The sequence below is a fragment of the Rattus rattus genome, chromosome 6 (genome assembly GCF_011064425.1).
Source record: "Rattus rattus isolate New Zealand chromosome 6, Rrattus_CSIRO_v1, whole genome shotgun sequence".
In the NCBI taxonomy this organism is placed as follows: domain Eukaryota; kingdom Metazoa; phylum Chordata; class Mammalia; order Rodentia; family Muridae; genus Rattus; species Rattus rattus.
Genome location: NC_046159.1, coordinates 153,275,331 through 153,419,509, shown reverse-complemented (window position 1 = coordinate 153,419,509; position 144,179 = coordinate 153,275,331). Strand labels below are relative to the sequence as shown.

Here is a 144,179-nt window from a genome sequence, read left to right as displayed (position 1 = left end):
CCCCAGAATCCCAAATGTCACACAATCACAGAAACTACATGTACCTGGCAAAATCACACCCCTGCCAGAGCATGGAACAAGTCATAGTCAGCTGTTGTGGACAATCTGAAGCGACCTTATAACCCACACTTGTGACTCAATGCTCTTATATTTCTGTGTTTTTTTTTAAAGAAACCAAAATTCCAAAATTGACACTACGACATCACTCTTTCAAAAAATATATAAACTGGATTTCACTTCTCTGTCTCTCTGTCTGTCTGTCTCTGTCTGTCTCTGTGTGTGTGTCTGTCTATCTGCCTCTGTGTGTCTGTCTTTCTCTGTGTGTGTCTGTGTGTCTGTCTATGTGTCTCTCTGTCTCTCTGTCTCTCTATCTCCGTGTGTGTGTATTTGTGTCTCTGTGTCTGTCTATCTGTCTCTGTGTGTGTCTGTCTTTCCGTGTGTGTCTGTCTCTGTCTCTCTCTTTGTCTCTCTGTCTGTCTCTCTCTGTCTCTCTGTCTCTCTATCTCCGTGTGTGTGTGTGTCTGTGTCTGTCTATCTGTCTCTCTGTGTGTGTCTGTCTTTCTGTGTATGTCTGTCTCTGTGTGTCTGTCTGTCTGTCTGTCTCTCTGTCTGTCTCTGTCTGTCTCTCTGTCTATCTGTGTGTGTGTGTCTGTGTCTGTGTCTATTTGTCTCTGTGTGTGTGTCTGTCTCTCTCTGCCTCTCTGTCTGTCTCTCTCTGTCTCTCTATCTCCGTGTGTGTGTGTGTGTGTGTCTATCTGTCTCCGTGTGTGTGTCTGTCTTTCTGTGTGTGTGTCCATATGTCTGTGCACTGTTGTGTGAGTGTATATGTGTGTAGGTGTGTTAGTGTGTGCTGGTGTATGTGTGTATACTGGTGTACATTTACTTTTATACATGTGTGTTGGGGTCAGGAGACAAAGGAGTTGATTTTCTGGCACCATCTACCTTCCCCCTTATTTGTGCTCCCTTTCCTTACTTTCCTTTTCTGTAGACAGCATCATGGGGCTCAGGCTGGACTCTAACTTAGCTATGCTTCTGATCCTCTTGCCTCTCCTTCCCCGGTGCTGGGATTGCAGTCCAGTTCCAACACTGCATTTTACTTCCATTTTGGAACAGGATCTCTCCTTGGTCAGGAGCTTGACAAGTTCACTGGGGGCTGCCAGTGTGTTCCAGTACATGTGTGTATGTCTCTGGCTCCCTAGGGCTGGGGTTACAAATATACACCACCACATCCTCCTGGTTCTGGGTACCAGGGGATTTCCTTATTCTGTAAGGCCATCACTTAATTCTGTCTGTCTAATCTCTAGACTTCAATTAGAATTTTTGTTTTGTTTTGTTTTGAGACAGATTCTCTGTGTATCCCTGGCTGTCCTGGAATTCGCACTGTAGACCAGGCTGGCCTCAAACTCAGAGATCTCTCTGCCTCTGCTTCTGCCTCTGCTTCTGCCTCTGCTTCTGCCTCTGCTTCTGCCTTTGCCTCCCAAGTGCTATGATGAACATCGGGGTATAGAACGCTCTCCCATGCCCTAAGTGTGAAAGCACAATGCCAAGGGAGTCACAGGGCAAGGGAGAACTTAGCTGCTGGTGACCCTCCCTGCTGCAGATCAAGGCATGTCCACTCCCCATAACCTGTGGTACTGTTTGTGTCCCCTCAGAATGCCCTAGAGTGACCTTTTTGTTTCTCTGTTCTCCTGGCTTTCTTGCAGCCTCCTCGGTGTCCTAAACCATGGATCTCTGAGCTGTGCTCTGGCTGCCTCTGCTCCCACTCAGCTAGAATCACTGAGTTCTCACTACATGCACAGCACCATCAGCCAGCTAGGAAAAGACAGTATAGAGAGAGCACTGGCTTTCAGTCACACCACCCATTATGTGGTTGGAGTGGCAACAGATGCACAAATGCACGCACACACACATGCACACATACACACATGCACACATACACACATGTACACATACACACATGCACATGTGTATGCACACACATGCACACATACACATGCATGCACACATGTACATACACACATGCACACATACACACATGCACACATACACATGCATGCACAAATGCATGCACACACATGCACACATACACACATACACACATGTACACACACATGCACACGTGTATACACACATGCACACATACACATGCATGCACACATGTACATATGCACACTTGCACACATACACACATGCACACATACACACATGCACACGTGTATGCACACACATACACATGCATGCACACATTCACATATGCACACTTGCACACACACATGCTCCTACAGTTGCACAGCTTCCTTAGGCATACAATTATTGAGATGGGAAAATTCCCCTACAACTTTCATGAGAGAGACCCAAACACAGACATGAAAAACTCATCTGACACAAAATTCCCTACCCCATTTGGCTTCCTTTGCCCTGGACACTAGAAAATGATGAATCCATCCCACAGTTGCCCATCTGAGTATGTGGCCAGCGCCCTCTACAGGCCTTAGGCATACTTGCTGGAAACTGAAGGGTTTACTGTCTGCCCTTGGGTGGGTGTCTCTGTGGCCATTAGAGAAGGGTGGGTCTGACACAGGGTTGTATGTTCCTCTGAGGTTGAGAGGAGATATGAAGTAGACCTTGTGCCCAGGGATCCAGTGTCTCATAGGACTGTACCTGGGTGTCTTTGAGTGACATAGAAGAATTTGAAAGGTTGGAGCAAGGAACTTATGCAGTTTCCAGGTGAGATCATGTTGGGGATAACCTTAGAAGGAAGCTTGTTCAAGGAGCCCACACTCACTCGGACCTATGGAGAGAAAAAGGCTTTAGTGGGCAAGGAAGTGCTGACTATGGTCCTACTGAGGATACGTTGGCCGGGACATAATTAGATGTGTCTATAAATTTCTCCAGATAGCCTCAGCCTCATTGGAAAGAGGTTGGCTCATCTTTCATAACCTCTGAACTCACACTCCACCAACTAGCCACACTCCTAGGACCAGGGATAGGTCAAGTTAGAGGGCAAAGACAAGGCTAGAGAAGGGAAGGGAGGGACTGGTCTAGTACCTGGTCTTCAATACTTCATCATCCTCAAAGACCATGGGAGATCACAGGGGTGGCTCTGGTTGTAGATGCTGGCATATGGGGTGGGGCTAGATGAAGTCCCAGATGTAATAAAACTTATAGACTATTGAAGTTGTTTGTAGTACAAACATGTGTTCATTCAGTCCCTCATATGAGTTGGATTTTCCTTTAAATCTGGTATTAAGGATGGACTTCACAGGTATTTATGGCCTTCTCAAAGATGAAGAGGGGCCACAGATGGGGGAGAAGGTTATCTGTGTCATAGAGGATGAACTCTAGGAAGGTAGGTATCTTTGGATAGCTGATAGCACGGGGTGGGGGAGGAATCCATGGGTGACACTGCCCAGGTCCCAGCCCATATCCGTGGTCTTGGTCAGCTATCCTGGAGGTGTGTCTTCACTGTGCACAGCCACGGCCTCTTGAACACTGACCTTAGAAGCAATATGCTCACTCCCAAGGGAGCCGCTCCAGCCTTGGTAGATCACAGTGCTGTCTCTTAGACTGTATCAGGGACCACTGGCTCGTTCTGCATGGAGGCTCGAGTTGCTGAGGTGCCTTGAGAATTCTCCACCAAGTATCATGACTTATCTTGGACAGTGGGTCCTTGAGGGCCACCATGTCTACTTCTGCATGTTTTCGAGCCAGTTCCTTTGAGCTGTTGCAGAGTTAGCCATTACACCAGCTTTCCTTCTGTAGGATTGTCATACAGGTGAAGGCAGGTAAAGATAGAACGAGGCCTGTCATTGGATGAGAAGGAAGGATGGGCAGAGGGAAGAGGAGGAGACTGGAACAGAAGGAGATGGGAGAGTGGAAGAGACTAGAGGAGAAGCCGCAGAGAGAACATGGAGGCTGACGCTAAGATTCCACTCTGTGTTTTTACAGGTTGTTATGAATGTTCTTAAGGGATGGATGTGTGCAGGGCTTTGTATGTTTAGGTGGGCAATTATATCTTATCAGTTGGATCAGAGGTTATTGTGTCTTGTGTTCTTTCATGTGGCGATTTAAGTTCAAGAGAGTATGCAGTGGCTGGAGACACTGGGCTGCCACAGAGCTGGGATGTGTGTTTCTGGCAGTGATATGGGATGGAGCAGAGAGGGTGAGACGCTTGCTGACGGAGATGAAGATATCTATCAGATATCTTGGGGCACTGCGGTGCTGGATCTAGTGGAGGTAAAAGACACCATTTTTTGTAATATTACAACAACATCCTTTACTCTAATCTTGGACGTCTGTGTTCCCATGATCCGTAAGGGTCTGCAGACCCGTGGACAGTAGATAGTCTTTCACAATATGCTGAAAGAGAAACCGGGTGGTCAGATGACTAGATTCTACCCTACAGGGAAGTACATGAGTGAAGGGCAAAGAGTACATGTCCTCTAGGGAGAAGAAGCTTGTGGTGTCAAGGATGAACAAATGCAAGGTCACGGTGCTCCATGCTTCAGTGGGGGGCGGGGAGGAACCATACTCTACTCTTGACATAGGTCTGGATCACTGGATTGATGTTTCTTTGGCCTAGGGACAGTTCTCTTAGGTAGATGGGCTGCGGTAGGGGCCCTCTGGCACACTTGATGACATCAGGGTCCTCCTGAATCTGACAACATGGACTTCTTGTACAGGACATCTTGTTACTTATCCAGAAACTCTAGAGTACCCTTCTTTTGGGGCAGCAGTGTGTCAGCGAGGAGTACAGAGCTCTTATCTAAGGTCTGTGTGTTAGATGTTGCAGCGCCAGCCCCTCCTGCTCACCAGAAAGCTGTCCACAGCCTCTATCTCCTGGATGCTTAGGGCTGTGAACATCTGGTCCTTGCTGTTCAACATCCAGTTAGCGTTCTCTGCCATGGCCATCTATTGAACAAGATGGTGCCCATGACACCCGGTGCCACCCTTCTTTATGCCAGCCCCATAACTCTAGAACTCAGCAGAGGAGATGAGAAAATGGAGGTACGTCCCTCTCCAAGCCAGAGCTCCAGAGCACCTTGTCTCTGAGGCCTGTCTTTTCCCCCTGGCTGTGCTTCCTCTCTTATCCAGCTGAAGCCAGGGTTTGAATCTCTGGGCCTTAGAGTTCACACTTCCTCACAGATCACACAGTTCACGGTGCTGCTGAGGCCCCTGTGTGTATCCATTCACCCATTTTCTCCCTCATCTGAAAATCTCTTACAGTTTTTCTTATCTTCTACTGCTTTTTTTTTTTTTACTTTTCTCTTTTTAATAATCAGAGAACATTTGTGAGCAAAATGCACCATGAGTCACAGCAACCCAAGGCTAACCCAATAAGGGTTACAGACTGTAGACGATGTCTATATACAAGTGAGGGCAGGCACAAGATAAGGCCAGGCCTGTGACTGAGTGGTGAAAAAGTAAGGCTGGCACCGGGTTTTGGAGAAGGGAGAGAGAGAGGAGAAGGCAAGAAGAAATGAATATGGAGGAGGAGAAGGATGACCCACCCCCATGTGGCTTTAAATAGCCATAGGTAGTTATGAAAACATATAAGGGATGGATAATTACAGGACAAGTTGTCTTATCTAGGTGGGGAGTTTATATCAGTATTGGCTCTGAGTTTATTGTGTGGACGTTTGATGGAGTGAGAATTTACTGATATAAATCTGATTGATAAATTACAAGCTTCTAGAATTTTGATTTTGCCTGGATACTGGGAATTATGACAATAACCACGGGGGCGGATGCTGGGGCTGTGAGCAGAGTTCACAGCACAGAGTCGAAAGAGGGCGGCTGCTGCTGGGGCCAGAGAGTAGCCTGCGACAGCACTGAATGGAAATTGGAAACTTGTCCAGTCGAGTTGAGATGCTGATTAAGATGAAAATATTATGGCCCATCGGTGCCAGCAATAGCGTGGGGTGGTGTCTCAGTTTTTATTTATAATATTTACTACAACAGCAGACTGCTTCTGTCCCAGTGGGGCTGAGGACTTTGGGGACAACAAAATTCCTTTTACAGCATCATATTACCTTTTATGTGCCTTGAAATTTAGGTTAATGTTTGACATATAAGAAGGGAGGTGATACAGAGGGAGGAAGGAGACATTAGGGTGTTTGAAAGGGGAAATATTATTTTATATGTTTACTGAAAAGTAAATTATATCATATAGTATATACATAGACAATGTGGCTATGCCACACAGGATGATATTGCTACTCAAAAGGTCATGAACAAAACTTCTAGGGGCAGGCACAATGTGCCAGCTAAGTTTTGTTTGTTTGTTTGGTTGGTTGGTTGGTTGGTTTTGGTTTTTGTCAACTTGACCCAAGCTGGAGTTATACAGGGAGAGGAATCTCAATTGAGAAAAATGCCCCTATCAGATTGCCTGTAGGCAAGTCTGTACAATGCATTTTCTTGATTAGTGATTAATGTCAGAGGGCGCAGCCTATGGGGGTGGTGCAGCCTGTAGGCAGGTGGTCATGGGTGGTGTACGAAATCAGTGAGCATCACTGTTCCGTGGACTCTTTCAGTTCCTGCCTCCAGGTTCCTATCCTGCGTGAGGAGCGGTCAGAAATAAAGTGAAATAAACCCTTCTTTCCCCAAGTTGGGTTTGGCTATGATGTTTATCACAACTATACAAGCCAAACTAAAAAATATGGGAAACCATCCTTCCAGTTGTTGGTCAGGGTGGTCCTAGAGACTCCCAGAACAGTATAGGGACCATTGCTCTTGGTGGCCATCTACAGCATGTTGTGGATGAAACTACTTTGGACACAGGGCTTAGAGGAATAGAGCTGGATAGACCCAGAGGCCTCGTTCCTGAGGACTAGCTCTACAGAGTCAGAGGCAACCAAGCAGCCAAGGGAGAAGAGCAAACTGACGTCCTACCCAGCTGTAGAGCCTATGGATCACAATGGTGACCAGCCTGGCAAGGCGTCCCTATCTCGGGTAACCGATAACAATCTGATTGGACTTATGGTTCTCTAGATAGAAGTGGATTAATGTTCGGTGTTGTACTCCCAACCAATTACTCTTGGCTTGGAGGTCGTAGACCCTAGACAAGAACTTATTACTGCCATTAAAAAATCGACATAATTTCTAACCGTATTCTAGATACTCTTTGACTCACCAAAGAAACTTCTTTTCGAAGCAGATGGTAACCAGTACAGACAACCACAACTGATCAAAATGCAGAGAAAGATGTGATCTGGGCTCGCCCATGCCCAGCTGGTACATCTACAGTACAACTCCTAACTTTTGGGAGAGAAAACTGGCAACAGAGGCACAGTGAGGGGCTCAGGGGTCTGTGTCGCTGGGCCCGTTCAGGGAACCGGGGTGCAGTCAGCAGTCCCACGGGGGTGAGGACTTGGGTATGTTTCAATTAAAATTCAGTTGTAGAATGGGAATTAGGCAGAGAGGCGTAGGCACTCAGCAGGGACATGTGTGTTCTAATGTCACATGTCCCACTCCCAAGTATGGGGAACACAGCCCGTGTGCTCAAAAACGTCTGCTTTCCTGTTGACTTCTGTGCAGGGAGTTTCCTCACTTGGCTATTTATGCTGGGTTAAGATCCTGTTGCTTTGGTCAAAGTTGGGTAGGATCCTCCTCTACTAAGGGACTTTCTGCCTTGGTTCTGGACCCGAAGCAGAGTCCCACTCACTGCCCCTCAGTACTTGCTATTGTGGTGGTTTGTATAGAATGGACCCCATGTCCATTTCCATGTGTTTGAATTTTTGGCCAGGGGAAGTGGCATAATTAGGAGGTGTGGCCTCGTTGGGTGGGCGTGGCCTCGTTGGGTGGGCATGGCCTCGTTGGGTGGGCGTGGACTTGTTGGACAAAGTATGTCACTGTGGGGTGGGCTTTGAGGTCTCATATATGCTTAAGCTCCACTCAGTGTGGAGAGCAGGCCTCTGCTGCCGCCTGCAGATCTGGATGTAGAACTCTCAGCTCCTTCTCCACCACCATGTCTGCCTGGACGCTGCCATGCTTCCCACCATGATGACAATGGACTGAACCTCTGAAACTGTAAGCCAGCCCCAATGAAATGTTTTTCTTTATAAGAATTGCTTTGGTCACGTCATGGTGTCTCTTTACAGCAATAAAACCCTAACTGAGACAGTTGGCTAGAACCATCCTCTTTCAAAGGGACTTTCTGCCTTAGTCCTGGACCTTACTCTGTCCCCATCCCTCTCTCTGCCCCTTAGCACCATGGTATTTAGTCTGCAGAGAATGAGATCTCCTAACTGTGGCAGTGGAAGATGCATGTGGTACTGGCCCCAGCCCCTGTGAGCTGCTGGGCTGCTGGGAGCCCCAGCTCTTCTGTTCTGTACTGGTCAAGGCTGCTCTGAGAAGCCTTGTGGAGTTTCATGCTTGTTTGACTCTGAGGAAATGCGCCAGCCTGAGACTTCCTTCCACTGGGCACTCATGCCTTTTAGAGTTGGCAGGCAGGGCCTGTGACTCACAATCATTATGATATAAGCATCCAGTCTGACAGGAGTGGGCAGGACAAGGACCTTTGTTGATATTCAGCCTCACTTCCTTGCGATGTGGAAGGAAAGAGTTAAATATAATTGCTGTGTATTGTAGTGAAGTTATAGGTGACTTTTTTCCCCCAAGTATGCCACTGGTCTGTAGTACCAGCACCTGGAGGCAAAGGTGGGAGGAGGATTGCTGTGAGATTGGGGACATCCTGATCTACATGACCCCAGACCAGGCAGGGCTTTGTATTAAGACCCTGCCTAAAATAAATGAAGTAAGTCTCTTCTTCTTTTTCCTAAGTATGATCCTGAAGAAATATGTTTTCTCTCTCTCCCTCTGTGTCCAGGGCAAAGGGAGCCAAAGGAGATACTAAATTTTTGTGTTAGATGAGTTTTTTACTGTCTGAAGTGTTCAGGTCCCTGTTATGGAGGCTGTAGGTGAATTATCCCATCTCAGTGATTGTGTGTTGTATATGTATATGTATGTGTATGTGTGTGTGTATGTACATGTGCATGTATATGCAGTTTGAAGCTGTATATGTGCAACTGCTTGTACATGTGTGTGTTTAGTGCATGTCTGTTTCAGAGACCCAGAAAATATGTGTATGAGAAAGAGACACAGAGTATGAATGTGTGTGTGTGAGATACACACACACACACACACACACACACACACACACACACACACACGGGGGTGGTGGTGGTGGATGTTGTTACCCCTGCTAGGCTGAGAGTGGTAGCTTGGGGACAGAAAGCCACCACTCACTTGGGTTCCCGTGCCTTTCCCTGGCTTCTGATCGTGCACCTCACTTACTTGCTACTGTATATTTGAGTCAAGGCTTTTCATTGAACTTGGAGCTCAAAAGCCCCATGGATCTGCCTTTGTCTACCAACCCCAGGTCAGCTTAAAAATCACGCTTCACTGTGCTCAGTTTTACGTGTGTCGGGATCTGAACTCTGCTCCTCATGCCAGGTGGCAAGCACTTTAGCAACTGAACCCTTGTCCATGTCCATCCTTAGAGTTCCCCAAGGCTGTGTTCCTTTCCTTTGTTGTTTCGTTGGTTTTGTTTGTTTTTGTTTTCAAGACGGGGTTTCTTTGTGTAGCCTTGGCTGTCCTGGACTTTGCTCTGAAGACCAGGGTAGCCTAACTCAAGAGATCCTCCCAAGTGCTGGGATTTGAGAGGACTTTGACTGCTGGCTTCTCATATTCTTCCTATTCCTCCCGACTATTATAGTCTGTCAGCGGGAGGTGCCTGGGGGAGGAGCAGTGCCGTGCAGATCCTGTCTAAGACGTGCTATTAAATGTGTGTTCTGGCCAAGTGCCTCTGCTATCTGATCTCCCAAGACTCTAGAACCCACTTTTGCAAATGAGGAAACGGAAACTCAGCGAAGCCAACTCTCTAGAAGCCCAGCCTAACAGTTGGCACGAACTCAATTATGTCCTACTACAAGCCTCGGCGGGAAGGATGAGATGCCAAGCTCCCCCCTCTGCCTGCTCTCTGTGCAACCCGTGCGAATTCCTGGCCCTCTATATGGTTATGCGCTTCATCTGGAGAAACTGTGCAATCACAAGGTCAGGTTTCCCCTCCCTCCGGGAGGGCGCCATACCTAGACACAAGGGGAGTCATTCTGTCTGCTGTTTCTGTTTGAAGTCTAAACCCACAACCATAGCCTCAGAGACCGAGGTGGAGTCTCAGATGGGGCGCCCAAAGTCTAGGCTTTGAGTAACCGGGGCGGGGTTGTATCGCAGCTGGGGCACTTACCCGCTTGCCTGGCTTATCCCGGACTCAGGGTCCACAGTGGTTCTCTGCGTGGCCTGGGATCCACCTCAGCCAGGACAACCTAAGAGCACCTGGCAGGGAGAGTAGGTGCACTTCTTCGGAACGGCCTCAGGCTAAGGCGGCATTGGGGTTAGATGGAGTTACCCGCCAGGCGGCCACACTCGGGCTCAGGGTAGGTGCTGGCTGTTGGGTTTCAGACCCGGGACAAGAAGCTAAGGTACGGGGTTGGGGATTTAGCTCAGTGGTAGAGCGCTTGCCTAGCAAGCGCAAGGCCCTGGGTTCTGTCCCCAGCTCCGAAGGAAAAAAAAAAAAGAAGAAGCTAAGGTGCATATTTAACATACGAAAGTGGACCTGGCCTCCAGATTTCCCCATCATCCCTCATCCCTCTCTATTTATTACAGGGCACGGCTGGCATACCATGGTGGAACTTCCCAGCCTAGGGTCTGGACTGCCTTTCCTCCAGAAGCTCTTCGCTGTATAAGCCAGACTTTCTGGCTCTTGTTCTCTCTCCCTCTCTCTTTCTGCATTTTCTGTTTCCCAGTGTGCACATGCTGCTGTTTCTCTCTCTTGCCCCTCTCCTCTGTCTCCCAATCCATGGCGACTAACCCTGGCCTTGTTCCTTGGAACCAGCGATTTCTCCCGAGAGCCCCTCCCCCCAATAAACCTGCCTTTACACTTTAATTGAATTGGCTCATATCGCAGGCAGAGGATAGTTTATCACTGGTCCTGGCTGGTCCTGGGTCCTGGAAGTGAGATGGAGTGGCCCTTCTCTTCCCCTGGCTCGCTAGCTCTGTTGGTAACCGGACAGCTATATCCCAAGGGAGCATGCCGGAGCACTGCTATGCACTGCCTCACAGAGCGCAAGAACTGCTAGACCAATTCACCCAACTCTGAAAGGCTCCGCTGCCACTCACTGGGCAGTGTTGTTAGTAGGGCTCTTGCTATAGAGCCCTCCCACCATGGAGTATCTGACAGTATCCACACCGGAAAGGCTGCTGCAGCCGCTTGCCTGAGGTGAGCAGAGGGTGGGGCGAGGAGTTACGCAAAGTTAGCTATAGAGCCTCGTTTAAAATCTTCCTGTGGGGCTGGAGAAATGGCTCAGTGGTTAAGAGCACTGTCTGCTCTTCCAGAGGTCCTGAGTTCAATTCCCAGCAACCATATGGTGGCTCACAACCATCCGTAATGGGGTTCGATGCCCTCTTCTGGTATATCTGAAAACAGCTATAGTGTACTCACATACATAATATAAATTAAAAAAAGAAAAAGAAAAAGAAAATCTTCCTGTGAACGGAAAGCAGCATAACAGAGTGGTTTGGGAGATTTGCTTTTTTCTTGGGGTATGGACTGTCCTCCCCTTCTGGTCTCAACCTGGCCAGAGTATAAAGTTTCCAGTTGCCTCGTAGCTTTTGTTCTCTCTGAGTCTAAAGCAAAGAATGCAGTCCCAGTATTCGGAAAAGACCCTGCTGCCTGCGGACTCCCTGCCTACAACTTCGCTCCAGGGACCCAGTTCATCGCTTGAACCAGCTAGTGCAAGCACTCAGAGGGGACAGGACTCATGCTTAGCTGCCGGGAGCAGTAGTCGGGTAGCCGGCAACAGAAATCCCACGCCCCCTAGAGACTTCCCACACTGTGTCTGAGTGCCAATCAGGGTTGATTCTCACTCCCCAGTCCCATCCACCCAGAGTCATGGCTTCAGACTCCTGTGACTGGCTCTGTCTTTGAAACGCTGGGAAATGCTGGGCCTGGGGAAGATCTTGTGATGTTCTAAGCAGTGTGGCTCGATCTCTCTTACAACGAGCGCTCGCCACTCATTCGCCTCAGGTGAGTACTTATTAACTTTGCGCGAGGTGTTTTCATTCTGTGATCTCACATTTGCTCCTCTCTTTCCTTTTTTCTTCCTCCCGCGCCATCTTTCCTAGCTTAAAGGGGGCTTCCTAACATCCTATTCACCCACTCTTCACCAAACAAAATTTGGTTCTCCTCCTGGTTATCGGTGATCTTTGTGGTTCCTGCCTTGTGTCATTTCACTGCTCACGTTGATGCGTCTTTCCGGAATCTGGACAGCCTGCCCCCCACCCAGCAGTCCCCCTCCTCTCCCCGACCAGATACCAAGTGCCATGCCAATAAGATGTCGTTATGCTGTACATATATGGATGCAAACATTGTGTGCTATGTCAAAAACTGTGAGCTCGGGGCAGCCCACAGGCTTCAAGCAGCGGCGAAGTATAACCCAAGCTGTTTATGACATAACCATACTCAACTCTATAGAACGCTCAGAACAAACTGCACTGCTTTTGGTAACTGCTCTCAACATCTATGTGTGTTATATCATTTCAGGTGAGTTGTGGGAAGAACACTTCATAGTACCATTGTAGCAGGCATTAAGGGTAAACTTTACAACCGTCTCTGGAACATAAATGCTATACACTCTCGTCATTTCTGTTGTAGACTGTGTGGAGAGGTGGCATTGCAAACCTCTCAATGGTGTAAAGGCTCATCACTGTGTTCTGGGCATCACTAAGCATGAACTCCTTCAATGCCAGCACCAGGGATGCAGACGCACCCAGATTCCTGGAGTTCAAGGCCATCCTGATCTATATAGCAAGTTCTAGGCCAGATAAGGCTACACAGTGAGACCCTGACTCAAATGAAACCAAAAACAAACACAGAAAAAAAGCTAGCCTTTGTGCTGGTCAGATGCTTTGGTAAGTAAAGGTATTTGCCCTCAAGCCTGGAGACCTAAATTCAATCCCTGGAACCTACATTATAGAAGGAGTTGTCTTCTGTTCTTCATACAAGAGCTGTGGCACGAGCCTCTACTCCACCCCCCAAAACAAATGAAAAAACCCAAACAACAAACGAAATTTGGGCAAACCTCCTGGTAACACTTGAGGTGTTAGTGCCCTCTGCTGCTGACATAGTCTGGCTTGCATTTTGGTGAGAGGAATGATCTTTGTTTTTAAATAAATGGGACATTAAACTCTTCTGCAACAAATCTCAGTTTTGTTTAGGAAGCTGTAACAAATTATCTTCTTTTTGCCACTAGGGAGGTGGTGGACTGTAACAAAAAATGGGAAGTTCTTTTCCTCCTCCTCCTCCTCCTCCTCCTCCTCCTCCTCCTCCTTCCCCTATCCCCCTACTCCTCTTTCAACCTTTTGTGGGGTTTGCTTAAACTCAACACCAGGTCAATGCAGATAACAAAAATTATTGTAATCAAACCGCTATTGATTGATTGATCAGGACCACAGAATAGACTCAGGAGCAGAACTATGACCCTGAAGATATGCTGTCAGCATATTTAAAGGATGAAATCATGAAGCAAGGGGGGACGAGGTGGGTTGAGTATTGTCCAGTCATATTTCGACATAAGTGGTTGAGCAAGGGAGTTTCTATCCATCAGGATAGGAGTAGGTCCCTGGGCCTAGGAACATGAACTTAGTTTGACCCCACCAGCAAGATGGAGAAGTTGGACTTGAGATGTCTGGACTCAGACAGCTGTTCCCTTACAAGCTGTCCCTGAGATGTTTGGATTCAAATAACTCTTTCCTTATAATAGAAACTGTTCAACTATTGGGAATTCCCTAATTCCCCTAGGGCCTGGAACCTTAAATTTAATTTCTCCTTCTCCTGAGAGCTTGGGTTCAATTCCCAGCATGCTTGTGGTGTACCACCATTCATGAAGGGAAATGACTCATACATGTAACAATTTTGAAGAAAGTTTATGATTACAAAGAGCAGTAAATTTAACAATCTGCTTTTGACAAGCCAAAACTGGCAACATGTGATACCTAAGGTTGGGGCTATTGGGGAGACCGAATATGCACACTTTTTTTTAAAAAAGAATTAATCATTTCATTTGTTTACATTTCAAATGATATTCCCATTCCAGGTTGTTGTTGTAAAAGTATAAAAAATAAAACACTGTGTTTTATCCCACTAGATCAGGCACCACAGTGCCCTAAGATATCTGCTAGGTATCTTAATCTCAGTCAGCAAAGCATCTCACCCGCTCTACTCCATCCCATATCACACTGCCAAAGGCCTCTCTCTGAGCCTGGCAGCAATCTCTCTACCTATCTAGTTTCCAAGGCAGGTTTCCATGTCAGAAACACACATCCCAACCCCATGGTGGCCCAGACCAGCCGCCTTACACTCTCTTAAATCTGCACAATAACCTTTGGCCCAATTGATAAGATATAATTGCCCACCTAAACATACAAAAGCCCTGTACACATCCATCCCTTAAAAACATTTGTAACAACCTGTAAAGGTACAGCGTGGAATCTTAACATCACCTGCCATGTTGTCCTGCCAAGGTTTCTCTCCCTCTCCCTCCTGTCTCTTCTTCCTTTCCATTCCAGTCTCCTCCTCTTCCTTCAAACTTTTCTCCCACCCATCCTTCCTTCTCCTCCAATGACAGGCTTCCTTCTATCCTGTACCTGCCCTCACCTGTATTTTACAAATTAAATAAGGAGAAAGTTCTGGTGAAGTCACCAGAGTCCTGAGTATGTGACTAGACAGCTGTCCTTGAGGCAGCGGAATTAGCATCAAAATACAGATAACTCCAGGGCAAACCACAACATTTCCCCCTTTTTTGTCCAGTTAAAAGGCCTTTTCACTTATATATAAATTGAGTACAATTATTACCATTCTACAATTTATAAAACATACAATACACTCAACACCCAGTCCATCAATTTTGTCCATTACCTAAAGCACCTTGTCATCTAACCTAAAAGACTATAAGTCTATACCTGACATATCCTGGTTTGAGATCATATGCCATCTGAAAAAACACCCTTTCAAATTTATTATCCTTCTCAATGTTAAACAGCTTGTGTTGTCTACAAGACTACCAGTCTTCAACCATGTCAGAAATCTTTGAATGACCAAATACACATAGGAAGTCTAACACGGCTTCCAGAACTGAGAGGTTGTAGAGACAAATCTCCATTAGCACAATCCCTTGTTAGCAACACCTGAGCGCAAATCTTCAGCCTTCTGGCCCAAAATCAACAGACAGACTCTAGAAATGCAGATTTCTGAAGGGCTGACCATCCTGTCTTGCCAGAGCTTACCAGTCAACTATTCTGCATAATTTGTCCTTTTCTGGACAGTATTAGTCTACAGATGAAACATGCAGTTTTGTCCAGTGGCTGCCTAGCCACAAAGTATTGCCTCACCTGGAGGCAGAGATGTTCAAATTCTTCATTAAATCCGACAAAGAGGAGCAGATATGTCTCAACAAAAGATAAATAACTTTAAATCCCAAATCTTGTGGATTTCTGCCGTTTTTGAAAAACATCTATCTATATAAGGTAATCCGGACTGTTGTCTTTATATCTTAATATTATCTTGAAAGTACTCTCACAAAGTCAGAGCCATGAATTTGCTATTTGGCCCTTAACTCATATGTGTAATCCACTCAGAAGACTACCACCAGCCCCACTCCTGGCTTAGCAAAGCCATCAATGACCTGGCTACTATCTCTGCCCACCTTTACTCCAAGCAATGAAAAACATTCAGACAGTTTTATTGTGTAGAACTTGCCAGATAGCACAACTGCTGGCCGCAGAATCTCCTGCCCTACACTTACCAGCTAACCTGTATCAGCTATAGCCTCTATCAAGCAACCTCCACGGGTGGCTGAGGCCGCTGGCTGTAGCTACCCCAAGATCTCCCATGGTTGAGGTGTGCTTCTCATTCTAAAGTCTGGTCAAAAGGGCCCTTCTCTTCCTCCTGGGACCCGGAAGTCCCTCCTTTATCCTTTGCTCAGCAATTAGTTCCTGCCTTCTTTATTAACCAAATCAAGAATCAATTAGGGAACCAGACTTTAGAGTCAGCTCCTCCTGCTACACTTGCCTTTATAAGAGTTGCCTTGGTCATGGTGACTGTTTACAGCAGTAGAAACACTAAGACGTGTTTTCTGTAGGTCTGGGGCTTTTCCCTCTGACTTCTGAGGAGTAAGAATTTAATTAGAGGTAGCCAGGGCCAAGTTCCTGTCACAAGTAATTGGTTTACTGGCCACTCCCACCCTCGGCTGTCTTGTCTGACTCCAGCACTCTTTGGAGTGGAAATGAATCCTGCAGAACTCGAAGCTTTTGATCAGTGTCTTGCTCTAGATAATGGTTCGATGTCAACTGGAAAGTAATCATCTCTCCAGCAAGGAGCTTTGGAGGTATAAAGTCCTGTCTACAACTTCAACAATTTTAAACTGTTCTGAAATAACGTCAAAGGCACAGACGAGTTACAAAGTAGCACGAGAACTGATGTACTCTTACTCAGACCGACCGATTTTACGATTTCACCGTACTTCAACACCTAGTGTACATGCGCGCACACCATTTTTAACGAACTGTAAGTTGCAGACAGCACGCTCCTTCCCCTCATCTTCAGGTTCCTGAGATGCAGGATGTCCTCTATGTTAGCAGAGCACAAATGGCAACGTTGGGGGACGTAACGACAATACAGTGATCAGTACAGCGATCTGATATCGTCACTCATTTCAATAACATATCACCCCACCCCTATCCCAGCCATGATCCTATCCTGGGTCATGGATTGTATTTGGTTATGTGATGTCTATCCCTTAATCTGGAACATTATTACTGTAGCCCATTGTGTTTCCTGACATCACCAGCGGTAAGGGCAAGAGTTTGTAGAATGCTCCTCACTTTGGAGTGGTACATTTATTTAGGTACATCTGGGTCAGGAAAGCCACACACACGATTTTTAGTTCCTTTGTAGCACATTGTATATCTCAAGTGCCTTTGTATTTTGTTCAATAATTAAATATTTATCCATTTATTCATTTATGTATTTATTTAACGTGTGGTCTCATGTACCCTAGGCTGGTCTTGACGTCACTTCTGTAGCTAGAAGTGAAGTGTTTTCTGCCTTTGCTGGGTTTTATTCAGTGCTGAAGATCATACCCAGTGCTTCCTGTAAGCTAGGCACTCATTCTGCAAACTGGAAAAATATCTATGGTACAGGACAAGACATAGAACCTGGGGCATCACCGCTGCATGGTTACATCTCGGAGACTCTGTCAATAAGGATGGACACTTAAATTCTTTTTATACAATATGTTCACTTTTTGTGATCGTCAAACTCAGCAAACTCATTCAGTACATGTAGGGACTCTGAAAAAGTGTTTAAAGTGTGATTTCACGGGGAGATCCTTACAAAGTGTAACAAAATATACTGTAGTTCACATACAGAATAACACCGTTGTTAGCAGAATTCTGGAAAAGGCATTGTACGTGGCCTTTTCTCTGGGGTGATGGCCACTTAGCCTCGAAATTTATGGGGTTGTTCTTTCTTCAGAATTTCAGAGCCTAAGCATAACCCGGGTTGTAAGTTATTCCTGGTAAACTTGGAAAACTTATAATGACTGTGTTTGCTTTGGTAATGTTCCCTGAGACATGTAGATCTGATAAGAGATTTTAGTATGTGGAAACTGATCCACATTTTGAAACAATCAATAAAGAGCAGTCTGTGAAGCCTTCGGTCCTTGAGAGACTGATCCCGCTGCTGCTGAGAAGCCTAATTCATCCTGCGGTATCTCTCTCTCTCTCTCCGATCAATTGTCTGGCACACCCGGAACACCAACACTCCCTTTCTTGTTCTAGCAGGCCATTCCCATAAAGGGCACATTGTGCAAGTGTTCTGCCCTGCTCTCTACTTCCCACATGCTTTAGTTCTCTGGGCTGGAATAACTGTCTTGTATAAGTGTTTACCTTCTTTTTAAAATAATCTTTTGCACATAAATCTGACAGATCTTTAGAGCTAATTGGTATATTTCCAGTGGTTCTTTACAGGGTGGAGATAGGATGGGAGTATTTTCAAGGCTTTTAAGTTTTGGCTAGATATGGGTATGGAGGGCAAAGGAGCCCATTGGCTGGGGTGCACATGCTGTGTGGACTGAATCCAGGTGTGCTGCAAAGCAAAGATTTCTGAGCAGAGTGGGAACTGGGGCCAGGCATCACCTGCACACCTCAGATCCTGCCAGATTTGCCATGGAACCCTTCCGTGCTGCCTCATTTCTTTTCTTTTCCATCCCTTCTCTACAGATGAAAATTCTAGTCAGATCCCTCTGTGTGTGTGGTGTGGTGTGGTATGGAGTGGGGTGGTATGGTGTGTGTGTGTGTGTGTGTGTGTGTGTGAGAGAGAGAGAGAGAGAGAGAGACAGAGAGACAGAGAGACAGAGAGAGAGACAGAGAGAGAGACAGAGACAGAGAGAGAGACAGAGAGAGAGAGAGAGTCTGTAGCATCTTTCCCTCCCTGACAGTTCACCATTACTTCACAATTTGGCCTTTTGGAGTAAATTCTGAGAACAATGACAACTTCTTGACTGGAAGAGAGAGGTTTGATCGTCTGTTGCAGGATCTCTGGCCTCCAAAGGGCTTTGGGTTGTTCTCTCAGGTTGTTAGTTGCATTGAGAACTATTAACTGAGTCGTGATCACAACTCACTCAGGGCTAAGTTCTTAAAGGCAAGCCCACTGTTTCATGGAGAGAGAACAAACAGAAAGCTTTTCAGCATCCCGCAGTTTTAGAAGGGCTTTCTGTGACAACCCTTAGAGTTAACGTTTAGTATAGTCTTTAAAACCATAATGCATTTTTAAAAACTTTTTAAAGATTTGATCAGGTTTAATACGATGCAAATATGGTTTATTAAAAAATGATGGACTTATAAATTCCAAACTAAATTATTCAGGAGTAAAAGGGAAGATTTTGAAAGTCATAGCAAAGGGCTTTTAGACTGACCGAGGCCAGAATTAGCGCAGAAGCTTGTACAGTGCATGCAGTATTGGCTCAATGCACTTAACATTTAGACTGAGGCTCTTAGGAAAGACATTGGTCAGCTGGTTGATACAGTGGTGGACTATGGCCAGCACTGAAAATCTATCTCACATGTTTGCCTGGCTGGCTATCAACCCTTGGTTTTAAACCAAGCCTTGCTAAGATACTCTGGTGCTTTTCAAACCTGTTTTATCCTTAGGGTCAGACTATATCTTATGTCTGCTCCTCAGACACTTGTGCAAGTCTGAAGTAGAAACTTAAGGGTTCTTTGGAGAGTCGGTTAGATGGTGTTTTGCTGGAGCAAATGCATGAAGGAACGTTTAGCTGAAGTGAACACAGGTGAAAGACTAAAGCAGACTCATGAAGGAATGTTTCACTGAACCAGAAACAGGAGAGAGGATGTTCTCCTAAAGCAAGGATGTGAAAGGACACGTGATGAAGGATTGTTTGCTAACAACACGAATGTATTGGTCCACCTTACATTGTGTAGTTGAGATACGTTTGTCAGGACTCCATAAAGAGAAACTCACCAAAAAACTTCTGGTGGTGTGCTGCAATTTCTTGCCACTTCTGTGCACTTGGACTGATTGACAGAGTGATGTCAGCTGAGACAGACACACATGCTGAGGCAAGACATGTACTGAGGCAAGACCCATGGAAGACACGTGATGTCTGGAGGGACTTGGTGGACAGTGACGGAGGCTGGATGAGGCTTGCTGGTAGAGCTAGCTGTGCAATGCCTGTTGGTCTCATGTCTTTGCTGATCTTTGCTTCACCGAGAGAGGCACAGCCGAGAACTTCTGTCATCCCTCCTGCTGATTCAAGTGAAGGCTGAGGCCTGGCTGTCTCTGCTAGGTAGTGATGTAAGGCTCAAAGTGAATATTAACTACCAGAGCCCCCCCCCCAAGTGAGACATGAGAACGGCGTTTGATGCAAATGCAAGAGGTTTATTTTCCGGCACGTCGGGGTCGACCTTCAATCAGCCCCTCTTGGCAAGTGACTGGAAGGTGACCCCAATGGCTATAACAAGCAGTTTTTATACTTTTTGGGGTACATGTTACATCATCAAGGTTACAGTTTAAACTTATTGGCTAAGCATATTGACCTTTGAATCTATTGTCTAGCAAGCATATGACATGCATTTGAACTCTATCTGGGACCAGAGGGTCAGGTGACTATCAGTCAGTACATGCTGCAGTTTTTCAAGAATGTTTTGTCCCTGCTCCTCCTGAGAATTGTGGGTGGAGAGTGGAACTTGGCCTAGCCTTGACCTGAGGTGGAAAGCTGGCACTTGGCCTAATCTTGACCTGAGGCGGTGGCTGTAAAACTGGTGAAAGCCCTTAGGGTCCTTCACAGGAACTCCATAACCTACCTTCTTTCTACCTGGCCAAGCCTCTTAATAGCTCTTACACTTCAGTAGAACTAGGGCCCTTCAGTGATACCTCTGCTGATTCCTGTCTGCTATCCTGACTTTACCAAACTGGACTGCAGTGTGTCCGTGAAGTGTTTGCGAGTGGATCAAGCTGCTGCTGCTGACCTGTGAAATGAACTGCTGATTTCCAAACAACACAAATGGGAGTTGCTCCATAGAACCTTTCTAAACAGGTCCACTCCCCTGTATCCTTTCTTTCCAACTACCTCTGGAGGGTGGTGGGCTAGAAGGGAGGTTAAAGTGCTTAAGAACCATCATCAAAAATAGGTTTTGAAAAATGAAAGTTATACAAGCCAACATGAAAATTGCTCCCTTGGCAGACATCAGCGCCTTCCTCATCAGCCAGCTGTGATTCAAAACAAGGACTCACAGCTTTCTGAAGCTTATCTTCCTACTTGCTGTTCATTTTAAAACATAGCCTGGCCATTTAACAAGTGTTTCCATTCCGTCCTCACACTGGTGGTGAGTGCTCCTGAGATTCAAGATTTTAGACACTTGCCCAGTGCTTAGTCCAGAAGGCCCTTCCGTGGAGGGTCACCCTCCTGCCCAGCCTGGCTGAGCTTCGTGAAGGCTTGAGAGACTGAGTCCATGACAGGACAGCTTTGGCCTGTGTCCTGCTTCTCTCTCTCACTGACACTATGGTCTTAGGTAAGGGAGAAACTTGTGTGCCTCACTTTTCTCATCTGCGAGATGGGTAGCACAGGCATCCATGTATACAATATGTTCCAGTTTTATCCTGATAACTAAATGAGTTCATCTGTAAAGAAAAGAATCCAGTCAGTCTTAACCAGAAAGAGCTCATTCTCAAAGCAGCAGCTCTCTGTGTCCTAAGGTTTTATGCAGTGGATTTTGGAAGTGATTACGCAATGGCTCTTGAGGAAGCGAAAGCAGCTCAGTACAGGTGAACTGTGTAGTTGTAGGATCACTGGGGGTACTCCCCTGCCTCATAATTTATCAAACATGAGATTTAGCAAGTTTGTCTTCAGTATGCAGTTTTATTCGTTTGAAAAGAAACCTTTGTGAATGGCAAGAACTGTGGAAGCAATTATTATCTAGGACACAGGGCTGGGCTAGCTCTGTGCTACCCACATCGTGTGACTAGCTAGGACACGTGGGATGGTGCCATCATACAGGTGAGAAAGGTGCAAGATAGAACAAGGCCTGTCATTGGATGAAAAGGAAGGATGGGCGGGAGGAAGGTTTGAGGGAAAAGGAGGAGACCGGAATGGAAAGGAGGAAGAGAGAGAAGGCAGCAGAGTAGCCACGGAGAGAACATGGAGGCTGACTAACGTGATCCACTCTGTGTATTTACAGGTTGATATGAATGCTCTTAAGGGATGGATGTGTACAGGACTTTGTATGTTTAGGTGGGCAATTATATCTTACCAATTGGATCAAAGATTATTGGGTTGTGTGTTCTTTCTTGTGGAGAATTGAGTTGGGAGAGTGTGTGGTAGCTAGAGACACTGGGCCGGCATGGAGTTGGGATGTGTGCTTCTGGCAAGATGTCTACCAGATATCTTGGGGTACTGTGGCGACGGACCAAGAGCGGGGTAAAAGAAAGCCTTTTAATATAATTTCACAACAACAAGGACCCAGGGCTGGGCTGACCCTGGCTACCCACATCATGTGACTGTCTTTGTACAGCTTACTCATACCTCTATCACTGGCGAAAAGTTCACCATCTAACTGAAACAGGGTGTCCATTCCAACATTTTAATTTCTGGTAGATATTTGTATAGACTAAGAGTTAATGACAGGAACCAAAGCTTAAAATTCAATAATTTGGACATATTTTGTTCACCATTTTCTGATCAGAGAGCATGTAAAAAGTTAGAACTATATATTTGACTGGTCAAGACCATTACCTTTTCAAAAAGTCAAGTTTTATTTGCTCTCTGAATATTTGTCACTACTCGAGATGGTTATGATTGTATCCAGGTTCCTGTGCAGGGAGATTGTATGGGTTGAACATTTACATCTGGGTCTTAAAGACAACAGTGGTATATGTGGTGTGTGTGTGTGTGAGTGCGTGTTGGGTGGTGTGGTGTGTGTGTGTGTGTGTGTGTGTGTGTGTGTGTGTGTGTGTGATAGGGGACATAAGCCACCAAACACAGGTGGAAATATACAGCCCCAGCAAAACAATTTTTGAGGAATGTATAAAACACATCAAATCAAAACTCTATCCTTATGAAGCTGAATTCCAAGTTTGTAATTTTAGCCATCACTGCTTCTCTTGTTAGTCTGTGTTTGAGCATGACTTCCTGGGGCCATCTGCTCAGACTGGCCTATACTGGCTCATAGAGGGGCCATGGAGCAAGTGAGTGAGGAGCATCGAAGGAGCTGTGTGTTGGTGCATGTCATGGGCTCTGACTCGTGAGGGACAGGGTCATCTGCCCAGCTCTGGCTCTGGGACTTGCGGGAACCTCTGCATACACACCCCAGCCTTTCTTTGATGCCCTCTGTGAATTTTGGCCATAAATCATTGCTGTACTTCGCTGTGATTACTTAGGTAACTGGTGATCTTCACAAGCAGAGGATAGGAAGAGCTTTGGTTGTGCAAGATTCACGTGATGCTGTCTGTCTATGACCTGTGTCACCTGAGTCTGTCTGTCCATCTGGAGTCCTGACTATGGAACACCAGGTGTCATCAGCAAAGGCCAACCAGGGAGGACAGAGACCCCTCTGTGTGCTTCAGGGTTTTAAAATTGTCTGAAATTATTTAGAAAAGTTATTTTATTATATTTAAAAATGATTATTTATCTTAGAAAAACCTGGAAACAATCTGTTGGTTGCTTCCATCCTCGAAAGCAGTTTAAACTGCTGGATCTCCTTTGTTTTTGGATGTTTTGTGTTTGTTTTAAATGTTTTGTGGTTTTTGTTTTTTTTTTCTGGAGCTCAGGACCGAACCCAGGGCCTTGCGCTCGCTAGGCAAGCGCTCTACCGCTGAGCTAAATCCCCAACCCCATGGTTTTGTTTTTTTTTTTAAAGATTTATTTATTTTATTTATGTGAGTACACTGTCCCTGTCTTCAGATGCACCAGGAGAGGACATTGGATCCCATTACAGATGGTTGTGAGCCACCATGTGGTTGCTGGGAATTGAACTCAGGACTCTTAACCACTGAGCCATCTCTCCAGCCCATGGTTTGTGCTTTTAAAAGTCAGGATCTTGCTCTGTGCCTGTAACTCATTATAAGGTCCAGGCTGGACTTGAACCTGTGGCAATTCACCTGCCTTAGCCTCTTAATTCGAATTATATAGCACCAGGCCCAGCTTGATGTTGCTTACTATTTCTCTTCCTTTTTTTTTAGACAGGTCTCACCCATAGCCCAGACTGTAACCCACAAACCTTAGCCTCCTGAGTTTCAGGATTAGAGATGTGAGGCCTGAACTTTCTAAAATCAAACTTAGTTTCCATGCTGAGTTCCAGGCTAGCCAGAGCTAATAGTAAGACTTTGTCTGAATCATCATCATCATCATCACCACCACCACCACCACTACCAACACCACCAACACCAACACCACCACCACCAACAAACGTGAGGACCCATGAAGTCCTAAGTGATGCATGCTGTTGGCATGAGCACAGCCATGTCAAGAATTCTAATGCCTCAGCCCTGGGGCGTGGGTGGGGGACAAAGCCTTCTGGGTGAGGCTCAGGCAGACAGGAAAGTCTTCTGGTCTGTATAAATGTTGAGGACAGATGGCTCTTTAGTCAAAGTGCGCATAAACTATCAGTCACAGTTCACTTCTCTCTCCCCTACAGAAACTTCCTAATGGAACTAGGCCAACCTTCTTGTTCTATACATAGCATGTGAATTTACCTGTTCTATACATAACATGAATTTCCTGATGCCCTCTACCAGAGCCAGCCCACCCTCCCTACCCTGTCTTCCCTCTCTGTGTCTGTTGTCCATCAAGTGTCTGTCACTTCTCTTCCTTCCTGCACTGCCCCAGTCAGGTTTCTAGAGCCAAACCCTCCAGGAATTGGCAAGCAATGAACTGTATGTATGTACAGTATGTGGGTGAGCTGGTAAGCGACCATCTATTACTGACTATGGTGTTCTGTATGCAACTGGCCATTCACTGCACGGCCGTGCAAGGACCAAAACGGTGTGTTTTAAAAAAAAAAGATTCATTCGTTTGTTTGTTTGTTTGTTTGTTTGTTTGTTATATATAAGTACACTATAACTATCTTCAGACACACCAGAAGAGGGCATTAGATCTCATTACAGATGGTTGTGAGCTACCATGTGGTTGCTGGGATTTGAATTCAGGATCTCTGGAAGAACAATCAGTGCTCTTAACCACTGAGCCATTTCTCCAGCCTGTTGTTTCCCTAAGGCAGCCTTTGTCCTTAAATTTGAATCTTACATGGTCAGTGGTAGATCCCCTGAACTGAAAAAAGAAAAGAAGAAAAGAAAGAAAAGAAGGCAATGACTAAGCGGGACTTTATCTGACATCACGAGCTAAGACCAGTGTGCAGCCTTTCCTGTGGGAGTTCACAGTTCTCTGCACAGGTTTTCTACTTCAGATCCAGAGTCGGCATGAGCAGTATGGACAAACAGGCCCGATCGATGCAAGATAGAACTGTGCCACACAGACATCACCACTGAGGTAGACTGACACTGACAGTGCACTGTAAACAATGTCTCTGTGCCACACAGGAGTTTTAATTATTTGGGTGTTTCTCAGTAGAGAAACAAAAGCCTTTCTTTGCTGGCTGTGTTATAATACGCAGCTGGCTGGACTTGGCTTATGGCTGCTGACTTCTCTGGGCAAAGGAGGAGCCTAGAAAACAGAACGAAACTTAACCTGCCTCCTGCCTACAGGAAAGGGAAAGGAAGTAGAGAGAAGGCAGGTTGTAAACCTTTTTCTTCACTTCCGTTGTATGAGAAGCGGTGGTGGTTGAAAATGGCTGAGCAAGAGAGGACGGAGGCCTGGGAACCGATTCAAGTGGAGAAACCGTGAGTGGTGGAAATCTCATGCTCTCAAGTTCCACTTACCAACTTCCCCAGGCCACTTAGTAGCTGAGGCTGGCCTTGAACCCTTGACCTTCTGCTCCCTACTTCCCAAGGGCTGAGATGACAGAAGGGCAGTATTAGCAGGGCCCACAGCTTGGCCTCTACTGACCTAGACTAAATTTTGTAGGTAGCAGTAGCTGGGTGTTCTGTTTTATGTGAGGCTGTGTCCATCACCGGGATAAAGGGACAATGAAACCGAGGACTACACACCACAGAGATCCCGACGGAACTGGTTTAGGCTCAACTGATCTGGAAGCATCTTTCATACTGGCTATCCAAGAAGGTACTATGCAGGCTCCTGGAGGGGAAAAGTCATCAATGGTTTCTGAACTGAGTGAAGCAGGCAAGATGGACCTGTGGGAGGTAAAACCATGGCAGGAAGTTTGGTGGAAATCTAAGGTAGAGCAGGTTGAGACCGGAGACTCGGTGGGCACACACCTGAGGCTTAGGTGACTCTCAGCTCCCTGCCAGACTCCTGACTTGGAACATGTGCCATGCTTCTCCATAAAAGAAACGTGTCCTATGGTCATTTGTGTTCTCTGAACATACGGTCACAGGACACTCTGAAAACAGAGTTCTCCATGCTACTGAGGTACCTAGAGGCCCAGAGGGCTCAGCCAATAAGCTTTCCTTCCCAAACACTCCTCCCTGTAAAAGGAGTTTAGTCTCAGGCCCACTCTGAGGAAGGGGATGTGGTTTTATGCATCTATTTTCTGCCGTGACAATAAACTGTTTAGAACATGGACTGACTCTTTTCATCAAGATCCTCCATGGGGAGCCCTGAGGAAGGCCTTCACCTGCAGAGCCACAGCCTAATCTCCCACAGAAGGTGCACTCTGCCACAATGGCCATCAAGCATATTAAGGACAATGGTCCTCCTGAGACAAGCCAGATTCCCCTTTCCCTGGCCTGTGGGCCCCTGACTCCATTCTCTGCTCTTCCTCAACTCCCTGAAGTGCCCAGATGCCCAAGAGTCTGAGAAGCCCATGGCCCCAGCCTTGTTGCAGGCCCGAGGACCCCCCACAACCAGCTCTGGGTTTCCCAAGTCTCAGATAGTGTTTCCCCACCCTTAGAGCAGTGTCTCAGAGCTTCCCTATGGTCCAGCACCCTCCCTGGGAATCCCTCTTACCACAGTCTGCCTTCCACCTCCGCAACTGGCTGTGCCCTGTGGTGGAGTGGACTCCATGGACCCACTGGAGCAATTCTAATAACCAATTGTATTCCAATTGAATTTGAGGTCCACCCCTGTTGGCATAACAGTATTGTACCTGGTGTAAAGATTACCCTTTATTATTCCAATGCTGATTTCTTTGCCCCCTTATCTGGTTGCAATCCAGACATGGCATTGTAATGCTTATTCTAAGAATCTCCTGTCTCAGTGTTGTGTAAACTATCTCTGATTAGTCAGTAAAAAGTAGATCAGCCAATGACTGGGCAGAGGAGAGAATAAGGCTAGACTTCCAATCCCAGCCAGGGAAGTAAAATTGAGAGATAATTTGCCACAAGAGGAAGGATCAGGAGCCACCATGAGGACACACATGGAGCAGAGAAAGACAGATCAATACTAACATGTAAATATATGGGGAATTTTGGCTGGGAGGTAGCCAGATTAGTTTAGAGGATTAGGATAGGTTAATATCTGCTCACTTGTTGTGCCTAGAAGCTTATTAAATAAATTTAATAGTCTCTAGCTCAATTATTTGGGAGTTAGCCAGGTTAGAGAAAAAAATTGCCACTTGTAAATTTGCACCAACACACCCCACAGGAGGGAATATACCCTGGTGCTGTAAATCTGGCCAAAACACCTATGACTGGGGAGGTTGTGAAAGATCCCCGAAGAGAGACCCTTTCTAAAGTCACGGGAAATCTCGGACCCCAGACACAGAGAGACCATTTTGGATGTAATAAGCAAAGGCGAGGTTTATTACGGAGATCTATTACGGGGATCTCCGGGTCGACACGTATCCTGCGCAGGAGACAGAGGTGTCGACCCCGAAGCTCAAAAGTCAGGGGTTTATATAGGGAAGGCTAGGGGGTTTGGCGCGGTTACACACAATTGGCTAATTTCTGGCGCGGCTATAAGTGATTGGCTCATTTAAACATGGCAGTGAGATTACAGCACAGCAGGAGAGTACGTATTGACTGGAGCGTACAGGATTTTAGAAGCTAGGGGCGTATCAGGGTTTGAAGGACATCTGGTTAAGGTGTGACTCTGAGTAAGCTGGGGGAGGTGCCCTTCTGCCAGATGGTTTGGGTCAGTCCTGATAACTCGGGCTGGTTCCTGCATTCCTTTTCTTTATCTTTATGGTCTGTTAGTCCTAGCGGCAGGGCGGGGCTGCCTGGACTTGCTTTTCACAGTGTTTAGCCCCGAGTCTGAATTTTGAAACTTATTCTTTTAACTTCATATTTTTAAACCTTAAATCTGTATAATTTTCCTTTCATTTGCAGGACCTGGGGGAGGAAGTACTGTTGATATTTTGTTAAATGAACGTGTGGGCAAACCTCTTTCTAAACACTCATGTTTCTATCTGTGGACTAGTGCGCTCTCAGCACGGTCAGAGAAGCGTCCTGCAGAGGGCAACAGTTAGTGTAGAGTGTCACAACTGTCAAAGTGCTGAGAATAAGTGACTGTTTAGTCCTTAGCCCTCAGCAAGGCATCTATGTCACTGCATCCAAGGCTCAGGGAGCATTACAGAAAAAGGGGTGGTAAGAAGCAGAGCTGGAGAGGGTGGAGAGGGGTGCTGTGAAACACTGGATCGGTCAGCAGCTGTGACTGCCAGAACACCGTCACAAAGCATGTGGTTGGAGCAGGGACAGATGGGACAAAGGGAACAGAGAGGGGAGAGGACAGAGAGGGGACTATGGTGAATGTGAGCACAGTCTACACACATACTGAATTATCACAAGTAAGTCATTAAGAAGAGAGACACACCTGAAGACCTCAGGGCTGTGTGGAGTCTGTTCCTCTTATGTCCCTTATGTACGGATTCTGCACTCGACATCAGCTCTTTCACACAGACACTTGGAACCGGAATGGTGGGCAGCAGGGTGTAGAAGGCAGGCAAGAGAATAAAGGAGCAGAGAAAATGTGGTGCAAGGAAGAGGGCTGATGGAGGGATGGCTGAGGGTAACTTGTACCTGACATCGAGGAGTCAGATGAGCAGAGGCAAAAACTTCAGGACAGAACACCTCAAAAGCCAGCCCTGCTCTCAGTGTGGCCTGGGTTCCCAACCCTCGCTGCCTTCCTGGTGGCTTCAAATGTCACACCAAGGTAGTAGCAGCTTGATTTTTGGGGAGTAGCAGACTTCTTGATCCCTTGATCAAGCTAGAGCATCCTCAGATGCTGCAGAGGTGGACAAGAGTGTGGGGAGGGACTTGAGCATTGTGGGGAATTGGGAGTAGTGTGGGGGACTTGAGTAGTGTAGGGTATGGGGTGGGACTTGAGTAGTGTGGGGGATGGGGTGGGACTTGAGTAGTGTGGGGGATGGGGTGGGACTTGAGTAGTATGGGGTATGGGGTGGGACTTGAGCATTGTGGGGAATTGGGAGGGGTGTGGGGGACTTGAGTAGTGTAGGGGTGGGACTTGAGTAGTGTAGGGTATGGGGTGGGACTTGAGTAGTGTGGGGGATGGGGTGGGACTTGAGTAGTGTGGGGGATGGGGTGGGACTTGAGTAGTGTGGGGGATGGGGAGGGACTTGAGTAGTGTTGAGCAGTGTGGGGAATGGGGTGGGACTTGAGCAGTGTGGGGAATGGGGAGGGATTTGAGCAGTGTGGGGAATGGGGAGGGACTTGAGCAGTGTGGGGAATGGGGTGGGACTTGAGCAGTGTGGGGAATGGGGAGGGATTTGAGCAGTGTGGGGAATGGGGAGGGACTTGAGCAGTGTGGGGAATGGGGTGGGACTTGAGCAGTGTGGGGGATGGGGAGGGATTTGAGCAGTGTGGGGGATGGGGAGGGATTTGAGCAGTGTGCCAAGTCATCTTGGCAGGGCTGGCAGGGCTGGCCAGAGGCTAACCATCATCCACCCAGAAGGACAACAGTGTTGCCCACCATGAGGGCTACTTTTCCTGAGCCAGACAGAAACTCAAGTCTTTCATCTGGGTGGGGACACCGACTGATCTTACAGGAGAGGAGACTCAGTCACAGAGATTTGCCCAGTACACACTCAGTGCTGGGACTGGGGTCTGAACCCCGGTTGTCTGCCTCCAGAATTTGCTCTTGATCTCTTACCATACAGAGAGGCCCTGAGGGTTGGGTGTTAGCATACTCGGTGTTTTCCTCTCTTTATTTCATGCCATTTGTATTTCAAAGAGAAACAAAAGTTCAGTCTTCTTTTTGTTGCTGTTAAATATTCAATTCTACTGGGGACTAGATATAGGGTTTTGGTCTCGAATTCTTTATTCCAGTGTGTTCTCGTGCATACCACACAAGGCAAGCTACAACTCCAGATCTTAAATCTTTTTAAGGAGTATTTTCCCTGTGGTTTTAACTACACCAGAGACTAGTTTCAGTCAAAATGAGGAGGCCATATCCCTTGCTGGTGGCACTGAATGAGCTAGCTGTGAGTGATTCCACAAACAAAAGGCAAGAGTAACAAGAACCCCCAAACAGTGACCGGGTCCATTTTGACAAAGGCACGGCACAAGGTAAAGGTCCCGGGACTTTCTGCCTCATTTATGCTATCTGTGGTTCTGTTGGTGGAAACAATCCTGCCACCTCTTGTTGAGTTTTGAACGGATTGGGTTGTGCACCAAGCTGATCCAGTGGTTCCAGAGAGCAAACAGGAAGAGGAAGGAAAATGGTTAGAGCAGTCAATGGACTGTTAAAGACTTTTCCACCCAGCCTCTCCAGTGGTACACTGATCTTTCAGGCCAGCGTTTTGGAGTGTGTTCAAGCTAAGGAAAAGGGCCACATTCTTCATTAACTAGCAGTTATGAGCACATTCTGAGTGGGTCTAATGCTGGCTAGAACCACACATTCAGCTGCTCTGCACTGTTCACTGATGTTCAAAAATAAGGACCCCATTGATCCATGTTCTCAGCCCGAGTGCTTTCATCAGGTTTGTAAGTCATTGGCATGGCACACAAGCCCCAGAAAGGAAGACCCCGCAAAGGGATCATAGAGGAGGCAGACCTGACTGGCAGAACACACTGGAACCTATGAAGGGAACACTGGGTGTCTGTGAGGTTGTGCCATGGGCCCCAGCTGTGAGATGGGACCTAGTGGAACATGTGGCATGTGGCAAAGAAGCAGAGTTTCTGAGAAGGAACTAAGGGCAGGCCCATGTGGCAAAGGAAGGCCGGAGTGGTAGAGAGCAAGCTGGGCCTGGCACCAGGAGGGCACAGCAGATACAAGAAAGACATTCCTGCTTGAATGGGGGCCACTATACTGCAGCATGTCACCCCTCAACCCTAGGGTTCAGCCAGCCTCCTGAGAGGATGCTTACTTCAACTCTTAAGAAATTACCCCCCCCCAAACAAAACAAAACACCAGGGCTGGAGAGATGACTCAGTGGTTAAGAGCACTGACTGCTCCAGAGGTCGTGAGTTCAATTCCCAGCAACCACATGGTGGCTCACAACCATCTATAATGAGATTTGATGCCCTCCTCAGATATGCAAGTGTGTATGTCTGCCCATCACTTAGATGCATCAGGACGGCAGGGTGAAGTTTCAAACAAACATTTATAGAGGCAAGTAAACAAACAAGGGGCTATTCAGCCTGGCACACATCTGATTGGGGGCTATTATGGAATTTGCTGCCCTTTAAAAGGATCGGCTGGTGTTGGGAGCCTGTGGTAGATGTGTTCACCCCAGACTGCTGGGAAGAAGCTCGATCCTGGGTCTCATAGCACTTCCCAGGGAGCTGTTGGCTAGTATAGAATTCATAGAATTGAAGAAACTTTTTTCTTCAAATAGACACAGTCTATTATAGAGCAAGATACAATTGAATATTATGAATGTTAAGTGACATATTAATGCCTGTTAAATGACATACACCATTCCTGATGCAGCAGGATCGGAGGGTGAAGCTCAAAGTCCTCAGCAGGACAAGGGTTTATAGGTAATGGCAAGAGAGGGGGTGTCCAGCCCGGCAAGCATCTACTTGAATGACTCTTGTAAGTCAGCAGGAGGGTGCTCTGAAGCAAAACCATGAACAATCACAAAAGTTCTGAAAGTACAACTGGAACTACCAGACTAATTCTGATTGGCTGTTGCAAGAGAGTAGCTAGGGTCTAACTGGGAGATGGGCCAGAGATAAGCAATGTAATTTTTCTTGGAACTTGGGTGCAGCTTGAGTTCAGCTGCAGGTCAAGTTCTCAGGCCCCTTTTCTTTTAAAATGGAGGTCAGTCCCAAGATGGAGTAGGTTTGGCCTCTCGCAAGCAGAGGCAGAACAAATGAACTGGAATTACAAATGTGTAACTTTGATACCATTCCCATTTTCTATAATACATCTCTTCAGATAAAACTGAACCTTTAAAACAAATGTGTCTGGGAATGCCAGAGATGTAGCACTTGCAAAGAAACAATGTTGCTGGTTAAACTTGTTCCTTATTAGTGGATAACATTTATTCAACTTGCCATGTGAGAATACAAGAAGGTTTCAAAACAAAACACAGCAAGTGCGGCCTGAGGGAAACGGCATTCCGTAAAGCCCTGGAAGCTTCCCTAGACCTCGAGGAGTTAAAGGTGCAGTGGGTGGGTGTGACAAGGGCAGTGGTAGGAATGGGAGTTTGGCAGGAAGGGACAAAATGGAGGGGAACTTCTGTGGTAGGAAATGGAGTTACGGAACGGATTTGATGGCATTTAACAGGGCACAAATGGGGACATGGAGGCAAAAGAAAGATCCATTGGAAACAGTGTTCATTCCCCCACATTCCTGGAACAGACCTTTTAGCAGCTATTAAGCAGAAATGAGAAAGTACAGCCAAGATTTAACACTGGGTTATGTTAAAGTCAGAAACGGGCTGGTTTAGACAGATGTATGATGGTGGTGGTGGTGGTGATGGATAGATTATGGTAGTAATGGTGATGATGGTGATGGTGATGAAATAGCATTCAGGTATCTGAAGCAGAAAGGACACATGGTACACTCCTAAAGCCCATGCTAGTAAATCAGCTCAGGTGGAAGCCATGGCTTCAGTGGTGGCTACAGATCATAATGCAGGAGCAGGGCACCATGGGACAGGCAGGACTATTCATCATAAACGAAAGGTACTAGGACAAAGCTAAAAAGCCGTACCCTGGACTGGGGTTTATTTATGAATAAATGCGTAGGCCATAAGGTTTAGATTGTTCCCCAACTAAGCTCATAATACATATTCTAGTCTATGTCTGCTGTATGGCCACCTCTCCTCAGTTTCACTCATCTGTCTCCCGAGTCTAGGGCAAAATCTCCCACCTGTGTCTAACTCCCAGAGTTCCAATCTCTGTCTACTGGAACTCCCATCTTCTATATCCCGCCTCAGCTAATAGGCCATCAGCTTTTTACTGACAGGTGGTGCTTCCACAGTAGGACCTTGTTGGAGGAAGTGTTGTCACAGAAGGTGGGCTTTGAGGTTTCAAATGCCCAGGCAGGCTCATGTCTCTGCTTGTGGATCAGGATGGGTGCAGCTCTCAACTACCTCTCCAGCAGCACCCCTGCCTGGCCACGCTCCCTGACACTGTGGTAAAGGATGGTCCTCTGAAACAGTAAGTCCTCAACTAAATGCCTTCTTAGAAGAGTGGCCTGGGTCACAGTGTCTCTTCATAGCAATAGAACAGTGACCAAGACAGTGTATTAGACCAGTTAGGCTGGCTGGGCATTGTGGCACATGCCTGAGCCTCAACCACTTGGGAGGTAGAAGTGGCAGGATTGCAGGTTCAAAGCCAGAATGAGACACACACTGAGAGTCTGTCGTCAAATAAAATGAAGACAGTGCCAGACAGGAGGTAGGGGACATCACTTTCCTGCAAGTTTCTACCAGTAAGTTTCTCTATAAGGACCCAGTGTTATTTTCCTCAACAATGGAATTTGGAGCATAAATAGGCACCTTACAATGTTTCAAATGTAAGCTTCTCACAATCATGGCCATGATGTTATTGACTCTATGGATAAGATTTAAAGGCTAGCTCCTTTTATCTTATCCAGCTGGTGAAAGACCAAACAAAACCGACTCACCTCAAAGCCAGTCTTTACAGGTTGTCTCTCTGCTTAGCTTAGAGTTAAGTGGCCTAGCTCTGGTAGCTTACCGAAGTTCCACACAGACTTGGCTGCAGGGCAAGTTCCTCTCTAGTCTGGATCACAGGTAAGCACTGCTGTGCCCAGGTAGATTATTATAACCCAACATAATTGACACTAATGGGGCCATTTGTGTGTATCTTCAGAGCCTTAAAGATGTTAAATGGGACCTAGGGAGCCCGTAATCAATCGTTAAGAGTCAGAATGCACCTCCCTTTTCCTACACTGAAACTTAATCACCAACGGGACAGTAACAAGGTGTTCCCTTAGGTGACTAAGTCATTAGGCTGGACCCCTTGATGGATTGGGAACCCTTAGGGAAGGCCTTGAGGGAACAGGCTTACTCTTACGTAAGGACATACATAGCCTTCATCATTTGCTGACTCTCTCTCTGCCACACTGAAGGTGTAGTGAGTCACCTCTGCAGGACAGACACTGAAATTATGCTCTGGATTGCAATATAAGGAACTCATGAGGAATCAAAATATCTCAGGCAACAGGAATGACGAAGCATTCATCTATAGGCAGGTCTCATTTGAGGCCTTAGGGTTCATGAAGCAGAATTCTAGGACTCTATTCTGTTGGAACCCACAGACCAAAGCAGGAACAACTGATGTTCTACTTACTAAGCATCATACTAAACATCAAACATAAAAACAATCCTGAGAATGGCTTTGCTCTCACATGCCTCTGAAGTTAGATAGGCATCACACTGTTTAAAAGGATCCCGGGGACTGACTGCCTTGCACATATGCATGAACATTTGGAGGGCCCATCTTTCAATGGGTAAGCCATTTGGTTTTCTGGTCTACTATATGCGTGTGTGTTTGTGCACAGGTATGTGTGGTGGGCAAAGGCTGGTGTTGGGTGTCTTCCCCCATCAGTTCTCCATCCTTAGATTCTGACAGGGTTTCTGGAAATCACTGCTCAGCGAGTTCTGGCATCTACTCGTCTCTGCTTCTTCAGTGCTGGGTATCAACTCAGGTCCTCACATACACAGCAACTGCTTCGCCCGCTCAGTTTATTTCCCCCATGTAAAAAGTTAGGCTTAGGATCGGAGAGAGGGCTGAGAAACTCAGGACTGTTAGTTCAATTCCTAGCACCTCTATACAGTGGCTCACAACCATCTGTAACCTCAGCTCCAGAGTATTTGACCTTCATAGGCAGGCACAGCTCAGAGTTGGGGGATGTGGCTCAGTGACAAAGAATTGCCTATCACGACAGGACACTGTGCCTGGGTTTGATCTGCAGCAACCACTGTCCACATGCCTGTCAAAAGGGGCAGATAGTGAACTGGAAGAAGGTGAAAATTACTTTATTCAATACACTGTCTGAGTTCCACTCATAATTACAGCCCAAAATATTTCCCTTGCTTATTGACTTTTTGGCTGTCCTTTATTTACCTAGATGTTTAGAAAAGTTAAATCTCTCAAATTACTGAAAGCCTATGTTCCATATACACACAAACTCATCAGGACAACCTCAGAAGTCATAGTTAGGGTGGAGTATGGGTCAGGTAGTACTCGCCTTGCCTGGGTGAGGCCCCAGTGATTCCCAGCACTATAAAAACATTGCTTTAAAAGCCATCAGCTCTTTCTCTTTGAAGGTCCCACACAGAGCTGCTGGTCTCTTACCACTCTGCTGAACACACTGGCCTGAATGTGAGGCGAACGCTGCTCAGCCTCCCAGACTGTAGGCTGCACAGCGAGCCTGGCTAAAGCACTCTTTCTGTATTGCACCCGATCCTTATACAGTCAGAAGCTCAACAGGTGGCGGCTTCAGTGGGATTTTCCCCAGGGTAAATTTCTGGGACTGAAACTGTTCCAGTTCTTCCTTTGTCAGCTGATCCCTGGGTGTGAACAGCGCGTTATCCGGGGCACTGGAAGCTGGGGCAGAGGTGGATATGCTGCTACCTCCAAACACATCAGTGCAAGGCTTGGCAAACACAGTCTGAGAATGTGGGCTAGGACTGCCGAAAGCAGCCACAGAACTTCCAAAGGCAGGGGCTGTGGCAGGGCCAAAGGGACTTGTTGCCATGGGAGCTGGAAATCCTGAAAACCCAGGCGATCCAAAGCTGGAAGCTTCAGGGCTCTTGAATGAAAATGACGCAGCAGATGTGGCTTCAGGTTTCCCAAGTCCAAAGGCTGGAATGGAGGATGAGACAGCAGAGCCAGCAGAGGGCCCAGCCCCAAAGGCTGGGTGACTTCCAAACACCGAGGTGCTTCCAGAAGGAGCAGTGGCCAGTCCAGGGCTTGTTTTAAAACTGAAGCTCTGAACAGTAGTGCTGCTGCTGTTATTCACTGGAAAACCTACAAACAGATTACAGTCGGGAAGTGTAGCCACACCACTCCTTTCTCATTTCAGACTGGGGGGGGGGCACCTGAAAACAAACTTAAAACCAGCCCTCTCAGCCCCACTGCCCGGTCATGACTGTGGCCGTGACCCACTGCACCCACGAGCAGAGTGGGGTGTGCACTTTTGGCTTGCCATCCTTTTCAGCAGTGTGGCCGTGTGATTGCTAGGCGCTGACAAAGGTCTCAAAGGCACTGCTGCTACACTGGGTGCTCCTATCAAGTCCCTGAGGGCCTTGCTGTGAAGGTGGAGCTTGCCTGGGACTTCCGATTCTCTACTTCAGCCTCTGAAGGCTGGAGTTACAGCATCACGCCTAGTTTCCCATGAGGCTGAGAAACATTCCTAAAACTTCTCCTGGAGCTGGTGGGCTGGTTCCCATCTGAAATCCCACTGCGGGGTTGGGGATTTAGCTCAGTGGTAGAGCGCTTGCCTAGGAAGCGCAAGGCCCTGGGTTGGGTCCCCAGCTCCGAAAAAACAGAACCAAAAAAAAAGAAATCCCACTGCAGGGGCAGAGGCAGAAGGATCAAGAGTCCTGGTTCAATAGTGAGCTCCAGGCCAGGCCACACAGTAATGCCCTGTCTCAGAGGCAGTGGTCTCTAAGCTGAGCTGCAGCCGTCCCTCACCCCCCCACCAGCCTGCCTCTCCAAAGCATTTGTGGAGCTAAGCTCTTCAAGGCCCCGCAATGGAGGAATTTGTGAGAATTATTTAAAATGGTGACTCAGGCTTTCTAAAGTTGAAATCCACGGAATCCCACTTTTCTGAGCCACACTGTCTCTTACCTGGTGACCCAAACGTCCCTGCTTGCTTACTTCCAAATCCAAACGCAGGTGCTGCTTGGCTGACCCCATCCTTTACGTCAGAGAGCTTAAACCCAAACAAACGCAATACCTGATGAATAATCACCGCAGACTGCTGCTACACCATACACATTCAAACTGTTATTCAAGTACGCACTTTAACACGCAAAATGTCCATAGTGTGATCATGAAAAGGAAGGATATGCCTCCACAAACTATAAAGTCCACTGCCATGAACATCTACATAAAACTGCTCTAGACATGAACAATGGTGTCTCTGGCTGGGGAACAACTGACTTTTATACTTGCTAAATTTCAACTTGTTACATTTCACTTGTTTAACTCAATTTATTAAATTAAAATTGTTAGAATTCGGGTTGGAGAGATGGCTCAGTGGTTAAGAACACTGACTGCTCTTTCCAGAGGTCCTGAGTTCAATTCCCAGCAACCACATGGTGGCTCACAACCATCTGTAATGGGATCTAATGCCCTCTTCTGGTGTCTGAAGTCAGCGACTGTGTACTCATATACACAGAATAAATAAATTTAAAAAAAAGTTAGAATTCAACTTGTTAAAAACATATTATAATCAGAAAAGCATTTTTAAATTATGATACACTGTATCCATATATAAAAACTTAAAGAATAAATAAAACTGCACTCGACACTAACACACATGTCAGTGTTTATCGAGTTAAACCTGCGTGTCAGTCGCTCTAGACACAGGTGACAGGACTGTCAGAGTATGCCTGGTCTACACACTAAGACGCTTCAACTCGAGTGTAGTCGCAGTGTTGTAGAAAGCTTACCACTGAAATTCTGTATCAGACTGTCCCTCTCTGCTAACTGACAACACCCTTTCAAGGAACCTTTCACCCACTCCTTCCCACTAAGACAGTTTTCTTCCTTCCTCCTCTTTCTTTCTTTTCCTTCTCCCCCCCACACCCCCACACATCCCCCCTCTTGTGAGACAGGGTTTCACTATGCATCCTTGGCTGTACTGGAACTGCTACATAGATTAGGCCTTGAGCTCATAGATATCTACTTGCCTCTACCTCCTAAGTGCTGGGACTGAAGCTGCACAGCATTGCACCCAGCTTGAAAACCTTCAGGCTGAGCTTCCTTTCCCTGGAAGTACCTTAGACAATTTTATCTAGTTCACATAAAGCTAGTTTTCAACAGTCCTCATGTCCTCATGTTGCAGTGCCCTCCCAAATAACATAAAATTATTTTAGTTGCTGCTTCAAAACTGTAATTTTGCTACTGTCATGAACTGTAAATAAATATCTGATATATAAATGTCTTATATGTGACCTCTGTGAAAGGGTCATCTCCCTCAGGTTGAGCAGAGTTCTGACATATTTTAGTGACTCCTAACACACTTACAGTCACCACAAACACACTTCTATTACTCTTGTTTTTTTCTTTTTTTCTTTCGGAGCTGGGGACCGAACAAGGGCCTTGCGCTTGTGAGCTAAATCCCCAACCCCACTTCTACTACTCTTAAGAGCTGCCTACATCCTGCCCAGGCAGACGGGCAGATAACAACCCTCGCTCCACCTCTGGTCCCACACGGTCGCTCATTAGCTCATTACTACAGACAAGCTGTGGTTCATAGCGACGGAATTATATAGGTTCTCTTTTGTTTTGTTTGTTCCTTGCTTCTTTGGACAGGAGGAGTAGTCACTAATAGGTGAATGCATAAACAAATCCTCATGACAAAGGAGTAACGACGGCGATGTGCTAAGCCACAGGTTGTTCCAGAAGAGCAGCGGAGGGACCTTACATTAACAATGGACTTCAAACATTCATCCCAGAGGGAAGTCTGTAGTTCCTTAGACTCAGATGTCACTGTCCTACCAGCTCTCGGCAATGGTGATGGGGCCACTTCTCAGCTGGGGTCAGAATGTGCTGCAACAGCCCCACTAAATTCAAAGGGCTCACAGCCCTGCAAGATGGAGTAAACACGTTTGTAATATTTTCCAATTTTCAAAACTAGTCCTATCCCAGTTAAAAACTTTATGTTAAAAGTCTTAAAACTTGGGGTTGGGGATTTAGCTCAGTGGTAGAGCGCTTGCCTAGGAAGCGCAAGGCCTGTTCGGTCCCCAGCTCCGAAAAAAAAAAAAAAAAAAAAAAAAGTCTTAAAACTTATTTATTTATTTAGAAACCAGGTCGAAGCATCCCAGGCTGTCTTGGAGTCCAGTATGTAGATCAGGCTGTTCTGAATTCAGAGACATCTATCTCTCCCTGTCTGCCCAGGGCTGGGACTAAAGGAATCTGCCATGTCTAACTGAAAAATGGTTTTAAAAGGTACAACTGTCCCTACTGTTCTGAGAAACAGAAATAAGTTCTAGAACTTCAGCTACAGATGACCACGTGATGAGGGTGCATGAGCACTCAGTGATAGGACATGTGACCACATGGGGGTGTGTGTGAGCACATGGTGAGGGTGTGTGTGGTGAGGGTGTGTGTGTGAGCACATGGTGAGGGTGTGTGTGTGAGCACATGGTGAGGGTGTGTGTGTGAGCACATGGTGAGGGTGTGTGTGAGCACATGGGTGTGTGTGGAGCACAGGGTGTGTGGGCACAGGGTGTGTGTGGGGGATGGTGTGAGGGGTGAGGGGAATGTGTGTGGTGTGAGGGCACATGGGTGTGTGTGGGCACAGGGGTGAGGGGTGTGGGTGTGAGCACAGGTGTGTGTGTGTGAGCACAGGGTGAGGTGTGTGTGTGAGCACATGGGTGTGTGTGTGAGGGTGTGTGTGTGTGTGAGTGTGTGTGTGTGTGTGTGTGTGTGTGTGTGTGGGTGTGTGTGGTGTGTGTGTGTGTGTGTGTGTGAGTGTGTGTGTGTGTGTGGGTGGGGGTGTGTGTGTGTGTGTGGTGTGGGTGGGGGTGTGTGTGTGCACAGAGTGAGGGTGTGTGTGAGCACAGGGGTGAGGGTGTGTGTGTGAGCACAGGGTGAGGGTGTGTGTGTGCGGGCACAGGGTGAGAGTGTGTGTGAGCACAGGGTGAGGGTGTGTGTGAGCACAGGGTGAGGGTGTGTGTGAGCACAGGGTGAGTGTGTGTGTGTGAGCAGAGGGTGTGTGTGTGTGTGAGTGAGCACAGGGAGAGGGTGTGTGTGTGCAGAGGGTGAGTGTGTGTGTGAGCACAGGGTGAGGTGTGTGTGAGGGCCCAGGGTGTGTGTGTGAGCACAGGGTGTGGGGTGTGTGTGTGTGTGGGGACAGGGGTGAGGGTGTGTGGGCTGGGGTGGGGGCACAGGGGGTGTGTGTGGGAGGGTGTGTGGGCACAGGGGTGAGGGGTGTGTGTGGAGCACAGGGTGTGGGGGTGTGTGGAGGCACAGGTGGGGTGTGTGTGGGGTGGGGCACAGGTGAGGGTGTGTGAGCACAGGGGTGAGGGGTGTGTGGCAAGCACAGGGGTGAGGTGTGTGTGTGAGGGCACAGGGTGAGGGTGTGTGAGCACAGGGGTGAGGGGTGTGTGTGTGTGTGTGCACAGGGGAGGGTGAGGGGTGTGTGTGTGAGCACATGGGGGGGGGGGTGGGCAGAGGGTGAGGGTGTGTGTGAGCACAGGGTGAGGGTGTGTGTGTGAGCACAGGGTGAGAGGTGTGTGTGGGTGTGTGTGAGCACAGGGTGGGGTGTGTGTGTGAGCACAGGGTGAGGGTGTGTGTGTGAGCACAGGGTGAGGGGTGTGTGTGAGGGGTGTGCCCAGGGGTGAGGGTGTGTGTGGGGGCTGGGGGGTGAGTGGGTGTGTGAGGGTGAGGGTGTGTGTGGGCACAGGGTGAGGGGTGTGTGTGAGCACAGGGGTGGAGCACAGGGTGAGGGTGTGTGTGAGCTGTGTGTAGGCACATGGGTGTGTGTGCACAGGGGTGTGTGAGGGTGTGGGTGTGGGGCACAGGGGTGAGGGGTGTGTGGTGTGGAGCACAGGGGTGGGGTGTGTGTGAGGCACAGGGTGAGGGGGGTGTGTGTGAGCACAGGGTGAGGGTGTGTGTGAGCACAGGGTGAGAGTGTGTGTGTGAGCACAGGGTGAGGGTGTGTGTGAGCACAGGGTGAGGGTGTGTGTGTGCGCAGGGTGAGGGTGTGTGTGTGGGCACATGGTGAGGGTGTGTGTGCGGGCACAGGGTGAGGGTGTGTGTGAGGGCACAGGGTGAGGGTGTGTGTGAGCACAGGGTGAGGGTGTGTGTGAGCACAGGGTGAGAGTGTGTGTGTGAGGGCCCAGGGTGAGGGTGTGTGTGAGCACAGGGTGAGGGTGTGTGTGAGCACAGGGTGAGGGTGTGTGTGAGCACAGGGTGAGGGTGTGTGTGAGCACAGGGGGTGAGGGTGTGTGTGTGAGCACATGGTGAGAGGTGTGTGAGTGTGAGCACAGGGTGAGGGTGTGTGTGAGCACAGGGTGAGGGTGTGTGTGAGCACAGGGTGAGGGTGTGTGTGAGCACAGGGTGAGGGTGCGAGCTGTGATCTTCTACAGAGACTTTGCTTTGCCCTTCACTAAGGGGGTTGGAAAGATGGCTCACAGGTTAAGAACATTGTTCTTCAACAGGGCAACCAACCAGAGCTTCCAGGACTAAGCCACTATCCAAAGACTATACATGACTGACCCTGGGCTCCAACCTCATAGGTAGCAATGAATAGCCTAGTAAGAGCACCAGTGGAAGGGGAAGCCCTTGGTCCTGCCAAGACTGAATCCCCAGTGAATGTGATTGTTGGGGGGAGGGCGGTAATGGGGGGAGGATGGGGAGGGGAACACCCATATAGAAAGGGGAGGGGAGGGGTTAGGGGGATGTTGGCCCGGAAATGGGGAAGGGGAATAACAATCAAAATGTAAATAAGAAATACTCAAGTTAATAAAGATTAAAAAAAAAAAAAAAAAAAAAGGACCTGACTTTCATTCCTGCACCACATGGCAGTCCTTAACCATAACTCCAGTTCTGGGGGACTGGACACCCTATTCCGACCTCTACTGCATCAGGCACATACTTGGTGCACAGACACATGTGCTGGCAAAACACACATAAAATAATGAAAATAAAAAACAAAAGCAATAGAGCTAGTGCTCGCCTTTAATCCTGGCACTCAAGGTGGGCTCAGGGTTCTCTATGAGTTCCAGGCTAGTCAGGGTCATTTCAGATGAGATTCTTGGAAAGCAATCAAGAGCTAGGCCTGGCAGAGCATGTCTATAATCACAGCATGGAAGAGGCCAAGACGGGGCTGTGGGTTCAAGAGCAGCCCGGGCTACAGAACAAGTTGCAGGACATCATGGTCTATTTACTTTTGTCTTAAACACCAACACAAAACAAAATAGATAAGGTACTTCTTTGAAGAAAATTCTTCAGTACTCACCAGAGCTCCTTTGGTCGACATATTTAGATTTTTCAGTTCATTTATCCTATTCCTCCACTGATTTACGAGCTGTTGAACAGAGTTTAGCTGGGGAGAGAAAACAAAAACTCCTCAGGACTGACTGTGTGCCAGAGATGTTCCAGCTCTAGCTGCCGTCTGCTTTCTCACTCCCTGTATCTTACGGTTGATCCCCTGAAGTGCAGACCTGGCGCTATCTGGACAGGAGGGAATGTGTGTAGTAGCTGAATGCACAGTGCTGACTGCAGACAACAGAAATTACTCCTTCAGGCACCCAGCTTATGCTACTGGCCCTGTCAGTCAGCCTGGTCTCTTTTGGCTGACTGGTCTGAGTGTTAATCTGTTGGGCAGAACTGCTGTTTGCGTGACTCTGCTTTCCTGGTCTTCATCCTGGATCAGCACCAATGCCTTTCAGATGACACAGGGTCTGAGCTGCAGGATTGGTCGATGGGTAACTTCTTAAAATAATAAAAACAATATCCCTTATCACTTAGTACATCATTATCAACTTATAGAACAACACAATTTAAAAAAGGCATTGACCTACATAAAATTAACAGTTCTCACTGTGGTGGTTTGAATATACTTGGCCCAGAGGGAGTAGAACTATTAGGAGTTGTGGCCTTGTTGGACGAAGTGTGTCACCAACCAATAGCCTCTCAAAGGCGCTCTTCACAGTGCCAAGCCTCAACTCCTTTGCATGACCCCCTCAGTCCTGGGTAGTCAACACAAGTGAGGCTGCACCTTCACCAATGGCCTTCCCTGGCCTCTCACAGTGCCCAGCCTTAGCTGTTCTTCATGACCACGTCATGCCTTCAATACCAGTACCACCTGGGTGACTTTACACATTACCAAGTACAGCCACAGAACGAGGAACAACCTTGGCTATCTCTGGAACACAGCTTCTTTGTGCTCTTAGAAAACACTTCCCAGAAGATTTCACCTCAGTGATGCTGGGGTGTCTTCTTCTTCTTCTTTTTTTTAAAGATTCTATTTTTTATTTATTCACTTATTATATATAAGTACACTGTAGCTGTCTTCAGATAGCTGGTGTCTTCTTAACCACGGATTAGCTCCAGCTGACCAGCATCAATGGTCCCAGTAGTCCGTCCTGTCTATTCTTGACTCTAAAGCCAGAGGCACATGGCCGAAGCTGCCGAGTTGTGCTGCCTGCTGGGGCTGGATTATGGCCCCCTTGTTCTATTACATTCTTACCAGCCTTTGTTTTCCAACTCCTTCAGTGCCTAAGGTGGGCTGTCCTGAAACATCTGTAGATTGACCTTGAACTCAGAGATCTGCATAGCTCTGTCTCCTTAATGCTGGGATTAAAGGTGAGTACCACCACGCCTGGACCTAAGCTTTTCATTTTTGATTTTAATCAAGTTGAAAACCAAGAATAGCCATCATGGTCCATCCCTTGTCAATTTGACACATGATGGTATCTCCCTATGTCCAAATGAAAACAATAACCAGTCACAGTATTGCCTAATGTCACTCTCCCTCGTACAACTGCAGATGCATATGCTCAGCTGGCTGGGGTCTTGCTGTGAGGTCACCACTCCCTTCATTCCACTGGTGCACCAGTCTTTGAGCCATACATTTTGTATTTTTCCTTTCTAAGCTTGCTACACTTCATCAAAACACTCCATGAGAGTAAACCATGGTGGGAAGCAGGGCAGTGTCCAGGCAGCATGGTGCTGGAATTGTTGCTGAGAGTTCTACATCTTGATCTAAAGACAGCCAGGAAAGGACTCCTTTTTGCAGGCAGATAGGAAGACGCTCTCTTCCATACTAGGTGGAGCCTGACCACAGGAGACTTTCAAAGCCCAGCTTCTCAATGGCACACTTTTCCTCCACAAAGGCCACACCTCCTAACAGCGCCATGCCCTGTGGGCCAGCATATTCAAACCACCACTCTCACCAAACATGTCAAAACACAAGGAAGCCACTACCAACACAGGAAGCCGTAACTGGCAGCCAATTGCTACTGAGGTAGAAGAACAGAAAACAGACTTACATAGCTCTGCAAGTTGTTGCTGGTTAAGAAGTTATGGTACTCAAGCCTCAACTCTTCCGGTGAAATGTCTGTGAAACCTGAAGTGAGGAATCAGTTGGATTAAACAATAATTACTGTTGATTCTGGTAGTAAAGCTAGAGTTTAAGACAAAATGTGACAAGGCTGGTTATCAGAAAAATTTCAAAGTCACAGGAAAAAAAAATCAAAGCCTATACACGAATGTTTACATTATTAAATTGGAAGAAAATACAGTTATTTCATCTTTGAATGAAGACTTATGTAAAGATAAAGAGTGAAAGAAAAAAAAGAGCAGACTACAGACACATTCAAACCAACACTGTTCCATCTGCAATAAAGAAATGGAAAAGGCAAAGGAGAAGCCCGGAGAACACACCTCACGCACATGAGTAACACAATACAGAAGCATTGCTCCTAAGTCAGTGCAGGGACAGGCAAAGGCAGAGGTCAAGCAGCTCACTACAATTTCAAAAGCAAGTAAAGAAAACAAGAAAATTAAAAATTCATTTCAGTCATAAAACGCTCTCCTCACAGACTGGCAGACAGTAAGAACAGATGGCCACTGTCCCTCAGGTGTGCTGATAGGTGCTGTTCTGAACACACTAGGGGGTTTCCTGGGGCAAACTGTCCATAAAAAGCACAAGTGCTAACTGCTCAGACTCTGACCTACCTTTCCGGGGTTTAACTTCAGACACTTGTGTCATACAAAAGGACGCTTATTCTAATACTCTCATTGATAATTAATGTAGACTAGTGGGGCTTCGGAATGGAGCTCTGCTCCGTGGTAGGATGTTTGTTGGCATGCATGGGGTCTGGGGCCCTGTTGAAAAAGGCAAGTATGCAGAACAAGACTGCACGGCCCCTTGATATAGAGCATGTAAGTGCATAAGTAACGGGTGCGGGATGTTTGGCCTGCATGAATGCATGTGTACCACACGTGTGCCTAGTGTCAGATAGATCCCCTGGAACTGCAGTTAGTCAGTTTGAGCTGCCATGCAGAAGCTAAAATCATTACAGGTCCTCTGGAAGAGCAGTTGGTGTTCTTAACATGCATAGATTTTAAAGGAAATACCAAAAATGTCTCAGTTTTTCTATACCACCAAGTGGTTTTATTGTCTACACTAATGGCTGTACTTTTAGCACTGAGAACACTAAGAAAGGCAATGTTTTTATTTTCAACACAGATGTCCTTGGAACCCGTGTACCATTTAGTTTACTCCAGTGCAGAAAGCACTCAGGAATCATACTGGATTTATTTTTCTGTATCTAAAATATTAGCATCCTGCTGGTTCAAATCAGAACTCGACTTTGACCAATTCTGTGTCCACTGCCAATAGGTCTAACTCGGTCACCAGCCATCACTTCCTAACTTGTCTCCCTGCCTCTTTTCTTGTCCCCACTCCCAAGGGCTCATTCTCTCTCCTTCCTGTGCCACGGAATCAGACTTTCTAGTCAGACCTCAGCCTTCTGCTGAGGCTCTGCAACAGCTGCACACCCAACCTAATTAGAGCCAACAGCATGTGGGCCTCGGCTGCCGCTGCCACGCTGGCACTGTGCTGTGTCACTTGTGATTGTCTTTCTTCTATTATTTGGGCTCACTGCTCTCACCTCAAGGCCCCCACACTATCTGTCATATTGCTAGGAATGCCTTTCCCCAGGCTTCTTATACCAGATACCTTCTCGTCCTCCAAGGGTTTCATAAGAATGTAACAACTCTCCATCAAGAAACTGTTCACTTCAATCCCTGTTCTTTCAAGCTGTGACTAGGTTCTTATCTGAAGCACAGAATACAGAAATTAGAATACAGAATTATTTGAGTACAATAATTATTTGAGTAGCTATTTTTGCAGGTTTTAGAAGGATGGCATGTAATGGCTAATCCTGGTTGTCCACGACACTCTGGGGAAGAACCCCATTTGAGGAACTGCCTGTCAGACTGGCCTGTGAGAATGTCATGGGACGTTCTCCTGATTACTGACTGACGCATGAGGGCTGAGGCCCAGCTCACTGCAGCTAAAACCATCCCAAGGCAGCTGACCTGGACTGTGTATTGAGATATTTAAAGTGCATCTTCCATGGCTAAGAGGGTTTACTAGTCAGTGATTTTTATTTCACTTAGAATAGGGATAACTTTACTTCCTCAAGTTAGATAAATCCATCGGTTTTATCAACAACACTTTTATACCAGCACTGCACATTTCAACACTGAAAGTGGCCATTAGTGTCTTAGTTATTATGAAAACTTGTATGAACGTATCCAGTGCCTAGTGATATCTCAGGGATAGGCTGCCAGATTTAACTAACAAGAAAAACAAACAAATAAAACAAAAAACAGATGTGTACATAAATTGAAATTTCAAATATAAAACAAATTTAAGTATATATACTATACAGGATACATATATTGAGAATATTTTCTTATCTGAACTTTAACTTTAATTTAACTGAATGTCCTATATTTTACATGGTCACCCCTATGCAGAGCTCTATTTCAGAGAGATAAGACATTAGGCTTTAGGTCCACTTGTGAATTAAGATTTACTACTTGGCAGTACTTAAGTATAAACCAACCTAGGGCTTACTAAGTTTACTATATTGCTTATGGAACTTACCACTACCTTAAATGAACTGTTTTCTCAGTTTTTTGTTCTCCTTCACCCAGAACACAAGGTTCCAGGAAGAAGCTCAGAGGCCCAGGGCTTTTGTGTCCCTTGAATGCAGACCAGGGAGCAGGAGAGACCAAAGTGAGTAAGTTTTTACCTGAAGAAGGGAGTGCTGGGGTCAGCCGGAGGCGAGGCGGGAGGCCTGGCCTCCTGAAATCTGACCCTGGCTCTGCTGGGCCTCACCAGGAGAGACTCAGGCTCTCCATAAGAGGCTTGGAAGAACTTGGGAGCCATAGGGATCATGGGAAAAACAAAATGGAAAGAAAAGAATCTTCTACAGAAATGCCATGCCTGTGGCTTCCTGAGAGTCTTAACAGGCTTTCTGAAGAAGTGGGATTCTTGGGAGGGAAGAAGAAGAACTGTAAGCAGTAGCAAGGGCTGTAATGGCAGGCAGCGTGGGACCCTCCTGTCTCTGAGGTAACTAGCGAGGGCGCCCTGAGGTTTTACAGAGGGAAACAATAAAGCAGAGCCTTTCCTTAGGTTGACAACTAAAATGTGATAGGTTCTGATTTTACTATTCTTTCTTGAGAATAATACAACTTAAAAGAATGACATTATTGGTTCTCAGTCTCTGAAGCATGACGTTTAGCTGAATACTTGTACTCTAAAAAATATCAAATTCTAGCTAAGTTTGGAATAAATGTCTTTAGCATGGCCCAGTTCTAGACAGTAGAAATTTCCTATTTAAAACCACAAGGACTGGGCTAGTTCCACGGCCTAGCCACAGGGCTTTGGCTTGGGCATGTCTGCAGGTCTGGGTCCAATCGTCACCGAGAACCAACCAGCCAACAAGTCAGCCACGTTTCCCAGTTACCTGAAATGTTGGGTTTCTTTCTCACTGGTGAGTAAACAGAAAACATCCACTGCCCCGAAGACTCCCAAACCTCTACGTCCTTAACAATTCCTTCCCTGGGAGAAGAAAAGAAATAAAAGTGAGAGTACTGGATATTTCACTTGCTTGTTGAAATTTGTTACTTATGAAGTTGAATGACTGAAAATTTAAATTCTAGTAAATACATAAATTTACATAGTTTTCATTTTCTTTTCTTTCTTTCTTTTTTTATTTTTTAGACAGTGTTTCATTCCTTGGCTGTCTTGGAACTCACTCTGTAGACCAGGTTGTCCTCAAACTTACCTCTGCTTCCAGAGTGCCAGGATTAAAGCCGTGCACCACCACCACCTTATTTTCTGAAGACTTTTTTCTACCTTAGAAGTCTACAGAACTATGAATTACAACCTGAGCATGGTGGAGTACCTGGGTAAAATTCCAGCACCTGGGTAAAGTTTGAGGAGAATTTTGAGGCCAGGCAGGGTAATACAGTGAGTTTAAGGTTAATCTGGGCTACACAACTTGTTTCCAAAACAACAAACACCTTGTATTTTGTAGTTACAAATAATATACAACAATTGATAGTGTTGGCTTCCTAATTCAGAGAAAAACTAATCGATATACTTAAGAATTGTCAGAAATATAATATTTTTTAAGGAACTAAATACAGTGCACCATATTTTTTAACTGGAAACAACAGAAAGCACTACTATTAGTCATAGAGAATCATTAAAACTTAAGAGTGGGTTATAGGACTTTAGACATGTTTTACTTAAATTCTCGACTTTGTAATATGAGAAGCAGGTCCATGCACTTAAAACATACACTTTTAAGTAATTTATTTCTAGTTTTATGTGCCTGGATGTATGCCTGTGTGAGGGTGTTGGATCCCTTGGAACCACAGTTACAGAAAGTTGTGAGCTGCTGTGTGGGTGCTGGGAATTGAACCCAGGTCCCTTGAAGAACAGCCAGTGTTCTTAACTGCTAAGCTACCTCTCCAGCCTTCAGGTCTGTGCATTTAACAGCTAATCTGAGCAAACTTATACATTAATAAATTAATGTTTCTTTCCTATCAAATGTGACCATTAACTAGTCAAGTGATAGGTATCACAAAGAATGTTATTACACTTAGAATCGAAATACACACACACACACAGACACACACACACACTTGATGCTTGCCCAATACAGTTGAAGATTTAGGTTCAGTCCTTAGTATTTCAGAAGCAAACAGCTGGTGAGGGGACACACACCTTTAGTCCCAGCAACTTGGAGGTAGAGGCCGTGAGACCTGAGTTACAAGCCAGCCTGGGCTACATAGGGACACCCTGCCTTAAAATAAAACAAAGCCTACCTGCCCCCTCAAAAAAAAAAAAAAATACCCCAAACAAACCTAAAAATCCACTCTTTATGGCACTTCAAATAGAGTAACTGGAATAAAGGTTTTCCAAAGACACATGTGTGCTATAACCAGTAACCTTGAGGATAGCAATTGTTCTGAATTATCCAATACTCTGTAACGAGCGCAGAGCACACAGACCATTTAAGCAAGACTAACCTTTGAAATGTGCTAGTACAGTAGGAAGTGGACCAGTGCAGGCAGTCCTAAGAACGCACACTGCTAAGTGACGCGGTCTGAGATGCTCACAGTGTGAACAGGCTGGCTGGGCCACAGGACCGTGGCCGACTTCTTTTTCTTGTTTTGTTTATTCTGACTTTCAAAACCATTCTTTTTTAAAAGAAAATACTGTAAGTGCTTCTGGAAAAACCAATCAATTGGGTGGTGATTTTCTATGGCACTTTAACTCACAGAAGTTTCTTTTCATCTTTCTGCTCATCAGAGAGAGGTGAGGCAAAAGGGTTTTGAGGTGACCCAAAGCCTCTGCTGGTAGAAGCTCCAGAATCAAAAGGGCCGAAGGGCGGTTTGTCCTGACCTCTGCTGCCACCCCAGGGCGTGCTCTTGGAGAAACTGGACGGCTGGATGACGTTGGAGTACCTCTGGCTGCCTGCATTCCACCCCCGACGGTTACCCCCTGAAATCATCAACAAAACAACCAGAAAATTGGTAAATTTTTCAAATCTTGAAAATCTCTGTAACATTTTATCTTATGTCTTGAAATTATACAAAGGCTAATAAAGTGCTATTTTCTACTAGTCTTAAATGGCGATCTCTTTCTGATTTACAGCTTATTATATGTTATAACAAATCACATGAAGTTCTATTTACATTAAAAAATAAGATCAAGGCCAGCCCTGTGGAGGGAGAGACAGGCAGACCTCTAAATTCCAGGTCAGCCAGGGATACATAGTGAGGTCCCATCTCAAAAAGCAAATAAGAAACCCAAAACCCAAATCGACAAAAGGCAACAAGATGAGATCAGTGTGATCATAGAAATATAGAAATATATCGCTGAGTTCAGTGTTAAGCCTATTAAATTGGCCATGGGGGGAATAAATTAAAAAATACTCTAAATATCTCTAAAAGCTTTGGGGTAAGCCAGGCATGCTCAGGACCCCTGTTTGACCTAGCACTGGATGTGTGTGTGCTTCTACACTGGGCCATACGGAGACAATGAATGAAAGAGAACAATCAACAAACTGGACAATAAAAAGGGTTAAACTTTGCTTTCTGTCCTTAAATAGGTATTTAAAAGGCATTGCCCCAGTCTTTACTCTGTGAACACAGTGCCCACCCACCTATCCTTCATACGGAGATTACGGAACATACTAATAGGTGGATAAGTACAGTGTAGGTTTTTCACAACTCACTGGACTTGTTGAGGTTTCAATATTGTTTTTAATCTTATCACTTCCTAGATGATGCTAGGATAAAATAATTTATCTTAGAATTTAGAAAATATGACATTTAATATATACTAAAAACAGAGCAATGGGTGTACCCATATTCTAAACTACTCAATAAATCCAAAGAGAAAGAAGGTAGCTGAACTGATTTCTGAAGGAGGAATTAATGGCATTATGGCATTTTGTTTTGAAGTTCCAAATCTGTTGCTGGGGGATTACACAGCATGGAAATAAAACTTCCTTTATGCTGCCGCTCAGTGGCCATAATTTTAGCCTTAAAATTCCAAAGCATTCTTTTTCTTTCTTTTCATCCTAAAGTTTTACTTATATTTTATTTTTCACCTAATTATCTATCTACTGAACATTTACTTGCAAATTACTACATTTAAAGTAGGTTTCCAGAAACCAAACATTACTCTTAGCAGTCCCGGAGTACATCAATATCTATGGGACCCTGAGTCCTAATTTGGAGTCCTTCACTAGACAGACTGTAGATGATACAATCTGCCTTCTCCACGAAAAGAGTGGAAACATCAAACTACCATGCAACCGGGAGCTGGAGGGACCTTAAAGAGAAGGGGAAAGAGAAGTACCCACTGATACCGTCAAGAACTAGGTTCCGGTTCGGTAAGAACTGGGCAGTGGTGGCACATGACTTTAATTAAGCACTCAGGAGGTAGAGGCAGGTTGATCTCTGTGAGTTCAAGGACAGCCTGGTCTACAAAGAAGAGTTTCAGGACAGCCAGGGCTATTACACAGAGAAACACTGTCTCTAAAAACCTAAAAACCAAAACCAAAGCAAACAAACAAACAATCAACAACAAAACCCAACATCACAACAAAGTCAAAAAGAAAAAAAAACAAACAAACAAATAAAACAAATAAAAAAATTAAGAGAATAAAACGTATTTATCTTTGACTTTTGAAACCTTGTGTTATGCTGGTTTAATGTCTGGTTCCTGAATACCCTTTCCACAAAACCTGTAAGATTCTTGGCCCGGTGTCTCAAGCTACCGACTAGAGCCCAAATTTTAAGAGCTTGTGATCAAGAACAAGAGAGTAGGGCAAAGGGTCTGAACGAGAATTCTCCCAATCGCTGCCATTCACCAACATTAAAAACGCAGTTTGGAAGTAGCACCCAGTCCAAACGCCTGTCCACATCTAACCAGTGGAAAGAACGAGCCCAACTACTGGGCGAAACATCAGAAGCCAGGGCAGATGTCAGGGTGAGGGAGAGCGTCTGCACCACGTGACTCCGGCTCAGGGCTCAGCCATCACCTGAGGGCGGCTGCTGCTGTGGTGGCGGCTGCCGGGCCCCGGCCGCACCCCGGGCGCCGGGATGCTCGTTCCAGCAGCGGTCTCCGAAGCGGCACCGGCCTTGAAGGAAAAACTGGCAAATGGTCATCGTAGCGCCGTCGCAGCCCGTCCCTACTCGCGGTCAGCTGCGAGGGCCCAAGCTCCAGCAACCGCGGTCCGGCTAGTGTGACGTCATCTCCCCGCGCCCAGGTTCTGTGACCTATCTGTGCGGCGAGAGGCGTGGGCTTTAGCCAATGGGGTTTGAGAGGAACTGAGACGTCAGCGCTCGGGTAAAGGAGTCCTGAGAAAGCGGGCTGTTGAAAAGGAACGCAGGCATTGGATCCCGGAACCGCACCCGAATCTAGAGGATACCAGCAACCCTCTACTTGGCTGTAGTTTGCGAGACTCATTCGTTCTTTACATTTACTTAGAAAAAAAAAAAAGGGCCTGGCCGTTTATCATAAGGGAAGACTTACAGAAAGTCAGCTGTAACTAGGACATAGTACTCAATGCAGGCGAAAAGCATCTATTAGTTTCTTAGTTGGTACCGTCTTACAATTTCACGTAAATGTTGCCTTTTGAAATTTTATCAGGGAGAATGAAAAAATGTAAAACCGACACAGCAACAACCTGTTTTTCCTTAGGAGCACAGTTTCAATTTACTGGTTTTTGTTTGTTTTGTTTTTGTTTGTTTAGATACAGTCTTAGCCCCTGGTTGGCCACGAACCCACAGAAATCCACCTATCCAAGTATCAACTTGATTACTTTTAGAATCACCATAGACACATCCCTGAGCATGTCTGTGAAGATGCTTCCAGAAAGGTTGAACTGGACAGAAGCTGTACCCTGAATGTGGACTGCACCCTCAAAGGAGTGGGCATGCACTGAATAAAAAGGTAAATTCGAGTTGAGCATCCATTGCTGTTGCTAGCCTGCAATTGCAGTGTGACCAGCTGTTTCATGTTGCCCTTCCAAGCTGTGATAGACAGCACCTTTAATCTGTGAGCCAGAATCAACACATAATTCCTGAGGTTGTTTTTGCCAGGTTTTGTCACAGTAATAGGAAGTGTACAAACACATTGAGACCCAGTCTGGTCTCAAAAGTTAGTTATCCTCCTGCCTCAGCTTAACCAGTGTGAACTGCCACTATTTTTAATCTTCATACCCCCCACAACAAATTGAGTTATGTTAAAAAAGGAATAAAACTAGTAAGATCAGTGTGAAACTTAAGGTATTCAAAAGGATCAATCAGGGTTGAATGCTGCAACCTGCGAAATGCCCAGTTTACTGAAGTTTAGTGAGAATCTGGTTTGGTGCCATATTGAATGGAGTAAATTGGAATTTCCCTAATGCAAACAAATCAAAAAGGAATATACTTAGTTGAATGGCATGCTTTGGTATTGGTATATTAAAATATTTCCTGGCTCAAGAAGTTTCCATGAGACTATAATAATAAGTTTTAAAAACTAGACCACAAAGCCACAATTACTGTTTATAGTATGTAACAATTCTTGGCTACTAAACATTCATACTCAAATTGTGATTCTCAAAAGTAAAAACCATGTATTATCAAAATAGACCACTTCAAAGGACAGAACACTGACAAACCCAGTATCTATTGAAATGAAAGCAAAGTACATTATAGGAAAGGAAATTTTTGAAAAAGTAATGAAATGTACTTTGTATACAATTTTATACAAAGCAGTTTGTATAAAAGTAAGATACTTTGAATAGTTTACTTTAACCCATTTTCCTTTAGAATTGTGTACAATAGTTCTGGGATTGGGGGGAGACACATTCTTATTAGGAACATGATACAGGCTATTAGGGGTAAATGAACTTTATTAAAAGAACAGCTAGTATATTTAAAACATTTTAACAGCATAGTCTACAGGTGTAACTGCTCTGTCAGTATATCTATAGTGTGGTAAGTGAATATTTTGTCGTCAAAAAATTTAGCTACATTAACATTTGTGTTTGCCTGCATGTATGCATGTGCTTCACTGAGTGTGTCTGGTACTTGAGGTAGCCAGAAAGAGGGCATTGAATCCAAAACTAGAGTTGTCGATGATTGTGAGCCTCCGAGTGGATGCAAAGGACGACACCTAGGACTTTCTGCAAGAACAAGTCCATCTCTCCAGCTTCAACTAGCCACATTTAAAAATAGTGCAAACTTCAACATCTTACATAAAAATGTTTGCAATGTCTAATCTAGTGTTGCAGGATGCTTGATTGTGCTGTGAACCTCCAAGATTGGGTTATTTACTGAAAAAACAAAAGTTTCTAGTTGTGGTGTAACTCTTAGCACACCTCTAATTCCTCTGCTAGAATACAGACATGCCTTAGTACACAGCTTTAATCCCAAACAAGGAGAGTAAAGTTAGTTTTTAATAGGGAGCCTCTATGTTCGGAAGTGGTGTCTAATTGAGTGGCAGACAAAGTGACGGGCCAGAGAAAGACTGGACAGAACAGGATATGCCCAACTCTCACAAGAGGAGGACCATGGAGCTACAGAAGAGGGAGCAGAGAGAAGGAAAGGAGGAGGCAGTCACTGTGACTTGTAGAGAACAAGCTAGACACAGGTGAAGACAGAACCACCCAGAGAATGAGGAGAAGCCAGAAGATTAGAACAGACTGCCAGACGTACTACGAGGCCAAGCAGAGCGATTTCAATCAGAGACTGAAAGAGAAGCCGGATTCAATCAATTTGGAGAGGAGTTTGAGGCAGAGCATCTGAGTGGAACCAGCCAGAGTTCAGGAAGAGCGAGAAAGGATGGTTTATTCAGCAGTCGGTCTCAGAGGCTGAGAATGCTCTAGGCCTAGAATAGACTGTGTGGAGGCTAGAAGCCTTCAGGACTAGGCCTAGGGTAGCAGACAGAGGCAGTAAGCTTCTGAAATGACAATCACATCAAGCGAATAAAGGATAACTACAGTTTAGAGGTGGAGGTTGCCTAAGGCTGGAATTTGTAAACGTGTAATGGGTTAAATAGTGTTCCTCAAAAAAATTCATTCATATTCATATATATATGAAACTCTAGAATGCATTTTCATTTGTAGCCAGCATCTTTGCAGATTTAAGTGGTTTAAGACAGAGTACCAGAATCCTTCTGATGTGGTGGTGCATACCTTTAATCTCAGCATTTAGAAAGCAGAGGCAGATGGGTATCTTGAATTCTGTCAGCTGGGGATAGCTCCAAGGTTAAGGGCACTAGTCGTTCTTCTAGAGGACCTGGGTTCAATTTCCAGTACCCACGTGGTGGTTCACAACCAGATTCAGGGGATCTGACTCCATTTTCTGACTTTTGTGGGCACCAGGCACACAGATGGTGTACATTCATTCATACAAGTAAGTAAAAAAAAAAGTAATGGTCCAAATAAATGCTGTGTTTACAAAATAACTACGTGAAGAAAGTTACACAAGAGAAAAATGGCCATGAGAAGACCAAGGTATAAGCTAAGACATAAACGCCAAGGACAATGGCAACCAGCAGGAGTAGGAATGGGGTGTGTAGGGGTTTTGCCCAGTCCTGTGAAAGCCAGATTTGAGACATCTGGCCTCCAAGTAATGAAAATACACTGGTGGTTATCTATTAAGCAAGCAGTAGTTGGTAGCAGTCTAGAAAGCTAATACATGGGAAACAGGGAGTGATTACTAAGTAAGTACAGAGTTTCTTTTGGAGGGGTTATGAAAACATTTGAAAAATACGACGACTGTACACAGTAAAAATAGTTAAAAGCCACTAAACTGGTAGTTTAAATGGCTAAGTTGTATGCCAATGGATTGCATTTCAATAAAGCTGTCTATACATAAGAACTCGACACATAAACCTGTCATTTTCAACTTCACTTTTAGTTTAAACATTTTAGAGTCTGTTATAACCTCCATAGAGAGAAAACTTTTAAATGGAAACTTTCACAGATTTTAAAAATATTATTGAACACACTTAGAATGAATAAATAAAGCAAATTATTTAAGTTAAAAATATTTAATATCGGATAAAAACATTGATTGACAGTTTAACATGGCACATTTCATACATAGTCAAAGGGTAAAACATTGCTGGGAAAATTTATAGTCCGTTTGGTAATTTGTTGTCCAAATAAAAGCAATGAATAGTGATATATTTAATGCCAATTATTACAAAACTTTTAGAGAAAACTCAGTTATCTCTAACATGTTTTGCTAAGAGAGAAAAAAAAAAAACGTATCTTTTAAGATCCATATGATTCTGGGCTAAATTATCAGTGCTTTTCTAGTAATCTAGAAATTTCTTCAAACAGCATTTCTTCTGTTGGTTAACCGTTCTTACTGATTGGCTCTCGCAGTAGGGGATGAGGACATACAGCACTTTTCACACTGTTCAGTAAAACCATATAAATTAACGATGGGTGCTAAGCTTTATATTTTATACAGAAATGTGTAATATTTCATTTACTTGGACTGAATATATTTTATGAGTAATTGGGTACAGTGTTAAGTCCCCCAAATCTGTGATGTTTTGTGAGAAGATATACATGTTTGAGCTGCTCTTGCTTACTTTAAAATGGAGTAATTTGGCACTAAATGAAATAAATGAAGACAAGCAAAACACGTAACACTATTATAGTTTCTCTATCATCAGAGTTTACCATCTCGGATTGTAATTCATACTACTACTTAGTTCTCGACCAACCAGAAACAAAAAGACCTAACTACACAGCACGGACACAATTAGGAAAATAGAATCTAGAGCTAAGCTGAGGCTACTTCTCTGATGAGCATGCCCCACTCTGCCACAATCAGTTACACAGTTGCAATTCCTGTTTGCAAGAAGTGCTTGCAACTTTTCACGTTTTCTGGCTGATAGGTTCTTGGTTATATGGCCAACTAAAATATGGTCTTTGAATTAAGTAAGGAGGTCCAGATGATATAAACTGATATCTTACTGGAATCTTACTTTATCAAAATACCAGATCAGTACTTCATAACCGAACTCTTGGACTAAACCACTGGCGGCCATATGTCTAAGTTTCAGATGACCGGAGTCCGTTCACCGTCCCCTCATGTTTCCAGGGTCTCTTCGTTTGCCCCACAAGTATCAACCACACAAATCAGACAGCTTGTGACTGGGAAAGCGCGGACTTTGGAGTTGGCTACCCACTTGTCTGTCTCAGTGTTGTACTCAAGGATGTGCCCCAATCGGCCTACACCCTGAAACCCTGCCAGAACATAGATGATAGAGCCAACTGCTGCACACTTCACTGTCACGCCCCTCCACGGCATCGGTGACACCATCTTCCATTCATTTAACTTGATGTCATAATACTCCACGTTGTCCAGGCCCCCTTCAAAAGAACAAGATACGAGAACTGTATCACCGATTCCTGGATCTCTTCACCAGTTTTGTTAAAAAAATTTTATATTTTATTTTCAAAAAAAATTGTTAAAATGTAGAAAGGATATAAGAGCTTTATAATCATGACCCACATATCCATTACCTAAATACTTAAAACATAAAAGAAATTGAGAAACACAACAAAATGACAACAAAAAATAAACCCCACACATTTCCTACAAATGTTCTATCCTGAAAAAGAAAATTAAAAAAGCAGTGATTTGCTTTGGTTATAAATGATTTCAAATGTTTTTCTTCCTATCTTTTAGCAATTTATGGAAAATACCAGTGGATAAGAATAACAGAAAAGAAGTTATTGTTTTACTTAACACTTAAAAATCCTGAAAAAATGAAGTACTGTTTCTAGATTCAGTTCATATTTCTCCTTATTTAAGATCATTATTAGCATTACATGAGAAAATGAAAAGGTCAGTCCTAAAGAGTAAAGACACTTCCAACAGTGTCTGAAGTGCTGAAAGCGGGGAGGTGGGAGGGGGTGGGGGGTGAGGGACCCCCTCACAGAAGCAGGGAGTGGGGGGTGGGATACCAGGTTTCTGGAGGGGAAACCAGGAAATGGGATAGCATTTAAAATATAAATTAAAACTGCAATTAAAAAAAAGAATTCTCAACTGAGGAATATTGAATGGCTGAGAAGCAACTAAAGAAATGTTCAACGTACTTAATCATCAGGGAAATGCAAATCAAAACAACCCTGAGATTCCACTTCACACCAGTCAGAATGGCTAAGATCAAAAACTCAGGGGACAGCAGATGCTGGCGAGGATGTGGAGAAAGAGGAACACTCCTCCATTGTTGGAGGGATTGCAGACTGGTACAACCACTCTGCAAATTAGTCTGGAGGTTCCTCAGAAAATTGGATATAATGCTACCTGGGGACCCAGCTATACCACTTTTGTTATTATTTTTATTTCCAAATCCCACTCCATTTCTCTTCTCTGCCCCAAAGCTGTTTTCTTTAGAGGATGCTATCTGTGCTTGTCTATTTCCTGTAACTATGAAATGCTGTTGTTACCTGTAACTTGCTCCTCATGCCTACAGTTTTTTTTCTTTCAAGTGATTTAAAATTCATATATGCTTCTGTAGCTTACTTTTTAAACTTAGATTTAAAAAAAAATTTGAGAATTTTGTACATAAAAAAATAAAGTGTTGAAAGCTAAGACCTATTAACATTCAAATTTCTCAGCTGCTCAGTATGTCTGAGGCAGATGTGACAGCATTCCCTATGGGCACATGGACAGTCCCAAGCCTGTCTGAGGTAGTCACAATCACTGCGTTTCTGACATTTCATAAAGTTTGTTAGTGCTTAGACATAATGCTGTGTAGATTCAAGTTTTAAAAATGTTCCAGTAATCTAGAAGTTAACAGCAAACCCAGAGAAACTGAAGAGTAAGTTAACATCATGTACCTAAACCATTCTGACCACCAACAGCAAATATCTTGTCCTTTACAAACACCAGCCCATGATTCTTCCTGGGCTCAATCATTGAACACAGCTCAGTCCATCTGGAAAAAAAAAAGCTTTAGTGTGCTCATTTATAAGAAGTGAAAGGTTCATCCTAACAGGATTGGTTTGCTATCCTACACAAATACTCATTTACTACCATGTTTCATACATCTACACACATGTATTACATGTATACAAGCCTCAAAGGATTTTAGATAATAGTTTTATATGTAAGGTAAATTGGGGACTTTAATAGGACATAAAAACAGGAGGAAACAAGTTATAACTTTTGAAGAAATCCATTTTCCATAGTTCCCAATAATTCTTTTTTTTTTTAAATATTTATTTTCTTTACATATATGAGTACACTGTAGCTGTCTTCAGACACACTAGAAGAGGATCCTATTACAGATGGTTGTGAGCCACCATGTGGTTGCTGGGAATTGAACTCAGGACCTCTGGGAGAGCAGTCAGTGCTCTTAACCGCTGAGCCATCTCTCCAGCCCCCAATAATTCTTGAAATGGCAACAGAGTGAAGAAAAGAATGTAAAGTGTCAGTCACAGCCTTTTCGCTCTTCTGAGACTCAGCCTCTCTGTAACCAGAGAACTAGAACTTGTCATGTAGATGACACTGGCCTTGACTTGTGATGATCCATCCTCTACCTCTGCCTCAAGTGACAGGATTACATAAAACATGCCACAGAATGAATAAATACATGTTTGGGGGTTTTATAGTCACTATTATAGGTGCCACTATGGCCCTGTTTTTCTGTGTGTGCTTACTGAGGTAAATGACAATCTTGTAGCTTGAAAATGGGAGTATTAAGTACGGTTCCTTCGCTGCCTCTTAGAGTAAGCTGCCACCATGCATTACAAAAATATTTGGCTTGGAAAAATGTTTCTATTCTTTTCTAACTATGTCAATGATATAAGTCCATGTTTTCATGTACACAGATTCTGAAACCTGACAGCTTAAAAGTGGCCTAGTGCCACCTGCTCTTCCTGCTGCCTGCCAAGCTCTCTGCGGGACTCTCAGTGCCTCTCCAGCACCATGTCTGCTTGAATGCCACCATTCTTCCTGCCACGGTGACGATAGACTAACCCTGTGAACCTGTAGGCCAGCCCCAGTTAATACTTCCTTGTAAGAGTTGCCATGGTTCATGGTGTCTATTCACAGCAATAGAAACCCTAAGAAACATTTCATAAATGTTGTTTTTTAGAACTGAAAGCAATAACGAGGAGGAGGAGGAGGAGGAGGAGACCACAGTTTCCCAATTAAAATGCTAATGCTTATATTTGAGCATAGGATTTATTGGGAGAGGGGAATGTGATGACAAGAACCAGTTTGTAATATTGCTACTTAAGGACAAAATTATTTAATTCTAAGTTTTCTCCCCTTCTCTCCTATATTTCTTGGTCTCTCAAACAACATTTTATGTGTTTATGTCAAAAAACATCCATTTTATGGATGGACCAATCGGGTATATCTCATTCATGTTTGCTGCATAAGCAGGACCAGGAAGAGGGGCTCCCATGTGTGACAAAGCCAAGTTATTTCCTAAGATTCAGATTAGTCAAGTGTATGTATATTCTGAAAACGAGAATTAAGTTTCTGTTGGGCTCATTCTACCTTTTTGCATCTTCATCCAGTGAGCTTATGGAATATAATAGCACTGAGAGAATCATTTTAAATAGATACATACGTTTCTGTGGCAGGATCATACACCTCACAGGAACTCAACACTCTCCCAGAAACATTGTTTCCCAAGCTTCCGCCACACACATAGATGAGGCCATTGGCCTCCACCATCCCATGGCTGCAGCGCTGAGTCAGCATGCTGGGCTTCGTGTGCCAGCTCTCAGTTCTGGTATCATAGCACTCAAACAAATACAGGGCTGAGTTTCCTGGGAAAGAAAAGGACCCAAAGTGAGAGGCCAGTCTGGGGCATAGAGTGGGACCCTGGAAAAGAAAGGCTCCTTCCTACCACTCACCATGCTTGGTTTGGAGTGGTTTGAACTGAAATCACCATAGAGCTACATGCGAAGAGGGAAGAATTGAGGTTTGTAAAGATCGCCTTTCTATCTATCACAATAGTTTTTTTTTTTTTAAGCTAGTAATCTTGTATGGATCTTGGAAGGCATTATAAAAGAATCTTTTGGGCAGATTTATTATATACCTAGTATTCTATAATTGCAACTGTTATATTAACAAGACAATATGCAGATGAGCCTTAAAGTCATCTTGGCCCTTACTGGAATACAACATCAAAGTATCAAGGTGTATTTCTCTCTGGTACACTAATTATGCATTCTAAGAGCAAACATATATTTACTATATTTTGCAACTTAGGCAAACTGTAGGAGCTCAGTGAGAATTTAGAAATAATTCCATTAAAGAGTATTTCTAACAAAAATAGAAAGGACTGAGGAACTTTTATCTAATTATTTTTCTCTTTGAGATAGGATCCCACTGTGTAGCCTTGGCTGTCCTGAACTATGCAGGGGCCAACTTTCAGTTCTTGTGTCATAACATTCAACTATAGGGCTGAATTCAGCCTTGAATTTACAGAAATATGCCTGCCTCTGCCTCAATGCTGGGGTTAAAGATGTATGTCACTATGCACAGTTATTAGAAATTAATAAAATTACATAATCATTTCTTGGGTTTTCTTTTGCTATAGTTGTTTTATTTGTTTTTGGTTTTTGAGACACAGTTTCTGTGTAGCCCTGGCTGTCCTGGAACTCACTCTGTACAGCAGGTTGGCTTGAACTCAGAGATCAGCCTACTTCTGCACCAAAGTGCTAGGACTAAAGGTGTGTGCCATCATGCCTGGCTCAGAAACTTCTTCTTTGGTTTGATTCTGACTTAGAGGAAGACTTAAACTGACTTTATGTTAGCTGACTGCTACAGAACAGGAACTGAAGCCTGGTAGTAAACTGTTTCCTGTCTTCCTTAAGGAAAGTAAAATTTCTTATCTCCCCTGTTTTGATATAATGGCAAATGATTAAAAACATGACATATGGGTCTTCCTAAATATTTAATAAAATCCCATGGATTTTGAAGATTGTCTAGAACATTTAAGTTTCTTTATTTGACTTCCAAATTCATAATAAAAATTTCTATTTCAGTTCTCTTGTAAGGCAATATGGAAAAACATTAATTTAAAATACTGTTAGTGTTTTTTTTTTATCTAGTTTTACACAGGTTTCACTTACAAATCAGAACTTACTGCAGGAAGTTGACTTCAACATTTTTTTATGTGACAAAATGGAGTATGTACCAACTATGCTTCAAACCTTGCAACACTGAAGCATCACATTTTGTTACATTTTAAATCCGTGTATAAACATTCAGCAATGGCGGGCTGCGACATAGCTATACTGGCAGCTCCTCAGTATGAGGCTGAAGGCAGCTTGGATGGATGGATCCCTCCGCCTGTTTGCTTCTTTGATCCTCTTTCATTGCACTCATATGGAAGCAGCACGAACAGGTTTCTGAGCTTAGCCATAATTGCACCTCATGGTGACTGCAGTTCCCTTCCAGAAGTGTTACTTCAGACCCAGATTACACCTCGCTGGGCAACAGCCACAGGGATTCAGACCACAGAGCATAGATGCATCAGACAACAATAACTCTATCCACAAGTCCCTTTGCCTGAAAGAGCTGTTCCCAAGCAGTGACATATGAGGACAAGGCAGAGCCTGAATCATTCTCACCTAAAACAATACCAGGCTATGGAGCTCTCAATACACCAGAGAATGATGGGGAAACAGGTTAGAACCCTAGTCATACTGCTGCGAGGTCTGCAACTGTCTTTTTCGGGCAAGCTCATGGCGAAGTATTCCTAAATTAATATGCATTCATTTCACTGATTTGCATTTAAATAAAGCAGCAGGATATGATTTTTTTTTTTTTTTGGTTCTTTTTTTCGGAGCTGGGGACCGAACCCAGGGCCTTGCGCTTCCTAGGTAAGCGCTCTACCACTGAGCTAAATCCCCAGCCCCCAGGATATGATTTTTACATATAAAAATCATTGGGCAGAAAAGAAAGGCTTAAAAATCTGGGCACCACAAATACACATAAAATTTCCATCTGAGAAAATTAGTTGAATGACTTGTATTTCCAATGCAAATCCCTAATTTGCAATTAGACATTCCAGGCTCAAATGATACACTAGTAAACTAGTAAATATGGTAGGGTAAATAGGAACAGCCCCCACAGATTCATGTATTTGAATATTTGGGTACAAGAAGTGGCACTATTAGGTGTTGGCTTACTGGAGGAAGTGTATCACTATGGGGCCAGCCTTGCGGTCTCATATATCAAAGTTACACCCAATGTGACAGTCTCCTGCTGCCTGTGGATCAAGATGTATAACTCTCAGCACCATGTCTGCCTGCACACCTCCATGCTTCCTGCCATGATGAAAATGGACTAAACCTCTAAATTTATTTTCTTTTAAAAGAAAATAAGTGATGTAACACTTTCACCTAATTCTTCATTTAAAACGGAGAAGTGACGATCATGGAGAACAGCAAGTAAAAGAAACATCAGTCACGGTGAGCGACAACTCTCAGCAAGGTGGTTTGTTAAGCCCTGTACAGCCCTATACAGCCCTGACTGGCCTGGAACTCGCTCTGTAGACCAGGCTGGCTTCAGACTCAGAGCTCCGCCTACCCCTGCCTCTCAAGTGCTGAGACTAAAGGTGTGCATCACCACACCTGGCTGCTACTTTTAAACGTTTCCAATTTGGAAGATTTAGTGGAAAATAATATTTAGCAGATATTAAAAATATACTATTTAAGAGGCTGGAGAGATGGCTTAACAGAAGAGCACAGTCTACTGTTGCAGAAGACCTGGCTTTAGTTCCCAGCATCCTCATGGCAGCTAATAACCATCTGTAACCCTAGTACTGGGGGACCTGACACTTCTGGCCTCTGCAGGTACTTACGAGGCATGCATACGGTACACACACATAACATACAGGCAAAACACCATGCACATAATAAAGTAAAAGACAAATCTAAAGAAAAAACAAACAAAACAATATACCAACAAACTCAAAACAAAAAACCCAAACCCAAATAGCCTGTTTTAATTAAAAATCAAACTCAATTAAGTGTTAAAGAAATAAAGCTATCAACAGAGCAGGTGCTTCTGCTGGCTTTAGGTATATTTGAAATATACTATATGATATATTATATGACAAGAATACCTTTAAAAATAGTAAGAGATTGCTTTTTTAAGTTACATTTAGAAAAACCTTGTTTTTTCTTGCCCTTATTTCAGGATGTAAAAACAGAACAAAAAATAAAAAAATTACAACAAGTAAGCTGTTTCAAAGTAAAACATTCTCTGGGCTAATATAAGCTACAAAGAAAAATAAACACACTTAAATCACATGCCTTAGGTTTACTTGGTCTCCCTAGTTTTTTGTTTTTCTATGTTCGCTATGTAAGTAAAGAGATTATTTGAAAAATTACTTGAACAGAGGAAAGCATTAAAAAAAAACACTATTAAATGCCAGTCTTTAAACTCTTATTAATCCTGGGCTGTACCTGGGAAAAAGAGAAATATTGAGTCTAAAAAAAATTAGACAGTTATTTATACTTAAACCCACACCCTACATTGATCCATCAAAACAAACTTTAAAGCAGGGACTAGGGATGTGCCTTAATTGGTAGTGCACTTGTCTACTAGGCACAAAATCCTAGCTTTGAGACTCACACTGCAAACCAGTGATGATGGTAGTACAAGCTCGCAGGTACAGCACTTGGGAGAATGGAAGTTCAAGATCATCCACAGCTACAGTGTAAGTGGGAAGATAGCCTCGGCTACATGACAGCCAATCTCCAGACCAGCCAGCCAGCCAGCCAGCCAGCCAACCAGCCAGCCAGCCAACCAGCCAGCCAGCCAGCCAGCCAACCAGCCAGCCAGCCAGCCAACCAGCCAGCCAAGCAAGCAAGCAAGCTGTTCTTCCAGAGGTTGTGAGTTCAATTCTCAGCAACCACATGGTGGCTCAGAACCATCTGTAATGGGATCTGATTGAAGAGAACAAGATTGTACGCCCATATAGAAAATAAATAAATCTTTTTAAAAATTTAGGAAGTATATTTTTTTTAAAAAAAAATAAAAAGATATAGAACTCTCAGCTCCTTCTCCAGCACCATGTTGGCCTGCACACTGCCATGTTTCCCACCATGATGATAATGGATTAAACCTCTGAATCTGTTAGCCAGCCCAATTAAATGTTTTCCTAAGAGTTGCCTTGGTTATGGTGTCTCTTCACAGCAATGGAAACCCTGACTAAGATACCCTCAAAATAACATGTTCTTAGTGGGTCAGTGAATAAATAAAACTCTAAAACCTTCAAGGGAAATAACATTACCTACTCAAAACCAACTAATCTACAAGTAAAGTTCAAACACTGTCAACCAGCAGCTCACCAAAGGCAACTTATCTAGAAAGATGGCATTACAATTCCCTGTTATTTTGAACTGTGTAAGGGTGTGACTACACATGCAGATGGCCAGAGGCCAGGGGTACTGAAGGTCTTCAGAGCTGGAGTTCCAGGTGGTTGCAAGGCCATTTGCTGTCCTCTACAGCAGCACTACCTGGTTTAAATCACTGAGCCAGCACTGCAACCCCAAATGCTGGCACTCTTGTCAATTAATACTTTGAAGGACAAAGGTAAGCTTAGAAGGAAACAGGCCCTAAAATGTTAACAGACATATGCTTTTTTCTTTTTTCTTTCTTTTTTTTTTTTTTTTTTTGAGCTGGGGACCGAACCCAGGGCTTTGCTTCCTAGGCAAGCGCTCTACCACTGAGCTAAATCCCCAACCCTCAGACATATGCTTAAATTAACGAGTATTGGGACAAATTTTCAAAAATTTTAAAAACTATGAATGCCAAGAAGCTTGGATTAAAATACTTCTGTTAAACAAATATACCAACAGGGTCTTACCTACTTCTGAACCTCCAGATGTATAAATTTTGCCTTCTGCAGCACAGGCAGCAAGGCTGTCTCGAGGTGTTGGAGGGCCCAGTTTGGAATACCAGCTATCCTTTACAACATTGTAGCAATCCATTCGCTTTATGGGGAAAAGCTGGGAACCTCCCAAAATGTACACCACGTTGTCCCAAAACACACAAGCTGCATCTCTTCGTTTTTCAAAGGGGCAGCGAATGTCTGTCCAACTGTAATCCTGAAAGGAAGAGCAGGAAGCCTTCAGAAGCAGAAGCCATAACAACAAAGCACAGACAAGACAGAGAAAGGCTATTTATTCTCTAGGCTGCACGTATGGAATGTTTGATTCAAGACTGCCACCCAGTGTACACTGAGTGACTTCTTCAGAATGTTGGTTAGCTAAGGTGGAAATAACATGACTGCATGTCCCAGGGCTTTGAAATGAACATATCTGGACAGATTACTACTACCCTGTCTTCTCGGTCATTAAAGCTCAAAGGTAATAACTCAAATAAATAAAATCATTGCTATTTTAAAAGTATTAATTTTTATTATTTTAATTATGTGTTTGTATCTGTGTGTGGTTATGTGCATGTGAGTGCACTCTAATCAATACTATCCGCTTTAAGGAGCTGTTTTCTGCAATGATTACCAGTGCCAACCAGGTCCTTAAAGTCTGCCCCCATATTCTTTTTCTTTCCTTTCCCGTCCATCCGTCCATCTATCCATTTTCTTTCTTTCCAAGCAGGGTTTCTCTGTGTGGCCCTGACTGTCCTAGAACTCGCTCTGTAGACCCGGCAGCCCTTGAACTCGGAGACCCACCTGCCTCCGCCTCCCGAGTGCTGGGATAAAGGCGTGCACCACTGCCCATCAAAGGATGCCTTTGCTTGTTTTGTATGTGCTTTTCCTTTTAGCTTAGTATTTCCAGTTCAATTATAACAAAAGCAATCAGCTCGAAACCATTTAATCATGTATAAAACAAATTTACCCACAAATTAGTAGACAAGACATGAACAATAATTGTTGAATGGAAATTTAACTTACACTCAAAGTTCCATGATTTCAAAACAATGACTGAACCAATATCAAATAAGAAGCAGGAAGAACAATGAGAGAAGCTAACACGTTACTTAGGTTGGTGAATAACCATCACCACTTCAGCAGACCAAGGGGAGGGAAAGTGTGCACCAAAAGTCTCTATTTACAGCGAAACTACGTAGTGTTAAGTTTTTACGTGAAAAGAGATCGAAGGTTGTATCCTGATAACATTCTGTATCATTCTGACTCTGAATTCTCCATTTCATTATAATGAAAATTCATTGTAACGTCTTACTGAAGATGGTGACATGTTCCAGTGTATACTGGTTACATCTGTTTCACTTACCGGGAACTGCCGACCAGACCAGACCTGAACACCTGATGTGCCTATGTGTCCCTTTGCCAGCCCTGCTCCTGGCCCAGGTAACTGACCCGTCTCTAGGCAACATCAGTGCTGCTTATCTGGTGAGAGGTCTGCAGGCGCTTCGCTTTGCCTTTCAGCACATGTCACATGCTGGGAACAATAGGTTTCACTGTGTCCATTTCTCACTCGGCTACAAGGTTCTCCATTATATCTGTGTCCCCATTACTCTTATTTTCTTTTCCCACCTCCTTTTCTCTTCCAGTTCCATGTCATTAAAAAATGAAGAGTCCACATATGAGAAAACACACGATACTGTCTAAGTCTGGCTTATCATTTTCTATGTAATGCCCACCATGCATGTGCACGGAAGTCCCTAAGGTATAGCATACTGACACTGTGTTCAACTACTTTCCAAAGTTGCTGAGGTGGTCAGTGAGTCCCAGGCTCACTGAGTAAGGCACTCTGTGAATGCTACTGTTGAGGTCCTATAAAAATATCAAATTGGTATTTATATCTTGTAAGCATCTGTTGTGCCAGATGTTCATTAGATTAGAATATATCCTAAGAATTTCTATTCTGTTCTGAACTCCTAGGAAAGCATTTGCAGGAACTTTAAACTCTTAATGATACATTTAAAAAAAAAAAAAAAACAGAACATTAATTACTCAGGACTTTAGCCTTAAATCTTGGTCCCCTTGGATTACTCGGCGGCACACCTACTGGTCCACAAGACCAACTACAAGCTTTATTTTGAAGCTTTAGTCTTATTCAATGGACACCGAAAGCCTAGGAATAAATACTTCCACTTACTCATTTGAGAAAAACTACATACTATAGAATAAAAGTAATTAACATATTTTCTACGGGGAGTATTCTTTAAAGGTAATCTACATGATTCTCATCTATTGTACAAGTCCCCACAGAGCAGAGAAATACAACTTTAATAAACGACATTAACTCAGCCATAGGCCTCACCACTCTTCACATAACTTGCTGAAAGCTATGTGGGAAACGCTCTGTAACTTTAAGGTATCACTAACTCTCCTATGAGCTTCAACTAAATTCAAGCTGAAAAGATTGGTCACTTGTTCTTTTAAGTGATCTCCAACACCTGCTATTCTTCGAATTAAAAATAACCACTCAGGGCTGGGGAAACTGACTCAGTGGTTAAGAGCACATACTTCTCAAGGTAGCTCCCCAGCAACAATGCTGGGTGGCTCACAGCTGCTTGTAACTTCAGCTCTAGGGTGTCTGCAGTGGCTATTCTCAGTTATCTACCTGACTCCATTTGGAATTATAAACCCAAGTGGCTGGACACACCTGTGAGCAATTTTTTCTTAAATAATTTGAAGTGGGAAAAGCCACTCTAAATCTAGATCTTATGAGGTTAGAAGGTCTACCTTTTATCTGGTCACATCTTCTGTGGCAGCCTATAAAAAGGACATGGAACAAGGACACTCGGTCTCCTTGCCTGCTTGCTCTTGCTAGTTGGTCCATTCCTTCACTGGCTGCAGAACCCACTTTTTCAGGATTCTGGTACATAGTTGAAGACCAGCTGATGCATCCAGCCTCATGGACTGAACAACTCCTGGATTCTAGGACCTTCCATTGTTAAACAGCCACTGTTGGGATAGCTGGAGTGCAGCTTGTAAGCCATTCTAATATATCCCCTTTACATGCACGCACACATGCATGCACGAACACATGTACGCACACACGCATGTTCTTTCTCACCTCTCCCCCCACACATCTCCACTCTCTCGCAAATTCTATCAGGTCCGTGCCTCTACAGCAGTAGTTCTCAACCTGTGGGTCAATATCCCTTTTGAGGGATGTCTGTCAAATGGCCCTTTCACAGGGATCCCCTAAGACCATCAGAAAACACAGATATTTACATTGTAATTCATTACAGCAAATTAGAGTCATGACGTAGCAATGAAAATATTTTCATGGTTGGGGGTCACCACATGAGAAACTGTGTATAAAGGGTTGCAGCCTTAGGAAGGTTGAGACCACTGGACAAATAATTTGGTACCAGGAGTGGGGCAACCCTAACATGGTGTTTGATATCCTCTTTTGACCACCAAGGGCAACTAGACTCATATCAACCCTTACTCCCACTCAGACAAATGCTCATACTCCTAATTAAAAATAAATCTTAACATGTTTTATGGTGTCTTCCTACATTCCAAATGTAAGGATGAAAATAACTTTAGAGGTAACAAGATAATTCAGAGATAAAAATGCCTGCCAAGGTTGATGACCTATAATTTAATCCCACAGACCTATAATTTATGCTGTTTCTCAGGAAAGTTCTGATTTTTTGTTGTTGTTTTGAATCAAGATCTTGCAGTGTTGTAGTCATACTCCACCTCTCAGGTGATTCTCCGCACCAACCTCCTGAGCAACGGATCTGCAGGCACACGCCACACCCAGCTCCTCCTCCTTAACATATTCCAGGAGAGTTCACTTTAAACTCAATTGTTACTGTACATGTCAGACACTATGTTTAATAACTACTAGCTACATATACTCCTGTAATGGTTTCCATTTTTCAGAAAGTAATTTATGTGTCCTTTGTAAGCATTTCTACGAGCACAAAAATACTCATCTCAGCTACCATTTTGTGTCTTACAATTCAGCCTAAATTTAAAAAGGCTCATTTCAGTGTCCTTGGCTATGCTTGTGTATATAAATGAAAAAGATGGAGAGATGATCTGTGTCTTTTTTAAATATGCATGTGGTTCAGCATCTCTGGAAAGTTGATCTCATCCCTACTTGTGCCACCCCAAGTACTGTACTGAGAAAGTGCTCTGATGTTCACTCTTGATGAATGGAGAGAATACAGTTGGAGAAAGGTGTTTTGGGCTTGTTAGCTTGTAAGTATGAATGCTGGGCCTATCTTAGCAAAGGAATCCATTCTGACTTAGGCCATGCAGGGAAGGAGAGGCATTTACAGTCCTCTGAAGGTTGGAGGAGCATGTAGCTTCCACGTAGTCAATACAACGGACAAAGGCACTAACTTACACCTAGGGAGGTGACTATGGGCCCAGGAAAGTGACTCAGTGTATTTAATGGGTATTTCATTGCAAAGTTATGTGCTTAGGTGCTGAGAAAACTAAGAAAGATGTGAACATGTGTAAATTTTCATACACCACCCACACATGTGTACACACTGAAGCATCATGCATGTATAAGCATGACATACTGTCTTCCTTTGTCCTAGTCAGCCTTTCTTGCCACAGACTACAAAATTTTAACAGCAAAGCTCCTTTCCTCTGGCAGGCTTTATTGATTCCCTTCTTCTGAATCATGACCATGCAGAAGTCCAGATGGAAAACTGAGCTCGCCATCCTGCCCTACCCTGTGTAACTGACCAGCTGCAGGGAATAGAACTGCCCCTGTTTGCTTATGCACTGTTTATGGCTGTTTACCTTCTATAGCAACACAGCTGAGGAGCTGTGGCAACAAAGACAGCAATCTACAAGGGTGAAGCTAATCCTCTCTGGTCTCTTTATAGAGTCTGCTAAGCCCTGGTCTAGTTGGTGTATGCAGGACAAATTAATGCCCCAGCTCCTCCTACATATTAGAGATAGGGTAGATCTAGATGTTTCTTTTAAACTCCAGAACACGACACCCCTCCAATAACTGGGACAAGTTATGGTAGTATGGCCCAGCAGATGTTTCCTTCAAATGGCTTCAGGACACCCAAATACGACCACAGTGCACAGCCAGATTCATCTTTAAGCAGGTATGAATCTTCTCGTCCTACCATTTGTTTGACACCAGGTTACTAACCTTATCATTAACCCATACCCAATAGCTGCCTGATCTAACCACAGAACTAAGATGGCACCAAACGACTCTGTTGTATATAAACACCAGACTGTGCTTATAGGGGTTTCAAACACACAAGCTATCCAAACGGGCTAAACCCAAACCTTACCCAGCAGCCCTTTGTCTGATGTAATGCTCTTCCCATCAACTAGGACTAAACATGGAGGGGTTCCCTATCAGCTAACAGACTTGAGAGACTTTGCCAATAGTGAACAGATAAGGCAGTATATAGATAGCCCTTCTAGAAATTGTCCAAGTATTCTTACTTGGCAGAATTGTAAATAGTTTTAGTGTTCATTGTCTTTTAAAAAGAATGGGACTGGGTGGTAGTGACTCACACCTTTGATTCCAATCCACTGGAGGCCGAGGCAGGAGGATCTCTGTGAGTTCGCAGCCAGCGTAGTCTAGACAGTGAGTTCCAGGAGAGCCAACACTACACGCAGAAACCCTGACGCCAAAACCAAAACCAAAACTGAGTGTGTATGTGTGTGTACGCATGTGTGTATTATGATACACGTGTGTAGGTGAGTTCATGTGCTATCAGTGTGTCATGACTGTGGAGGGTGGTGGACAACCTTGGGTGTCATTTTTAAGAACACCATCCACCTGCTTTGAGACAGGGTTACTCACAGTCTGAAGAACATCACTTAGACTGGCCATCCTCCTGCCTCAGCCTCCACAAGAGCAGGATTATAGACATGTACTATCATGGCCAGCATTTTTATGGAGGACTGAGGTGTTAAGTGTTCACAACAAAACTTTAGTGATTTTGCCTATTTGTATTGGGGGTGTGTGTCAAAAATCAAGGGGTTTTTTGTTTCTTTGTTTTGTTTTCTGTCTTTTTCATTTTTGCTTTTTGTTTGTCTTAAATCAATTTTGGGGCAGTTAATGGTTTACTATGATGGACAGACCCCCCAAAAAAAAAAAAGAATGCAAAACTGGTGACAGACAGGTAGTGCTCAAAGGACATGCAAATGTGTGCACCACATTAAATATCAGAATATTCACTACAAATATCTCGTGTACAAAACAGCATCTATGTCTTCCCACTCAGTCAACCCGATGCATGCCCAATGAGTGTGAGTACTACTGAGAGGCTGCCTAAGCCAGTAGGCATACAATAGTCCCTAGGGCCACTGTGCCTGAATGGTGCTGACCTATCAGCAGCACTGACCAATTCTAAATCCTGATTTGTTACCATAATTTGAGAGAACCAGTTGGACACCTAATAATATTGGGACACATCCACTCACAAAGAGACAATGCTTGGCTCTCACATTGGTATTTAGTACAGATATGAACTGTCTGTGTCAGTCTTGACATCTCCATACTTGTATAAATACCTTGTATATCAACACGACCTTATTCCATGGGTATCTCAAAGAACATATTTATAAATATCCTGTATATGAACATGACATTATTTGATGGGTATCTTAAAGAATGTATTTCACATAGAAAAAAATATCTGACAAGTATCCTAGTTTCAATAGTACTAATCATCAATTTAAAAGCTTAAATTGATGAAATTTAATCAATTAAAAAGGGCTTAGTAGAGATATTATGTCATGCTTGGACTCAGCCCAAGTTATGGCTATCATCTTTCAAGGTCTGGATGTTATCTTTTAGGACTTTGGTATATTCTCTGCCCCAGCAATGTATGTAGTGTCAGAAAAATATGACATTTCCCCACATCATACCCCTAAACAGGACTAAGACACTAGTGGGTCCTCTCAAAGCTGTAACTAAACATCTACAGTTTAAAAATTGTGTCCCTAGACCTGTAACTTACACTGTGCTCCTCCAATTGGCATCAAGGTACTGGAGAGCAGACTGAAAGAGTTCCTTGTTTCTAGATTGTTGGGTAAAGGTCTCTTTGTTTCTTTGTAACTACATTTTTTGAAATGTTCTAGAATGACATGTATTATAATTATTCAGGAAAGAAAACATATCTAGCCTAAGAAGTGGATTTTCCCTCAAGACAATCATCTCATGAAAGCAAGGACATCCCCATGAGTGTGCGAACTTGCCAATAAAGATTGAGCTTTGTTTCTTTCTGCAGTGGTTCCTTTTAAAGCACTCCAGAGCAGTTCTAGGGACATTTGAAATCTATAAAACAACGAGACCTAGGCAAGCAATTACTACTTACTAGGTGGGAGATGTTAGTGTCTACATGTACTTAGTTCCTTCAGAATAAAAACTGGTGTCAACTTAGTTACCTTTGGGTTAAAATATCTACAGGATTGTGGCTGGGAGCCTCCGAACAGAGCTATGCGGTAATCATGTTTCTTTCTTCTAGGCCTTGTGCCACCTGCAAGTTCTTCCCGATCCTCAGGAGACAGCAGATGGTACCTCATTCCACCTGTACAGAAATACATAGTAACTCTTCGAGAAAAGGAATGCAGTTCCCTCCTTTCCCCCTGCCCTGTAACTTAAAAATCACTTTCTTTTTATCTCTTTAGTGTTTTAGGAAGAAAGGGGAAAGGGGCAGGATAAATGTCTAAGAATCTTAATAAACTTATGATCCTCAGCAATCAAAATGACTGTGCCACCACCTACTACACACCAGTGAATTCTCTGGTTCCTTAAAGTAGTTGTCAAAATAATAATTACTGAAATCTAGATCTCTTAGACCCAGTGATTTTCATTTTTTCATGAAATAAGATTCACTATGTAACCGAGGAAGCTGTCATTTAACTAGGCAGCTTCTCCGTTCAGTTCCTTGCTACTGAGATTACAAGCATGCCACTATCATCAGCTCTCTGTTTTAGGTACACGTTAGAGTCACACAAGAAATCTCTATTTACACCTGGTTCCTATCGCAGACCAATTGCAATGTTTAGCGGAAGCACTGGGTATTTGCTGGGTTAAAGGGACCCATCTTCCCATTTGAATGCAGTACAAATAAGAGCATCTTCAGAACCTGGAACTTTGTTAGAAATGCTGTCTCCCACAACCTAAAACAACAAATTAGCATGTACATAACGACATCCTAAGTTAACCCAGATGTGCGTAACACTTGGAGAAGGACAATCTTGGAATACAACAAGGATTCCCAACTACTGTGGATCTTCCTTACTGTGGCCAAGGCTCACATACTCAAGAACTGCAGTGTGGGGAAAACGCACTACCTACCGATGTTCGGTAACACAGGGAAAACTATATTCTCTACCTCATATACTCTTCTCAACACAACCTGAGATGAGTTTTTAAAAAATCTCATAAAAGCAGCAAAGGAAAAGCGGTAAGTGATGAAAACATATAAACAAAACTGCAAAGCTATCCTATTAATAAGATTAAGTCCAGCAACTTTACAAAAAAGTAGGCTAAGTGCCTAGATGTTGTTTGCTGAAACATAAAACAAAACAATTCAACATATACAAGCCGCCTGACTGTTCTTTACCACTTTTTATTCATGATTTGCTGAGATTAAACAACCGAACATAGGGCTATGGATCCCTAGACTAAGGAGCCCGCCCCTCCCCTCCACACTCTTCTGTCTGTCGGAAAATGGCCCTGAGACCCATGTGGAACTGGGTACGATGGGAACTTACTGATCACCATTTTAAGGCATTCAGGATTATCTTGAATAAGAGGTTCCGCTTGTACTGTTTTACTTAGGAAATTCTTCGATATAAGAGGAAACCTGACTTTAGCAAGGATATCAACCATAAACGGCTGGCGATTGGGCTCGTCATATTTCAACCACCTCACTGCAGCGTCGTAGACCTAAAGGGGACAAAGAAAACAGCAAAGGTCTGAGGGGGCACCACTGCAAACATCTACTTTCATGTTCACACTGGAAAGGAGCAGTTCCTTACTCTCAGCATCTTGTCCACAGATCCATACCCACCATGCCCTAGTACAGCCCACACACTCCATGTGCAGCTTTGAGTTTGCTAGAACTAACTACTAACTACAGGGATGGGAAGAGTCTTAAATTGTGATTTAAAAAGGCTTATGGGTTGGAGAGAGGCTTCAGCTGTTAAGAGCAGGTATTGCTCTTCCAGAGGGCCTGAGTCTGGTTCCTCGTGCCCATGTCAGGCAAGTCACAATGCTCGAGAGGGTCCAACGCGTCTGACTTCTAAGGGCACTTGTACACAAGAGCACATATCTGCACACATATACATGTAATTAAAATAATAATTAAATTCTTAGAAAAGGCTTATTTTTACTTATGTCTCTGTATGTATGCATCTCCATGTATTTGTTGGCGGGTACCTACGGAGGCAGAAGAGGTTATCATATTTCTTGTAGCTGGGACTATAGGCAGTTGTGGCCCATCTGTTATGGCTGCCAGGAACTGAACTCAGGTACCTGGCAGAGCAGCAAGAGCTTTGACCACTGAGCCAGCCATCACTCCAGTCCTGAATGTGTGTGTGGGTGGTTTTAAAACAACAAGCCATGGCTTCCTCTTCAGAAGCAGACACATGACCCTCAGAGAAGTCTACTGACTATGGACGGTCCCAACACACCCTCAGCTCAGCACCAGGACCACAGACTTCCCAAGATGGCTTCCATTTCAGCAGACATGAAGGTTACATATCTTTACCTTGTACCTCTACACTTACACTTAAACCAACAAACTTACCTGCTTTAGAAAATGTAAGATGTACAATTCTATAGTTAATAAAATATAGGCTATTTATAAGAACTGCTACAGCATTCCTTTAACTGCACCAAACATGTTCAAGCTTATTAATTTAGTAATCATAAAACAGAATCAACAACTTACTTCATACACACATGTCTACTATACTCAAACACAGGTACTCAGACAACTTACTTCATACACACATGTCTACTATACTCAAACACAGGTACTCAGACAACTTACTTCATACACACATGTCTACTATACTCATACACACGTACTCAGACTACTTACTTCATACACACATGTCTACTATACTCATACACACGTACTCAGACAACTTACTTCATACACACATGTCTACTATACTCATACACACGTACTCAGACTACTCACTCAACATGTTCAAGCTTGTCAATCAATTATGGGAAATGGAATTTTAAACAAAGGCTTTTTATAACAGGTTTAGATTGTTTTTGGTCTTTTGGCTAAGATCAAGTGCAGAACAGATTTAAATTTAGTATTCTCTGTACTCAGTCACTGTGGTGTGAAGCATCTGTCCTAACCAATAAGTTAATACTCCTACATGAATACCATAGTATTTTTATATTTCTTTAGTGTTTACCTAGCATTATTTTCCTTCCTGTTATCCCATAAGCAGACATTGTATTCAGTTAAGAAGTAATCTACAGAATTTTAAAATGTGGCATCTTCTCAGACTTTCCTTCTTTCTGACAACCTTAACAGTTCTGAATTCTGGTCAGGTAAACTGTCCAGTTTCAGTTTGCTTGATGTCTTGTGCATTAACCTAGTACATTTCTGGAGAGGGTGACCACAGTGATCGGCTTAGGGTTTCTGGTACTGTGATAAAACACAAGACAAAGAGTAACTTGAGAAAAGGATTTATTTTAACTCGTTCTCTCAGGTCACACTCCATCAACGAGGGAAGTCGGGGTAGGAATTCATGGCAGGAACCAGGAAGCAGGAACTGAAGCAGAGACCATGAAGTACTCTGCTTGCTGGCTTGCTTAGTTTGTTTTCTCATATATACCAGGACCACCTGCCTAGAAGTTGCACTGCTCACAATGGGATGGATACTCCCATATCAGTCATTAAACAAGAAAACTGCCTACTGGCCCGACCTATAGAGACATTTTCTCAAATAAGATTCCCTCTTTCCAAATATGTCTAGGTTTGTGTCAAGTTGACAAACCTCAACCAGAATAGTGAACAGGTACTCACTATGACCTCACTGACGTTCCATCAAGGGAGCATGCGCTATGACCTCACTGACGTTCCATCAAGGGAGCATGCGCTCACTATACCCTCACTGATCACCACCGGCAGACCATGTCAGTTAGGTCTTCCAGTATAAAGTCACTTTTGCTTCACCTGCATACAAGCCAGTTAGTTATCTTTGTTTTGTTTCTTTTGACGGAGTCACAATGCATTGAAACTGGTTTCAACATCTTGGGCTCAAGTAACTCTTTTTCAGCAGCCTCCTACGTAACTGAACTTTAGGCACACTTGCTGTACCGGACATACAGAACTCAGCTGCTTTTTCTTATTATCTGATCAAGTTTTCCAACTGGAAAAATCTATGCTATGAACAGCATGGGTTAAAGGAAAACAGGAACTCAAAACCTGTGATCTTATCTCAGTATACTCATTTCCTATTGCAGCTGTAACAATCAGCAAAGACTTAGTGACCTAAAATAGACAAGAATGTGGGGCTAAAATATAAGGACTGAGTGAGTCTACATATTAAAGTTACACAGCCTGCTCTTAAATATCTTTGGCCAATTTACACAGCTAACACTTAAACTGATGGTCCTAGAGAAGAGAATGTAAACCAAGAGATCGCTGGGCTAAAATTAAAATCAAGGTGTAAGGAGGGCTACCTGGAGGCTACACAGAACAGATTGTTTATTTACATTTCAAGTCTCTTATGACCTAGCTACATCTACCCACCCTCACGTCCTCATCTTGGTCACATCGTCTAGGTTCCTATTAACATGTAAGCTAACATAAGTTCAAGAAATCTTTTGGGGGAAGCTAACATGGCATCCAGTAAGTTTTATCTCTACTGTGCAATCTATCTTTCAAATAGTTTTGACTCCTCCAATGAAAAAGGCTTTGTGATGATATATTTATTATAAGGAACACATTCTCTCCGATTTCAAGACTTTTTGTTGTCATATATTAAAACATCAGGCATAAGGAACTGATAAGAAATTTACTAAGAAATATCTAAGAAGACAATTCAGTTACCTGATCCTCTGCTCTCACAGTCAGGGTGTCCTGGCTGAGAAGTTGTGTCACTCGCTTGACGTCAAGCTGTAGAAATTCGTCGGTTTTGTAAACTTCAGTGAAGTGCTGATGGATGAAGTCGTCGGCTGTAGACTTCAGCTCGGGACAGTCCAGACACTCCGCAAGCACACTTATACCTACAGGCAGAGAGGAGAGACGACACTGCTTCCAGACAGAACATAGTCCCAGAACTTGAGAAGATAATGAGGGAAAAAAGTCTCAAACTTAAGGCCAGTCTGGACTATAGAGTAAGACCCCAAATTTTAAGAAACAAAACAGTACTATGTGTTTCAGGGGGTACAGGGGAGGAGAGAAAGCAAGGCTTAGAGAAAACTTAAATGGATCTCAAAGCTAGATCCTTTTTGTTTCAATAATTTGAACTTGAGGCTGTCTTACGTTTGACAATAATAAGAGTATCAGTTTTTTCCAAACTCTTCTCAGGTCATGTTAAACATCTTCTTTGACAAATTTAAAACTCAAGTATATATTTTACTTAAGAGTGAGATGTGTTTATGAGGATTGCACTAGGCCTTTGGGTTGTTTTGGGGACAGCTGACTGCTGCGACACTGACGAGGAGCTCCAGGGGAGACCTTGGCACTGGGCGGGAGATGCGCATGGGGTGAGACAGTGCTTGCCTCCTATATGCTGTCTCCCAACACCGTGCACCAGTCCACAACACATCACTAACAAAGGAGCTGGACAGTTCAGTTTTACCCCACTGTAAGTTATTTATGACATTCAGCTTTTATTACACTCTCCAATATAAATATACCTTTTCTTCCTTATGAGCTTTGTACATTTTTTTTATTCAGCATTTTCCCAACTTTTCTACTTTGTTTTAGAAGGAGTTTATACTCTATATAAGGATGTAAAGAATTGTCCGCAAGTCAAATTTAGTCAGTCCTCGATCTGACAGTGTAGCAGCACCTTACCAAGGTTAATTAGTGTTTATTAAAATGTTATGGGCCGGGTTGTTGTTATTTTGTCTTTGTAGCTCTGGGTGCCTGGGATTAAAGGCACCATGTCTGGCCTATACAGAGTTTTGATGGTTTCATATTTATACGCATCACTACCAGCCAGTTTGCTAAGGTAGCTGCTATATTTCATCTCCTTTGTACAAATGAACTGACTCCTTCCCATGGCATTCTGAACACTCATGGTAAAAAGCATATGAATTCTATACATATTTGCTCACACCAGTCAGATGACTAGATTTGGCCTTTGGTCTATGGTTTAATTATTAACTGGTTTGTGAATGAGTTCTCAATATGTCGTCTGGATTTACCGTAAACTCACAATCCTTCTTCTGCCTCTTGGGTGCTAGGATTACAGACACGTGCCACCATAATAAGCTAAACCTTTTCATTTGCCTAAACATCATAGGTACCGACACTGCGGGGAGTGCTTGTTTCCTCTATGATGTCAAGTTCATTTTTAGCTTGTTAGTTAGTAATCTCTGACAGTGAAATGATCCAAGGATGGAGTTTCTGAGTAAATCTATTACTAATAAACTTTAGAGGATAGTTTTAGGTTTATTCTAAATTTTCTATCATCACACACATTAATTAATCTTCCTCTCTATTAGTATCATCATTTAAAAAAAGGTTTTACTGTGTGTGTGTGCGTGTGTGTGTGTGTGTGTGACCTGTACATGTCTGTGTACCATGTACAAGTAGTGCCTATGAAGGCCAAAAGAGAGTGTCAGGCCTCTGGAATTGGAGTTACAGTTGTGAGCCACCACATGGGTGCTGGGAAACTGAACACAGTCTTTTGCAAAAGCAACAAAGTGCCCTTAACCACCGAGCCATCGCTCTGTCCCCCATTATCATCAACTTGGTCTGGAGAGGGCAAGAATTCTTTTTAAATGCTGGATCTGAAATCGTTTTACACTAAAAACAATAAGGCTCTAAGGGAAACGTTTTTTTTTTTTTTTTTTCTTTTTCTTTTTTTTTTTTTTCGGAGCTGGGGACCGAACCCAGGGCCTTGCGCTTTCTTGGCAAGCGCTCTACCACTGAGCTAAATCCCCAACCCCGGGAAACGGGTTTTATGCACATTTATATACACACATTCTTTGTTCAAAGTGGGCATTATGCCAGTCCTATTTCTGGGAACCTTATTTACTGATATCAAATTTAAATATAATCTCCACTTTTGGTGCTCACTAGCATTGCTGCTGCAGACACGCCCCCGAGCCTTCCCGGCTGTCTGAGCTTACAGCTCCAGTTCCGGGCTTCCGCTCCCAAGGGCAGCTTGGTCTTGCCTCTTGTTTTCTCAGCTACAGAGCTGACGCTGGTACTACTACTCTTTGAGCTTTCCTTCCTAAGCAGACTTCCACAGTTTTCTTTGAAATAATTAGCTACTGTCTTTCTGACCACACATAGAGTCTGCCCCCCACCCCTTAACTTCCAAAGGAAAGTTTTAGAAAAGGGATACTGGGTCTGGAGAGATTATGCAGCGGTTAAAGGAACTCGCTGCTCTTGAAGCAGATCTGGGTCCATGCACCCACACTGAGGCTCACAACCACCTACCTGTTTCAGAGGACCCGACTCTCTCCCGTCTTCTGAGGGCTCCAGGCACACACCTGACACACATGCGTGTGTATTTATGCACACACATAAATAGCTTTAAAAAGTAATACTAGTACTTTTACTAAATATTGAGAACTTTTCTTAGTACTTTTCCTAAATATTAAGAACTTTTCTGATCTCTCTGCATAGGATGCTTAAGTCAAGAAAGACTAAAAGTGAATTTCTTTCTAAAAAAAAATCCTTTGATTACATTCGAAAATGTCTGATTTACTGTGTTACTATGCTTTTCAATAAGCCTGTAAGTTAATTTTAAATATTTCTTTAATTTTCTTTTATTCAGTTAGCTTTCCAAGTGCTGAAAATGGTGCTGACAGAAATAGACGCCCCTCTGAAGCCATTTCCTGCCTTCCTGTGCTGCTGCTGGGGTCAGGCCCTGGGCACTTTTTGTTTTAGGAGCTTGGTGTTCTCTGTTGCTGCTGATTAGCGGATGTGAACACTCGGGTTGCACTCTTCTGATCCCAGTATAAACATCCTGTGATAACTAGCTCAAGTTTTTTACTCAATTCTTCTAAGCCTGATTTTTTTTTTTTTTTTGAGGGATCTGGGCAATTATGAGTTATTTATCAGCCCCTCACAGCCTCTCAAATTCCCTTTCTGCTTAAAACAACAAAAGTCATCTTATTTTACTGGGCACAGTATCCTATGCCTTTAATCCCAGCCCTCAATGGTTGTGGGCAGGGGCAGAGGCAGGTGAATTTCTCTAAGTTTGAGGCTAGCACTGGTGTACACACCGAGTTCCCAAGCCAGCCAAGGATACAGACCCTGACTCAAACACCAGAGCGTCAGCTATAACATTCTAACTGATGAAGCTGGTACTCTCATGACATAGTCGGAAACCAAACTTACAAACATAGAAGCTAATTACGTGGGACACTTCATATGCAACCATGCTAGGACAGAAATAGTTTGGTTTTTGTAATCTAACGTATCACTTTTCTCTACAAACAAATTTTGGTGGCAAATACATATGACAAATCTACCAAATCTACCAAATCACATTTAGCACCACTCCTGCCACCCAGCGCAGTCTTTATCTAGCTCCGAACCATTCTTGTCACTTCAGTCCAGCTCTCGATCTTTAGAGGTCGTGCTCATGAGGCAGACTGTGGGTGTGAAGGTCCGAGTGTGGTCCGTGGGCTGTCCTGCTACTCCTACCTGCCCTGGGGCTCCTGTCGCACAGCAGTGCACTGCTTCTTCCTTTATTGGCTCTCTCCTCTCTCAGTAAAATCCCCATCTTCCCCTTAAGTCAGATCTCAGCGCTGACTCAGTCCCAGGCCCCGCTATTCCCTCCATTGTACTGTGCTCTGTCCTGCATCTCTAGCCTGCTCTTTCCCTGGAGCCTGTGAGTGACAGTAGGGTAGGAAAATGCAGTTACAGAGAATGAGTGTTTGCAGGCACAAAGGGTCATCCCACAGGAAAATGCACAGGAAAACTCTAAATTACTTTCTCTGCTTCTTTCAAGGACAACTTATTTACTGGCAGCAGTGGCTTCAAGGGAAGAAATAAAGTAGTTCTTCAATTAGCACCTTAGTTTATGACTTCTCGGTTTCCTAGTGTAAAACATTGACAATGGAGACGACATAGGCAGCATGGTGTTCCAAGCAGGCAACAGATGACTACAGGACTGAGATCAGGGAAGTTATCGACAATCTTCTCAGCACTCCATGACATGTGTTCATGCTTCTCATATTACACTGCCACAAATAGATGGCGTTCTTGTTCCTTGTCTTTGATAAATGAAAACTCATTGTAAAAGCCATATTAATTTTAGAAAATAGTGATACTTATTTCTGCCTCTTTATAAGTTCCTTTTAAATTTTGTTTAAAATTTAAAAATGTTTGATTGGATAGTATCTTTAAGGTTAAATGAAGAAGCTTACTAATGTGCTTTTTCTTTATTTAAGTACACAATGAGGATTAAAAAAAAAAGCCAGGAATCTGGAATTTCTTACCAAGACAATTTGAAGCATCAACTTGTTCTTTCAAAAAATCAACACACATTTTCTTCACAGGCTCAATCTGGTACTGATTTGCTGCATCTAACAAAGACTGAACATTGTTGCTATTCACAGAAATTCTGTAAGTTAAAGGGAATATTAATTTCACACAACTTTTAATTGCTTTAATAACAGTACTGTGAAGTACACTGTCCTATGACATCACAGTCCTCTAACTCTTCCATTAAATAACAGCACTGTGAAGTACACTGCCCTATGACATCACAGTCCTCTAACTCTTCCATTAAATAACAGCACTGTGAAGTACACTGTCCTATGACATCACAGTCCTCTAACCCTTCCATTAAATAACAGCACTGTGAAGTACACTGTCCTATGACATCACAGTCCTCTAACTCTTCATTAAATAACAGCACTGTGACGTACACTGTCCTATGACATCACAGTCCTCTAACTCTTCATTAAATAACAGCACTGTGAAGTACACTGTCCTATGACATCACAGTCCTCTAACTCTTCATTAAATAACAGCACTGTGAAGTACACTGTCCTATGACATCACAGTCCTCTAACTCTTCATTAAATAACAGCACTGTCCTATGACATCACAGTCCTCTAACCCTTCCATTAAATAACAGCACTGTGAAGTACACTGTCCTATGACATCACAGTCCTCTAACTCTTCATTAAATAACAGCACTGTGAAGTGTATTGTCCTATGACATCACAGTCCCTCTAACCCTTCCATTAAATAACAGCACTGTGAAGTACACTGTCCTATGACATCACAGTCCTCTAACTCTTCATTAAATAACAGCACTGTGAAGTACACTGTCCTATGACGTCACAGTCCTCTAACTCTTCCACTACAGTTTTTTGTTCTAAGAAATCAGGAGCAAACTAATTTGTTACAATGATGTTTTTCTGTGTCAGACCCCAACTTATTCCCCCGAAAAGAATGACTCTTTTCCACTCACCTCGCAGTGTAGGCGAATTCCACCAGCTGTTCAATAATATCAGGCTCGGCATCTTTGAGTTCTACTTCGAAGGACTTAGACTCAAGCATGTTAGCTGAAAGAGGAGAAGAAGCATCAATGGTACCTCACCACCACAGGTTTAACTGAGGAACCAGCAGCTCCAGCTTACAGGAAATACAGTGTACACTAGGACAGTTGTCTCTAAAGGGAAAGAAATGCAAAACCTCTTCATGTTAGCGGCACCCGTTGAATCAATCTAAGAGCTTCCTCAAGTGTAAATGAGAAAGACATAAAATTAGATTTTTTTCCTAAAATAATTCAGCCTCATTCTTCCCTAATGTCCCTCCCAATTCTCACTATTTAACTTGCGGAAGATCAAAGACAGAGACAGGCGCCCCATGCACACCTGCAGTCTCAGCACTGGGGAGGCAGAGGGAAGAGCACGGACCACTGACAGTTTCAAACCCGCCTTGGCGCCACACCAAGCTCCTGTCTCAAATCAAACACCAAACAAACCTCGTAAGATAAGACTGAAGCGTGCAATCAGGGTCTAGGTGTCAGCTAAGAGAGAGCTCTCTTCACCACAGTGTGCTCACTTCTCTCCGTCCTCCAACTGGGGCTAATGAAGGAGCACTTACTGTGCCTGGCAATGCGACTGACCACTTCATTCTCTTTACTGTCTTGTAGCCTTAAGTTCTAAAGAGCTTTAAAAACTAAGAAAAAAATGTTTATTTAGACTCTACACAATTCTCATAGAAAAACAATAGTTTTTATCTGGAAATACTCACTTGTGAACATTAAGTTAAAGAAGTGACTGGCTGCAGCCAGGACAACACGGTGAGCAGGTATCTTTCTTTCCTGGACCATGAGGATCACATCACATAATGTTCTCTAGTAGAGAGGAAAAGGAGAATATGAAAACGAGCTCGCCGGTGGCTGCTGAGTCTATATAAAGATAAAGAGAGGCTATGTCCTGGGTTTTGGCACCAATGCTGTGTTTATAACGATAGAGTGGGGACCTGTTCTATGGAGGTGTGATGAGGTCTGAGGAGAGGGATGCCTTGGCAGACCCATGCTGAGACAGCCCTTCCCCCTGAGGGACCAGCCACACCAGACAGTCAAGTATAGAGTAGAGTTTATTCAGGGAATGGGGAGGGAGCTGAGAGGGTAGTAGGGACAGGGGTGGGGGGAGTAGAGAAATGGAGTAGAGGAGTAGAAGAGTAGAGGCCAGCCATGAGCATGTGGAGAGAAGGGGAAAGGGGGGAGGGGAATAGGGAAAGAAGAGACAAAAGGGGAAGAGGTTAAGAGCAAGAGAGAACAAGAGAATGAGGAGGGGGCAAGCAGCTCCTTTATAGTGTCAGGCATACCTGGCTGTTGCCAGGTAACTGGGTGGAGCATATCTGGCTGTTGCCAGGTAACTGTGGGGGTGGAGCTTAGATAGAATGCTAACAGTTGCAGCTCAGCAATATTAAGAACAAAGCAGGAACCTATGAAATGCTGTAATGCCTGCATATATTTTCTACTTACACCCTTTCCACACACTTTAGAAAGCATTTGTTAAAGACTTAGAGAGGGAGTGTTACACAGTATCCAAATTTGGCACTATACTTCCCAACAGTCAGAAGAAACACAAGTTAGTGTATTAAAAACACGTCTCCTGGGTTGGGGATTTGGCTCAGTGGAAGAGAGCTTGCCTAGTAAGTGCAAGGCCCTGGGTTCGGTCCCCAGCTCCGAAAAAAAGAAAAGAAAAAAAAAAAAACACGTCTCCTGGTATACAAAGGGAATTCCAGGATAGCCCAGACTACAGGGAGAGACCTTATCTTGAAAAACAAAACAGAAACAAACAAAAAGCAAGTCTGCAGAGCGGCACGTGACAGTGCACAGCTGCCGAGGGGCTGAGGACAATCACTTCGAGGCCATGACTGGACTGGACATTCTCTCACTTTGACTGTCAAAAGAGGAGTCTACTAATCCTTCAGGGAAGCCAAAACGTTTTTCCTGTCATAAATTCTAAGGCCTTTATCATTAGCTTTCGGCGGGGAGGGAACAATTACATGATATAATAGCATATGCAAATTATAATTTTTCAAACATTGCAGTCAATCTATACTTGATTTTTCTAACTTATCAATGCTTGGTAAAATCCAGGGTACATGGCACATTACCCAAAAACATGGCTGTCATAGACATAATGGGAACCAGAAAGGATTCAGAACACACAGAGTAAATGAACTACCTGACTCTTCAGTAATCTTTCCTTAAATAACTTGCCTCACAAACGCCCTTCTGATAGAAGCTGGAGAGCAGCCATTTCTAAACGAATTTCTAACCAAGACAACAGCAGTGACACTCTAGGTGCAGGAAGAAGGTACATATGCAATAACTTAAACTTCAAAAGGAAGAAGGAAAGGAAATATATCAGGATTAACACCTTACAGATGACTTAAAGAAAAAGAAATGTCTTTGGGGACACATCAAAACATATAGTCACAATGAAGCTGAAGATGTTATTTATAGAGCTCACTGGAAATTTGGTGCTTACCATTTGCAACCAGTATTCTAACCACTGCGAGTTAACATATTCTGTCATTCTTTTTTTTTTTTTTTTGTAAAGTTTTAAACTTTATGTGTTTGGGTGTTTTGATTTAAGTATGCTGTGTACCACATGACACCTGAGGGGGTCAGATGAGGATGTCAATCCTCAGGGATTGGGATGGTTTTAAAATGCCATGTGGGTGATAGGAATTGAACCTGGGTCCTTGTCTGAGCCATCGTTCCAGTCCCATACTGAGTGGTTTGTAAATCTTGTTGCAAATCAGTAACAGTTTAGTAACTTTGCAAATTTTAAGTGTTTTCCTAGCTAAGTATTTTACTAAGACAGTTTTTGAGAACTTGGCATTTCCTACTAGTTAGCTATTTTGTGCTTATGTGAGTGCACATGTGCATGCATATGTATGTGTGTATACGTGTGTATACATACATGCAGGTATGTGGGCCCATGCCTGTGCATACAGTGGCTAAAGGATACCAATTGTCTCCCTCCTCCCCTCTCCACCTACCTCCACTCACTGACAGTCTCTCAGTAACCATAAAACTTGCTGTTTTGGTGAGGCTGGCCAGCCAGAGAGCTCTCAGGACCTGATTCTCTCCGCCCTCTGCTAGGTCACAAACACATTTGGCACATGTGGCTTTCCTGTGGGTACTGGGAATTTGAAATCAGCTCCTCTTGCTTTCACAGCAAGTGCTCTTGCCCATTAAACCATTCCACCAATCCTATTTTGTTTTGTGAATAAAAATCCAAGTAAGATGCCAATGCTTAGGAAAAAGGAAAGGAGGCACCCAAAGCAGACTGAAAGGGAAACCGCTCTTCAGATTTACAGCTGACTTCAAGCCTTGTTAATAAGTTTGTGGGCCAGTACTTGGATTCTCATGCAGATTGATAGCCCCTAAAGCTATTGTTGCCTCCACAAAGAGTTGCTCGTTTACAAGCACTGGTCTCAGGTGACTTGCCATTGCCATACCAAAATATGCAAAGTAATGTAGAGAATCGCCTAAGTACTGTGTGGACACATCGCCTGTCAAAAAAATACCTACGGCCTATGGGAAGGGCTAGAATAGAAGGTGGGGCATCTGGTAGGCAAAAAGGATTCTGCGGGAGAGATGTGTGGGAAATTCACTCAGGAACATGGCAGACAGAAGCCTGGGGGCTAGGTGGAGATAACCAACCATGGTGGCGAACTTAGATCAGAATGAACGGGATATTAAGTTATGATCTAATCAGGGAACCAAGATGTTTATAAATGTATTTTGGCTCTCAGAGCTGTTATTTGAGGGGGAGGAGAGGTTGGTGCCAGTAAGAACAACTCTTTACAGATGGTGCTCAAGATGGAGGGCACGCAATCCAAACCTTTTCATTCATGTTCAGTTATCAGACCCGCGGGTAAATGCAGAGAGCAAAGGGCCCTGCTGTGCCACAGAGCACCGAGGCCCAGCCGGCATTCTCTCACAGATTCACTGGAATAGCCCCGACAGGAATCTCACCCTTGCTGCTACAGCAAGAGACAAAGGCGGCGCCTCTAAGATTAGAATGCGAGCAGGCGAGCTTCTGTGGGTCCAAGAAACCCATTCAGTGCAGCTAGGCGACCTGGAGGGCAGGGAGACAGAGCCTGAGGGCTCACTGAGCTGAACACGGAAGTTCAAAACACAGCTCTCAGTTAACCCCGAGGGCATGGGGCTGGACTAGCGCCACCTTCCCAGAGTCGGGGAAAGTCACAGGGGGTATCTGTGAGTATATGCTGCACATATGAGAGCCCAGGACTACAGCAGCATAAAGACAAAACTGCGGGCTTTTCTGGGATTCACCCACCCTATTAACCAGAGGGCCAAGGACCACTGCAGTGTCCCGAGCTAAACAATGAAGGGTGACAAAGAACACACAAAAAAAAGAATCCAAACAAACCAAAACTGCAGACAGAGAAAGGAAAAAATAGTTTTAAGGCTGAAAAGAAAAGGAAACTGGATTTAAACTTCACATATACATATAAATAATTCAAAACCGATACCTATAAAGATGGAAGGAACAATGACAGATGCTGTCTAGTTTATCATCTGATCGCTTTTAAATGGTTCAAAGACACAAATAAAAGAGAAACAGGTGCATCTAAACTCAAACTGGCACAATGCTGATTATGACTATTATCATATGAATAGTCTCATTTTCACCTTAATACTATTATTGACTTCTCAGAGATATAAAGCCTTTAGACAAAAATTTTGAAAATTGAATACATTAGACTAAAAGAAATGATAAAAAAAATTAAGGCAGACTTCAAGAAAGAAGAGACTGAAAAATTAGATGCTATGTTGGAGAACACAGAACAGAGATTGGAAGATTCTTTGAATCTAAATAGGGAACGTTCAGAGAAATCCAATGAAGAAATTAAAATAACATCAAAAGAGCCAGTTCCACATGAGAAACATCTACAAAAGCTTGAAGAGTTAAAACGGCAGCCCATGAGAAGACAATGTATGAGTTAAGGATCTAGATTCTACTTATGGGACAATGCCATTATGGTTCATTTTATGGAATTTAGAGAAGACATACGTGTGTTGATGCATCATACTATGGACACACATTCAGAATCCCGACAGGCCTCTGCCTGGAACTCTGAGAAAGAGGATTCTGAGATTGCACATTTATTGGAATTAGGACAACTGAGGAAACACCTGCACAGACTGAGACTAACAATGCATACATGTCTGATAAAACCCAACAGATGTTTCCACATTAGTGTGAGGCATGCTGCAGATACAGCACACTGTCCTTCAGGACGAGGACTGTAGAACCATCCATCAGCCTCTGAAGGAATGCATTACAGACGAAAGCTGATGTTGCTTCGGCCTGTGTGTCCACTGGATACAACCAACTTCTTAGACATTACATCATGAAACCTGTCACAGACAGAATTTATAATCCTAAAGGCCAAGCAACTATGGAGAGAACTAAACACATTTAAGAGTCGCTCATAGAGCGGGATGATTAAAAACCTTCCAGGGATAAATTAAATGTTTTGACTTTGAATTTTTTAAGTCAATGAAACAGGTAGCAAAGCTGTTAAAAAAGCTCTGGATTAGGGGTTGGGGATTTAGCTCAGTGGTAGAGCGCTTGCCTAGCAAGTACAAGGCCCTGGGTTCAGTCCCCAGCTTCGGAAAAAAAAAAAAAAAAAAAAAAAGCTCTGGATTTTAGAAAGAACTGCTGAATTAGGTCAGCCTATTAGAATCCTAATTGGAAATGGAAAAACAGAAGCATGTTGCACTGGGAAGGAGATTTTGCACTTGCTCCAACAAGAAAAGCAAAGATAGGTTTTCTAACATGTGGTGGTTTGAATATGCTTGATTGACCCAAGGAATGGCACTATTTGGAGGTGTGGTCTTGTTGGAAGAAGTGTGTCACTGTGGGCTTTGGCTTTAAAACCCTCATCCTAGCTGCCTGGAAGTCAGTCTTCTCCTGTTGGCCTTTGGAACAAGATGTAGATCTCTCAGCTCCTCCTGCACCACACCTGCCTGGACACTGCCATGCTCCTGCCTTGATGATAATGGACTGAACCTCTGAACCTGTAAGCCAGCCCCAGTTAAATGTTGTCCTTAGAAGAGTTGCCATGAGGGTTGGAGAGAAGATTCAGTGGTTAAGAGTGCTGACTGCTCTTGCAGGGGTCCTGAGTTCAAATCCCAGCAACCACATAGTGGCTCACAACCATCTGTAAAGAGATCCGATGCCCTCTTCTGGTGTGTCTGAAGACAGCTACAGTGTACTCATATATAATAAATAAATAAATCTTTGGGAAAAAAAAGAGTTGCCTTGGTCATGGTGTCTATTTACCTCCAAACTGTTGGAAATCAAATTTGACCCCTGAAGATTTTGGCTGTAGATAGGAAGAAAGAAATCAGCAAGACCAACATGGCATGTGATTTATAAAGCTGATCCTTCTACACTGGAACAGCTCTAGACTGGCTGAGACCTCAGTGTCCCTATAGTGCCATAAATCTTGTTGGCTACAGGATCCTCATGACTCAGTGCTCACCCTTTCTTATGGCATGGATGGGGATTTAAATGGCAGCCTGGCTTTACGCTCCATACTAACTTAAGATGCCTTTCACCTGTTCAAGAGCAGAGAATTATCTTTAACTGGTATGTGCACAGTGCACATTCTACATGGATGTTATACGGAACTGTGTATTACTTGTGAGAGTTTGTGTTTTCAGAGGACAAGGACCAGACACCAATGAAGACAAACACGTAGCCCGGGGGATCCAGTCTCACATACTGCCCGCCTCAACTGCTGTTTCCTCAAAACTTCCACTGTTCATGAACCCAGTCCATAAGTGCTTACCATAGCAGAAAGCAGACTGAAGGAGTAACTTTGTTTAAATTCTCGCTAAGACAAATCTCTAGAGGTCTTAGTTTATTCTTTCATATTTATTATAACATTTCATCTGACCTATGTTATCTTCAGTTATGATATGGGTTATGCTTGTCTTAGTTTGGGTTTCACTGCTGTGAGGAGACGCTATGACCACACCAACTCTTATTAAAACATTTAATTAATTGGGTCTGGCTTACAGTTTCAGAAGTGAAGTCCATTATCATAATGGCAGAAAACATGGTGGCATGCAGGCAGACATCGTGCTGGAGACAGAGCTGAGAGGTCTACATATCAACCCACAGGCAAGCAGAAGGGGACTGTGTGTGTCACTGGATGTAGCCTGAGTATATAAAGCCTCAAAGCCTGCCTCCACAGTGTAAGAATTCCTCCAACAAGGCCTCACCTACTCTAACAAGGCCACACCTCCCAATAGTGCCACTTTTACTCTCCAAGTATTCAAGCACAAATCTATGGGGGCCATACCTATTCAAACCGCCACACTTGTCAAGATAAATTGCTGCCTTCATTACTGTTCTATTGCTGTGAAGAGACTATATCTAAAGCAGCTTAAGAGAGGAAAGCATTTATTGGGAGCTTGCTTACAGTTTCAGAGGATTCATCCTTTAGTCCTTTATTAACAAGACAGCAGCCAGGCATGGAGCAGGCAGGCAGAGATGGAACCCGGTATGGGCTTTTGAAACCTCAGAGCTCACCACCCTTGACACACTTCCTCCTACATAGGTTACATCCATTTCAACAAAGCCTTACCATTCATTCATTCATTCATTCATTCATTCATCCATTCATTCATCTACAGGGTTTCTTGTTGTAGCCCTACCTGTCCTACACTTGCTCTGAAGACCAGACAAGCTTTGAACTCAGAAATCCACCTGCCTCTGACACCAGAGTGCTGCATTAAAGCTCTACCTCTTAATCCTTTCCAAATAGTTCCACTAACAGGGGACCGAAGAATTCAAACATAAGCCTATGGGGACCATTATCTTTCAAACATTCCACTCCCTGGCCCCCATAGGCTTGTAGCCATATCATAATGCAAAATGCATTCAGTAGAATTTTAAAAGTCCCCACAGTCTTTCAGTTTTAAGACTTCTTAAAACTCCAAAATCTCTTGGAGACTCAAGGTACTCTCTTAACTGTAACCTCCTATCAAAAAGCAAATCACATACATCCAACATACAACGGCACACAATGTACATTACAATTCCAAGAGAGGAGAAAGGCATAGATAATAAGGAAATAGTGGATCGAAGACTGAAAACCAGTAGGGTAAACTTTGTCTGATGTCAAATGGTTATTAGATGCCTCTTCCTTTCCAGCTTTGCTGACTGCAGCACACTTCCTTCTTTTGGGCTGGTTCTACATCCTGTCTGCATCCCTACTTAGCAGGTACCCCCTGGGTCTGGCATCTCCGAGAGCTTTCTTAGGGGTCTTCAATGCAATTGGGTTTCATTTTCATGGCTACATACAATGGCCTCTCTGGATCTCCATGCAGAAACTCCCCTGCCACCAGCCTAGCTTAACAGCCTTCTTGAACTGCAGAAGAAGGTTCTACGTCCCTTTCGTGTATGTGCCTTGAAAAAACCCAGAACCAGGTGGCTGATCCTGCCAAGTTTCCCGCTTGTTGGAGGCAGGAACTGGCTCCCTCCTTGACTTACAGTGACTTGCTGATGGCTTCTAGGTTACAAGATTAACTGGGTGCAGCCTCACCCTGAGGGTACCAATTCCTGTACTCTATTTTGAATCAAACCTTTCTTTAAACGTCAAATCTCCTCGATCACAAGACTTGGTTCTAGTATTGCGCTTCCTGGTACTCTTTTTCTCCTCAAACTGTACATTTTGTATTTCTCTTAACAAGTTTGCTCCTTTTCATTTTAAGTTTCAAAACTGGGACAAGTGGCTGGTGTGTCTATTTAACATGAAAATGAACCTGGCCTCCAAGTTCTCCTTATCATCCCTCTGTCCTTACCTGCCTGTTACAGGGAATGACTGGCACAGCCTACCCTCTTTCTCTGTTACAGGGTATGACTGGCACAGCCTACCCTCTTTCTCTGTTACAGGGAATGACTGGCACAGCCTACCCTCTTTCTGTTACAGGGAATGACTGCCATAGCCTACCCTCTTTCTCTGTTACAGGGTATGACTGGCACAGCCTACCCTCTTTCTCTGTTACAGGGTATGACTGGCACAGCCTACCCTCTTACTCTGTTACAGGGAATGACTGGCACAGCCTACCCTCTTACTCTGTTACAGGGAATGACTGCCATAGCCTACCCTCTTTCTCTGTTACAGAGTATGACTGGCACAGCCTACCTACTTACTCTGAACACTCCAGTCCAGGGGCCCTGCCCTTCCCCAGAGGCTCCCATCTCTCATGGTAAGGGTCATGACTATGCTGGACTCTCCCAGATGTTCCTGCCATGCTCTCTCTCTTATCTACAAAATCTTTCTCCTCCACAACACCTAAGAGCAGTCCTGTTCTGTCATACACTATAACAAGGACTGAGGGACTCTGGGAGAATCTGGAGACCAGGTCTCATTTTAAGTTAATAGGCACACCTAAGCTATTTGTTCCAGATAAATATTACATAACATACATTACATCTGAATATGACTGATTACTAATAACTGTGGTAGTCATTACACTAAGTTGTCTTAAAAATCTCCTTTGCCAATAACATTGATCCAAAACACTTCAATTTGACCTCTGGTAAAAATTTTAGGACAATGGCAAAAGCAGCCATGTTCTTTGCCAAAACAGCACAACAGTTGCTAGGCTATTTGCTCTACTTGCTAATATTCATCCCCTTCTGAAAGCTTCTAAGCGGGGCTTAGGTCCACATTGCCTGTGTTACTATTGTTTTCATTGCTCCTACCAGGATGGTCTATTAAGCCATACTTAAAACGTTCAACCATTTTTCTAGTCCAATGTCCCAGTATTCCATATTCCTCCAAACAACAGCATGGGCAGACCTGTTACAACAATACACTACTTCCTGGTACCAACGTCTTAGTGTTCTGTTGCTATGAAGAGACACCAGGACCCAGGCAACTCACACAAGTACAAGAAAACATTTACTCGTGGTTAGTTCATTATCATCATGGTGGGGAGGATGGCAGCAGGCAGACAGGCACAGAACTGGAGAAGTAGCTGAGAGCTATATTGTAATCCAAAGGCAGAAAGAAGAGAGGGAGAGAGAAGAGGGAGGGAGGCAGGGAGGCAGACAGACGGACTGTGCATTGGGGTTTTGAAACCTCAAAGCTCACCTCCAGAAGCATACCTTGTCCAACAAGGCCACAGCTCTCCCAATAAGGCCAAACCTTCTAATCATTATCAAACAGTTCCACTAATTGGTGACCCCTCTCATTCCAACCACAACTATTACCCCCAGTGAGGTTAAAAGGCAGTCATGGGTATATTCCTGAGTAGACTGTAGATCTAACCATAAATCAATAAAAAGACAAATGGGGCTGGGGAAATGGCTCATGAGTTAAACTGCTCACTGAGTGTAAGGAGCAGAGTTTGGATCCTCAGAACCCACATGTGATGCTGGATGGGCATGGGTTTCCTGTCATTCCAGCCTTGGGAGGTAGAACCAGAGCCTAGAACAAGCTAGCTAGAAAATTCAGCAATAGTAACACCCTGAGTTTCACTGAGAAACCTACCTCAGGAAGAGGGGGGAAAGCTATCTATGGAGTGGAATTCTCTCTAGCTCTCGCTCTCGCTCTCTCTCTCTCTCTCTCTCTCTCTCTCTCTCTCTCTCTCTCTCTCTCTCTCTCCTCTCTCCTCCTCTCTCCTCTCTTCTCTCTTCCTTCTCTCCTTGTCCCCTCTCATGTCTCCCTGCCTTTTTCTAGATGGCCTTCTGTTCTCCTCTCCCACAATCAACTTCTTACACTAGATCAATAAACCTCTGACATTACATCTGCTGGGCAGGGGTACACCTTGGCACAGCCCAACAAGAGTACACCCTCACCTCAATTTATCTATCAAAGACTAGACTTAAACATGCATCCAATCTGAGTAATACAAATAGAAAACGGAGAGAAAGGGCTGGAGAGATGGCTCAGTGGTTAAAAGTACTGATTGCTCTTCCTGAGGTCCCGAATTCAAATCCCAGCAACAAGATGGTGGCTCACAACCATTGTTAATGAGATCTGATGCCCTCTTCTGGTGTGCTTAACTGAAGAAAGCAACAGTGTACTCACATAAAATGAATAAAAATAAATTTAAAAAAAGAAAAGAGAAAAACATAAAACTAGATTACATTAGAAGAAGAGAATTTTTAAGGGAAAAATAAGTAAGTTCTGAAAGAGAAACAGTTGAATGTAACTACCCTCTGAAAGGAAGAGGACAAGACACTCTATTCTGTTAAAAGAAAGGACAGCATTAGACCAAAAACACAAACAAACACAACAACAACAACAACAACAAGAACTCAGTTGAAGACTTAAACCATCTCTCTCAGAAACAGAGCCTGGGTCTACAGAGTTTTATAAGATTCTTTTTAAAGCTAAACAGTTTTTCCCTTCGAGCTAAAGCCCTGTCCTTAAAGACTAAGGAGGATTTTTCCTGCATTATTAAGTACTTTTAAAGGTGATGATGGTGGGAAGACAGGAATGGGATACATTACAGTGGAACGTATCTAGGAATTTATGGAAATAAGACTCTAGAACTCCTCAATCCTAAACATAGACCTCTTATAATTTCCAATGTGGAAAACTCAATTTTACAAAAGCAATGGAAGAACAACCATGATCAGATTAATCATCTGGAACTAAAATCGTGTGTGTGTGTGTGTGTGTGTGTTTGTATGTGAATGTCAGGTTTACCTACCAAATGCAACACACAAGCAAGTAGGCTGGGACTGCTTGAATGGGGAAATGTGTTACAGAGGGACAAGGCACTAGAGACACAGTCCATTTTGCTACAAATGAGGAAGAACTTGTCTGCTGCTCCTTTGTTCATAAAGTCTGGACAATTCAAACATCCAGGAAAGATAAAGTTTTAGGGGTCCCTCTAAAGGTGACACTTATCCCCACAGAACCGTGGGCCCTAAAGGCATCTATTACATTCTACAACGACTACAAACTCCGTATAAAGAGGAAAGACTCCAAGAGATAGATTTATAGATAGAGGAACTCCACAAAGGGATAGCCTCAGAGACACAGCCAAGATGCAGAACTGTCTGGAGGAGGAGAACTACAGAAGATACAAGGCCATAATCTGCTTTGCACAGGCACTGGCTATAAATAGGGGTAGGTAAGTTCTCCCATGAGGGAGAGAAGCTCTGTCACACACGAGAACTTGGGACCTTCAGCCACACAAGGTTCAAACAAAAACAAAACCACGGAACCTTAAATGAACAAACAACAAAGAAAAAAAAATGCAGGGGAACCTGGGTACTCAGTCTATGCATTTGGCAAATTTCTAACATTTTGCACAAGAAAAAAGAATGAATCATATGCTAAAGAAGCAGTAGTATACACAGACAAGAAGCTCTATTTTCAGAGATAAATGGTTCCCCTGGAGGGAAAATTCCTCCGAGCTGGGTTTAGTCTGACACCCTAAAGACCAGAGATTGGGGGGAAGGGGATGCACACAACCTGTTATAGCCAAAAGTGAGATTTTTTTTTCTTGAAAATTATCTTTAATCCAAGAGGCAGGGGGATCTCTTAGTATGAGACCAGACTGGTCTACAGATCAATAGCCAGGAGCCAGGGTCACACAGAGAAACCCTGCCTTGAAAAACAAACAAAATTATCTGTTCTGTCAAGCAGGGTTTTACATTTTATTTTGTATTCATCCTCTTTCACTGTGCAAAGTTATAGTGTGATAGATAATCCAAAATGCTTTTTGTGCTTTTGAATGAAGTAAAAATCAAAATGTGTTCTCTTTCAACTCTTTCAATTCCCTCAGACCTTTTACCTCTGCTCCCAATCTCTCTCTCTCTCTCTCTCTCTCTCTCTCTCTCTCTCTCTCTCTCTCTCTCTCTCTTTCTCTCCACACACACAGAGTGGGAGGGAGGGAGGCAAAGGGGGATAATGTGTGGGGATAGGAGTAGGTCAATACAACCAAAGAACATTACATGCATAGAGAAGAAGAATGAAATACACCATTTTATACAATATGTGCTAAAGCTGATTTCCTATAAGAAAAAAGATCTAATTTCATATAATTGTCTTATTTTTTAGATAGTGTCTCTCTACCTAACCCTGGCTCTCCAGGAGAGAAAGCATACAATATGTAAGAATCTGTCGACTAGGCTGACATGAAACAGAGATTTGCCTGCCTCTAGCTCCAGAATGCTGGGATTAAAGGTGTGTGTCACCACAGGTAGGTCACATAACGTACACAGGACGGTTTCTATGTGAACAGAATTCATAACGTTTAGGCTGTAGGGCAGGGAGGCAGGCTACTTTTAGCCAAGTTTACAATAAAGTTGAAGTAGAAAGATTTGCAATTTGGCCAGAAAAGCGTGTGTAAAGTTGGGAGGGGTAAACCAAGAAGATATGGTCTCTGAAAAGTTAGCGCTATTGTTAAGCTGCAACATCAGGACAACAGGAAAAGGTGCCTTGAGAGCTTCACAAGAACTGGCCAGCCACTCCAGACTCAAAGATATGGATGTATTAAATTCCCTTGAATGACTTCTCTTAGAAGAGAACCTCCAAGACACCCTCTCCCAAAGGACTGCCAGGAAGTTGGTTTCCCCAAGGTTCATTTCACTGTGCTCAATCACTCCAAAATCATGGCAGCTTTAGTCTGTAAGTCTCTGGCTACTGCTTTAAGCTGCAGTTGGTGGCAGAATCTATCACTGTGGTGATGACGGTTTTACAGGCAAGACATGACAGATCTGTGGGACCCGTGAGAACCACAGTGCAACGATTAAGGTTTGGTGGATAAGTCTGGCAGGCCTCCTCTCTTCCTCCCCCATGTTGCTCTTACCAGGACCTCATCCCTGGCAGAGCAGCACTTGAGGGCTCTGTTACTTATTAAGTCCCCATAGACCTTCTGTTCATCCCCAGTGCACTGTTCCCTGCACTCGGTTAAGTGTTTCTGCTCCAGTGGAAGGGCATCCTGAGGCACGGGAGCCCAGGGACCACACCCAGCTCTGAGAGGAAGCTTCCTCAGCAGAGGGGCTGCAGCTCCCAGGGTAGGGGATCCCCAGCCGAGCTCAGAAGCTCAGGAGCCTCGGCCTCGCTCCTTCTCTTTGCTGCTTCTCTTCTTCTCTTCATTGCTTCTTCATGGCTTCTTCCTAAAAGAGAGTCACACCAGGCAGAAAACCTCATGAAGGAGATTTATTGGAGGGCCCAGGGTGTGGATGGACATAATCCAGGGATGGCTGCCCTCTGCTCCCGGGAGTGGACAGCGGGGAACTGGACAAGGTGGGAAGGGCTTCTATAGGACTTCTGAGGGGTGCAGCTTCTCAGGGCAGAGATTTCCAGAGTGACGATTTCAAGTCCTGGGTTTGGGTTAGGGATTAGTGGGGGTTTGTGAGGAGCACAGGGATTGGTGAGTTTTTCTGCTCAGGGACTTTTCACCCTCTTTTCCCTGCATCAGGCCTTGGTTGTGAAGGGAAATCCTTCCTGGCTACAGCTGGCTTTTGCAGAGGCACCATCTCTGGTGGGGCTACTGTGGTCTGAGGAGGAGGCTGGAGAGCTACCAATGTGGACAGCTCCCATGAGAGCTCCTGCAGTGGTGTTTCAGAAAGCTGTCCACATGCTGGAAGTAGGCTGAGGCAGGAAAGGCAGTGCGTCACCGTGGACAGCTCCTGTGGGACATTTTACCACTGCAGCCATAGGCTGGGGCGGACAGGAAGGAGGGATCTGCCACCACTCTGATGGCTTTCGTGGTGTGTCACTCATGGAGACTTCGCTCAGTCCTAGCGTCAAGCCTCACCCATGGTGCTGCAGCAAGTCCCTCTGATTCTGCCCACCCCACCCATGTACCTGCACCAGTACCTCCCTAGCAACTAATTACATGACCATTAGTGTTGGGACATCTTGGTCCCTTCCTGCCATCCATCCATCAATCTCACTTAAGCACGTACATAGCCACCCCATCCCCAGTGATTCTCAATAGCCAGGGAGTTAGAAACACTCACGAATCAACACCACGTACCCTAGGGTTCTGAGCAGCTTTGTACTTCCAACAGAATCTGAAATCTGCCAAAAGGGAACAGAAGCAACTCCTACTCAATACAACTGGACTAAAAGTATCAAGCATACACTCAACAGCCTAACTCCAGATGCCCAAGGCTCAGTGCACACACCAAGATCACCAACCCTAAGTAATATTCCCCAAAGAGAACCACCCCGATGAGCCTCAAGACAAAACTGAAAAAAAATTATAAACATGGCCTAAGAGTATAACAGGAAAAACAAACAACTGATGAACTTAATTAAAGAAGACAGAAATAAACTTCTCATTTAGCCTGAAGCAACACGAACTGACTGAAATGATTTAAATATAACATATAAAATGTATAAACATATATATGAATATAAATATTAGGATATATAAATATAGTTGGGATATTAAAAGTGAACTCAACAAAGAATCTGAACTAAAGAAAACCAAGACTGAAGTAAAGATGGAAAAACATTCAACAGCCTGTCAGAAAGTTCAGTGGGAAGCCATGCCGACACGTAGCTCACACAGAAGACGGACTGTCTGGACAAGAGGACAAGGTAGACTATTACCCACCAAACTAAAGAAAGTGAGTCAAAACAACAACAAAACCCCTCGAGAAATAAGATTAAATCTATGAATCATGAGTAGGTGTCATTAAGCAGGTGAAGGCAGACAAGACGAGGCCTACCTCTGGACGAGAAGAAAGGGAGGCAGGAACAGAGGTTTAGAAGAGGGAGAGGCAGGAGAATCAAGATGGAGACAGAAAAGGATGACCCAGATCTGGGTGGTCTTGAATTACCAAGGTAGTTGGGATGGATTTCTGTAGGCAAATTTATCTTATCTAGGTGGGCGGTTTATATCCTTATCAATTGGTTGTGAGTTTATTGTGTGGATGTATTGTGGATTGATAATCTGTTGGGCTGCAGTTTGTTGAGTCTTGTTTTCACTGGGTTGTTGAGAGTGTGAGCAGAGTCCGTGACAGGGAACCGCAATAGGCCAGCCCATGCTGGACTTCTAGAGCCCCGATTTTACTGGGTAACTGGTACCAGAGAGTTCCCTGCTAGCAGAGAGCTGCTGGGAGACATATTAACCAGATATAAATTATGGTTAGTTCCATCTGGCCCCGTCAGGGCCAGAGCTAACACTAGAGCCCAGAGTGGCAAGGTGCCACGCTGGAACAGCTCACCGACCGCCCAGGTCAGAAAGTACTTGGGGGTAGCGTGGAGCTGCTGAGATAAATTAGCGCTCATTGCTAAGGCCCAACCAAGCCAGAACTAGCGAGAGAGCAACCACCCGGGCCTGAGAGAGCCCAGGAGAGAAGCGCCGAGTCCGCGGCAACAATCATGGGCACAGACAAATGAGAACAACTCCAGATCACAGGCGCAGGACAGACCTTCAAACATCTCCCAAAACTAAAGGAGGTGCCTCTTTAGATTCAAGAGGTGCAGTCTACCCCAGCTTCCTGCGTGCAGCTAAAACCATAATTGACTGTGCTTTCTTTTAGTGGCCACACCTTACCTACCATAATGGACTCTATTCCTCTGGAACCATAGACTTAAGCAAACCTTTTCTTCTCCAAATTGCTTTTATCAGGATACGCATGTTAGATTTAAGGTCTGCTTCAACAACAGGAAACTGATGACCCATACTGTAAATTTGGCCATGAAGCTGTAGCTAGAAAGAAATCTACCACCACCCTTTTGTTACACTGATGTAATATCTAACTGCCTCCTAAATGCTTATCTCTAACCCACAGGCCAGTCCAGAGCTTACCCTCCTCAGAGAAGCTCCTTTTGGCAGTGGATGGAAGTATTACAGAAGACGGACAGTGATCAAGAGCAGAGACTAAGTCATCCCCAGGTGGCACCCATCCAGCGTCCTCTGAACACGACAGACAGGTGCGCTCATGGACTCTCAACAACTACGATGCTACACAAAGCTGCACTCCTATGCGAGATGCTGCATGGAGGCTGGGGGACAGTCAGGTTTCTTCAGGGCTAGGGACTCTGATTTAGTTAACCGTGCTTCACTGCACAGTCCTACAGCAATGTATGATTTGACTGATTTGACTCAGCAAGTATCATGACAGCGGGAAGCTGATATGGGGAAGAGAATTGGGAGTTGGAGGGGAGAGTGAAGAACTGATGTGATCAGACTAAAATGCAATCATGTAAAAAACTAAATTGAAAGAGATCTTTATAAAGCACAACACAGTAACTTATGCTTAAACAAGAAACTCCAGAATCTGTCATCTTTGTAATCCCTGAGCGGTGCGCCTCAAAGGCGGTCAAATCAGCGGCTGGCCCCTCCTTCCCACCCCGGGCCACCCCACAGCGGCTGTAAGAAGCCCCACAGGAGCTGTTGAAATGGCAGTTTCTGTCAAGTGAGGGCATCTCAACATCTTCAACCTATAGCGTTGGGAGCTGTCCACGGTGGAGCACCTCCTCGCCCACTGGTCTCACAGGAGCTGTCCACGGTGGTGCGCATCTCTGCTCCTACCTCAGCAGGAGCTGTCCTCAGGAGCTCTTTCCTGCCTCAGCGTACAGCCTTTGTAATATCCACAGTGGCATCAATACCAAGCTGTCGGAAGGGTGCACATGGCACAACCATGCTGGAAAACTTGAGAGCTGTGTGGTAAATCAAATGTGGTGTCCCTTCTGTAATAACTTAAGTAACTTCTCACCTTGGCCTTTGCCATAAAAGCATAAACGCATGTATACCATAAGACATAAAAACATTCAAGGCAGTATTCTTTTTTAATGTTTTTACTTATTTGAGAATTCCTTATGTGGTTTTTGGTGACATTCTTCCTGCTAATAACTCCTCCCAGATCCTCTCTACCTCCCCAACTCCATGTTCTTTCAGCATTTAGAAATTTTCCCTTTTCCTTTCTTTTTCTTTTGAAGCAGAATGTCCTTTCATAACTAACAACACACTGGATAAGTCATGATATAGCTGTATAATGAAGAAGTACCACATTCCATAAGGAATGCGCTACTTGGTACTACATATTACAACACAGATAAAACCCACTGTTCGTTTTAAGCAGCTGGAGCATGATGCCAGAGCACACCTCAGTGTGGTATACTGCTTACTCAGCATGTTCAAGGCCCTGGGCTTAATCACCAGTGAGATATAAAAAACGGAAACAAAATAAAACCCAAGTATACACTGCATGATTCTACATTTATTTATAAAAATAAATTCATAAGATAATGGTAATCATCATGGGGAAAGCAATTGAGAAGGCACAAGAAACCTTTTTTACACTGGTCACACTTTAGTCCTAGTATTAGGGATGTATTCACTTTATAATTACTGAGTTTCAGTTTTGTAAAACTTACACTTTATCAGAAAGTTCACTTTTAAAACAAAAAGACAGAAACGACCAGGATGATGAAGGAAAAAGTACAAAACCCAAAAAGCTAACGCTGCTGTCTCAGCAAAACGCTACTTCTACAGTTTGTCTGTACCAAAACCAGAATGAAAACTTCCATACACTGGTAATTAAACAATGGGACAAAGGTGGGCCCTTTCATTTCTTAGACCTCCAAAATCAAAAAACAAATAATTTTGTTTTCTTCATAATTACTAATCTTTGATTATTTTGTTATAGCAACAAAATAATGAATTCATAGCAGCACATAAAAGAAATGACCTAAATTGTTCTACCTAAATCCCTACAACAAATTAGCAGGTAGGGTAGGGATTGGAGCTGTGGTATGCTAATTGCGCCTGTCCTGGAATCTTAAAGAATATTTCAGGGTATGTGCAGAGGGCCCTTGTCCTCCAAACACTCATTACCTTCATGGGCAATGCAATAAGGTTTAAAATTAAACAAAATATGACAGAATTTAAGATACAAAGAACAAGAACACTTCTAAAATTCAAGCCTTTTTTCTTGGCTTCTGCCTCAAACTAGTCCCATCAACTGCCCTTGTCAATCATTCTTAGTTAAAATTTTACCTGTGTTATGAGCAACACTATATAAATAATCAATTACAAAATGAAAAATATGATTTGAATGAGGCCCATAGGAGGTAGCATTATTAGGAGGTGTGGCCTTCCTGGGGGAAGTGTGTCACTGGGGGTGGGCTTAGAAGTTTCAAATGCTCAAGCCAGGCCCAGTATCTCTTTCTTTCTGCTGCCTGCTGATCCAGATGCAGAACTCTCAGCTACCTCTTTCAGCGCTCTGCCTGCACGCTGCCATGCTTCCCACCATGACAGTGGACTAAACCTCTGAATCCATAAGCCAGCCCCAATTCACGTTTTCCTTTATAAGAGTTGACTTGGCCATGGTGTTTTGGGACTCTGGTTTAGGAATGTGTTCTTTAAGGTTTTAATGAGCCATACTAATAGGAGCATGGAAAACAGTAGGTTAATGGGGGCAGGGGATGGGGGGCTGGCTCGAGTGGTTCCAGAGAGGTTTATTAGTATGTGGGCTAGAGAATACGCCTTTAGTATTTTGGTGAAGATTGTAGCTGCTTTCTACCCTTGTCCAAAAATCTGCCTGAGGCTAAATTGGAAGGTTACAGATTAACAACTTTGGCAGAGATTTCAAAAATACCCTACTATTAACTGTGTGGTTATCAGTGGCCCGTTTTATACAGATCTATAACAAAAAAAAAGGAAAGAGGTGAGCAAGGAAAATATACAAAGGGAACAATCTGAAGACAAAAGGGGCACCAGGAAGTGTAATGGTCCTTGTGCTCAAGGAGATGAAGTTTAAAAAGCCTGATTCTAAATGTAATATAGGGAGTGGTGACCTCAGGGCAAGACTCCATCCAATCAAGCTTTTGACTTGTGAAAAGTATAGGGGCAGGTATAGTAGTGCACACCTTTAACCCCAGCACTCAGAAGGCAGAGGCAGGCAGAGCTCTGAGTTCAAGGCCATCCTGACCTATACACCAAGTTCCAGGACAGACAAGATTGAGTAGTAAAGGAAACCATGGTAAAAATGTTTTGAATAAGGGGCCCATGTTCCAGCCCCAGCAAGCAGCAGAACTTGGCAATAAAACCCTAAGACAAAGATATAGGACTCCATTAAGGTGATTAAAATGCTATAGGAGTCTGCCATAGCTCAACAAAGCTAAACAATGTAAACCAATACAGAATGGTTCTATGCATCTTTATAAATACAGGAACCCACCAAGTCGATAAAACCGCTACAGGAGTCTGAAATACACCCAAGTCAATGGTGAAAAAAAAATAAGACATTAACTTAGCCACAGTAGAAGGCTCAGATCCCTGAGGGCTCACCAAGTATCCATATTCTTCTTTGTATTCAGTAGCATAACCTTGATTTTTCAGTAACTCTCATAACTGTATTTCTATTTTAACAACAAAAGATGTCACACTATTCTAAAGCTAAGTCTAAAAAATATGAATCAATTTTAAAATCAAACGTGCAGGTTCAAACAATCTTCTCCTCGGAACACCTGATGCTGTGACTTTGTTGCAATCTGTCTATTTAAGGAATGAGGTAATGCTTTACAAAGCTCCAGTCTATGGGTGACAAGGTTTGGGGTAGTGGAGTATGCTAGAATGTGCTTAAACAAATTTAAGCACCAGTGAGCTCGATTTAATTACCACTGCAGGTGCACATCAAAAACACCTGCAATCTCAAATCATCAATTCTATAGATCACAAAAAGGTTACACAAAAAGAAAACGAATATGAAAAGATACATTTTAATAAAGAAGCCAACCATTCACAGCTATTTCAGCATAGAAGCTAGGAAAGATCTAGGCATCGAGAACATAGTATCCACTGCAACGGGAGAGGTGTGCCAGCTTGTGAACAAAGAGAAGACTGCTGCGACCAGTGTTTGCTTGAAGAAATCAGGAGTTGGTATCTTCCGAAATAAATCTTAGATTCGTCTGCTGCCCATACTCACAGCAAAAGGGCCAGCGAGGCGAATTGAGTTTTTCAATCACTCAAGCTTACGTAGTGCTTTGTCCTCTTGAAAAACAGATTTCAGAGTCAACAAACTGACCAACATCCCCAGAATCCATAATGTGCTCTCAACCAAGTAAAGCTCACAGAACCAAAACACCAACCGAGCAGCGTTCCCCCTGCTTACCCGTCTATCGGAGCTTATAATCTAGTCTATCGGAGCTTATAATCTAGTCAATTAAAACACCCATCTACCGTCTCCATCGTTAAACCGTACCTTTCACAACCCACCTTTCCACCAAATGCTGCAGATTCCCGAATACACAGCAAAATCAAAAACAGCACAAAGAGATCCTTCTTGGTAACAGTGGCGCCAGAGCCCTTAGAAAATGGTTATTTACTGGTGACTGGTGTCGCCCTAAATGAGCAGGTATGGGATGATTTGTTAACCAATGCTACATGGGTGACAGGGCGGCGGGGTGGGAAGCCTCCCTCCGAGAGCTCCAGATGACACCGCAGGGCAACGGAAGGCTCCAGGCCTCACGGAGAACTGGAGGAGACTGGTTACACAATCGCCCCGGAGGCCCCCCGCCCGCCTCACGAGTCCCCGCCGAGCGGGCCTCGGAAGCCCCGTGGCGGAGCAGGCTGGCAGCCAAGGCGCCGGGCCCCGCCACCAGCCTCCGCCGTGCCCCTGCCCTCCGCACCGCCCTTCACCGCCCGCACCTGCTTCCTCATGTTGTTCATGACGCCCATGAACCCCGCCAGCAGCTTGGCTTCTTCGCGAGCCGCAAGTTTCTTCTCGGTTTTCTTCTTGCTACTCTTCTCCACGCCCGAGGTGGCCATCCTCTCCTTGCCCTCTGCGGGTTCGCGGCGACGGTTCGCCCGCCACACGCGGCAGTTGGGAGCACTGCTTTGGTGGCGGAGCGCGGGGAGCTGCGGGAGCACCGAGGGAGGACGAGACGAAGCCAACTTGGCCACAGTTGCAAGCAAAGGGAGTCCCAAGCATGCGCACTGGGCCCGGCGGGGGTGGGGCGCTCTAAGGAGAAGGGGGCGGGGCAGTGCGTCACAGCCACGCGACGTCCTAGCAACCCGCTACGTCGCGCGGTTCCGCAGTCTGAACGGATGGTACCCAGGCCTGATCCAAGCTCCCCTGTGTGTTTCTTCTACTGAAGACCGAGTTCCCAGGTTTAGATTTCGTGATGATCTGTTCTGGATAATTGTATGATAGAACAAACTAAAACGTGTCCCCATGGCGTAAGCTCCCTGAGAACAGTCAGTTCTTCACTGCCTTGTCAGACTGGGGCTCATTATAGGCGCTCTGTAACTATGACATGAAAATTGCGTACTGAAAGCAAAAGGTTATTTAGGACGAGCACAAGAATTACTTGTTTGGGATTCAGGAAGCGAAACCATTGTCCTATCAATTTCTCCTTAGCGAGACATACCTGCCTGTTTAGTAGGCTGTCTTATTCATTTAAACAGATCGGACAGGCGGGTGGTGGTGGTGGTACTAGTGGTGGTGGAGGCAGAGGGAGGTGAACCTCTGAGAGAAACGCTGTCTGGAAAAACAAGCAAGCAAACAAACAAAAACCCCTAGAGATCGGGTGTCAGTTCCAGTCATCTTCAATGAGGCTGGCTTCCCAGGGAGTTCTACTGGAACACAGAGTCAATCCTAGAACTCACAGAAACATGATTCATAACTAGAGGGGTTTTTTTGTTTTTGTTTTTTTTTAATTTTGCTGTTTAGGAATAGACAGGACTGCCTGAAATTGTTTCTAATAATGAAAACTTTCTACATAGCCTCAATTTTCTACCTAGAAGTATGAAGGACTAGACAGAAGTTTTGTGTAAAATGATCTAGACTGCTGTTGATCTAAAACAAAAACTGCTTAAAAGAAAATTAAATTATTCTAAGCCTCATAGAACAGCAATGGCCTAAAAAGGGATTCTACTTATCCTGGACAATATGTTTCTTTCTAAAAGAGATTAGGTAAATATTTATAGTCGCTGAAAGAAAAGGAAAGTTAAAAGAAAAAAATCAAGGCGTTTACCAAACTCACTGGTAGGAGCATCAGGTTTGTGGACTACAGTACGGTGGGCAAATTCTTGTGGAGATTTTTAAACATCCTTCGAAAATATATATATATTCCCCTTTCAATATTTTTTACTTAAAATAGCTTTTAGATTTAAATATATTCTGATCATATTTTTCTTCTCCCTCAAATTCTTCCAGATCCACTCCCCGTCCCTACTCACCCAGCTTTAAGTTGTTTCTCAAACAAACAAACAAACAAATCCAATACTAATAACAAAACCAAGGAAACATATAAAACAACACCCAAAAAGAAAAACAAACACCAAATTGTAACTAAAGAAAAGTGTGTACACACACACACACACACACACACACACACACACACACACACAAGCTGGAGTCTCTCATACGTTGGTCAACTACCCCTAAAAATGACCCCTGCACTGGAGTGATTGGTATACCCAGTCACTCCCTTGAACAAAACTGGTTTCCCCTCTCCCAGCAGGTATACATGACGGTACAGTTCTTACCTTTACCCTAAGGGCTTGGTTTTTAATGCATTTATGCATTCATTTTTTTAAAAAAATACAACAAAATAAAATATAAAACAAAACCTATCACTTTGAGATTGGACAAGAAGGGAGAAAACCCATGAGAAGACATAAGAATAAGAGGCTCACTTGTTCACAGAGAGGATTCATAAAAACAGTAAACCGAAAAACCACACTAGATCAGCCAAGGACCTGCTGCAGACCCATGCAGGCCTTGTGCATGCCGTGTCAGTCTCTGTGGGTGCATGTGAGCTGTGCTCATGCTGACTCAGTGGGCCTTGTTTCCCTTGGTGTCCTCTGTCCCTCCTGGCTCTTACACTCTTCCTGCCTCCTCTTTTACAGAGTTCCCTGAGCTCTGATGGAAGAGATTTGATGGAGACAACCTATTTAGAGCTGAATGTTTCAAGGTCTCTCACTCTCATTGTAATGTCTGGCTGTGGGGCCCTGTGTTTGTTTCCATCTGCTTCAGGAGGAAGCTTCTCTGATGATGGCTGAGCAAGGCACTAATCTATGAGTAGAATAGAACAATGTTAGAATAATAAATATTATTTGTAATTTATCACTACACTGTCCCCTCCCTCCCTCCCTCCCTTTTCCTCCTACCCTTCTTCCCTTCCTTCCTTCCTTTATTTCTTTTTGGACCAGTATCATTGGATTTCATCCTAGGTCCCTGTGCTATCCAGTCTCTGGTTCTTGGCCGTCTGAGCAGCGTGGACTACGAATTGGTTGGTTACTCCAGAAGCTTTGTGCCACCACTGCCCTAGCACATCTTGTAGGCAGGGCACCATTGTAGATAAAGAGTTTGTTGCTGGTCTGGTGTTTCTCTCTCTTTTGGTAGTGTGAAGAATGCCTTTCTCTACACGAGCTCACTGGGGTGAAGGCTGTCTGTAGGCACCAGCTTGACATTTCCATGTTCAGTGAGTTGTGTGGGTGTTGTCTTGAGCAGTAGGGCCTTGCTGTCCGTTTGTCGATAGCGGCCTATAGTCTTGGCCACAGCCTGGGTTGGTTTGGGATTACAATAAGGCCCTGTTGGCCAACAGCTCAATGAGATGTAATTCGGTTCTGGTCCTGGGAGCTTAATTTGATGACTCCAGATGGCCAGCTGGAACCCTGTGTGCCCCATTACTTGGTGATTTCTTTTAAATCACCTTTATATGTGAATGTATTTCAGGAAGTTTCTGTAGTGTGAAATAAAAAAATATGAATTCCATGCCACTGCTGGCAGGACACTGGCGGACAGACCGTACTGTTCTCAGCCTGACAGACTCTCTGACCTGGAGCTCTGAAACCTCTCTGCCTGGCTTGCTGAGTTCGCATGGCAGGTCGCTGCCATGCCAGCCCCACACTTCCAAATTCCTACAGCTAGTTAGAGTGCACTTCTCACAAACCCACACTTTACCACAACGCCTTTCTCTCTTGAACCAATTGAGTCGCCGTGTGAAGGAAAACAGCACACAAACTCGGTTTAAAACCAACAGGTAACACAATCACTGGGCACAGCAACTAGTATCCTAATCTGTGAGCTTTTTCCTCAGATGGCAGATCCGTTGGGAACTGGGGACTTCTGCTACCTACATTTTGGCTTCCATCCTCATCTCCCATCCCAAAAGCAAGTATACTTCTCCTCCTCCCCCTCTTCCCTCTTCCTCTCCAACCCAAAGTCCCACCTACTCACCCAGTGATTGGTTCCTTGAAAGCTTTATTCATTAGGGGAATGTTCCACCACAAGTTTCTGTACTCTTACCTCAGGAAGGGGGAAGCCAGGGGTCTGCTAAGCTTACATTCTGAGAATGTAATTATGAGTATGTCAGATCAGATACAAACATTGATGTAAGTGGATAACCTGAGCCCAGGGTTGTGTTGGCTCCCTTTACCTCATTCTGCCTCTCCACATCCTCAGCACTCACGCAGTCTGCAGGGTCTATAAGGAGATGTTGCTTCTTCAGAGAACTTGGAACACATTTTGAAGCATTTTGCTTTCCCTTGATTAGTATAAACAATAGGGTAATCGAGAAAATAGCAAGTAAGGATCTATGTTTACATACCAAAAGGATGTGTTTTTGTTTACATGATTTTTTTTAACTTAGGGGTTCTCTAATGTCTGTTTACTTTAGCTAGTTGATAATATGAAGACTTAAAAGTGGGGTGTTAATAATCAGAATTACATAACATAGAAATTGGGAGAAAAAACAACCTATGTACAATTAAGCAGAATGCTGGAGAATGAAAACCTAATTCTAAGCCTCTGGAGACAGTAAGAATCCATGATTCAAAGTCAGAAGTAAAGGTGATAGGATTGAGTGCTGTTTCCAACAAGGCAAAAACAAACAAACAAACAAACAAAAACAAACAAAAAGCACACTTGAATCCCTCTTCCAATCAAGACCTGATTCTCAGATGTCGCTCCTCACTTTTGTCTCAGTTTGTTCTATAAAATCTACTTCTTGAGGCCAGCAAGATTGCTCAGTGGTAGGGATACTTACCACCAAGACTGATGATCTGAGTTTGATCCCTGAAACTGCTTTGTGGAAAGAAATGTGCACACACATGCACACACACACACACACACACACACACACACAGATTATAATATCTATATATCTATCTGTCTATTGTCTATCATCTGTCTGTCTGTCTGTGGTGGTTTGAATAGGAATGCCCCCAGTAGGTTCATATATTTGAATGTTTAGGGAATGGTGCTATGATGTTACTTGACAGGGATTAGGAGGTGTGGCCTTGTTGGGAGAAGTGTGTCACTGATGGTGAGTTTTGGGGTTTCAAATGCTCAAGCTAAGCCCAGTATCTCTCTCCATCCTCCTGCCTGGATCTGAATATAGAGCTCTCAGTGATCACATCTCCCTGTATGCTGCCATGATCCCCACCATGAGGATAATGGGCTGAACTGCTGCAATCGTATGTAAGCCCAATTACCAGCCTTCAAAAGTAAGAGTTGCCCTGGTCATGGTGTCTTTTCACGGTAATAAAACAGTGACTAAGACATTCTCTATCTGTCTCTATTAAAAATCAGCTCACATCAACGTTAGAAACACAGGAATCCTTCTTTCCTCAAGGTCACATCTGAAAGAATGCTTGCCCAAAAGTGGACCATAAAAAAATTCAGACACAAGCTACTTTAATGAACACAGAAACTTCGATAGTCTATTGTAGATCGTGTGGGACCTACAATAAAGCAAATGGCACAGGCATAAGACAGGCATTAGAACTGGTAAGCCTGAGGGAACTCAAACCTGGGGAATCTCAGAATTGAGAACAGCAACAATCAAGTTATTCTCTACCTGCATCTCCCTGCTCTGGTACACTGAACCATGACAGCCATGAGTACTATGGGCACTGGGGCATGTAGTGTAAACACCCGAGTTCTTTTCCATGCTAATGAGGTATCTAGATAGCCTTGAGCTCCCCTTCCTGGGTATTTTCTCCCACAAAAGATATATAATTCCTGGTTTACCCCAAATAAAGTGTATGGACTCATATCCACCATTGAATAAACCAATATAAATAAACAAGAATCATCTCAGAGAGCTGCTTCATTAAGGATCACCACAGAGCCAGACACCGCTCGGATCTGAAGGGACCCGGTCAAACAGCTCCCTGCACCAAAGTCCCATGGGAGGGAGACCTAGACCTTCAGAGGGCCAGACACGCCTGGGAAACCAGAGGAGACTACTCTCTGCCCACATTTCTGACTCTAGAGGAAAACACCTAACACCATCTGGGCCCCCTGTGCACAGGGTCCTGAGTGAAGGCAGAGGAGGCCCTTCTGGTTGCTGCCCTCATGGAGAGCTGAAACCCAGCTCTGAGAAGTGACTCCAGGCCTGAGACCAGAGGTAAGACCAACTTTTCTGCTCCAAGCGACCTGCCTGGTGGACTCAGGACACACACCCACAGGAAGAGCTGAAGACCAGTAGACAGGAAGGACTACACACCTGAAAGCAGAACACTCTATTCCCACAACTGGCTGAAAGAGAGCAGGAAAACGGGTCTACAGCACTCCTGACACACAGGCCTATAGGACAGTATAACCACTGTCAGAAACAGCAGAACAAGGTAACACCAGAGACAACGTGATGGCAAGAGGCAAGTGCAGGAACCCAAGCAACAGAAACCAAGACTACATGGTATCATCAGAGCCCAATTCTCCCACCAAAGCAAACAATGAATATCCAAACACACCAGAAAAGCAAGATCTAGATTTAAAATCACATTTGATCATGATGCTGGAGGACTTGAAGAAAGACATGAAGAACTCCCTTAGAGAAATGCAGAAAAACACAAGTAAACAAGCAGAAGCCTACAGAGAGGAATCACAAAAAATCCCTGAAAGAATTCCAGGAAAACACAAACAGGTGAAGGAATTGAAAATGTAAATAGAAGCAATAAAGAAAGCACAAAGGGAAACAACCCTGGATATAGAAAACCAAAAGAAGAGACAAGGAGCCTATAGAAGAGAGAATCTCAGGAGCAGAAGATTCCATAGAAATCATCAACACAACTGTCAAAGATAATGTAAAATGGAAAAAGGTACTGGTCCAAAACATACAGGAAATCCAGGACTCAATTGGAAGATCAAACCTAAGGATAATAGGTATAGAAGAGAGTGAAGACTCCCAACTCAAAGGACCAGTAAATATCTTCAACAAAATCGTAGAAGAAAACTTCCCTAACCGAAAGAAAGAGATGCCCATAAACATACAAGAAGCCTACAGAACTCCAAATAGATTGGACCAGAAAAGAATCTCCTCCTGTCACATAATACTCAAAACACCAAATGCACAAAACAAAGAATATTCAAAGCAGTAAGGGAAAAAGGTCAACTAACATAAAGGCAGACCTATCAGAATCACACCAGACTTCTCACCAGAGACTATGAAAGCCAGAAGATCCTGGACAGATGTCATACAGACACTAAGAGGATACAAATGCCAGCACAGGTTACTGTATCCTGCAAAACTCAATAAACATAGATGGAGAAACCAAGATATTCCATAACAAAACCAAATTTACACAATATCTTCCTACAAATCCAGCACTACAAAGGATAATAAATGGTAAAGCCCAACATAAGGAGGCAAGCTACACCCTAGAAAAAGCAAGAAACTAATCATCTTGGCAACAAAACAAAGAGAAGAAAAGAACACAAACATACTCTCACATCCAAATATGAATATAATGAAGCAATAATCACTATTCCTTAATATCTCTCAACATCAATGATCTAAAATCTCCAATAAAAAGACATAGATTAACAAACTGGATACGCGATGAGGACCCTGCATTCTGCTGCCTACAGGAAACACACCTCAGAGACAAAGACAGACACTACCTCAGAGTGAAAGGCTGGAAAACAACTTTCCAAGCAAATGGTCTGAAGAAGAAAGCTGGAGCAGCCATTCTAATATCGAATAAAATCGATTTTCAACTAAAAGTCATCAAAAAAGATAAGGAAGGACACTTCATATTCATCAAAGGAAAAATCTACCAAGATGAACTCTCAATCCTAAATATCTATGCTCCAAATACAAGGGCACCTACATTCATAAAAGAAACCTTACTAAAGCTCAAAACACACATTGCACCTCACACAATAATAGTAGGAGATTTCAACACCCCACTCTCATCAATGGACACATCATGGAAACAGAAATTAAACAGAGACGTAGATGGACTAAGGGAAGTCATGAACCAAATGGTCTTAACAGATATTTGTAGAACATTCTATCCTAAAACAAAAGGATATAGCTTCTTCTCACTACCTCATCATACTTTCTCCAAAATTGACCATATAATCAGTCATAAAACAGGCCTCATCAAATACAGAAAGATAGAAATAATCCCATGCATCCTATCAGATCGCCACGGGCTGAAGCTGGTCTTCAATAACAATAAGGAAAGAACGCCCACATATACATGGAAGTTGAACAATGCTCTACTCAACGGTAACCTGGTCAAGGAAGGAATAAAGAAAGAAATTGAAGACTTCTTAGAATCTAATGAAAATGAAGGTACAACATACCCAATCTGATGGGACACAATGAAAGCTGTGCTAAGAGGAAGACTCATAGCTCCGAGTGCCTGCAGAAAGAAACTGGAGAGAGCATATATCAGCAGCTTGACAGTACACCTAAAAGCTCTAGAACAAAAAGAAGCAAACACACCCAGGAGGAGTAGAAGGCAGGAAATAATCAAACTCAGAGCTGAAACCAACCAAGTAGAAACAGAAAGGACTATACAAAGAATCAATAGAACCAAAAGCTGGTTCTTTGAGAAAATCAACAAGATAGATAAACCCTTAGCCAGACGAACCAGAGGACACAGAGAGTGTGTCCAAATTAACAAAATCAGAAATGAAAAGGGACACATAACAACAGTATCAGAGGAAATTCAAAAAAGTCATCAGATCCTACTACAAAAGCCTATATTCAACAAAACTTGACAAGCTGCAGGAAATGGACAATTTCCTAGACAGATACCAGGTATCGAAATTAAATCAGGAACAGATAAACCATTTAAACAATCCCATAACTCCTAATGAAATAGAAGCAGTCATTAAAGGTCTCCCAACCAAAAAGACCCCAGGTCCAGACGGGTTCAGTGCAGAATTCTATCAGACCTTCATAGAAGACCTCATACCAATACTATCCAAACTATTCCACAAATTGAAACAGATGGAGCGCCACCAATTCTTCTACTTAATCCACAATTACTTTTATACCTAAACCACACAAAGACCCAACAAAGAAAGAGAACTTCAGACCAATTTTTTATGAATATCGATGCAAAAATACTCAATAAAAATTCTGGCAAACCTAATCCAAGAGCACATCAAAACAATCATCCACCATGATCAAGTAGGCTTCATCCCAGGCATGCAGGGATGGTTTAATATATGGAAAGCCACCAATGTGATCCATTATATAAACAAACTGAAAGAACAAAACCACATGATCATTTCATTAGATGCTGAGAAAGCATTTGACAAAATTCAACACCCCTTCATGATAAAAGTCCTAGAAAGAATAGAAATTCAAGGCCCGTACCTAAACATAGTAAAAGCCATATACAGCAAACCAGTGGCTAACATTAAACTAAATGGAGAGAAACTTGAAGCAATCCCACTAAAATCAGGGACTAGATATGGCTGCCCACTCTCCCTACTCATTCAATATAGTTCTTGAAGTTCTAGCCAGAGCAATCAGACAACAAAAGGAGATCAAGGGGATACAGATTGGAAAAGAAGAAGTCAAAATATCCCTATTTGCAGATGATATTATAGTATATTTAAGCGATCCCAAAAGTTCCACCAGAGAACTACTAAACCTGAAAAACACCTTTAGCAAAGTGGCTGGGTATAAAATTAACTCAAACAAATCAGTAGCCTTCCTCTACACAAAAGAGAAACAAGCCGAGAAAGAAATTAGGGAAACGACACCCTTCATAATAGTCCCAAATAATATAAAATACCTCAATGTGACTTTAACCAAGCAAGTAAAAGATCTGTATGATAAGAACTTCAAGCCTCTGAAGAAAGAAATTGAAGAAGACCTCAGAAGATGGAAAGATCTCCCATGCTCCTGGATTGGCAGGATTAACATAGTAAAAATGGCCGTTTTACCAAAAGCGATCTACAGATTCAATGCAATCCCCATCAAAATACCAATCCAATTCTTCATAGCGTTAGACAGAACAATTTGCAAATTCATCTGGAATAACAAAAAACCCAGGATACCTAAAACTATCCTCAACAATAAAAGGACTTCAGGGGGAATCACTATCCTTGAACTCAAGCAGTATTACAGAGCAATAGTGATAAAAACTGCATGGTATTGGCACAGAGACAGACAGATAGACCAGTGGAATAGAATTCAAGACCCAGAAATGAACCCACACACCTATGGTCACTTGATTTTTGACAAAGGAGCCAAAACCATCCAATGGAAAAAAGATAGCATTTTCAGCAAATGGTGCTGGTTCAACTGGAGGTCAGCATGTAGAACAATGCAGATCGATTCATGCTTATCACCCTGTACAAAGCTTAAGTCCAAGTGGATCAAGGACCTCCACATCAAACCAGATACACACAAACCAATAAAGAAAAAGTGGGGAAGCATCTCGAACACATGGGCACTGGAGAAAATTTACTGAACAAAACACCAATGGCTTATGCTCTAAGATCAAGAATCAACAAATGGGATCTCATAAAACTGCAAAGCTTCTGTAAGGCCAAGGGAACTGTAGTTAGGACAAAACGGCAACCAACAGATTGGGAAAAGATCTTTACCAATCCTACCACAGATAGAGGGCTTATATCCAAAATATACAAAGAACTCAAGATGTTAGACCGCAGGGAGACAAATAACCTTATTAAAAAATGGGATTCAGAGCTAAACAAAGAATTCACAGCTGAGGAATGCCGAATGGCTGAGAAACACCTAAAGAAATGTTCAACTTCTTATTCATAAGGGAATTACAAATCAAAACAACCCTGAGATTTCACCTCACACCAGTGAGAATGGCTAAGATCAAAAATTCAGGTGACAGCAAATGCTGGCGAGGATGTGGAGAAAGAAGAACACTCCTCCATTGTTGGTGGAATTGCAGACTGGTACAACCATTCTGGAAATCAGTCTAGAGGTTCCTCAGAAAATTGGACACTGAACTACCTGAGGACCCAGCTATACCTTTCTTGGGCATATACCCAAAAGATGCCCCAACATATAACAAAGACACATGCTCCACTATGTTCATAGCAGCCTTATTTATAATAGCCAGAAGCTGGATAGAACCCAGATGCCCTTCAACAGAGGAATGGATACAGAAAATGTGGTACATCTACACAATGGAATATTACTCAGCTATCAAAAACAATGACTTTATGAAATTCATAGGCAAATGGATGGAACTGGAAAATATCATCCTGAGTGAGGATCACAGAAAAACACACATGGTATGCACTCATTGATAAGTGGCTATTAGCCCAAATGCTTGAATTACCCTAGATGCATAGAACACATGAAACTCAAGAAGGATGACCAAAATGCAAATGCTTCACTCCTTCTTTAAAAGGGGAACAATAATACCCTTGGCAGAGAATGTGGAGGCAAAGTTTAGAACAGAGGCAGAAGGAACACCCATTCAGAGCCTGCCCCACATGTGGCCCATACATATACGGCCACCAAACTAGACAAGATGGATGAAGCAAAGAAGTGCAGGCTGACAGGAGCCGGATGTAGATCTCTCCTGAGAGACACAGCCAGAATACAGCAATACAGAGGCGAATGCCAGCAGCAAACCACTGAACTGAGAACGGGACCCCCGTTGAAGGAATCAGAGAAAGAACTGGAAGAGCTTGAAGGGGCTTGAGACCCCATATGTACAACAATGCCAAGCAACCAGAGCTTCCAGGGACTAAGCCACTACCTAAAGACTATACATGGCTCACCCTCGACTCTGACCTCATAGGTAGAAATGAATATCCTAGTAAGGGCACCAGTGGAAGAGGAAGCCCTGGGTCCTGCCAAGGCTGAACCCCCAGTGAACGGGATTGTTGGGGGGAGGGTGGTAATGGGGGGAGGGTTGGGAGGGGAACACCCATATAGAAGAGGAAGGTGAGGGAGTAGGATTTAGGGGGATGTTGGCCTGGAACCCGGGAAAGGGAATAACAATTGAAATGTAAATAAGAAATACCCAATTTAATAAAGATGGAGGGAAAAGAAAAAAAATAACCAAAAAAAAAAAATATCACCACAGAGAAAGCCTTTGATGAAAGAGCATTGCCTAAGACTCCCAAGGGAGGCTTTCTCTTTTCCACACCCTCTGGTACTCTCGGCCCTTGCTCCCATTTGTACTGGATTTTGTTAGTCCCAGGCTTCACCTTCCCCCTCCTGCCTGGCACATAGATGCCTCAAGGGAAAAGGTAGACCACAGATCCCATTCATGACTCCTCTCTCAGCTGCACACTGCGCAGGGGTGGGGGGTGCTCAGGTACCCAGAGAGGAGACCTGGAACCACTGTGTACCCCCATTTCAGAATTTGCACTGCCTCCTCCCATCGGTGTGTTAGTGGTGTCCAGGCACAACCCCCACCCCAGAGAGACAGGTTCAGGCACAACTGTCTATGTCTCCTTTAGGTCCTGTGAATTTCCTCTGTGCAGCTCTTGCTGACCTGAAGTGAACACACAGCCTGCAATCCAGTAGACTTTACTGAAAAGAACGGACTTTAAACATCCAAAAACGAGCTGGACAGAGGTGGCACACACCTTTAATTCCAGCACTTGGGAGGCAGAGGCAAACTGATCTTTGAGTTCAAGGCTAGCCTGCTCTACAGAGTTCCAAGACAGCTAGGACTGCACAGAGAAACTCAGTCTTGAAAAACCATAACCATAACATAACCAAAACCAAAAAAAAAAAAAAAACAACTTAAATAAACCAACCAAAACTAAAAACACTGGACAACCAACGTGTTCCCTTGTCAGGTCTTGATCTCCTTTTCTGTTAAAATAGAATTTGGTACCAAACTGGCAAGAGGATTTTAAAAATGCCTAAGATGCCATGTGGCCCTTAAAAAGGGGGACACCCAGAGGCCTGCCTGCAGCCGTGTCGCATGACTCCAGCATAGGGAACCACCCAGGGGTCCACCAGCCATGTGGCCCGCCCACAGCAGAAGTCACTGCAGTGTGCAAGCATGTGGTGCGCAGATGGGAGAGAGACATGGAACAGTCTGAGTTTTATGAAGATAGAACTGGAGGCTGGAGGTGAAGAGAAATAGCATGAGTGGCCTGCATGCCATGAGGCCATGTTGAAATCCCAGCCCATGCAGTCACTGAGGGCCATGTCTGGGTTCATGACCATGCAGCAGCTGGTATGAGCAAGCTGGGCCATGCATGGTGCAGGTACGGGAGAGCTGGGGTCTGACCAACTCAGCTACCACCAGGCTTTGAGTTGGCCCACCCTAACATCTGCTCATTCATGAACTGCGGCGTGTGTAGAGGGGCTGCTCCTGCAGACCCAAGCTGCAGGATCTCCATGACACAGGCAACAACAGGATATCCGTGAGGAGTCCTGGTGAGGATTCAGGAGTGACAGTGGAGCAGAAGCCAGAGGCCTCAAGCCAGACCCATGTTCATTGCCATGAACATTTGTAAGTTAAGATGTGTGGACAGAGGAGTGTACTGTGCAGCAGCCTCCATGGCGAGATCTTTTTATGCTTTGGGTTTTTTCACATTTTGTTTTTTGAGAGGGAGGTTACAAGGGCAGAGGATGGATATCAAGGGGATGAGTGCCCATAAAGAATCGATAAAACATTTAAAAAATAAAAAAAAAATGCTTAGCTTGGTATCAGCACAAAGTGCTTAGTATTACTTTTCTGAGTTAATCATAATAGAATTATTTAATAATTTCCCTAAATGCGTCCAACAGTATTCTATTCTCATAATGCTTCCCCTTTCCCTATCCTTCTATAGTTGGCTCCCTGGGAACATGCCTGAAGAGCAGATGGGCTTGGCCAGCCCTGCTTTGCCCCTTCCTGCTTGTGGTTCTCACAGTAATGGTATAATGCAACATCCCGACATGGGGAAGCAATGTTTATAAGAAGCATGGTTATGCTCGCCTCACTGCTTCAGAATAAGGTGTGCTGTGGACTCGATTCCCATGACCCCAGCAATATCTAGGGCAGAGCCACCCAAGCAGAGTGTCTTCATGGTCTCTCCACCATAATAACATATGGGATAGGAAAAGATGAGATGCCATCTGCCTGGGCTACCTTTCTGAGTCTTGAAGGAGCCATGGCTCTTAGGCTGCTGTTTTTGCTGCCTGTCTGTGAGTAATAAATCGTCTGACCTCTCATATGAATGTCCTATGTCATTGGATTTATGAAAATGATAGCCTTTGCCTACAACTCCGAAAGGTATCTAAAGAGTCTAAAGAGTAACCTTGGAGAAAACCCCACAGATATTTATATTTCAGGTCTGGAGATTGGTGGCACCTATTGTGTGAACCTATTTGACTTTGTTTCAGTCTATTGCCTTTTGAAATATCAGCTCATCTCATCTCCATTTTTCCAAGAATTACCCACTCCTGTATCCACTCATGGTGTGGCTTACTAAAGCTGTAGCTGATCTGTGGAGGGCTTGACCTCTAATGCCTCAGCTGTTGAATCAAGGTGGAACACCAGGAGGAGGAGGAGGAGGAGGAGGAGGAGGAGGAGGAGGAGGAGGAGAGGAGGAGAAAGGAGAGAAAGGAGGAGAGAGAGGAGAAAAGAAGAAGAAGAAGGAGAAGGAGAAGGAGAAGGAGAAGAGAGGAGAAGGAGAAGGAGGAGGAGGAGGAGAAGAGGAGAAGGAGAAGGAGAAGAGGAGAAGGAGGAGGAGGAGGAGAAGGAGAAGGAGAAGAAAGAAGAAGAAGAAGAAGAAGAAGAAGAAGAAGAAGAAGAAGAAGAAGAAGAAGAAGAAGAAGAAGAAGAAGAAGAAGAAGAAGAAGAAGAAAGAAAAGGCCGATGGTCTCTGGGTTAAAATTTTTGAACTTTGTAAGTGGTCCCAAGTCTCTAATGGGGGCTGTGCCTATCTATTGGAGGTGGTCTCTACAGGTTGTATCTCCTTTGTTGGGCATTTCAGCTAAAGTCACAGGAACCTCTCACTTCCTTGGAGTCTTGGACTTTCTTTCTTTTTTTTTTTTTTTCCGGAGCTGAGGACCGAACCCAGGGCCTTGCGCTTGCTAGGCAAGCACTCTGCCACTGAGCTAAATCCCCAACCCCCTGGACTTTCTTAAGTGGCTTTCAGTTGACCCGATTTACAGCTTGCTTTGCACAAATAACCCTGTCAGCAAGACACTTCATAAAAACAAGTGCCATTCTCTTTTGAGTTGTTGACTAGGCTTGACTCCCAAACAGCCCATTGCTGGTGTCCTTATTTCCTCCCTCCCGTCCGAGGTGTAAGTCCCTATCGCTGAAGACACCATGTATTTCAGACACAGGGCACAGAGGTCTCCAAGCTGGGACTGACTGAATACTCCCTCCCCAAGGGCTAGCATTCATGGAAACAGAAGGCATCATGCAAGCTTGCAAAAGAGGGAGGAAACCAACAGCCTACCAAGCTGAGCTATATCTCTCAACCAATGTCAGTGACTAGCATGGCACAATAGTCCTATGGGTGCAGTAGTGACACAGTCCTTGGTAGTAAACAGCTGCTCTCTAATTGAATGTAATACTTGCTCAAAAGGATACCATGCTTGATACTGGATACCTGCCTAACTACTAATCCATGCTAGTGAAAACATGGTTACTGGAGGAGAGTCAGCAATTACAACTTCACTGAACCAGCAAAATCCCTAACAATCTATAAGCATTTGTCCTTATCCACAGGTAAGTGTAGTCTTAACCCTCATCAACGAAACGTCTCTTTGAAAGAAAGGGAAACTACTACAGAAAGCCACAACCAATCAACTGCAGAGTTGCGGGTATGTATGCACATATTCCGAGTTGTAATGTATCCAGTGAATACATCTACAAAACATTCCTGCACATATGGCTCAGAGAACATTATAGAAGAGGGAGTTGAAAACTGTACAGGCTAGAGAATCAGGAACTTTTCTGCGAGATGGGATCTCCTAGCAAGGTTAGAAACTCTACCTATACAGTCTCACCCAAGAATGAGCTGAACAAAAATGACACCAATGAACAATGACCTCAAGGCTACACAAAGAACTCCAGGCAACCTAGAAAGCTGAGTGTGGGAAAGGTGGTCCTCCCTAGGGAAGAGCATAGCAATGGTTTGTCCAGTGTCAAATGGTCAGCCCTGAAAACGTGCATACAAGTAACATTATATGGGCTCAACAGGTTATATTCAGGAATATATACATATGTGTATGTATATATGCATACAGATACATATTTGTGTGCCATCAGAGAAATAAAAGAATACAGACATAGTAAGATAGCACCTCATACTCCTCAAATAATCCTATCTTTGAAAGACTGACTACATTAAGTGTTGGTGAAGTTATGGAAGAGCTCAACATATACACAGCAATGAGGATGTAAAACAAATGAACCTTGGAAAACAGATTGTCCACTGCTTAAAGCTGACTGCTGGCCTGCTTTGAACCAGCCATTCTGCTTCTAGATGCTTGTTGCCCCAATGAAGTGAAGACATCTGTTCTAATGAAGACAAAACTCATCCAACTTTTATGTTTAAAAAGCCTAAAATTGAGAGCAATTCAGTGTTTACCAGGTGAAGACTTTGAGGAAGACAAAACATCCAAACACTGGAAGGCAAGTTGAATATTCTTTTTTTTCTTTTTTCTTTTTTCTTTGGAGCTGGGGACTGAACCCAGGGCTTTGCGCTTGCTAGGCAAGCGCTCTACCACTGAGCTAAATCCCCAACCCCCAAGTTGAATATTCTTAATCTGGAAATCTGAATCCCAAACAGCTGAAAAGTCCAAAACTCTTTGAGCATTGACTTGATACCATGAGGTCTGTATTAGGAGTGTCCAAACCTCTGTGTGTGTGTGTGTGTGTGCGTGTGTGTGTGAGTGTGTGTGAGTGTGTGTGTGTCTGTGTGTCTATGTGTGTGTGTGAGTGAGTGTGTATGTGTGTGTGAGTGTGAGTGTGTGTGTGTGAGTGTGTATGTGTGTGTCTGTGTGTGTGTGAGAGTGTGAGTGTGTTTGTGTGTGAAGTTTTAAAATACTTAGGTATTATTAAAATATTTAAAAGATGGTATAAAGTTGCCTTCAGGCTACGTGTATAAGGTGTACAAAGTATAAATTAACTTTGTGTTTAAGTATCAAGAAGTAATAGAAAGGAATTAGCGATGGATACTTAAAGTACAGACAAAAACAGTACCCAAAGCAAAGTTCTACTTAAATAAAGGTTTGAACACTGCAAACTCATCTTTAATGCCAGAGAGCAAATCACTGAAATATTGGCACATAGGTGTACACATGACAGTCAGGGAGGGAGGACTGAGAAGGAGAACGGGGAAGGATTTTGAGGGACGGATACTCATTATCTTGATCGTAATGATGATTTGCCAAGTCATGGCAAAAATAATAAATTACACATCTCAAGTATATGTAGTTTGTTGTATTCCCATCACACTTCAATCAAGCTGTTAGAAACGAGTTCGCCATGGTGGCTTTTACATATATGAGACACGACACTTCATTAGTTGAACGATTTAGAACTTGGCTTTGACTAACACATTTAAGCTGATTAAAAAAAAATACCCTTGTAGTTAACATTAAATTAAACTGTTGCTTTTTTTTGCTTGTTTTGTGTGTTTATTCTGCCATGGGCTTTATTATATAGCCCAGGTTCCCCTAAAACTTGAAATTCTCCTGTGTAACTTAATTGCTAGGATCAGATGTGGTGCAGTTAACTTTGTAAGAAAAGCTTTAATTCTTAATTTTATTTTATGTGTACGTGTATTTTTCCTGCATGCCTGTCTGTGTGCTACTTTTGTACTTGGCTCTTGTAAAGGCCCAAAGAGGTTGTTGCATGCCCTGGAACTTGAATTATAGAGGTCGATGATCTGATATGTGAATTCGGGGAATCAAACTCTGGCCCTCTGGAAAAGAAGCTCCAACCAGAACCAACTTTTTTTTTTTTTTTTTTTTTTTTTTTTTTTTTTTGTTGGGGTCCGAACCCAGGGCTTTTCCCTTCCTGGGCGGGGCCCCCTCCACTTGGCTAAACCCCAACCCCCAGAACTAACTTTTTAAAAAGTGTTTTGTTTTCAAATCTGTTTGCCAGTGAAACAAATGGGCATTGGGAAATTATCAATATGAATAAACAGGGTGGGGTTTTTTTGTTTTTGTTTTTGTTTTTGTTTTTAGTATTACTGTCAAACTGTCAAAGCCTTAATGAGGTTGAACAACTTTTCCTGTGTTTATTGATACCTGTGGTTTTCCTTTGTGTGGTGCCTATTTGTCTTGGTTCTGTTTTCTCCTGGGCCTTTTCTTTTTTGGTTTGTATGTTGTCTTTGTTGAGGTTGCTTTCAGCCAAAGTGAACATGAGGTCATTTGCCTGTAAAAATGTTCAGTAAGTCACTGCAGATGTAGGACTGGGTCTCCAGGGAAAAGAAAACAAATGAACAAAAGCAAATTAAAGGAATGAAAAGGATCCAGTGGAGGCAAAATCCAGTGGAGGATTGAGTGACCTGGAAAAACATGTCCTTGTGTAACCCCAGCCAGCCGGACTTCCTTTAATAACCAATTTAGTGTGACACACAAGTCGGCAAGAAGTCCCCAGGCTGCTGATGCTTATCAAAGTGTCTGCCTACTCTGTTGGGGTTTTTTCTTTGTTTTGTTTTGTTTTGGAGTTTTTTCTTTGCTCTTGGCGAACTCCAGTTCGGTGTGCCCTCTTAAGACTACAGGATTCCACCGTTGCCTCTGCACTGGGAATTTGGAGGTGCTGCTTCTGCAGCTGGCCTAGATGTCTGGCGCGGTGCCTCTGAAACCCCAGCTAGCTGAAGACGCCACGGTCAGTCTTGTCTAATGCCGCTGCTGTTGAAGCTGAGCCTCAGGGCTGCTGTCACAAGAGACAAGACAAGCAGCTGTGGCTTGTGTATGCGGGGTCACTTGCTCTAGTTACTGCAGCCAGAGATATCGAGGACGCGAGGCCAGGCTCTAGCTGCTCTTGATTGTCCTCAAGCTGTGTTCACACATTCTCAGACTTTTTAGGTTGATCTGCAAAATAGGATATTTTAATATTTTCCTCTTAAACAAATTTCCTTCCCTTCTCCCAATTCTGGTAACTTAGACTTCACAAAACCTGAAGCCACCCCTGATTCCAGGCAAAACTCCGTGAGAAGTGTTTCTGTTGGGGCTGCTGGCTTTCATCATCTTTTTAACTGTTAAGTGGCAGGGAGGAGGAACAGAATCAAAGCGGTCTGATTTCATTTTTCTACTTCCTAGTGATGTGTTTATAAAAAGATAAAGAGCATGAAGATGTGTTCTGTGGAGGTGTAGTGAGTTGTGGGGGGAAAGGGGTGCCTATGCTGAGACATCCTTTCCCCTGAGGGACCAGCTACAGGACTATTCAGGGCATGGGGAGGGGAGTTAAGAGAGTAGAAGAGGCAGAGAAAGGCAGAGAGAGGGGGAGGCGGAGAGAGGAGGGGGAGGGGAGGAGGGGAGGAGGGGAGGAGGGAGGGGAGGGGGGAGGGGGGGAGAGAGGAGAGGAGAGAGGAGAGAGGGGAGGAGAGGAGAAGAAGAGAGAGAAGAGAAGGGGAGGAGAGGAGAAGAGGAGAGGAAGAGAGGAGAGGAGAGGAGAGGAGAAGAGAAGAGAAGAGAAGAGAAGAGAAGAGAAGAGAAGAGAAGAGAAGAGAAGAGAAGAGAAGAGAAGAGAAGAGAAGAGAGAAGAAGTAGAGGTCGGCCATGAGCACATGGCGGGGTGGGGGAGGGAATGGGAGGACAAGGCAGGAAGGCAGGAGCAAGAGAGGAAGCGAGCAGCCCCTTTTATAAAGCCAGACATACCTAGCTGTTGCCAGGTAACTGTGGGGCGGAGGATACCTGGGGTGCAGCCTAGACAGAATGCTAACACCTATTATCTGCAATGTAAGGCTTGTATGCTGGCTAGTTTTATGTCAACTTGACACAAGCTGGAGTCATTTGGAAAGAGGGTCTCTCAACTGAGAAAATGCATCCAAACGATTGGCCTGGAGTGTATTTTCTCTTTTCTTCCTTTTCTTTCTTCTGTCCGTCCTTCCTTTCCCTCCCTCCCTCCCTCCTCCCTTCCTTCCTTCCTTCTCTCTTTAAAGTTTATTTAACACAACACAATCACTACTTCACTGAGGTGGCTGACCACATCCACTACCAAAGCTGCCTCTAAACCGGAATTCATTGTCTTAGCTTTCTTGTCAGCTCCAGGGGGCACAGCGCTCCTTCCGAAGGCTGCTCTGTCTGCCTCCCCTCTTGTGACTCTCACAAGCCACTCACCCTCTGGATCTTAGGGCCGAGGCTGCCAGTCTCGGGACAGCTGCTGCACAGGGTGGCAGGCATGATCTTGGGGACACTGGATGCCCCCATGCATAAGGTACCAACAGGAATATCTCCAGGCAAACTGCTCCTTCACATGGCCCTGAGAGACTTGAGAGACTGCATGGCCTGCATTACATGAAGGTTGGGCAGACTCTTGTCCTCCAGCCGGAAGTGTGGACTTCTTTCTTGGCAACTATCGCCACCTTAAAAAGAAGCTGACAGGTGTCAGTCAGATTCTTCTTAGGCAGCAGCTTCACGGCAGCTGCAGGATCCAAGGTGGAGGCCGGAAAGGAAGGGGCGTGTGCCTCAGTGTCTCTTCCTGGAGTCTTTTCTTAACTAGTGATTGATGTGAACGATCACGATTCCCTCAGGGTCTTAGTGTCTTGTTAATTGTGGAGATAGTCCCTCATCTCCCTCGTTTCCTACACATCTACTGAGTATCCCCTCTGAACTAACACATCTACTGAGTATCCCCTCTGAACTAACACATCTACTGAGTATCCCCTCTGAACTAACACATCTACTGACTATCCCCTCTGAACCAAGCTTAGCCAAACACAACCTTGAATTTGAAAGAAGAGGAAAGCAGAAGTGGGCTCGGCTCTGCACTTAACTGATTCAGTCAGTCAATCACTAACTATGTTTTTTCTTACATATCTTAAATTTAAGGCTTTTCGAGGGAGAGGATTGCTTTGCTTTTCCTATTTCTAAGGCTTCAGTGTAGGTAAAAATGCTATACCAGGAGCCTTCACCACCATATGTTTCCCCATGACATTCAAAGGGTAATGTAAGAAGAGAGAATTCTTTCAACAAGACAGTAAGCCATTCTATTGGCACGTCCTATAATCCCAGCCAGCACGCGGAAGGTGCAGACAGGAGGATCAGGTCAACCCGATTCAAGGTCATCCTTGGCTACATAGTGAATTTGAGGTCAATCTAGGCTAGCGACATGAGACCTTGTTGAAAAACTAAACCCAAAAGTCAAAGTAGCAGTGTGTAGGCTGTTCAGACACATGTTTCTATGCTTGCATCCAGGAGCGTGGTGGTTCTTTCCCCGCCCCCTAGCTCACATACAAACAAATATATTCACTGTGTTCCACTTTCAGCTGATTTTTTTAAAAAGTGTGTGTTAGTTTGAGGTGAGGTAACCTCATCCCCATCCAGTGTGTGTGTGTGTGTGTGTGTGTGTGTGTGTGTGTGTGAGGGGAGGTGCTCTGTATATTTTAGTGGGTGTGTGTAGTGTGTGTGTGTGTTTGTTTGTATTGAACTAGCTCTCTATTCTTTTCCAGTATTCAGTTCTCTCTCTCTATCTCTCTCTCTGTGTGTGTGTGTGTGTGTGTGTGTGTGTGTGTGTGTGTGTGTGTGTGTTTGTGTTTATAAATTCTAAAGAGAAAGAGGAGTGAAAAGCAGTCTCTCAAATATCCTCAAAAAATTGAAATCTAATGGGGTTGATGTATTTCTTAAAATTCCATAATTGGCTGATCGCCTGTGGGTCATACACCAATTCACTTCAACCATAACTTGTGAGATTGCAATGCCATTTTTAGTTTTAAAAGACACCATGACAATAAATCATGCTCTGAATGGATTTCAGTCCAAGCATTTAGCTGTGCCTCACATTTGCTAAGTGAGAGTCAAAGTTGGCTCTGATAGAGTATCTGTCGCACAGCCACCTTGATTCAGCGGTATAAATATTTATGTGAAGCCTAGTTGGGGCGGTGTGAAAGACTGCAAACACATCTCTTCTCGTTATATAAACTATCAAACTCTTCTGATTATTTTGCTTCCTTCAAAGCCATTTACTAACAACACACACAAGGATGAGAGCGAGCGTCCACATTTCCTAGCCCAGGGGTCCTCGGAAGTGGATTACAGAGAGTAGCCCAGTACCTGAGGGAATTCTGGATGTACAAGACCTACTTCTTGCTCCCGGGTACTTTCCAGTGTTGTCATCAGAAGCCTGGCAGGAGAGTGCTCTGAGATACTCAATTGAAGGGCATAGATAGATTACTTCCTGAGGAAGACTTGAGACTTGTGAACAGAGTAAAAAGCCGTTGCAGCAGCTGAATACTCACTGAGTGCCAGGCACTGTGAATAGCTACACTGTCTCATTCAAAGAGAACGGCACTCAGCATAGGGAATGCTACCGGCTTCACTTTGCAGGTAAAGAGACAGCTTTTGAGAGATTAAGCAATTTGCCTAAGAGTGGCAGGCAAGGCTGGAGTTCTCCCCCTTGACATGTTGTTTACCTATCATTCGCAAAGCTCTGGCTTGGATCCCAGCACCGCGCAGATTGGGTATAGCGGGGCGTGCCTGCAATTCCAGCATTTGGGAGGTGGTTAGCTAGCCTGGTCAGGGACTGTGCCGGATGCCAGAGAGGCGGCAGGCGTGGTGGGGCACATTCTTGTGCCCTGACATAGCCTCTCCTGATATAGCCAAGCACAGGAGCTTTGGATAGGCCTTGCCTGCATCGCCTACAAACATGCAGCCTGAGTGTACTCATCTGTATATTCATATATGTATAAATATGTACTGATGTGTCTGTAAAAAGATAAAGAGAGGGGAGATATGTTTTGGTGGATGTGTTAGTGAGGTGTGGGGAAGGGGGTGCGTCAGTAGGCCCATGCTGAGACATCCCTTCCCCCTGAGGGACCAGCCTCAGGCGGTATAGTATAGTGTTTATTCAGGGCATGGAGAGGGGAGTTGAGAGGGTAATAGAGGCAGAGAAAGGCAGGGGGAGAGAGAGAGAGAGGAGGAGGAGGAAGCCAGCCATGAACATGTGGGGAGAGAGGGAGGAAGGGAATGGGGAGGGGAGGGGAAGAGGTGAGGGGACAGAGCAGGAGCACAAAGGCAAGAGTAAGAGAGCGAGGAGGAAGCAAGCAGCCCCTTTTATAGTGAGTCAGGCATACCTGGCTGTTGCTAAGTAACTGTGGGGCAGAGCATACCTGGCTGTTGCTAGGTAACTGTGGAGTGGAGCTTAGACAAAATGCTAACATATGTGAATGTGTGAAATTGTCAAAGTTAATTAGAAATATTTTCTTTATCAAAAAGGTCTTGCTGTGGAAGCTAGGCGTGAGGGGGCATGCTTCTAATCTGAGTCTTGTGGGACTCAGGAAGCTGACAATAGGATGATGAACTCAAGGCTGGCCTGGGACGCACAATGAGCTCGTAACTCAGAGAGAGGGTGTGGGGATGCTAGCTTAATGTTTTACAGTCACAGGAGGAAAATGGACAGCATGCAGTGTTTTAGTGGAGATGAGGGTGAGGAGTGGACAGCACTGAAGCCCAGAAGCCCACATTCCTACTTTATTATACTAACCCCGAATGCAGAAGTAGGTTTTCCCCCGTGGAATCAAACACTCATCTACTGAGTGAACTTGAGCAGGGCAGATCGGAGCCTGACAGCTCATGGTTTACCTTCTTATAGAACCCCAAGTCATGCTACTGCCCGGGCACTTCTCAGCTGCTGCCATGATGACCTCCCCCACCAATCCCTCTCACAGACTGTGGAGACCACGGACTGCCAGAAAACCTGGACTTCCTTGAGTTCCCTTCTCCAGCCATGTGTATATCTGTTCCTGCCTTCCTATCCTGAGCCTGGATGTCCGTCTTTGAAGAACTTCACCGAATGCTTCATTCGCCAGGCTCATGCTAGGAGCTGATACAGATACGGACCACACGAAGAGCTTTCCTTCAGGGAAGCAAGCTCCTGAGACCTCCTCACAGACCTCCTCACTGAACCAGAGACGATTGGAACGACACCTAAGTGACTTCACGTAGCCATATTGCCGAAAGAGCATGTGAAATCTATCAAGAATTGGGGACTGTGGAGAGAACATGTCCCCGATCAGTCATGGAAAAGAAGGAAAGAAAGAAAGAGAGAGAGAGGAGAGAGAGAGAGAGAGAGAGAGAGAGAGAGAGAGAGAGAAGGAAGGAAGATTGACACCACACTGGGAGACGATAACAGGAGAAGCTCAGCCTGTGGGACTGAGAGCTCCCGCCCACAGGAGCCATCTGTGAGAGTGCTGAGCCAGACTAAGCAAGGGGGCTGCAGGGGCTGGCGGTTCCCAGGGCACCCCTCTAAGATGCTGCGTTATCTTCTCATTGCTGTTACAGAACACTTGACAAAAGCATCCTAAAGAAGGTTTTATTTTGGTTCTCAGCTTGAGCGTGGACAGAAAGGTGTGGAGGCAGGAGCATGCCCAGCTAGTGACAACTTAGTCGCTGATCAGAAGCAGAGGGTAATGAATGTTGGTCCTCGGCATGCTTTCTTGTTTGTTTTCAGTTGAGAACCCAAACCAAGGGAATAGTGTCACCCATATTCAAAACCTTTCTAGAACACTTTCACAGTCCCACCTGGAGCTCTGTTTCTATGGTGATTCTACATCCAGTCAAATTAACAGTGAAGATTAACAGTCGCACAGGATTCATCCTTCTTACGCCACCCTGCTCCTCCACCTCCTCTCCTCTGCCTCCTCAGGCACTGACTTGAAAGGGCTGAGAATCAGCTAACCCCAGGCAGTCCCTCCGGCTCCTCGCCCTGGCATCCTTTGTGCCTGGCAATGAGAGTCACTGTACCCGCTCTTTCTTCCACATCGTAGGAGAACAAGATAAACGTCTCGATCTGCTTCTTTCTCAAGCCAAGACTGGGGGACTGTGAATCCAGCTTGCACTCACCCTAGCACCTGCCAGCCAACCACTGGAAACGGTAAACGAAGACTCCACTTTCTTCGCCTACCAACTCACTCATTGAGTTCCTGCTCTCTGGCTCTCCAGAGACACAGCAACACTCCAGACGCTCAACCATCTCCACCAGGCGTAAACTGTGGGCTGCTCTCAGCTTCTGGCAAGTGCTCTACATGGCAAGAAAACTGTGGTGTCTCACGGGTGACTTTCTCCGCAGACTGTACAGCGCCACCTTATCAAGTGCTTGAGGGTGACCTGCAGCTTTGCAACCCATTTAGGCTTTTATCAACCGTGGATTAGCAGTCAAGTACACTTTGGAAACTTAGTTACAATATTCATCAGGAGAGCTGGGTGAGCCATGGCTTCCAGGATTCACCACGTCCCCCATGCAATGCTCGTTCTAGAACTAACTTCTCCAAACCTCTCTTTGAAAAGAAGCTACTGTTTCACTGCACACGAAGTTGTAACGGGTGTGTTCCCAGCGTCTGATGTACACATTCAACATGACTTTTAGGACCTGGAATGTGTGAGATCTATTTTGAGTGTTTGGCAGCAGCCTTGGCTTACCAGATAACTCTGGATTGTGTTTTGTTCAGGCAGACTGGCCAGTCCCTCTTTAGATGTCTTCGCAACCAGTGTGAGTCAGAACCGTTCATTTCTTCCAAGATTAATAGCAATCTGGGTGCAGGGCCAAGGGGATTCTGTCTGTATGGCAAGTAGTAGGTATTCTGTAAATTAAATAAGCATATGAACCCCAATAAATTATGAATTCTTCTTGCTGTTGGAGCTTTTCTAGCACTGGAATATGATTGTTGGTGCGAAATACAGTTTTCACTTTAAAAAGAATAAGAGAGAGCTTACTCTGAGCCAATTGTAGTTGCTCATAAGCAAGGCATACCTTTAACTCAAGGCACACTTAGGACGGCACTTGGGAGGCAGAGGCAAGATCTCTGAGCTCGGGGGCAGCCTGGTCTACAGAGTGAGTTCAGGACAGTCAGGGCTATACAGGAAAACTGTCTCGAACAAGCAAACAGAACAAACAAACACCAACTGAACATGACCCAAGAAATGACTTTAGGCTTCTCTGCATCACGTACTCCACCACAGAAGGGTAACATGACTTTTTTTTTTTTTTAAGTCACAGAAGAAATTGCAAGGCATTTGCTTAGTGCACTGTTGGGGAGTTCTAGAAAAGGCAGGTTAAGGTAAAGCAGAGAAAACCCAGCTCTAGGTCTTAGATGTTGTTTGATGGCATTGCAAACTTTAGGCTTGGTGGAACCCAGTGGTTTTCAAAGAATACATTTCTAAGAGTTTTACATAAGATCCAAAGGATGTCAGATCAGACACTGGGGTGGGCCATGAATGGCCGTTCCAGAGACTAAAAAGAGCCTAAAACCGTTTGTCTCTGGACCATCGATGAACATTCTTACTCTTCACAGCCACTCAGCCTTTTGAAAGAACAATGTCTCCTCTTTGGAGACAGCATTAACTCTTTAGTGGTAAGCGATGACTGGAGCCCATCACTGCTCTGGACTCAATCGCCATTGGTGGCTACTCGCTTTAGACTGGTGCAGAGGAAGCCATTCCCCAAAGCTGAAATACAAAGTCCTCAGTTATGGGCATCTGAGTATTCCCATGGCCAATAGGCCAATAGTGTGTGTGTGTGTGTGTGTGTGTGTGTGTGTGTGTGTGTGTGTGTGTGTGTAGACTGAGTGTTCCCAGGGACTTGCTATTTTGTTCAAAGTATTGAAGGAGTGCACATAAACACAGCAGCAGTGGATGGCAAGACAAAGCCATCTGAGCTAGAATGCTCAACACCTGCTTATTGCTAGGGGTTTCCCTTCGGGAATCCTCAAGGGATGGAGGAGGTGTGTGGGTAGTTTTCTGTTTTGATCGATAGACTTGGAGATATATATATATATTCCCATTGTGCAATGTCCTTTGCCACGACACATCTGACTTTAACTATATGCCTACTGAATCCTGCAAAGCCGTATGATAGTAAGTAGATGAATTTCTTTGGATGTTCGCTCAGAGGGCATGGTTTGCCTTACTGTGTGTGCACCCCAAACTAGTTGCAGGCTGGATTCGCACACTGCCCCTCCTTTCTAGATTCGTTCCAGGATGCGTTTGGCCACAAATGAGGAGTTACCAAGGGGTTGCTAGGAATGGCCAGATTGCTTTGTTTTCAGAGCGATGTGCACGAGGCTCCATGTAAGTGCAACTCACAGGTGGCTACGTGCTTTTTAGGAGAGATGTGTTGTGTGTGTGTGCCTTAAGCCAAATGGCCTCCCAGGTGGCTAAGGTAGCAGTATGCTTGCCTGCTTCAGTCTTATAAAGTACACACGAATAGTAAGTATATTAATAATCTGTGGCATTGTCTGATCACAACATAATGATTATAGCATGATCCCTATCCTCTGTGCTATGTGTGTACCTACAGATGCATGTGTATGTGACATGTAAAAGAGAGAGCAGAATCTCAAGTGTTTGCGCCTGTTTGAGAAACAGTCTAGGGATTTTAGAGATCGTGTGAGTTCTGCACTCAGGCCAGTGACCACCATGAGAGGAATCCGTCTGCGCTGCCCTCTGGCTGTCTTGAGGGAGTACTGGGAGGATGCCTGAGCCCTAACTCAGATGCCTCTGTGTTCATGCTAATCAGAACCTGCAGATCCAAAGATCTAGGATTAGTCGTGGTTTTTCTAGTTCCCCAGGTAGCCAGCACAGGATGTCATCTTGTATCTGCAGAATCTGCAGCTAAGGAGAGGGGGGGTAAAAACAATCTTAGAATCAAGTGGTCCCTGGTTTCCACCAGGAGGAAAAACTCCAGGTGGGAAAATTTTGGCTCTTGCTTTAGAGGAAGCCCCCAAACTGTAATGACCAGTGTCCTTAGAGACCACAGCCATCTCTGTCACTGCCGGATGGGACGTCAAAGCTAATATTTTATGTCTCACATCAAACCAAAAACCTGGTTCAAACCCAGAAGACTGGAGCCTGTCTGAGATGGAGCTCGGCTTTCTCACTTATGGTCCATATCTTGTTCCCATGCTGTCTCTCACCTGTTTTTTGACATTTCCCCTCTGTTTACACAAAAACATACACAGGAGTGGAGTAAGGAAACATTAGAATTCAAACACAAACTGCGTTTATAGCTCTCCCAAAACTCAATTTCTGTTAAGATGCCCATGCCAAAACACACCTGGTCTCCAGGTTTCCCCAGCATCCCTCAGTCCCTACCTGCTACAGGGCATGGCTGGCTTTCCCTGCACTCTGCCTTGAACTTTCCAGCCTAGGGGCAGGCTTCCTGTCTCCCTCTGTCTCTCTCTCCCTATCTCCCCCCCTCCTCTCCTTCCTGTCCTCTCTTCCTTCCCTCTCTCATTTCGCCAGAGAACCCCTTTTGTTTAAACAATAAGCATATTAAAGTGAGCTTATAGAAGTGAGTGTAACCTCAGATTACATGAAATGAAGAGCACCGCAACTTGGGAAAACCAGCATAAACTCGAGCCTTTCAAGGAACCTTTTCCAGCTCCACGATTTCTCAAGAGGCCCAGAACAAAAACAAAAAAACAAAAAGCAAACAAAAAGCAAACAAAAAGCAAAACAAACACAACACAACAAAACAAAAACGCATCCTGCTGCTGGCTTCTGGCATTCACACCCAGCCAGCCCCAAGGCTGTGGAGCTTTACTCCACCAGAGGGAGCTTCATGACTTAGACAAGAGCGATTTTCAAGACAGGAGACATGGGGAAATTAATGAGTTATAAAATAGCCTTTGCCTTCCCCTACTGGAAAACAAGAACCCCAGGCCTTAACAACAACAACAGCAACGATTGTGGTAGTGTGTGTGTGTGGGGGTGCAGCCCGTCCCCTCTCCGGCCAATTTATATGTAGAAGTCAGAGGACAACAACCTCAGGTTATCTATCAGTCCTCGCCTTCCACCTTGTTTGAGAAGAATCTCTTGTCGTTTGGTGCTATGTACACCAGCCTGGCTGCCCCGTGGGCTTCTGGGAGTTCTCCTTTTTCCAACTCTCAGCTCACATGAGAAGCGCTTGGATTGCAGATACACACAACTTAAAGTAGATTCTGGGAATCAAACTCAGGTTTTATGTTATAAGGCAAACTCCTTTAATTAATTAGTGAAAAAAACAGTAATTCATTAGAATTTTATCAGAGAAAGAGAAATGTTGGGATTAATTTACTAATAGGTGTAAAATACATCTTTTCAAAAGACAATGATCAATTGCACTCCACTGGCAATTTGTATTTCTACACAAAAGAATCCTTTGTAATATTATTAGTTCATTAAAATTTAACCAAGTTGTAAAACATTTCAAGTAAACCTTGAAAAGTGTGTCAGACAAGACTGCCAAAAATATTTTTAAATATGTATTTATTATATATATATATAAACAGCATATATACATATACATATGTATATATATATACATATATATTATGACACACACATACACACACACACACATATACACATATATATGGCAAGTGCCCTTAGCTGCTGAGTCATCTCTCTGGCCAACTTTTTCTTAAAGTTCACATCCCTCTTTTTGTAGAAAGCCCCTGGCAGAGCATCTCTGGTGGTAGATTATTCGCCGTCACGCCTCTAGAGTGAACAGGTGTTCTGGGTACACCCGAGCTTGTGTTGGAATCCTGGAGGCCAGTCAGTGTCCAGTTGAGCGAGTAGAGCTACTGTTAATGAGGGAAACCCAGATGCCTGTTAGATCTGAATCGCAGTCCCTTGGGTTCCATCGGTTCCAGCTTCTGGCTGTGTTACCAGTGCTGGCTGGGGTTTCTCAGCTGCGCTGGGTGCAGGGTGGCTGTTCAGTGTTGGCTAAGCTCAGTCCTTGATCTGAGTGGCAAAGACTTGTAGACTAGACTCCCAGACCCCAAGGTTTATGGCTCCAAGTCTCTCTGTCTCTCTGTCTCTCTGCCCCTCTCTGTGCATCTATCTCTCTCCCTCTGCCTCCCCGCTTCTCTCACATCAGACATCAGCTTTGAATTCTGGAACAAAGTGTTGAGCTCCAACATCACTGCTTCTCCAAATGTCTTGTCCTTTTTTGTGACTGACATGTCCCTTTGTCTACTCCCACTCTTCCTCATCCTCTGATTTACCATTTCTTACTCTCTTTTGTCTCTTCTATAGTTACACCCATTTATATATAAGTGGTGTGTGTGTGTGTGTGTGTGTGTGTGTGTGTGTATTTGTGTATATGCATGCACATGCATGCCTTACCTTCTACATATGAGACAGAGTATGTATTTTTTTCTGTTTTTTCTCTTTTCTGAATTTGGGTCATCTTGCTTAACATTATCTATTAATCCAGCAAATTAATTGATTCCATTTTTCTTTGTAGCTGAATAAAATTTCCATTAAAAAAAAAAAAGATCATGTTTTCTCCGTCCATTCCTGTGTTGATGGACATCTGGACTGGTTCCATTTCCTTGCTGTTTTAGGTAGAGCAGCGATGAACATGGACGAGCGCACATCTCTACCACAGGCTATGGGGACCGTTGGTTATATGCTGAGGAATGGTATGGTTGGATCATGTGGTGTTCTGGTTTTCATTGCTTAGATACCCCCACATCAATTACCATAATGACCGTATTAGTTAGCGCTCCCATGCGAAGTGAATAAGGGTTCCGATAATCTTGTTTCTATTTTTCATATTTTTCCATGACAGTTTAATTATAAAATGTAGATTATCTTTATTTCTTTGTCTATAAGAAAAACACAGACCGGGAAGAAACATCAGAAGTATATATTGTTTCTAGGAAGTGAGAAACTGATAGTCACACAGCAGCCATGAAGTAAAGACGAGAAAATACCTTTTCAACCGTGCATACAGGAGTTCAACAGCCACATGGTTGACATCTTGTGCTGTTAGACCTGCGGAATCTCAGGCCCTGCTCTGGGTCCACTGAACCAGCATCTATAGCTTGCTAAGACTCTCAGGTAATTTGAATGTACCTTAAATTTCTGAAAAACCTTAATCTACAATCTCTATTTACTATAAAGAGGCTATTTAGGAGGTGGGGGTCTCTAATCACATCCATATACCAGAATATTCTACATGGAAACCAGAAAGCATAAATTCTTTTGATCAAAAACAATGTATGAGAAATCCAAGACTAGGGGCCAGTGAGTTGGCTAGTTGATAGTCATGGCCGCCAAGCCTGACACCCTGCGTTCAATTCCCAGGACCCACACTGTAGAAAGAGAAACCCATTTCTGAAAGTTGCGTTCTGACTTCCATATATGTGCCCACAAACATACACATAAAATAAAAAGTAAATAAACATTAAAGTCTCTTTGAATGGCAACTTATTAAAAGCAAAAATGAATTTCAGTTATAATATTTCAACTTAATAAGAAGTGGTTTGGAGTTGAATATTTCTGGACAGTGTGATCAGATTTCAAATTCAATTGAGCTTTAATCCTTTAGCAACCTAAATCTTGCAGAGCCTATAATCGATATAATATTGGTATATGCCTTGCTTTATTATAAATTATCTTTTAACTATTTAAACTATTTACAGAGTATAATTGTATCCGTGACTTTTGCTGTGGCTAAGGGTGTAACAGAATCAACTCAGAAGAGGACAGACTACTCGGCTCAGGTTTTCAGAGTTCACGATTGCTTGGCCCAGTGTGCTCTGCAGAACAGGTGGGGGAGATGGGAGTAAGTGGCACAGGAGAAGAAACTTCATAATGGAGAAGAAGAGGGGGAAGGACCATCCTGGCCTCTAAGGTTTCCATAAGTTCCCAGAACATTGCCACCAGCTGGAGATGACGTATTCACTACATGACCCTGTGCCATCTCATAATAATAAATAATAAATAAATATGTTTAATTCAGCCTCAGGAATCTCCAAAGTATTTTTATTCTTTAAGGTTTTTAAACATATTTATTCATTTATGTTTATGAGTATGTATGTGTAGGCCAGTGTACATATGCCTACCATATGTCAGAAGAAGAGCTATCAGATACCCTGGTATCTAGTAGCCACCATGTGGGTGCTAGGACGTGAGCCTGCATCCCCTGTAAGAGCACTAAGTGCTCTTAACCATTGAGCCATCTCTCCCACCCAAGAGTCTCTAAAGTCTTGTCAGTTCCAACATTGTTCAAAAGTCAGTCCGAAAACTCTGCTGAGATTCAAGGCAAAGTACTTATCTATTATAAGCCTCTGTAATATCAAAATGAAATTATGTGTTTCTAAGATACATAGCAGAGAGTAAACGATTCTATCCCAAAGGAAAAGGTTAGAAAGAAACAACTGGACCAACGAGAGACTGAAACCGAACAAGGCAAACATTAAATCCTCTAATTCTGGGTGTCAAATCTGGACTGTGTGATGGTGTTGGAAGCTCCGGTCATCTTGGGCAGCCCTGTGCCTACAGCTTCCTAGCTTCAGGCCACGAGGCCTGTCCCTCACCTGACTGTCATACACTGCTCCCCCTTCTAGGCTTTCCTTTGATGTGTGGTTCTGGAGAAGTCTTCATGACGCTACAACTCTTAAATCCTGCATGATTGCGAAATCATAATGCCAAAGTCAGCTCAAACTAGAGCCAGGCCTTTGCTGTCCTCTGAGTCCTGGGTGGCTGGACAAGCAGAGCACTCTAGGGGCCACTCAAGGGGCGGCCTTGTTCCTTCAAGCCTATGGTGACTGGGTTCTGGCTGATTCCTGAGGCACCCTGAAGGCAACTTTCTTCCCAGTGTGAAGTCCTTCACTTGTATTTACAGCAAGCTTTTTTAGAAACTGTAATTTTGTTAGGCCCAACATTACAAGTCTTCCAAGTTGGTTCTTTTTTCTTTTCTTTTCTTTTCTTTTCTTTCTTTCTTTCTTTCTTTCTTTCTTTCTTTCTTTCTCTCTTTCTTTTTCTTTTTTTTTTCTTTTTTACTTTTTGCTCCTATCCTCACAATAAACCTGGCTAAAAGCATCCAGCAACGTTAATGCCATAGCTTGGGTACTTAAGATTTTCCTCTGTGATAAGGTCTCACAGAAACACAGTGTAGACAAATTCTTTCCCGCAGTGCAGCATTCATTGTGTCGAGCGCAATCCCTGTCTGAACCACTGAGCAGGCCTTCAGTGTCTTCAATCCTGTTGCTCTTCTTATCCTGTGAGCTCACACTAGAATTTCCCTTTAAGTAAAGCTCACAGACAGCATGCTAGTATATCCCTAGGCTCTTCCAAATTCCTCCCCCAGGATCACATTTCTTGAGTACCAAATATCTGACACAAACCTGTTGAAAGAGACCATGGGCTCACGGTCTTAGATGGTTCAGATTGTAGTTGCTTGGTTCTCTGAGCTTGGACCAAACATCACAGTGAGGATAGGACAACCTTTGCTTCTGGTGTTCAGGAAGTAGGAGAGGGAGAGGAGGTGAGACTTAAGGTCCAGGACATGCCCTTGAACCCTATTTACCCCAGGCTGGCCCCTCTTTCAAACATTTCTGTTCTCCTCAAACAGTGCCACCAGCTGGGGACCAAGTGTTCAATAGAGGAGCCTGTGAGAGGCATTTCATATTTGAACCCTAATAATTGTCTGGGAATCACCACACAGACCACTCAGACGCCAATCTCAGTCAAACAGGGCTGGTTTATGGAGTGCACACCCCAAGACTGTTGACCAGAGACACATTCCAGACTCGGGAGCTGAACTTCAATGTCTAGCTAGAATCCTACAGAGCTTTTTAAGCCTGGAATCCACAGACATCTGGGCCAAGTTATTCCACCAGCCAGGACTTAGGGATAGGGGATTTCCTTACGAACAGGTCTTTGTTGTACATTTATTCTGTTCTCATTGGTTGGGGTATTCAACTGTGGCAGGGGCCTTGCCTTGCCTAACATTCAGGTCTTAACTTGCCAATCAGGATGTACATGTCTCTTTCTGTCAAGCAGGATGTCAGTTCCCAGGGAGGCCTTGGGAACTTAAACTTTATTCACCCCCTACTCAAAATGGAAGTTGTATTCCAAATGGCTTCTTTTACTGGTGCAGCTGTTTCTCTTATGTTGGGTCCATCCCAGGGACAGATTATAAAGGCAAATACCATAAAAGCTCACACACAGGTGGGAGAAGCACTGCTCCGTGCTTGGTTTGGGTCCAAGCCTATTGGGGCTAATTGCACAAAGCCGTTCTAACTGACTTCTGTTGTGACTGGTTTCCAAGAACACCAGAGCACAGAACATAACAGAATATGCAGTCAACTTGGGCAGGAAAAGGTTTCCTTATAACATTAGTAATGGCACAAAATGGCTGGCTAGACAGGCAACAGTTATCTAGGCCTTAACAATAACAATCAACCTCTTTCACTCAGGAGACTGAGACAGGAAGACAGCTGAGTGATTTTCTAAATTACTCTTCCATTTCAGTTTCAGCAAATGTAATTTGTCAAAGTAACGGCAGTGATGTTTAAAAATTCAAGTGTTTTCTTCATTGCCCCCCTCCCCCAACATACCTTTTAAAAGAAGAACTCAAACCGGGCCTGCGGAGATGTTGCTGTGGGTGAAAGTTCAACCAGCTCTCCCGGGAATGTGGGAGGCTCAGATAAGAAGACCTTGGCTTAAACAAAAGACAATGGAAGATAGCAACTGTAAGAGCAGAAGCAACCAAGAATGAATGCTGCACTTGCCCTTTGGGGCTTCTAAGACCTTGAAAACACCAGAATCCTATCCAGCATAGAGTATTGAAAGGTTTCCTGCAGGGGGTGGGGGTGGGGGTTCAAACTGAGCTGAAATCCCATCAGGACTTGCTAAAATCTGGGAGATGAACCAATCTCAGTGATGAGAGGGCAGGGCGGTGCTTCTTCTGTTCTCTGACTGCTGATCCAGGAGCCTCCGTGACACTTCGACAGGCCTGTGCACTGAGCATTGACTGTGCGGATGCAAACCTTAGTGGAGAGTCTAGACTGTCCTCCCGTCCAAGTGGTCATCCAGACAGGAGGAGCACAGCACATATTTTCAAGCCCACTTAAGGAGAGAGAACATTCCGTGAACCATATTGTTTGCTGCTCCCTGCAGACTTAATCTCACTGGCTGCTAGGCGAGCCCCATGAGGCTGAGATTATCGAACACCCGTAGTGCAGACATACTGAGACTCAGTTTCAACCCTAGCAAGTGGCTCCTGGTTACAAGGAAAGCAAATGACTGGTACACATGAAATCAGCACAGCTCGGGTCCAGCTGCCATGTTAGATCCTTTCTGGGCATATGAATGTAAGAGATGCTAATAGTATCATGGCCTTCGAGGTTCAACTCTTTCTGTTTTGTTTGCTGTAAGCCACAGTTGATCATTATTTCCAGTTCATACCTCAGCGGCTGAGAGCTCTACCTGCTCTTCCAGAGGGCTGGAATTCTGCTCTCCGTGCTCACATGGTGGCTTATAGCCATCTGTAGCTCCAGTTCCGGGGTCTCTGATACCCCCTTCTGGCTTCATAGGCATCACACACACACATGGTACACAGACACACATGCAGACAGAACACATACAATGAAATATAAAAATAAATTAAAAAAATGCCATGGGTGTTTTCCATATATTTAGGTAAGGGAGCTGCAGGGAGTGAATTGGTGGAGTCTGCCAGTGAGCTTAGTATAAAGCCCTTGAGGGTAGACGTAGCATTTTCATGACGTTACAGCAGCACAGTGCTTGTATAGAGTGGATCCTTAGTAGAGGCTTGATGAGTGATTTTTAAATATTTAGAAAGTAGGACAGAAAAGATTCTGGGAGCCAGATCAACTTGCTTCTAGTCCCATGGCCTTCCTAATCATCCGTGTCCAGAAACATGGTGTCTTACTGCACAGCTCTGACTACAGCTTTAAATATCCCTGCACACTGCAGAGAACCGCGGGACCTGTGAGATTGCATGGCTGCGTTACTGGTCGCGACTCAACCAGGCTTTTCTCATTTACTTGATAAATTCCTTCATTTGGTAAAAATTATATTATGATATAAATACATACTAGGCACTGCATAAAAGGAGAAGCTTCCTCAAGTAACATGTGCCCCCAAACCAGGTCACTCTATCAACCCTAACGTCCGCAACCTTGGCGGAATGTGACCAGGCAAAAGTGAAAGGCACCGAGTCCGTTGCCATTTTGGTTCCCAGCTCACTGTGAAGCCTTGGAGAAGCATGGGCTAGAACTTCTTCGAAGGGCCCGGCAGGAGTACTTCCTGTCTCCTTCTGCCTCGCTCTGTCCTGGAAGGCCACCGGGATGAGGACTCGAGGGGCCCCAGAGGAATTTAGCAAAAGCAGGGAACTGGAAGGAGACCGGAGGATGGCGGCGGTGTATTATCCCCTGCGCCGCTCCATCCCATGTGACCAAGGACCGGCACCACCTTCTTTCTCTCCTTGCTTTCTCTCCTCTTAGGTCTGGAGTGGTGAGCCTTCCCTTATAATCTATTCTTTTCCCTACACTCTAGCTACACCCTCACCACCACCTAAGTTAATACGGTCACTAAATTTCCTGGGCTCCCATTTCTAAATTTGCACATCACAGGATAGATAAGTTATTATTATTGTAGTATCACAACACATTTTAGCTGTTATTGTCATTGTTTGTTTTTGTTATGGAGAAAAATGTTCTTACTTGGCAAAAAAAAATCTTGCTAGAGAAACAAAAAGTATATTAGCTAGCTGTCACTGCACTAAAGATCACCACAAACTTAGCAGCATGAAGCAACCCACACTCTCTCACACTTCCTGTGGGTCAGGAGTCAGGCACAGCTCATTTGGTCCTTCCTCAGCGTCCCCCACGATGTCGGACGAATGGTTGGTTTCGTCTTTAAGTTTCACTGGAGAAGACATTTCCTTGCAGTGATAAGACTGAGGACCCAGGCTTCCTGCTGCGTGTAAACTAGCCTCAGCTCCTGCTGACCAGCCAGTTCCTAGCAGACACATCCTGTTTCCCAGCATGTGGGACTCTGTCCTTAGGTCAGCAAGGAGAGTCTGTGCAGGCGGCTGCTACCAAGACAGCCTTGTGTAATCTAACTACAGAAGGTACATTTCATTATCTTCTCTCTGTTTTATTCACTAGAGGCAAACTTCAGATCTTGCTCACAGGGGTGAGAAAAAGGCACAAATACCATGTGACGTGGTCCCAAAAGAGCATCTTACAGACTGTTCGTCACAAGTGGGAGAGGAATAGGAACTCTGCTGAGCGCTTGAGGGTTGCGTATGACCCAAGAGGGGCTGCGTAGGGACAAATGCAACATGCTTGAAAAAAGTGAAGGAATGAAAGAAGGGGGAGGGAGAGAGAGGGAGGGGGAGAGGGGAGGGAGAGAGGGAGAGAGCGGGGGGGGGAGATAGGGAGAGAGGGAGGGGAAAGGCGAGAGGGAGAGAGGAGGAGGGGGAGAGGGGAGGGAGAGAGGAGAGGGGGGAGAGGGGAGGGAGAGGGGGAGGGGAGAGAGGGAGAGGGGTGAGGGGGGAGGGGAGGGAGAGAGGGGGAGAGGGGAGGGAGAGAGGGAGAGAGGGAGAGGGGGTGCGGGAGGGGGAGGGAGGGGGAGAGAGAAGAGGGAAAGAGAAGGAGGGAGAGGGGGTGAGGGGAGGAGGGGAGGGGAGAGAGAAGAGGGAGAGAGGGAGAGGGAGGGAGAGAGGTGGTGGGAGAGAGGAGGAAGGAAGAGATGGGGAGGGAGGGAGGGAGAGAGAAGGACAGAGGGAGGGAGTGGGAGGGAGCGAAGAGGGAGGAAGAGAGATTGACAGAGAGAGAGAGAGAGAGAGAGAGAGAGAGAGAGAGAGAGAGAGAGAGAGGTTAAAAGTAGGAGAAAGGAACCAAGAAGATGAAACAAGGTTGCAGACATGACTGCCTGAGTTCCATCCCCAGGACCCACATGGTAGAAAACAGACTCCTACAAGTTGTCATTTGACCTCAAAGTGTGTGCACATGCACACGCACACAGGCACAATAAAATTTAAAATAAATACAATGTCAAACAGACAAAAATTAAAACAAGGCTGTAATTAAACAAAGCCGGCAGAAAACCCAGGGTTCAGTCAGCGGGTCTTCTGGGAATGGCAATGCCTGCCTCCTGAACATAAGCCCTTGCACTACCCAAGGCCCTGAGAAGAGTCTGGCATACTCAGGAATGGAGGTGTAGGGGCTTTTGCTTTCGATGCCGTGGACATTCACTTCAAGTCCCAAGTTTGACCTAAAAGAGGAGGTGTGGGGCAGAAGGAACTTCCAAGGACATGAGAGCTGGGAGAACCTGGTGGCCATAATTCACCACAATCTTAGACAGGCTCTGCTCTTGAATTTCTCTTACTCATGGAAGTAGACAGATACCTTGGGGGCTGGGAGCTCCTCCAGGCACACTGCAGTAGATGTAAAATAGATTTGAACAAGATCATGTCTCGATGGGGGACTGAGGCAAAGGAGAGAGGGAAGAGGAAGAGGAGGAGCGCACAAGGAGACAGCACCGAGGCTGAATGGATTCTAGCTAGCCTGTACACAGACAGAATCCAGGTGTTTTATTATTTATTTAGGCTGCCAGCCTAAACCGGGGTAGGTTTGGGAGTTCAAATGCCTCCCCCTTTGTGGCTTGCTGTTTCTCCCGTCGTGCTTCACGGTCCATCTCAGCTTTCTGGTGGCTTCAAGTTTCAGACTTTTGTATTTAGTGATGTTGGGGAACAATAAAAGTCCAGGGCCCCATGACAGGCTGAGCACGTGCCCTACCACAAAGCTGCAGTCCTTTACGCCTTTCTCCCTGGTAAAGCTTTGATCACATGTAAATACAGCCAGCTATGATTCGCTCCTAAGGGCAGACTCTTCTCTCCCTGTGCAAATTGCTGCCTGCCCATTGAACAAATCTGGCATTGTAATGGTACTGGAAAAAGGCCACTGAGCCGTAGCCACAGTGTCTACAGCAGGAGCTTGAGCCCAAGGAGGCCTGCAGTAGGCCTGTGTGGGCCAGTCAAGGCACTGAGTCAGCTTGCCTGAGGAGAATTTGCCTTAGTAACCAATGACCCTGCCATCCTGCCCCAGGGCTCATGTGGAAGGGTTAGGTTCAAAAGATTTTGCCCTTTCATTTGTGAGAAATAATTGCTATTCTGTGGTTCGTGGTGTTTTCACACAACATGTGCTATTGTTCCGAATTCTTACTGTTCAGTTTCAATTTCAAAGGCAGAGTAATAAGAAGTCTTCTTACACCGGACTGGAATTGTACCTTCCCACATATAAATACAACCTAAAACAGCAACCGTTCTTCCCACCATTCCCGTTTCTAGTGTCTCACAGTAACATATAACAGCCACGATGGTAGCAGTAGGCCTGCACATCACCGTCTTCCCACCATGACAATAACGAACTAAACCTCTGAACCTGTAAGGCACCCACAGTGAAATGTTTGCCTTTCTAAGGGTTGCAGTCATGGAGTTTCTTCACAGCACTAGAAACCCTAACAAAGACATGGGGATATCTACTGGAGCAGAGTTGACCACTTATGAGGTCAGACCTTAGAAGAAAACTGATTCTCGCTCCCAGGAAGCCTGTTGACTGTCAGTAGCTCCCCAGCTAGGGGTGAAGGGTTAAGTAAACTTCGTCTCCCTACCTGCTAGAACGGTGACTAGTTGATCGTGTGTAGGCAGCCACAGCTGCCGAGTTCATGA

At 44.2% G+C, this 144,179-nt stretch overlaps 2 protein-coding genes across 3 annotated transcripts; both read right to left on the bottom strand.

Annotated features, from left to right (window-relative positions):
- Positions 1–35,039: 35,039 nt before the first annotated feature.
- On the bottom strand, positions 35,040–52,071 carry Nup42 (nucleoporin 42). The gene is made up of 7 exons (XM_032907112.1): positions 51,844–52,071; positions 49,571–49,793; positions 47,746–47,840; positions 44,251–44,327; positions 42,216–42,302; positions 36,872–36,956; positions 35,040–36,049 (listed from the first exon to the last, which is right to left on the bottom strand). The coding sequence occupies exons 1-7, from the start codon at positions 51,968–51,970 to the stop codon at positions 35,487–35,489; spliced, it is 1,257 nt and encodes a 418-aa protein (XP_032763003.1). The 5' UTR covers positions 51,971–52,071; the 3' UTR covers positions 35,040–35,486.
- A 3,757-nt stretch (positions 52,072–55,828) lies between these two features.
- Positions 55,829–105,316, bottom strand: Klhl7 (kelch like family member 7). Of its 2 annotated transcripts, none has more exons than XM_032907110.1 (11): positions 105,027–105,316; positions 84,125–84,227; positions 83,337–83,430; positions 82,354–82,478; positions 77,774–77,949; positions 74,463–74,637; positions 73,128–73,270; positions 65,667–65,907; positions 60,405–60,606; positions 58,663–58,760; positions 55,829–57,186 (listed from the first exon to the last, which is right to left on the bottom strand). In XM_032907110.1, exons 1-11 carry the CDS (start codon positions 105,144–105,146, stop codon positions 56,903–56,905), a joined length of 1,761 nt encoding a protein of 586 aa, XP_032763001.1. In that variant the 5' UTR covers positions 105,147–105,316; the 3' UTR covers positions 55,829–56,902. The 2 variants fall into 2 exon arrangements, with proteins under 2 accessions (XP_032763001.1, XP_032763002.1); XM_032907111.1 differs by lacking the exon at positions 105,027–105,316 and adding an exon at positions 93,782–93,977.
- Between the last annotated feature and the right edge of the window lie 38,863 nt (positions 105,317–144,179).

Excerpts from the sequence above, each read along its gene's own strand:
- Nup42 (XM_032907112.1), bottom strand. The coding sequence starts at position 51,970 with ATGACCATTTGCCAGTTTTTCCTTCAAGGCCGGTGCCGCTTCGGAGAC. Across the intron at positions 49,794-51,843 it reads ACAGCAGCAGCCGCCCTCAG|GGGGTAACCGTCGGGGGTGG; the intron begins GTGATGGCTGAG and ends TGATGATTTCAG. Across the intron at positions 36,050-36,871 it reads AGGGACGTTTGGGTCACCAG|GTTTTCCAGTGAATAACAGC; the intron begins GTAAGAGACAGT and ends ATCTGTTTGTAG.
- Klhl7 (XM_032907110.1), bottom strand. The coding sequence starts at position 105,146 with ATGGCCACCTCGGGCGTGGAGAAGAGTAGCAAGAAGAAAACCGAGAAG. Across the intron at positions 73,271-74,462 it reads ATGCCTTAAAATGGTGATCA|GTGGAATGAGGTACCATCTG; the intron begins GTAAGTTCCCAT and ends ATTTCTGTACAG. Across the intron at positions 57,187-58,662 it reads TGGTGGTCAGAATGGTTTAG|GGGGCCTGGACAACGTGGAG; the intron begins GTACATGATGTT and ends GTTCTTTTGAAG.